The following is a 124732-nucleotide window of genomic DNA, read 5'->3' on the forward strand; positions in this document are numbered from 1 at the left end:
GAAGTCAGAAATTTTTTCGGCGGATGCGCTGGGTGAGCAAACTCCATTGAAATGAATGGGCGGCCATTTTCGATCCTGTATCCAGTTATATAATACATCCATGGTCTGGAGCTGGAGTCCCGAGACGCTGCAGATGCAGATGAGGCGAGCAACGAGCCCGGATCTGCTCTGTACGGCAACTTTATAAACTACTACACCTTTAACCCCCCGGAAAACCGCCTGAGTCTGATTCCAGCTACTCTCCTGAAAGATCTGGGTTACAGCGACCGTGGAGATGAAGACACACTCATCCTGGATGTGGGATGTAACTCGGGGGTGTGTGTTTCCACCATACCTGTCAGGTTTTGGATTTAAAAATACGGGACATTTTCCGCCGCTGTCCCACCAGCCCAACCGAGGTCCATTATTACATTTTAGGACAGATTTACGAGAAATCCAAAATAACTACCTGTCAACCACTTACAAACTACAATTATGTGCACAATCTGATGAGCCAACCTTTGTTGACACTGAAAGCTGAGGACATTCCTATAATAGAGCCTAAATGAAAACACGAAAGTGAATTATTTATTTTAAGTTTTTTCAGTTTATATACACATTGATTGTCTTCAAGTTAAACATTTACATTTTCTTTTAATTTGTCATTTTCATGTGTCTATCTTAGGACTGGGTATCAATTCAATTGTCAAGATTCGATTCCGATTCTTAATATTCAGAATCGATTATCATGATCCGATTCGATATTGATTTGGCTTAGTGTTATATAAAATGTTTTTTGAGCTGTTGCCTGAATTATATGACTGTAAAATAACTGAAATAATAATTTCACAATAATTATTGTGAAATAACTAAGAAATAAATAACTCAAACAGGCCTTTCAATATCCATTTAAAGTGCAAAAAAGAAAGAAATTGCAACAGTTCATGCAGTAAACAAATCATTTTAGCTTATCTAATTTATTCTGTCACCACGCACACATATTGCCATGAAGCACCTGGCATTTTTCAGAAGTGTCATGACAAACTGTGTCCGACTACTGGGATTAAAGATCACCTGGCGAAAATGATGAAAAAAAAAATCGATCTTTAGACATAAGAATCGATTTTTAGGAATTAATATGAGAATCGATTTAGAATCGGAAAATCGATTTTTTTCAACACAGGCCTAGTCTATCTGCTGCTGCTGACGGACACCGGTCCTTCGCCTGCGAGAGACACTAAAAACACAAATGTTTCAGGACGCGTAAATGAGCCCCATCCTGCTCCTCTTTACGAAAGTAAACTCGGTTTCCCATTTTTAGAGATATTTACACGAAGTCTTCGCTTTTTGGGCAGAAATGTCTTCTCTCTCGTTACATCCATCCATCTCTGATTTGTTTTTCCGAGTTCGCTCCCGTTGTTGCCACTAACCTCGCAAGAATGGCCACCCAGGGTACAGCAGCTGGCAGTTCTCGCGAGATTGGTGACAATTCAGTTTGCCGTTTAAAAATTATTATATTATAAAACTAGAAATCTACGGGAAAATACAAAATACTAATACGGGAGGACCGTGGGGAAGAGGGGTAAAATACGGTAGTTTCCCGGCAAAGACGGGAGACTTGACAGGTCTGGTCAGCACACTTGTGGGACTAAGATAAGATCCTTTATTTCTCCCTCAATGGGGAAACTCACATTGTTCAGCAGCAGTTATTAGTTATTAGTACTTATTAGTATTAACACATACATGCAGGGGAGGGGTAAAAAAAAAAGTAAAAAATATATATAATTACGGAATATACACAATATATAGAATATAAACTACTTTTAATACAAAATTATCCTTTATATAAAAATTAAAGAAAAAAAATCTGTAACACACACCTTTTATAAAACACTAACCCTGAGCTTCAGATACCTTAATGACATATCAAATGCAGTGGAAAACGGAGAGAGAAAAAAAAACTTTCTTAAATTCTTTTTTTTTTATTTGATTTATTTCATTTTTGTACATGTAAAAAAAAAAAACAACACTTCAAGAGAAGTTTAAGAAAACAAAAAGAATTTCATCCTTTAACGCTTTATCTTAATTTACATGTGCAAAAAAGGAGTAGGAAGTAGTGTAAACTTATTTAATCCTGCCCCCATTCACTAATCATTTAACCCGTATTTATAAATACCCACACACTGTACTCACACTGCTTAATATTATTATTATTATTATTATTATTATTATATACTGTAATTATACTCACACACATATATATATATATATATATATATATATATATATATATATATATATATATATATATATATATACATACACATAGTTGAATATTTCTATATATTTGTACACACATGCTCATATAAATAAATATTTATATAAATATACTTATTTACACTATACTGTCTCTATTAACTGCATCTGCTCTATATCTATGTATATAACTACTTACCTTACTCTTTGACCTTTAATGGTTTTGTTTTTCTTAACCACCAGGAGCTGAGTGTCGCCCTCTACCAGCATCTGCTGCCGGAGTCGGAGGATCCCCATCGGAGCAAGGTTCACCTGCTGGGCTTTGACCTGGATGAAGCTCTCATCCAGCGGGCGCAGCGCAGCAACCCTCTGGGTGGATGCATCACCTTCATCCCCCTGGACGTCACCAGAGACACCGGCCGGCTGCGGGACTACCTGCGGCGGCGGGGAAGCCCCCACTTCCACCTGTGCGTGTGTCTGGCGGTGACCATGTGGGTGCACCTGCACCACGGGGACTCGGGGCTGCTGCAGCTGCTGACGGACCTGGCCTCCATTAGCCGACACCTGCTGCTGGAGGCGCAGCCCTGGAGCTGCTACCGCTCCGCGGCACGGAGGCTCCGGCGGCTCGGCCGCTCCGACTTCGAGCACTTCAAGACTCTGCAGATCCGCGGGGACATGGCGGAGCAGGCGAGGGAGCACCTGGAGAAAAGCTGCCACATGGAGCTCGTCCAGACCTTCGGCAGCACCGTGTGGGATCGGAAGTTGCTGCTGTTCAGAAGGAGGTGACGGTTTTAAGGACGGTGTGTTTTTGTTGGGCCAAGGAACTGCAGGAGGACGGCACAACGAAAGTAGAGCGGAATCGATTAGTGCAGGGGTCGGCAACCTGCAGCTCTAGAGCCGCAGTAGTCTTTAGCGCCGCCCTAGTGGCTCCCTTGAGCTTTTTCAAAAATGTTTGACCTTTTTTTTCTTTTTTGTTTCTTTTTTCCTTTTTTTCTCTTTTTTTCTTCCTTTTTCCTTTCCTTTTAAATCTCGACATTTCGACTTTTTTCTCAACATTTCGACTTTTTTCTCAACATTTCGACTTTTTTCTCAACATTTCGACTTTTTTCTCAACATTTCGACTTTTTTCTCAACATTTCGACTTTTTTCTCGAAATTTTGACTTTTTTCTCGAAATTTTGACTTTTTTCTCGAAATTTTGACTTTTTTCTCGAAATTTTGACTTTTCTCGACATTTGACTTTTTTCTCGACATTTTGACTTTTTTTCTCGACATTTGACTTTTTCCTCAACATTTCGACTTTTTTCTCAAAGTGCATAATGAAAAAAAAATCTTCCCCCAGTTATAACTAACATGCAGCAGGTGTTGCCTTCATTCTAAGGCTTATACAAGACTTAATTTTTTGCGGCTCCAGACATTTGTTTTTTGTGTTTTTGGTCCAATATGGCTCTTTCAACATTTTGGGTTGCCAACCTCTGGATTAGTGTGAATAGGATTAATCTTCTTATGTGAATATTTGCTGAAATAATAAACCCAGAACTAGTGTACCAGACACCCTTATTTTGCAAAGACCGAATTTATTTATAAAAAAAAAAAGCATTATAGATTAGATTATATATTGAAATGCTTATATATGCTTTAAGTTTTACCAAACTTGGTATTAAACATTAGTATATATGCAGACAAAAAAATTTTTTTTTTTACGATAATACTTAAGTGATATTGTGAAATTGATCCCAATAAAATTACTTTTTCAGTTATATATCGCCATCTTGTGGAATGTTATTTTATGAGTTATAGTTTTCCCCACTTTACAATAGTGTTGACTGTTGTCCCCCAGAACTTTGTATGGGCTTTTGGTATGTTCTCCCATAATGCAAAGAGTTGGATGGCTACTTGATATACATCTCGTGCAGGTTGCTGTTCATTAGCGGGTTGGTGGGCTTTCTGCTCATCAGTGAAATTTTTCCATATCTCACGCAGTCCCTCTCCCCCTGTTAGCAATAATACAGCTCGCTTTTGTGCAACATTTACTCAACAACTCCTGATGCTACGATGTATATTTCAAGCTCACTCTTCCACATTTCCCATCGTTGATGTAAAGTTTCCGGCTCGCCAACAGTGTCTAATGGTTTTGGGGGCGTGAGCCCACCAAGCGGGACAGCTTGAGCCATCTTTACTTTTGATGTCAAACGAGGCTTCTAACAGGTTCTGTAAGCAGTAACTGTGCACGCTCAATTTTGAATATCAAATAATTTTGAATATCGTTTTGGCATCACAAAGAAAACGTGTTTCACTTCCCTGAGAGAGTGTCTTTGAATTTCCAGTGAAGCTCCGGAATTGTAGCTCCGACGGTTGCACAATATCACTGCCGTGTCGGGACTTGCAGCTTTGTTTTGTTTTGTTTTTTTGCTTTTTTTTGCTTAGGGTCCGTCAACAGCTGAGAGGGCTCTTTAATTCCGTCCTTCTATGCTGTCGGACACATCCTCGTCGCCAGTTGTGGTGTGTTAGGAATCACACACACAAAGTAATATCCGTTTGTTGAACTTAAATTAAAAAACACCTTCAACGTGGTACACATACAGGTTCACTGTAGCTGTCTCTCTAACACAGTAGCTCGTTAAAAATCTTGCGTGAGTCTAATCTCGCGATAGGTTGCTTTTATTATGAGAACACTACAGTGGATAGAGCTCATGTTAAACTAAAACACTCACTAAAACAAAATGTAATGTCTAACACCACTTACATACTGGTGTTCTCTAACATTTATGTAAAAGCAGCCCACTAATGGCCCTTTTCCACTTGTACCTATTCAGTTCGCTTCTACTCGCCACGCCACCGTCCTGCGCTTTTCCACTACGGGCCGAGGCGGGTGGAGCCGTGCCAAGCAGATACGTTTTCTGCGCACGCTTAGAACCTGCCGAGGTTCTAAGCGTGCCGAGCCGGCCCTGGATCTGATGTCATCTCTCTACACGCCACTGATTGGTCGGGGGGCGGGGCCGTCAGACGTTTGAATCAGGAAGCGGGGAGTCAGCGCGAGAACGACCGGCAGCTCGTGGCGATTTTATTATACAGCGCAAACGTCTGTTTGGTGATCCAACTCTGAGGTGCAGATGTTAAATCTGGGGGCTGACGAGAGAATTAAAAAAGGGATGTAGACGGGCAATAAGGAACGATCAGATCCACAGGCGCTCTGTTTTACTCTCAGCCGCTCGCGGCTCCAGCTGATTTCTGATCAGCGCCGACACGAACAAAGGGGTTGCGCAATCGAGTACGTCACATCAGCTCCACCCCAACCCGCCCACTTCTCACCTGGCTGTGGAAAAACAAACGAGGCCAAAGCGGGTGGAGCCGGGACGATGCGTGACGAACCGAGTAGGTACTAGGGGAAAAGCGCCACAATTCTACTGCACTGGCCTTCACCTCCCACCTCCTATTTTTGATTGTCCTCGAACTGTTTTTAAAATTACAGAAAATAAATGCTTAATAAACCAGCCTCAGTGGTTGTACCCCGTTATTTGAGAGTTTGGCAGACTGTGCAATTATTGTATTTAAAGGAACATGAGACTCATTAGCGCCACCCTTCGCCACGACGGCCGTTGGGGGTACTGCAGCCAACAGTGAAGCCGGCACGGGAGAACGGGGAGAACGTGCATGCAGCGTCATGTGACGTCACATCCGCAGGACAGCGCGGGAAATTCAGCCCCACAATTGCAGCACATTTTGCAGCACACAGCCTGTTCAAGGCAACAGAGAGATACACTAGACTAGAGGGCTCATTCTTTTTGGTTTGGAACGCTTCATCTGACATTATTTCTAGAAAACTTAAAAAGTATACGAATTTTTTTCATAAATCCTGCCCCAATCCTGCCTCATGCTCCTTTAAATACAGATTGCTCAACAAAAAGCAGGAAAAGAAAAACAAAGAGTATTTTATTTGAGGCCAAAATTTAGCTTTTAAATATTCTATTGTATTTTTCTTAGTCAAATCTCTTTTTTATAAGATTGAAATTAAAAGTGTTTGTACCCGTTGGCTCACGTACGCCCCCTTCAGTGCGGCAGAGTATTGTCTGCTCACCTGTGCCTTTTTCACTGCGGTTTGATTTCCCATCAGCAAAACTAAATTTGTCACTAACAAACATTAAACTTTAATGGTTAAAGACATTAGCAAGACTGTGTAAAATCAGGTCAAATAAACGTATCTGCGAACATTTTATTGGCAACATGCAGAGATACAGCAACCAGCACGCGCCAATCGCACGTATCAATACAGTTTGTGATGGATTGCGCACTCAGAGGCTTGGCTCGTTGCTGCCGCACCTCACGTTTCACGTTTCAGCCCTGTATTTGAACACGCAATAGGCAAATGCAGCGATTTTGACTATAAAAAATGTTCGAAATTACATACATAAAGATCAGGGGACAAATATTAATATAAATATGATGTTATAATTATTTATTTTATTAATTGTCATGATGACAGGTGAGGCAGAACCTCACCTGCCTCCCCTGACCGCACGCAGAGCCGGATTAAATAAATGGACTACACTAGGCAGACTGTGATTTTTGGGCACCCCTCCATCGATGTTATTTATGAAATGAAATCTTAAACTTACCAAAGTTACTAATAAAAGTTAATTCACATTTTACGTAGCATAGTCATAGGCAAGTTGGTTATTTGTATTCCAAAATAATTCATGTGTTGTATATTAAACAGACAGTTTTTTGATTTTTATTATTTATTGGTTATTACACCGCTCTATTAAATGCTATTAAATTATCCTTATCTTATCGATTGCGAGTGTCATTGTTTAGGCAGTAGTACCAGTAAATGACCAATAGGTGTCAGCATTGCTATGTACACAGAGCAAGTAAGAGAAATGTTGTAAGCTATTGCATTTTGCAGAAAATCTTAATTAAATGTGTTGATTAAATTGAATAGTTAAATAAGAAATCAAATATACACAGACCAATAAAATTTGTAGTAAGACAAAGTGTGCTGTAGTGGTAAAGATGTTTATTTTCATGGACAAGCATCACCTCTCAGCTCCTGGTCTGGAATGGTGTTCTTTACTAGACTGCATTCTAAAAGCAGATTTAATCACAGAAACATTGTAGAAAAATAAGCAATCATTAAATAATTTGATCCATACCTTATGTTTGAACCAAGAACACTTTTTTTTTCACTTTTCTACTAATTTGCTCAGACAGCCAAGGAAAACGAGCCTGAATTGGGTGAATACAAATTCTAGTCCCTTCACCTGGAGCCCATATTCACACCTGTGATTAAGTACAGGAACAAGAAGACAAACACGAACCCCTTCACATTTATAACAACCATTTAGAAACTGTCCAACAATAAACCATACCTTGCAGCCTGATAGCTTAATTGTCTTGCTTAGTCCTCCCCTCGGATTTAACTGAGTGGCGTTAATGTGACGTAACCAGTATTCGAGTTGAGGGGGATGAGGGGGGATGGCATCCCCCCCTGAAATAAAAACGGTCCAAATCATCCCCCCCCTGTAAAACTGCCATCCCCCCTTTCAATCCCTTATGTCATTTCATCAATGAATGTGGTTTTACTGCTATTTCAACATTTAGAGTCATCACCAGAAAAATAACACCGGAAAAATAACTTATTTGACAATTTTCACCTGTTTAAAAAAAATGTTGTTCCACTGGCAGACTTTTCTACTTATTTCAAGTGAAGATCTACTTGAAACAGGTGAAAACTGTTGTTTTTTCCAGTGATGAGTCTTGTTTTAAGTGTAATGAGATTTTTTTTACTAAAATGAGACATTTTAACTAGAAATAAGACACATATTCTTGTTAAGATTTTGAGTTTTTGCAGTGATCCATTTTACTTATCCTGTGAAGGACGGAGTCACATTGATAAGTTCAGAAAACTGTTTTTTATTGTTGTGTTTTGATGTATTTGATGTAAACCCAGTGGATATTTAAAGCTTACAGAATGCTGCATTTAACTGCTGCTATGTCATTCCTGCAGTATTTCTGCAGGTGTTTTGGTCAGTGCTATTATTTGTAATATATTATATTATTTGTAATCAGCACAAATTATCTGTCCCCATATGATAAAATCCACCATCCCCCCTGATTTTGTTTTACAACTCGAGTACTGGACGTAACGTAACGTTAAAGTAAACGACGTCATTTTTAATTAGTTAATAAATATTGATATATTAACACTGAAATAAATTGTAGATAGGACATATATTTTTATTTTATTTTATTTTTTATTTTTTTCCTCTGTCTGGGCCCCCCAGCCAATCAGGCTTCAGGCACACACACCCGAACACACACACCGCCTTCAGGGGCCAGGGCTGGCCGGTACCCGTGAACTGCTGGGTGACGGACGAGGCGCTGGAGGTTTTCCTCCAAGCTGATGGCAAACTTTCTGTTTCCTTAACTTTTGAATTTCCTCCTCTTTCTGGCGTAGAATCACCTTTAACTCACTGTTCTCTTTCTGTAGCTTTCTAGTGGCCCTAATCGTGTCATTTACATGCCTCATGTCTACAACCGCAGGCCGTTTAGCTGCAATCATCTTCTCCATTCTTGTTTTCTCCCTGGCGTAATTGCGGCAGGTGTTTTTGTAAACAGATAATAGGTAATCACTTCTTGAGTTTTGGGTTTTCTGTTTGCATTTTTTAACTTTTTTTGGCATTTTCTTGCCAACCTTCTTCTGCACTCTCGCATTAATTTCTCCTTTAAAAGCCGCTCTTTCAAGACGGCCTTCAAACTGACCAAGTGGCACAGTGTCTTTTACCATTTTTGTATTTTTATTAGTCTTGGGTTGCTGCATTGTTGATTTGAAATACTCTGATCTGCGTCCAGTATTGTGAATCTCGTATGCAATGCTGAAAATTAACCCGGGTTCAGACTGTGACCGCTTTTTATGCAATTCTATGTGCGTCATAGAATTGCGTCATTATGCCACGTCATTTATTTTTTCCCCTCTGTTGTGATTGGCCCGTTCGTTTGCACCTTGCCAAGCCACACGTGACTGCACACGTGACTTATTGCAAACTGAAAAAGTTGATTAGCAGAAATAAATTGTCATTATACTTACCAGTATGCAAAACTAAATTCACGTTGTTTTCTTATGGAGAAAAGCTACTCGTGTGCAGATACAGGTAGATACGACGGAGTATTGGGGCCAAACTAAGACAAAAAAAATTTTGGAAATTACGAGAATAAAGTCGTAAAATTACGAGAATAAAGTCAAAACCTAATGTTGAGAGAATAAAGTCGTAATATTACGAGAATAAAGTCGTAATATTACGAGAATAAAGTCAAAACCTAATGTTACGAGAATAAAGTCATTGTTTCGAGAATAAAGTCGTAATATTACGACTTTATTCTCGTAGTATTACAACTTTATTCTCGTAACATTAGGCTATGACTTTATTCTCGTAATTTTACGACTTTATTCTCGTAATTTCCATTTTTTTTTTTTTGTCTTAGTTTGGCCCTAATACTCCGTCGTAGGTAGATGTGTGGACATTGAAAGAGTTTATGAGAATGTTTCTTGGAGTGATAATAGATGACAAAATAAACTGAAACTCTCCCATAAAACATGTACAAACAAAATATTGAGAAGCATTTTAATATTGAGCAAATCACTCCACTTTCTATATTGTTCACTCGTTTTACCATATCCAAATTACTGTGTAAAGGTTTGGCCCAACACACATAAATGTACACTACAATCAGTACTCGAGTTGATGGGGGATGGCATCCCCCCTGAAATAAAAACAGTCAAAATCATGCCCCCTGTAAAACTGCCATCCCCCCTTTCCATCCCTTATGTCATTTCATCAATGAATGTGGTTTTACTGCTATTTTAACATTTAGAGTCATCACCAGAAAAATAACAGCAGAAAAATAACTTGTTTGACAATTTTTACCTGTTTCAAGTACATTTTCACTTGAAATAAGTAGGAAAATCTGCCAGTGGGACAAGATTTATCTTCTCATTACAAGCAAAAAAAACCTTGTTCCACTGACAGATTTCTCTACTTATTTTAAGTGAAAATCTACTTGAAACAGGTGAAAATTGTTTTTTCCAGTGATGAGTCTTGTTTTAAGTGTAATGAGATTTTTTTACTAAACGGAGACATTTTGACTAGAAATAAGACAAATATTCTTGTTAAGATTTTGAGTTTCTGCAGTGATCCATTTTACTTATCCTGTGAAGGACAGAGTCATATTGATAAGTTCAGAAAACTGTTTTTTATTGTTGTGTTTTGATGTATTTGATGTAAGCCCAGTGGATATTTAAAGCTTACAGAAGGCTGCATTTAACTGCTGCTATGTCATTCCTGCAGTATTTCTGCAGGTGTTTTGGTCAGTGCTATTATTTGTAATATATTATATTATTTGTAATCAGCACAAATGATCTGTCCCCATATGATAAAATCCACCATCCCCCCTGATTCTTTTTTACAACTCGAGTACTGACTACAAGCACTATCTATACTACAAAAAAAGAACCATAAGGATCCTTCATGAAGCCAGTTATAGAGATCAGATTAATTCACTCTTCCTAAAATCAAAATGAATGAAATTCACTGACCTGGTTCATTTTCACAAGGCAGGTGTCGTGCAGAGCAAGAAACAACCGTCTCCCTGGAAATATTCAATAATATTTTTTAGCAGAAAAGGAGTTTCTACTTTAACTTAAAACTAACTAAACTTGCATACTTGCACTTGCATGTTGCTGATGTGATTGTAAATATTGGCTGTTTGTTGTATTGTGTTTTGTCGCTATGGACAGGCCGACTGTAGAAATGAATTGCCCTTTTGGGACTAAAAGTAATCTGAATCTGAATCCTTCCACCCTAATGGAGTATGCAAAAACAGTATGAGATTTTTTTTAGTAAGTCTGAGACATCAGTACGTACTCAATAGTATGCGCTATCCATACTCATTCCGGAGAAATTCATTAGTGTGGATTGATGGAAACTAGCTAAGCAGAAACCTCCCACAATGCAATGCAGCAGCGTTTGGTTGCTAAGTGATACGTATATGTCATAAGTATAATATTAAGTATAATAATATTATATTTGAAATAATAACCTAACATTTAGACTGAAGGGGAGGCAAAATTAGAAATAGTCAAAACATTTAACTTAAACAAAATAAACCACTTACCTTTTACATAATATGGAAATCAATCCAACCAAATGTAAAACAGGAAGTTAACAGGAAGTTATTCAATATATTTACATTGCATCAGTGTTGAAAAGTAAAATACAAAAAATGCCTCACCAAGTCTTAAAGAAAAAAAGTAATTGCCAAAAGAACCACAAAACCTCAGCGCAATGCTGTCATTTTCATCATTTTAATTACAGAATACTAAAAATAACATTACATAAAATGTCTTTTTAAAAGAAACCATTGAATATTACAAAGGTTGTAAATTTTGTAAAGTTAGGATATAAAATCTTTGAGCTGTGGTGCATAATTGAAAAAGAAAAATAATTTTCATAAAATGTATATATTAACTGTTCTACTACATAAAAAATGAGATGGACACAAATTGCAGACAGACGAGATGAGTCGACGCTGCCATTACTGCAGCGAGCTCTCCTTTCGAAGGAAGAAAAGACTTGAGATGCACAGCACACACCACAATCAGCTTAACTTCTCAAATTATGCTCATCAAAGGAAAAAAAAAAAATGGGAGGGGAGGAGAGTTTATCATTTACAATGGAGGAAAATAAATGAGCTCAAGACACCGCAATAAAAGTGACTTGGTGATTGCTCCCAATATTCACACACACATCCGCTAAACTGGCCTTGGTTCCATCAACACGCACCTTTTTCCACAGGTTCAATCTGTACAAAAAAAAACAAAAAAACTTGAGAAACCTCATAGTTTAAGCCATTAAAAAAAAAAGGGAAATAGGTATCTTTCAGTCTCCTAACGTAGCCATTACTATATTCTACTGTACAACTGGTCAGTCAGATCCACTGAGAGCAATTCGATATCAGGAAATGATTTCACACTTTAGAGAAAAAGGAAGATGAAGAAAAAGGAAACATACATTATCCAACAGTGTGCTTGCTTTTTTTTTTACTCTTCTCTCTGAGTTTTACACCACTCTGTGTCACGTCATCTTGAGCCCTTGTTGCTGATGCATTGTCAACACCACAGAATTGCTCAAAAAGAAAAAGGAAAAAAAAAAAGTCACCATCTGAGAACATTTAGAGCCTGTTTGCACCGCAAATGTCCCTCTACATGTGCGACACACTGGCCTGCTATGTCCAAGCAGAGGTATTTCATTAGTCTCCTGCCAGGTGGGAGATGTGTCACATTTTTGGTTAAAAAGACACACAAAGTGGCAAGCGACAGTTCCTTGGGCCGCTTTCTTGGAAAGAAGAAAAAAAAAAAAGATATGGTTTCAATCACGCTAAGTGGCTAGATCACCGTTTCTTCTTCTGTACAGTAGTAGTGGTTTCTGTGGTCCATGAAGACCAGGTGAGAGAAAAGGTGATACGAGAGGGTTGAAGGAAGAGAATCACCCGGAGGACGTCTCAGAAGACGAAGGGCGTCCGAGACAACAGGCTTTGAAGAAGTGAGGCAAGAGACCAGCGGGGCTACATGGTTTGGCTGATCTGTTGGAGGCTTTTCACCAGAGATCCACGAGCCGCTGCTTTCAACAGAAGCTAATAATGCTGTTTAGGTTCAGATGAGTCCCCCTGAGTTAGTGCACACATCAGAGTCGGGCAGGACTCGCCTGCTTGTTCGTCAAGAAAATCCACAAAAAAAAAGAACAGAGAAAATGTTTTTCAATTTTTTTTTTTTATAATCAAGCTTAGAATTAGCTTTGGAAAGCGCGAGCCTGTCGTAGTTTCACTAGTCTGTGCTGGGAACGACGTTAGTGTGGAGGAGGGCGGGGACAAGTTCAAGCATAGATACAGCAGCCACCGCAACAGCCACCTGAGTCCTGCTCATCATCTGAAATCTCTGAGAAGTTTGCATTTGCTGTTGTAATGTGCGCTTTTGTAGTGTCCAACCAAAAGAAAGGGGTCGTGTTTTTATGAGCGTGCTCATACTTTCGCAGTCTGGACAGCTGACGTGGTTCTCCAAGTGGGTCCTATCTGTCCAGCGAGCGAGTGGTTGGAAAACTGGTGCTGGTGTTGGAGGTTGTGCTGACTGTGCATCAGTCAGGCAGACAGGTAGGCAAGACAGGCAGGCGGGTGGTAACGGGGGCGGCGGGGAGCGGAGGCTAGATCAGAGGAGCCGTGTCCATCAAGCCTTTGTTTGGGTCCAGGCTTGCAAAGAACCGGACGTCCCTGTCCTTGTCCGACTGCAGAGCCATCACAGTCTCCTCCAGCTCATCAGAGTAGGCGCAGCCTGGCTCCTTGAAGTAAGCTGCACACAAAGATGAAAGCTTCAATTTTAGTATGAACACAAGAAGCTCAGCTTCTCCAAAAACGCGAGTAAAATCCTTCTCTCAATGGCTAAAATTCAACACAAACGTCAGATTTACAGGAAACTACAGGACTGTCTCAGAAAATTTGAATATTGTGATTTTCTGTAATGCAATTACAAAAACAAAAATGTCATACATTCTGGATTAATTACAAATCAACTGAAATATTGCAAGCCTTTCATTATTTTAATATTGCTGATCATGGCTTACAGCTTAAGTAAACTCAAATATCCTATCTCAAAAAATTAAAATATTCTGGGAATCTTAATCTTAAGCTGTAAGCCATGATCAGCAATATTAAAATAATAAAAGGCTTGCAATATTTCAGTTGATTTGTAATGCAATATGTGCAATATGCAAATACCCATCTGTAAATATCCGTCTGTTATTTTTTATATACCAGTATTTCTATTATTTATTTTTCTTCTTATTATAATTATTGTATATACCAGTTTACTGTTTATAGTGTGTAATACTGATATTATTACTGTGTTATTACTATTTCTATTGATGCCTCTTGTTTTTGCACTATCCCCTTTGCTGCTGTAAACTACAAATTTCCCCTCTGTGGGACTATTAAAGGATTATCTTATCTTAATGAATCCAGAATGTATGACATTATTATTATTTTTTATTATTTTCTTTTTTTAAATTGCATTAAAGAAAATAAAGAACTTTATCACAATATTCTAATTTTCTGAGACAGTCCTGTATATCTATTTCCAGTACTTGTAATTTACCTTTTTCCATCACACTCTGACGTAGAGCCTTGGCCACCAGAACACGGACGTTGGCCACCGGGTCTGAAGAGAGGCTGAGCAGGCTGGGCAGAAGATGCTGGCTGAACTGCTCCATGGGCATGCAGTCCTCCTCCACAACCGCCTTCAGGAAATACAGTCACACACAGCAGGAAGTCAGCGAAAAGGCATTCGGGGTGACAAAGACGCTGCACATCAAAACTATCTAATCAGGTAGAAAAAGTCGACCAACAGGTTGAGAACAAAGAGCTCTTTATTCATTCAAGTACCACACACACACACACACACGCACGCACGGAAAACTGTTGTCTATTTATTTAGCTAAATTGTGCAACAACAAAACGTTTTGATGATTTACCAACCACCTTTTTCAACCCAAAACAAACAGATAAAAGGAGTTTTAAATGGGTAAAGTATTGGAAATGATGGCTTTAAAGGCTCCAAATTACAATTTGGCATCAGTAGCTCAGACAGTCAAGAAGACAAACGGGTATCTAAGGAGTTAAAAAATAAAATAATAAAATAAGACAGGATGTTGCTGTTCCACCTTTTCATGTGATGCCACTTCTCAGCGTTACATACCTGGCAGATGAAAGCAAAGGCCTGCCTCCCCACCCACTTGGGACAGTGGCAGAACCTGACAGTGAGCTCATTGATGAAGTTCAGGCCCAGGTCATCGGCCCCGCAGGCGTACAGCTTCTGGAGAATCTCCACCACCTGAGAGCACACGAGGAAATGACACCCTCAAAATCAGTACTGATATGTGGCAAAGGGGGGAAACATGCGCAAGTGTAGTAGTGCTGGGCGGTATACCGGTTCATACCAAATACCGGTGTTTATTTTTCTTATGATATGAATTTTTCATATACCGTAATACCGGTGAGTATGTACAGTAGCGCACACAACGTTGGGAACGCTGCGCGGCGCTACGTTCCGCCGCGTAGCGCCGCTGGACACTGTTTAGCAGTAGTGATGCACCGATTGTTCGGTAACCGAAATTGTTCGGTAACCGAAATTGTTCGGCCGAAAATGGCAAAAAAGGAAATATATAAGGAAATAGACTGGCCGCTCCCGTACCGGTTGCGCACCACAAACATAAATCGTTGGCCAACCAAAAAATAACCACATAAGAATTTTACCTAACATTCACCAGGAGGTGGAACCAAAACAACATAATGCTGGGGAATTAAAAAATGTTCAGTTTTTTATGTTCAATAAATATTTTCTACCTTGTAATTGTGTAAAAGATTTTTTTCTTTTAAAAGCATGCCTAAATCAAATTTATTTGATTTATGCAATGGTGAAAAAATTGGCAAAATAAATGAAAAACTGCGAAGAAACATGTTCGGTATTCGGCCAAGTGTTTATTATTATTTTCGGTTTCGGTCACAAATTTTCATTTTGGTGCATCACTATTTAGCAGTTGCATTGTTTACAGCGGACATATGTGGGTGAAGATGGCTGAAAACGAAAGTCCCACAACTGTTCCAGAACATGACACAGGGGAACTTGTTCCGAAAAGAGGAGCCGTGTCGGCTGTGTGGAAATTCTTTGGCTTTAAAAAAGACGACGTCCAACAAACAACAATCATCTGCAAGTGTTGTAAAGCTAAAGTTGTAGCCGCGGGAGGCAACACTAGCAACTTGCTCCACCACCTCAGCCGCAAATATGTGATAGAATATCAAGAATGCATGAAGCTGAGATCTGCGTCCACCACGTCTACAGGTAACACTAGAAGTGCGGGAGAAAAGTCAAGTCAGACAACACTTAAAGGGATTGTGACATGAAAAACAAATTTTTCTTGATTTTTTTTATTTTGTTGGGTGTCTTGACATCAATTACACCCAAAAAACAACGAACTTTCAACATTCAGTGTATTGTGTGCTTTCTGGGATTTTCTGCATAACTATGCAAAAACGGCGCATGTGGTTTGCTGGCGGGCCGTTACGTAACGGCCCGCTAAATCACCGCCCCCTCCACCCAGCTCCCTGCCTCCTCTCCTCTCCAGCGCACCATAAAGGCTGATTTATGGTTCCGCGTTACACCGACGCAGTACCTACGGCGTAGGGTTACGCGGCGACGCGCCCGTACGCTGAACCCTACGGCGTAGGCTCTGCGTCGATTTAACGCGGAACCATAAATGAGGCTTAACAAGGAGCTGTTTAGAGCCTCTTTTGTTCAAATCACCGGAGGAGAACTGTTAAGAAGACCCGCGGCCACTGACTGGACTTAAGATAAGGTGACACTGCTGCTTGCATGCCTTTATTTTTATGATTGTTTGCTGTGGTTCGCCCTCCTGCTTTTCCGTGCATGCTTCGCCTGTCGCTCCCGGCTCCGACGCCGCTGTGAGCGTATGGCTGGAGGAGGAGGAGGTTTGGAGGAGGAGCGGAGCAATGATTGACAGGAAAGGGGGGAAAGGAAGCGTTTTTCACGGCGCAAAAAAACACTGTAATAAAAAGCCAGGAATAGAGTACTAGAGTGAAGTTTTTCTTGTTACACTCTTTTAGACACATTTGAGGGATGTTGGCCAAGACTTTTAATAGTGTTAAAAGCATGTTAAAAATGATGTCACAATACCTTTAAAGTCTTTAAGTGTTGTCTGACTGATTCTCTCACTTCATTAGAATCATAAGTGCCGCCACCTCATTGTAAACGGCATCATTTTGTGAGGCCATGCAAACCTGTATTTATACTAGTGTGGACATTAATGTTTTTCTACAATATTTCCTCCTCATGGCAGTAAAATAGGCCATTCCAAGCCAATTTACTGCAGCAATTCCTTTCCAAATCATTAGAAAATGTGGTTAACACCCAGTTGTGCATGAAAAAAAAAAGCAGTGATATACCGTGAAACCGATATAATTTTGAAAAATACCGTGATATAAATTTTTGGTCATACCGCCCAGCACTAAGTGTAGCTAATGTGAAGAGAGAACTTGCTCACCAGCTTGTAAGAGATCCACCTGACCTCGGAGACTTTGTCAGAGCAGAGGGTGAGTGCTATCTGTCTGAGGTAGTCATACACGTCGTAGTGGCTGTAGAGCTCGATGATCAATATCAGCTGCCTGGTGGGGAACAGAGGGGAGTCTACTCAGATGCATGAACGCATGAACAGATAATACAGATGCCAAAACAAGAGAAATTAATACTGATTGCTACAATGAACCAAGTGAGGAAAACAAAGTGTTATGAGAGTAGAATTAAACCCTGCAACCCCGACATTGATGTTAACCAATCACTTCAGATGCAACATGCTGCCCCTTGGGGACGTCATCAGGAGACACGGCATCAGCTTCCATAGTTACGCTGACGATACGCAACTGTACATCGCTGTGTCTCCTGATGACACTGGGCCAATTGATGCCCTTTTTAACTGTATTTTAGTCATCAAGTCATGGATGGCAGCAAACTTCCTACAGCTCAACCAGGGCAAAACAGAGGTTTTACTCATCGGTCCTGAAGGCCAGAGAGAGAAACCTTTACCAAAGTTACAGGATTTTAAACCCTCAAAATCAGTTAAAAATCTGGGTGTGATTTTTGACTCTGAGCTCACTTTTATTCCACATATCAAAAACATAACAGAGATAGGTTTTTACCATCTTAAGAACATAGCCAGAGTCCGCCCGTTTCTCTCTCAGGCTAGTACGGAGGTGCTAATGCTTTTATCTCCTGTCTTTTAGATTATTGTAATGCCCTGCTCTCTGGTCTTCCCAAAAAGAACATGTACAAGGCAGGGCATTAATAAGTTTTATGTTTGTGTATTGTTTTTATGTAAAAGCACTTTGTGCTGCATTTCTTATGCATTAAAGGTGCTATATAAAGAAATCGACGTACTCTGCCAGCTCGTATCTGAATCTCCAGTTGCGACTGTTGTCTGTCACCATGAACTCCTGCAGTTGGTACAGATACTCTCTCCTCTTCTCTGCATGCAGCAGCTGCAACGATAACACGACACACAAATGAACTTAATGAACACGCTTCTTCTTCCATCTGAAATAACAGATTCAAGCTTTCAAAAACAGTTGTGATTTCATGTGAAGCTTCTCTGGAACATCAGAATGGTGGAGCTTCATAACAGTTCACGCTGTACTCTTACCTTCAGGAAGTCGTACAGGTGTTTGAGCACGCCGATGCGAACCTCGTCCAGGTCTTTGAGGAATCCGTTGAAGATGGGCACCAGATCAGCAGCTGTGAGCTGGTCCCCCAGAATGACCGCCAGCTCATGAATGGAAAACGCCAATGTGCGCCGCACCTTCCACTGAGAGAGAGAATGTGGATTAACAAAAAAAAGTATAACAGTAGGATTAAAAATCATTTGACCGCATTTCAAGTATGGAACCAATGACCTGTATTTACCAACAACACAAGGATTTATTCATTTGTCATCACAAATAGAGAGCTGAACCTTTACTGGGAAGCCAATCTCATGCATTGTATGCATGTTTAACATTTATTAAACTTGCAACAACCTCAGTGTAAAGGCTCTGCTCACAAATGTTTCCTTTGTAGCATTTTTATAAATTTTTTAGGGGAAAAAAAGCACTTTATCAGTACTTATCTTTAAATAATAAACCCACTGCAAGCTTGCTGAAACGTATTAAACAAATGTCAAATGCCATCTTATCTTTACTGTATAAATGTTATTACATAAAATGAACCTCAGGAAATCCAGCAAAGAAAAAGCTCCCCTTAATTCTTTAAATATGAATTGGCATCTATCATTAAGAAGTTCATCCAGCATTAGTTATCTTCGCTTTTTTCCTTCAAACTAAAAAGTTTCATACTATCAGGGCTCATACACACACTGAAAACAAATGCAATTACAAACATTAGTCCAATATGAAAGTACATATTGGATCGTAGTGGGGTCCACACAACTCTCACATAAACAGGTGGAAATAGTGACAAAAACAATACTCTTGAGATCACTGGATGTTTTTGGTATTTACATTCCTTCTATTAATAGCAGCTTAAAGCTAAATCACATGCTTCATTCATTTCATGTTCACCATTTCTGACAAACGGCTTATGTGAGTTAAGAGATCAACAGCAGGAAACATTTTTCCTTGAATTCACTTGGCAACAGGGTACCATTTATTAAAACACGGAATCAAGATGATACATAACTGGAAATAACTTAATAAATTATTAATAATTTTAAAAAAAAGACAGTACAGATGGTAATAAGTGCTGATGGGTTCTCTGAAATGTGTTCATAATTTATCTTTGACAAATACCAAACCGATGCTGACTCAAAAGCTTGAATAAAACATGTCATCAAAAGAAGAGAGCCATCATACCAGAGCGATAGATTTAACCTCCTTTTGTCTAAACGTATTTTGGGGCCTGTGTACATGTGCAGCATGTACTTGTAGTTAGGGCTAGGGATCGATTCAAATGTCAAGAATCGATTCGATTCCGATTCTTAAGATTCACAATCGATTATCAAGATTTGATTTGATCCGATTCGATTCAGATATTGATTTGGGTTAGTGTTATTAAAACTGTTTTTTGAGCTGTTGCATGAATTATATGACTGTAGTTATGCAAAATATGACTACTAGTATTATATTGAGATTAAACAGCAAGTATTGGCAGCTAATGATGCTGTAAGGACCAATCACCTCCCAGAATGGGACCAAACAGATACCAAACAGATCCAGGGCAGCAAACAGAGACGGATGAAATCGGTTTTATTTTTTCCCACATTCCGTTCCATTTTCGGTCTATTTTGTTTTTAATTTTTGGGCATTTGGTTTTTAGCATTTTTTGCAAATGTAACCCCAAGAAGACAGTATATAAAGTAATGAAATATAGACAATTTATGCAATTATAACCTAACACTTTAATGTTTTCATACCTTTAAACATATTTAAAAGGCAAAAACATGGCACTAGTTATTCTCGTGTCCAACAAAACATTCCTTTTTTGGGGATAAACAAAAAAATAACCAAAAGTTGTAATGTAATGATGAAAAAAAAAAAAAAAAAAAACATAAATAAATAAAAGAAGAAAAAAAAAAGAAAAAAAAATAATAATCGATCTTTAGACATATGAATCGATTTTTAGGAATTAATATGAGAATCGATTTAGAATTGGGAAATCGATTTTTTCAACACAGGCCTACTTGTAGTTACTGCTCAGCAGTGTGGATGCCATATCCATATTGTTTTGGTTATTATTCCTGGTAAGGACAGCCCTTTAAGACGTAACTGGCCATTCAAACAGCACACTAGCTCAGCTTGAAGCAAGAATCTTCAACTGGCAAAAATCCCAGTGCTACAAACCGCTTATCCCTGAACAGTAAGAATGTAACACATTTGAAAGGCAAGCTGCATGCTAACATTGCTCACCTTTCTAACAAAAAAGGAGCAATTTTAGAGTTACACCTCAAATCCCCATAATCCCCATTTGATACCAGTTTTTCCCCCTTACCTGCACATCACTAGCGAGGGTTTCATACGTATCCTTGAGACAATGCCAGTTCTGTCGTCCAAGAGTAAGCGCCACCCCCGGCAGGCTGAAGGCACAGTGTTTGGCTATCTCTGTATCCACTGACTGGGCCCGGGATGGGTCCGTCATAGAGAGGTACTGATCCAAGAGCTGTTGGGGGATGACATTCTGCAGGGAAAGGCAAGAATTTGATGATTAAAGAGTAATAGGCATGAAAAGTGAGAACGTTTCTAATAACCCATATTGGTTAGGGCTGGACGATATATCGAGATTTTAATATATATCGATATATTTTCAAACGCGATATGGTACGAGACAATATCGTTTATATCGATTAAAAAAATATATATATATATATTTTTTTTTTATGATTTTGATATAGCTTATTTTGTGACAAATTGACTTGAATGTTTTATTTGAGATTTGCACAAATGTTTTGTTATTTGCACAACTGTCAACCTCAGTGGAAAAGTCTGCCTGTTACTGTCTACATTGTATTAATTGCACAGTGTATTTTAATTTAATTGTTATGCAGGAAAGGGATATTTCTTTTATTTTATTCAAGAAGAATTTTTATTCTATATATGCAGGCAGTTTATTTTTATTTCATTTGTTTTATACATTTTGATATTGTGCAGACCTCTGTTAATAAAGGTAACTGTGTGACATTTGGCACGAGGCTTTGTATTAAAACTGACTGTTTTATTAAGGGTTTGCCTCAGAAAAAAATGAAGCTAACAGAGATGCTATGCTATAATGCTTTGGGGGAAACCCCAGTTATGGCACAGAAAAAATATCGATATATATAGAGTATCGCCATTTAGCTAGAAAATAATGAGATATGACTTTTGGTCCATATCGCCCAGCCCTAATATTGGTGCTAATAAACACAGACTCTAAGGAGCTGATAAGTCTTGGCAGGACGAACGATATCAGCTCTGACTCACCTGGATCTTAGGCTTCTCCTCATACATTGGGCTGTGAGGAGAGTCTTCCTTTCCCTCTTCCTCTACACTCTCAATTAGATCAGACTCCTGACAGAAAAGAAAAAACAAAAACAAAAAAGAAAAACACAATGACCACAATATTAAGAATATTTACTGTAAAGCATACTACACACTGAAACCATACCAACCAAGCCAGTACCATACCATACTGAAAAGCTAAAATCATCATACTTAATTCTCCATATATGCACATGGTCTAAACAGAATTAATTACTCTTCATGATGGTGTAGCTGCAGAATAGTTGAAAACAACAAACTGCAGAACACCATGTTGAGATAGCAAGGCACTAGATGTGACCTCTTAAAAAAAAGTGAGATCCGTAGGGAACATTAAGACTTTAAAAGAGTTCATGACTCAGCATCCACATCTAAACATTCACCTTTGCCCTCTCCTTTTAATCACTGCTTCTCAGTAAATTAAAGAATTCAGATCATTTCCTGGAGTCGAAGCATATTCAGTAATAAATGCACAAACAAAAGCAGCTGTGATATAAATGGACAGAGCTACGCTACAATAAACTCAAAGTAATGGTATACTGTATCACTCCAATCAAGGTTTAAAGACACATGAGTCATAACATGTCATGCCAGCAGGCAGCGAGACAAATATGATCTTGATAAGTCTTGATGAAAATAAAAAACATAGCTGGATATTTATTATTAAACAGTTTGAAGGAACAACAATTTAAAGCTTATATTTAGGGCCTCAAAACCTGATCCTGTAACATAAATAATTCTTGTACCACAGCGGTGTTAAGCATAAGCAATGTGATGCTGGGCTGTAAACCGAAACCAAAGAGCTCTTGCAGAACACCTACAACGCATGGATCAAGTCTTAATCTGACTGTATTATTAATATTGTACGTTTAAATAGACACCAGTGACTTCAAGTGTCTCATACCACAACAAGAGAGCTGATGGGAGACTCTTCCTGGTCCTCCAGGGGATCCGTTTGTGTTTCCTCATCTCCTTGCTCCTGGAAAGGACTCGTCTCTGAGACTGGAGGAGTTTCCACTGTTTCTTCCTCTTCTGTGAAAGTCTCCTCGCTTTGTGACTGAACTTCCACCGAGTTACACACTTCCGAAGGGCCGTCAGTGTCATTGTCAGGCTCCAGTTCTGGCGGTGGTTCAGTTGGGCTGTCGTCTGATGGGCTGTCGAGTTGTGCTGCCTTCAGAGCTGCTGACAGCACTTGGACTTGAGCTGGAGTTAAATTATATACACAGCTCTTACTACATACCAGTAAAGTGAAAAAAAAAGTCTCATCATACATACTTTGGTTTTGTAAACTCACCTTGTACATCTGGATCTGCTATGTGAGGTTGCAAACAATCTAAAACCTTCTGGATCTGATCACTGGTAGCTTTGCCGTGGCTAGATCTGGAATCGGGACGATGCTCTTCTTGTTCCTCTTCTTCTGCCTCTTTTTGATCCGTCTCTGTCACTTCCGCCGAGGTTTGAGAGTTCAGCATGTCCAGTTCCCCGCTGATGTCTGGTAAGGGAGATCTCCAATAGTGGAAAGAATTAAAGTTCTCGTCTGTCTGCTCTGTTTCTTTAGTGATCTTGCGGTTGCCTGTACTTATAGGACGGCCACTGCTAGTTGTTAGGATGACACCGTCATGTGTCTGTTCGAGAACAGAAGTGTGGTTGTCATCATAGTTGTGCAAATCGTCGCAGTCGGCTGTTGACACATGCTCTGGTGATGGTGTGGCACGGCCATCCTGGTTAGGAGGCGTGTGGGTGATGGTTCTGTCTGTGTGGCTGCTGCTAATGTCGGTGCAGTTCAGAGAGTTAAGGGAGCAGTTGCTAAAAAAAAAAGATGAGATGAAAAAAAGAAGAAAAGATTTGAGAAAATCCCTTGGTTAGCCTATCTGAAAATGATAAGCACTAATTTAACGTTTCCATGACATTTATGCATATTGGGTTAAAAAGTTAGTCAGGACTCTTCAAAGTTGACCTCTTAGATGTAGACAAGACTTTTGGGTAAAAAGAGAAGACATATTTTTCTCTCCTCATTTTTCAGATCAACATTAGGACAGACAGGAAAAAAAAAGAAGGAAACTAGTCCATCCTGATCATGTCCGGTGAATTACCACTTTGATTTATTTAACCAATGATGCAACCCTCTAAGCTGCCAGAGCCAAGGAAGAAGAGAGGGAAAATAAAAAACAATATTCCTGCATTTTGATAAAAATATTTGCATGGACCAAAAAAAAAAAAATAGACTTCAATGTATAGCATAACCAATTTGACCTAAGATAAATAAAAAAATAAAATAACGTAATTAAATATATCCAATCAATTTTACTTACTGAAGTCAAGTGCTATATTTACCCTTTATTAATCCCTTCATAACTTTTGGTTTCCTTTAAATTTAGCTTTCAAAAACCTAAGGTTTTCTTAAAAAACAAACAAACATACAAAATGAAAACAGAATTGTCCATTAAAACCTCAGCCGAACTTAATGTGAACCATGCAAAAGCTTCTGTTTTGAAAAAAGTGGCTTCATCCTCATCAATATTTATTTTTTAAAGTGTCTATTTAGATTTGATGACATCAAGTGACATATGGAGGTGGACATATTTTCTCCAGATATGGCGAGCAAACTGCTAGTTGAGAGATTTGCCACAAAGGTCAGTGTTGACCGGTGGTCTTACCTGTCTGACGTACACCGGGCAACCTCTGGAAGGGCACCGTCATCTCTAAAATGAAGGCCTGTGCTGGAGGGGTTTGCAAAAGTGGAGATGAATCTCCCCAGAGACTGAAAGGCAGCCTGTCGCACCTAAAAATGGAAAAGATGTTATTTTGTTTCTTCTATAGTCTTACTCAATAAACAAATTGGAATACTTGTAGTGGTGATCTCCATTTCAAAGAAAATTTTAAACCAAAAATACTCCATGCTGCTGTGATACAACACTTGGGGTTTGTATACTGACAAAAACTATTACATTCATTAATGCAAACTGAGCATGCTACCCATTAAACCTTTGAGATAAGAATAATAAAATTATACTGTCATGTAGATCGTTAGCCCCCAGAGTAAGACATTTTTTTTATTATTTTTCCTATTCAGACTGATATTTTGTTAGTTTCTTCCCTCCATTTAGTGATATAGTCCAATTCAGCAGCTAGTCTCATCTGATGTAAAGTTATTAGAGACTTTAAGGAAAAAAATTCACAGATTTGAAACCACAAGTCTCAATTTATTTATGTATTCATCTACTTATTTAGGGCTTAGTTCATGATTGCATAGTTTGAAACACACAGCACAGAATTAGAATTGATAAAATAAAGATAGGTGAAAAAAACGTATACCTTACTTTTCGCACTATAAGGCGGACATGCACATATTTTTCTTCTTTTTCTTTTTTTTTTTAATAATTCTATTATCTTTTATATGTGTGTTGGTTTTTTGGGGTGTTTTATTTCTCCTTTCTTGTATATGACAGTGCTGAGTGAGTGAGATGGAGATGTCAATTTCCCGGAGGGAAACTCCCAAAGGGATTAATAAAGTCGTCTGAATCTGAATGTCGGCCCATTTCCAGCTGACACAGGGATGTTGTATTAAAGTCGGTCCTTGGTTGGATACGGGTTGCAATGTCAGACAATGTTAGATGACTAATTATGTAGTGCTGGCAAGCAACCATCATCCAACATCTAGTCAATGTTACCTTACTATAATTAGATGTCAAGCCAACGTTAGGTTTTTAGAGTAAACCCAATTTTCTAATCTGTATCTTAATCCAATTATAATCAAATATTGGAATATAACGTTGTTTCAACCTAACACTAACTTCAGGTGTCCGCTATCGCTGGCAACGATAAACCAATCAGAGAACAGGATGTAGTACTACACTTACTTTTTATTTGTGGAAGATGAATGATTTAAAATGTGAGTGTATTTTTCTGTATTTGTTACAACTGAATGATATTCTGAGTTATTGTGAATGAGTTGAATAAAATTTGACTGTTTTGTTTTGTTTTATTTTATATGCGTTTTATCATGCGCCTTATAACCTGGTGCACTTTTTGTATGAAAATAAACCCGTTCATTAATATTGCGACTTATAATGCCACAGTGCACCTAATGGTCCGCAAAATACGGTTAGTTAAAAGCAACAGCTGCCAGTATTCAATTACAGATTTAAAAAAAAGGAAAACTTGAATAAAGTTATAATGTTACACAATAAAATTCCCGTTTATTATAATAATAATAATAATACATTTTATTTGTTAGGCGCCTTTCATGCACCTCAAGGTCGCTGTACAACAATCAAAATATAAAAACACAATTTAAACAGAAAACAGCACAGTTTGTATGTGCGTCTTACCCAGCGGGACTGGTCACTAATGAGGTGGATAAAAAGGGGGGACAATTCTGAGCGTCGCACTTCTGGAGAGGTGGAATTGGACACCATCATGAAGCACTCGGCACAAGCTTTCCTGATGCCCCAAAGACTGTCTGAGCACAGATCAAAGAACTTGGGCATCTATGTTAAAAACAAGACCACAACACTGGTAAAAACTACTGCACCTACCATTGTTCAACAGCACAGAAACAAGGAAACTACTCAGATGTTAATGATTCTACTTCAATGCACTCAATATGATGCAACGATGACGCATGTGTCACGCCTCATCAGTCTGGAGGACTCCATGTTCAAAATTTGAAATCCATCTCAAGACTCACCAGTAGTTTTTCTGTGGCCTCCTGACCAACAATAGAGCAATATTCTCCAAAATTAGCTGCACACACCTGTAGTACATAACCAATACAAAGACAATGAGGACATAGATGGAGAGAGAGAGAAGTGACCGTGAAGAAAATCAAGGATCAGTTACAATATACACATTTTGCACTAATACTTACATACATTATAATGCATTAACAAGAGTGTAATCTTGGATACAAGTTTAAGCAACAAAGTCAATGCAGTTTAGCAAAATAACAAACTGCTCTACGACACAAAAACATTTTAATTGCGATTAAGCACTTTGTGTGTTATGAATGTTCCCTTTTTATCTCTAGTCTCTGCTACTGAAGAAATATACCTATATTTATTAATATCGCTTATGGAAACTAAAAATGTTGCAACTCAAACATATTTCCTCATGTGGCAGCAGTTATACCGGAGAATTAACATTCCTCAGAGAAAACAAAAGTGTAGTGTAAGCTGATGCACAAAACGGAACTGAGTCTGACTCAGAATTGAATTTACACTGGTGGAATGGCAGAAACAAATTTAAACTTAGACTCAAATAACCGCTGCTTAGGCTGTGTCTCCTGACTAAAACAAAAATATCCAAACTAAAAGTTATCTTATATTTTTAACAACAAGCTGAGGTGAAAGTTGTGTGGGAATAGATACCTTGCGCACTTGAAAGAGTCTGGCATCGCTGCACAAGTCACAGAAACGTGGCAACAATAAATGCTCCACTGTGTCTTTGCTTAACATGGTCACAACTTTACACATGATCTATGAGAGAAAACATGCAGATAGTTTAGCGGCATCAAAACCCCAGACACACAAATATACAGATACATAGAATTTCTCTTGGGGTACTAATAAGATACTGTACTACTGAACTGAATAAATGTGCTGCACTTGTACATTAAAATTAGATCTTGAATTGAGTTGTGAGCTTTACACACAATAAAATAAAAAGAAAAAACTGAGATAATGTTTAACAAGGAGGTATTTCTTTACTTTTTGCAGTTGGCTGGACAGAGTCTGAACATTTATCAGTAACATATTTAAGGGTGCTTTCACACCTGTACTGTTTCAAGCAGTTGTACCGGAACAGGGAACGTTTCCCCCTAAAGATCGGAACGTTTTGGTATACGTGAACACAGCAATCGCGCTCTGAAACGGTACAAAACAAGCGATCCGAGATCGCCTAGGAGAGGTGGTTTCGGCCCGATTCCATTTGAGACCTGAAACGGTTCATTTTTTTATTTGTAGTGAGAACATAATCCACACAGCAACCGATACAACGCCATTCATTGTGTATGTGCGACCGCGGCGCAAGGAGAGGAGTCGGTGCAGCCTCCACCACCTTCTCTCCGAGATGTCGTCCCAGCGCGGCACGGTGAAATTTAAAAAATTTCAATTCGGTCAGGGTTTGCGCAGCGCAAACCCGGCTACAGCAGGCGCCCTCTCGCCCGCCGCTGAGCTCCGCTCTGCGCCGGTAGCACATAAATGAATGGGTAAAGGCTGATTTATGGTTCCGCGTTAAATCGACGCAGAGCCTACGGCGTACCCTACGCCGTAGGCTCTGCGTTGGTGTAACGCAGAACCATAAATCAGCCTAAAGCCACGGCTGCGGTCTGTGCTGCGCTGAAAGGGGCGTGTCGTTTATCCTGGGGTGCGGAAGAGGAAACTCCTTCCGCGTTCATTTGACCAATCAGAGAGCAGCTGGTTCGCGCATGGCATTTGTTAACAGCTTTGAACTGCTACAGACGTTTGCCTTGTGAACACAAACGCCACAGACGAGAAACGGAACAACTGTATCGATTCAGCCCCTGAATCGGAACAAAACAAACGGGCCACAGGTGTGAAAGCACCCTAAGAAAAGCAACCTGAGCGTATAGGTAAATAGGGGTTTCTTACAGCAACTGCTTCAATTTTGTAGTCATCGTCACTACTGGGCTCCGTCAGGTCGATCAGAACTGGACAAACTTTGGTCTCCATGTCGGCTTTAGAAATTACGCCTTGCTCTAACAGAACAAGCAGCGCTGCCTGACTTGTCTTCCGCACCTGGAAAGAAATGAGAAAGTTTAAAGAAAAATAAGGAAATGAAAATAAACAAATAAAATGCTCTTAGTGTAAATAACACCAATTAACGTTTACCAGCCAATTATCAAGACATACAGATTTAGCTTGAAACCTACCTGATTATTTGGATCAGTGAGATATCGGACCACAATTGGAACCAAGTATCTTGAAAAAGCAGCTGGGAAGTTAGGCCGACTCTCGTGCAAAAACATTGCAATATTAGGAACCTGCTCCATCAGTTCAGCTCGCACTGTGGGCTCTGAGTAGACACATCACCATATACTCTTAAACCAAAATACAAAACAAGGAAACTGCTACAAAAAACAAATACAACATAAGCAAATAAAGAAAGAAAAAAGAACATAAAAAGAAAATGCATCTACCTCCATCTTCCGACATTCTGGCAACAGTCTCCATGACACTGATAAAGTCATTTTCATTGTCACTGAATTCTCGAAGCACGTCAAGCAGGCCGCGAGCCACGATCTGCCTAGAAAGCAGCAGCTTTAAGTTAGTGGAATGCCTGGCAATACCTGCAAGTGCACACGGTGTGATGCACAGCACTGACAGAGCTGTCAGGTTCATTAGACAAGTCTTCTGGAAAATGCCAGGGGGGCTCGAACACTGCAAAGCTGAGCATGAAAAGCATCCAGACAGAAACTAAACCTGTTCATGTCATAGTAAAGGCAGTGTTAACGCAGGGGCACTAAACGAATTAAACTAAACGAAAAAAAAAAATTACTAGAATTCGAAATGCACTGGGATTATTGGTAAAACAATACCGGTTGAGCAGACATAAAACACCACGTTAGAAATTGTGAATTAACACACACCAAACTGACTAAATATTCCCAAAATCCATGATAAAAGACAATTATGTTATTACAATGACATCCATGCGGTCATTGTGAAATCCTTCACTGCAGTGTTGGTACAGATATTGGATATCAAAAAGAAACTAAACTGTTTTTTAAAATGACAAAGGGAAAGCAAAACAAAATAAATTGCTTAAGACTATGTTCATCTTAAATTTCAGTTTTAAAATGCTATCATTATGATTTCATGATACATTTCAGCTACAACTAAATACAATTTTTGCCATGAATACAAAACAATCAAGACATTATAACAGCATATTACTATACAACATATTGTAATTGAGTATTTGAGTCATAAAGGGTATTGGTAATGGTTTTTACTGCAGAACAGTTTCCTTGTAGAGTTTAAATGCTTAGTTAGGTGACATTTTCATCTAAATATCTGTCTACATTTCCTCATAATGAGGGTAAACAGGTTTTTTGCAAACAAAGTCATTTTTCTCATCAATAAAAGCTACAAGGCAGTTTATATTTCTTTAAACACACGTCGTCAATCCAATGCCAAATCTACAGCACAGCAGACAAAAATTGAACATTGCCTTTCAAAATAAGGATTTGTTGGCATTAACAGTTAAAATGTAAAAATACACAAGTTAATAACCACTGAAACATATTATTGCATGAGAACATCTAAATATTAAAGGAAAACAAAGAGAAAATATGTAATATTGGGCGGTGAAAAAATAAAAGCTAGGTTAACAAGCATGATTGAATTGATTTGACATCATGTGCATTTGTTAGTGAACATAAGGTTTGTCAAGAGTCACTTTTACTTTCAACAGTCTCCAGCAGTCACACGTTTTGAATCTATTCATCTTTAAAAACAAATTAACTGCCAACAGCTGTAGCAGCGACAGAGAAAAAATGTGTATGAACAGCCTTCTGGACAAGCAGTCTTTTTTTTTTGGCATTTAGGTTGTTTTTCTGGAGTCTTGGTTAAAGAAACCCCCACCTCAAAGCCCCCCTTACCTGTTGAAGACATTTTCACTGAAGGCATACTTCTCTAGCCTCCCAAGAGGCGTTAGGTTGTCTTGTCCCGCATCGAGAAAGGCTGTGATGCGAATGCCATCACACTCCGAACCGTAGTCATCAAATCCAACTGTGGAAGGGACAGAGGGATGCTTTAGTAGCACCAAATTAGATAAGTGTCTGAAGCACTTTGTGCTAATACTGAAGATTTTGGGACGTTGCAAAGCATGACTTAATCAGGAAAGTGCAAGCCAAATTCCTTTAATCTTTCGGGTATAAACACTTCACATACTTGCTTATGGATGTCATCACTATTCAAGACAAATAACAAGCACTGTTAAGCTGTTTAAAAATGGCAAAGCATGACACCTGAAACATTACTTATATCGGTGATATTTCAAAATAAACTCCTAAACAATGTTCCTCATATGTGGAAGGAATATAAATACTAATATTTTGCTTTATTTTTAATGGAGTTTTACTGGAGTACTTACAATCATCCAAATCATCATGGCTATCTTCAAAGTATAAAGATAGACCTGCAAGAAAAAGGCAGTTAGTGAGGGCCAGCCCTGATAACAAACATGTCTGCAACATACATACAGTACATGCACAAAACAGCATCTTCAACAAAATGAAATGAGCTGTTGAATGAAAGTACAAAGCCTCCTTCCAGTAAGAATGACAATAAATCACTGTGGTCTTATTTATTACTCTGCAAAAGTAAATCACAGAAACAGTGTAGTTACTTGTAAGAGAAGCAAATCAAGGCAAGTTAGTAAATATAGTGATGAAGGAAGAAGTTAAAATGTCTGTTGTGTTTGTGAGTCCTGTTAAACTTTACACATTTATTTTCAATTTTGCTTAATGATCTGCTGACATTAAAGTCTTGGGCAAAAATGTGTCCGCATGATGCAATAAACTACACTCACTACAATCAAAAGCTCCAACATGCACCCTCCAAAGAGGACATAAATGTTAAATCAACGCTTAAGCATTTTTCAAGAAAGGTGAACTTGCAGCACAAAGAACAATATTGATCATTATAGTTGTACCAGGACTCATTTGCTTGTGCTAGGTGAACCTTACCCTGTTGGGAAGTGAGGATGTATCTCTCATCTTCCTTTGCTACACATCACAGCACCTTACAGGTTTCCAGTGACAAAACCCAACTTACTTGCCTCCTCCCTTAATTTGAATATATTTTTGTCTTAATGCAGTTTGTTGGGATTTTTTTCACATTGTATATATTTCATCTGTAATTTTTGGTATATTCAGGCGTAAATAAGACACGCAGTCAAAATCGTTACAGACCTGTGGTAAGTGACTGTTGGATACATTTTGTGCATATCATCATCATCATCATCAAGGACATTATATCTTTTCATGTTTTATAACATACATTGAAGGACATAAATATTGAATGGTAAGTGAACCTTTAACCCTATAATACCCTGATTGCAGTTACGTAAAGCTGTGAGCATTTTGAACAATTATTAAGAGTGTCCATTTAGTGGTACAAAAACCGATGGATGAAACTAACAGGAACGGCCTTTTTCCATGTTTTAATTGCTTATATCCACTTTTTCGGGTAAGCTATTTTACACATGCTTAACATGTTTAGTATGATCTCCTGGAGTAATTGCAACGCCATGGCATGATTATATTTCTTCATAACATGACTTGAGAATGATACTTTGCCCAGCTAAATAATTATTTCATTTCTGTCCGTAAAGCCTGTTCTTAAAAAAGAAAAAAAGTGCTCAACTATACTTCACTGTGTGCTTCAAACAGCCACAAAACCATACTCTTTTCAGTCAGTCTCATCACCTGAATTCAAGAACATACAACAAATGTTATTGGCAATTACTGTCCTTGTAGAGTGGCTATGATGATTATTTATTCTAAAGTTCTACATTTATTTAGCTCTTAAGTTCAAAATAAATAAAACGTTTCTGCAGTTTCCTCTAATATGCAAACGTACATCACGATTGTACCATTTGTTTATTTAAAAAGGATCCCCATTATTCTTTACCATGGGAAGACTATTCTTCCTGGGGTCCACACATAGACATACAACTCAAAAAGGGTGAAAAACCTTCACTAGAATTCCAGAAATAATAAATTGAAACAAAACAAAAATAAAAGATTAAGTAACCAACCATCCACATCTTAAGTAACAATATTTGCTACTATGAATGAATGAATGAATGAAAATATATTTATTTCGGTCAGGTCATTCATAATGTAGACACCAACTGAAAGCATTAGTTCACATAAAAAAAAAAAAAAGAGACCTAACCGAAAAGGAATAGGCTGAAGCTATTGCTTATTTACGCCTACCCTTCTCACATGATCAACTTATTCAGATCAAACATACAAAACATAATAAAAATAAATAAATAAAAAAAATCATATTGTTTACACAATCCCAAACATAATTCCGTAATAGTATCATCTACTGGATCCCTCATATTTTTCAAACACATTAAACTTAAACAAACGTTTGAATGCATGAATCGACTGGCACATCTTCAATTTTTCATCAAGTGCATTCCATATATTTACACCCCTTACAGTAATACATTGATCTTTAATTTTAGTCCTAGACTTTGGTTTTTCAATCATGTTTCCCTCGAAGCTCATATCTACTTACTCTTATTTTAAACATGCTTACAATTTTACTAGGTAACAATCTGTTGAACACTTTGTACATTATCAATGCTATTTTGTATTCCACTAAATCCATGAATTTAAATGCCCTTAATTTAATAAATAATTCAACTATCGCCAGATCTGTATCCACTTTTGAGCAAAATAGTTTGCAACGATAAATATAGTATAAATATACTACATATCATAATATACTCATACATTATAATATACTCATACTTCTATACTATATATACACTCATAGCCTACAGTGATTTAGAATATATTTACTCTTTACTTTACAATTTGCACAATAATCACAATATATTTGTGATTGTCCGTCTATTTCTCAATGAGCAATGTTAGCCAAGAGACACGAAAGAGATTTTCAAAATAAAAAAATCCCAAACTAAGTAAAAGGTTAAATGAATGCACATAAATAAACTCGATTGTTTCCAACCTCCACTCCACTACATGACTGCAGCAGCAGCAGCAGCAGCTCAGGGAGAGGAAACGGTCCCAGGATGAGCAGCATGTGTTTACAGATGAACACACGGAGGAATGTGCTTCAAATATTTAAAAAACATTCCCTACATCGTAATTATACATTCAATCTGACGTGTTATGAGTAAAGTAAATGCAATTGCGAAATATTTTTGAAACACATTTAACAGCACGATGGCAAAGAGCAACAAATCCGCTTTGTTGTGGTATAAAGGAGGACTGGGTCTGTAGCTTCCCGGCTAACGTTAGCTCTGTCAACTCGCTAGATTTTGCAATGCAAGCAGAACTAAAAGCTCCTGGATGTGTTCAATAATACCCAACTATAATTTCCAGTGGTTATTCCCGCCTTAGTATCTATATTCACTGAGAAAAACACTAGTCTGGATGGGGTTTTTGGAGCAGCCGTTTCGACAGCCTGAGTAGCATCGGTTAGCCGGCGGCTAGGCTGCTAACAGATGCTAACGGTGCTAAAGCGGCTCGTCCGCCAACACTCCGCCGGAATAGAGCACTGCAAGTAACACAAACAGTCGCCGTTCAAACGTCGTGACTCTTAACGCGCCAATTGCCCTTTGTTAGTAGCGAGAAAGTGTTTGATTGTGTGGTAAAAACGGGGTTTAAAAAGTGCCGTTTACCTGCCATCTTGAGTGTCGGCTCGGCTCTGCTGTCAGCGCCGCACAGCTGTCACTCAAACTGCTTCCTCAAACCACTTCCGGTGTTCTGACAATTTCTGCTACCTGCCGAGAAGTGCTACTTTGTGGTTCTGCGCATGCGCACAGACGATTTTCAAAGTTTGATTGCCACGCTAAATTGATAATATATGGGATGTTGAGTATTTGATCCTTCAAAATACAATACCCATGACATGAATCGCATTGCACTTTGTGAACATTATACGATAAAGAGAGAGAAAAAATAATTCTATTGCTTTATTTGATATTCATTCAGTCATTGGCATTTATTTAGCCAGGCAGGTCATTAATAACACATTCTTATTTACAATGACGGCCTGGCAAGAGACAAGGTCCCCTTGTGGCTAGGGAGTAAAACACAGTAAAATTGTAGCTCTACAAAAGGTAGAAAACCATTAGGTAGCATGTTTTGGCAAAGCAGCAAAAAATGGCAGAACACCGGCTGTTCACCGGTTGGTCATCTTTTTACAAAAAAAAAAAAAAAAAAAAAAAAAAACTCTTTCCAGAATCGTTGACACAAAGTTTGACACAATTGAGTGTAAACAAAACCATCGAATTTCTTTTGTGTTTCACAAAAAAAAAAAAAAAAAAAAAAAAAAAAAAACCCGATCCCGTAAGATCACGTGACCAGGCGCTGTAGTTCAAGATGGAGACCGAGAGGTTTAGTAGCTTCGCTGTTAGTTAGCTGGTTACTTCTTTACGGTAACGACAAACATGGTGAATATGACCAACTACGGGATGTTATAACAAGTTATATCCAAAAACCTTGAGATGTGCATTTGCCAGCTATTAGTGAACTCACACCACCTGCAGAATATTCAAGATTGAAGAGGAAAACAAAGATTCTCCATGATCTTCATCTCCAACTTGATATGGCGTTGAGAGAGTTAAAAGTTTGTCTCCTTGGGGTAAGTCATTATCGATTATTACATTAGCACATGTGCCTACATGTCACTGTTTACTGAGCAAAAAATTGTACTTGTGTCATCAGGACAGCTATCCAGCTCCTGAACCAATACTGACTCTTGTGTTAGTAAACTGTGTTTTGATTGTTATTAGTATTTTTGATTGCTATCAGCGCTAAAAAGAACTGCCTCAGATATCTCTAGACTGAAATAACCATAAATTACAGCTGAAAGCAGCATTAACTTTTCAGCAGAAAGAAAGTGTCGTCATTCCTAAACATCCTCACACCTTTTCTGTCATCTGCTGATGGGACTTAATAAATCACATTTCTGTCTTAAACTGTTGCTGTTTTTAAAGGAGATAAGGTACAATCTACTTTTTAATATGATTATTCTCTGCCTATTTGTGTTATTTTGTATTATTATCATTGTAAAATTACAGGGGTCTCCAGAAAGTCATATACATTAATAACCAAACTTGCAGTGACTACTAATTACTTGCATAATTGTGTTGAACAACATAACTGACTTGTACTACGGTGTTCAAAAAGTAAAACACAGTCATAACATGCACTCATGCATGCATGAATAAAAATAAGAATAAGAATAAGAAATCCTTTAATAGTCCCACAGAGGGGAAATTTGCAGATTACAGCAGCAAAGGGGATAGTGCAAAAACAAGAGGCATCATTAGAAATAGTTATCACACAGTAATAATAACACACTATAAACAGTAAACTGGTATATACAATAATAAGAAGGAGAAGAAAAATAAATAATAAGAAATACTAGTGTATATAAAAAATAACAGATGGATATTTACAGATGTTACTTACATAATTGCACATTGCAGAGAATGATATTGCACATTATTTTCCGGTATGTATATTTATTGTCAGGTTGTTATGTTTGTGGTCTACTGTGAGCAGTGCTGGTTGAATGAATGTGTAGGTAACAGCATATGCTATACAATCATTGTGTCACTTAAATACTATATATTACTGAAATACCATTATACCATCTCCTTTTAAGAAAAAACTATCTCTGAAGAATAGTAGAGCAGACAAATGATTTCACACTTGCTGATTATCTGTTAATTTAGTAAAAAAAAAAAAAATCTAAAATATCATCTTTGCTTTGGTTTTAATGTTTCAAATGGTAAAACTGACTCTTTTTCTGCCTCATTTTAATTTGTGTATCACATTGTTACTTGGAAATAATACATCTGATATTGTCTCATTGAACTCAAAAGATCTTGCGCTTGGGATTTTTACATATCATTTCAAATAAATTATAAAGAAATTATTAAAACATAACAGTATCAATAGAAAATGAATATAATGATTAGTTTACGTCCATCCATTCATTTTCTATACTAGGTTAAATCTGCTCAAGGTCCCCTTAGCCTGGCCAGCTGTCCTAATTCTTTTCCTATTTCCTACATAGCCTTTCTCTGGTTCCTCAAGATTCAGGTTTCCAGGGGAAAGTACCAATAGATGCAGGTCAGTTTGCTTCAGGACACCATTGGACAGAGAACCAATCAGAGAAACATGCAATGTAGGCAAAGCAACAACCAAAGTAGTTTCAACAAAAGACATCAGAATCACCTTAGTTGTCATTGCACAGTTAAAGAAAAAAAACAGAAAGGGAACAACAGGATTTACTTATGCAGCTGCTAAAACAATACCACCACTTCAAGACGGTGTGTGAACTCAGCACAAAAGTGAATGGTTGATGTAGGTTTTGCAGGTAAAACTTGTTTATCTGAGGTAATATTAGGAGTTTCGCAACCATCTTGGTTGTAGGGCACAGTAGCTCTTCGACAATCCTGTGAGTCATCAGGAAGACCCCCTATTATGATTTGGTTTGTATAATCTGTATCGCTGGGAATGGGAGGCGTGCCAGACCCATTTCGAGAGAGAGAATTTTCACAAGTGAATAGGTACAGTTGGCCAAGGTCGCAGGAGGCTGCAATCTGTCCAAGCTGTCATCTGGTGAAAACGGGTACACCCCAAATGAGATTCGAACCGTGCAACCTTCTCATTGTGAGGTGACACTGCTAACATCTGCATCATCATGCTGCCCTGTCAGTTTCGGGCCAATACATATTAATCCTGTATTAAAGAGCATTAGTAGACTGTGTTGCATTCATCATTTAAAGAAACAGTAAAAGTCATGTACATGTAGCCCGCTAGTAACAAAACAGTAAAAAAGGGTCTTATCCACCGGTAATGTAATCAAACTGATCCCTGTTTTTCACCTTCTAAAAATAGTTTCAAATAATAACAATGAATTGTTTTCTATTTCATTTTCAGCAATTTACAGCTTACTAATTGAGCAGGAAGTGAAAAAATGACACAAAGATACAGTATGAATGGATTTGATCATATTTAACAAGTCTTTATTCTACCTATGAAGGATACCGGAGTTGGGAAGTCAAGTATCGTCTGGCGATTTGTAGAGGACAGCTTTGACCCAAACATAAACCCAACAATTGGGTAAGTACCTGCTGTCTCTCATGTATGAAGTTTGTTAATTGTTTTAATCATATTTGTGGTTGTAGATTTAGAAACACAGTATAATGAAGTAGATTCACTGATTCTAGTTGGAGCGGAACGATGTTAGGCATTTGATCAACTCACAAGAAATCTACCTGCAGTTATTCTTCTCACCATTTGATGATTAAAAATACAAAACCAAAAAAAACAACCTTTTTCTGAAAAAAAAAAAAATAGATTCCTGCAGCTTGAAAATGTCTTTATATACGTCCACATGAATAAGTTGAAAGAAAGAAGATTTTGATCCATTGTAGAGCCCATTTCAGTTTGTAAGTAAAACTTTTATGGTTTAATGTGGATAGAAAAGAGTCATAAGCATTTAGAAACAATGATGAAGTTGCATATGATCAGTACTAGAAGATAACACTAACATCTGTCACAGTGCCATGTTCTATCAGGGAAGCCTACATCCTGGCATTCACATAGATGGCATTCATGCCTAACTAAACTAAACTACCCTCACACAGACCCCACTCCCCTGCATGCACGCAACAAACGCATCATTATGATAAAAAAGTTAAATAAAACAAAAATGAAATGAAATAAGGCTGTGGACAGAGGGACCGAAATAGTACATTAAAGGAAATAAAATGCTATTAATTAAAAGCAAGACTAAAGCTGGGCATACACTGCAATATTTTAAATCGTTTGATTCAGCTCCATCTCACACTGCACGACTAAATCGCTGAGTTCAAAAGTTCACAGCCCACGATTTATGTTCTCACACTGTACGACCCGATGCTCGGATGCGACCCGTCTGTTCACACTATACGATCATAATCCTCCTGTCGGACTTCTGTGTACTGGAACTCGAGGCCGGTTTTGGGGCAGGGGTGGGCTGTGCCCACACCCAAACGTGTGTCCTGCCCACCCAATCAAAGGTTATGGGGATCCTTTATTTTTTTATAATTTAATTTTTTTATATATATATAAAAAAAATCCCAAAATATCTGTACCGTTTCTGATTGGGTGGGCACTGCGCATCATTTTTAGACACAACAATGAACGCATACAGAAAAAGTTGTGTCTCGGCGGAGGGACCCGTAGTCCCAGCAAAACGAGCACAACAGAGAAGAGAAGTGCACAGAGCGCACACTAAAGGCTGATTTATGGTTCCGCGTTACACCAACCGCGTTACACCAATGCAGAGCCTACGTCGCGCCCCGTACGGTGTGGGTCACTGCGTACCCTACGCCGTATGCGTATGGTTGGGCAGACGTGGAAAATGCGGCCTTTTTTTGTGCTATTAAAACATGATTTGTAATGTGAATTTGCAACACTTTAAACTACAAATAATAGTTTTTGACGTGACATCAGAGATTGCGCATGCTCTCTGCGAAAGGATGAGGCAAATCGGGTCGTAGCACGACCAGGATTTCAAACACGTTTGATTTTCTTGCGAGCACACGATTTGTGATCAGGAGCTCGTCGTGAGGTGTTAATCTCTCGTCGTTACCCCACGTATACTGCACGAGGCACGAGCTACGATTGGGACGAAATCCGGCCCGATCCAAAAAATAGTTGCACGACTGGAAAATCGGCTCAAAACGAGCCGATAATCGCACAGTGTATGCCCGGCTTAAAAAAGTGGGTCTTTAGCCTTTTTTTTTTTTTTTTTAAATCTCAACATTCTCTGTGGCCCGCAGGTCCACCAGCAGGCTATTCCACATTCGTGGGGCATGGAAGTAGAAGGCCGCCTCACCATGGGTTTTTGTATTACCTTTTGGAATTAATGAAAGGCCAGTAGCAGAGGACCACAGGGTCCGCGAGGGTTGACATGGTGAAAGTAGTTCTGCAAAAGAAGAGGACTCAAGACCATTCAGACACAACTAGAAGGACCTTAAAATCAATCCAAAGACCCAAAATACAACCCACAGGGCCCAAAAGACCTACTGCTAATACCCTGGTACCAAACTACTCATAGCTATTTTGGAGGCATGACCTACTCAATATTAGTCTACAGCCACATTGGTGTGGTTTATTTAATTAAAAACAAAAGGTCTGCTTTCTGAAAAATCAGAATCAGAAATCAGAATCAGCTTTATTGGCCAGGTTCGAACATTGTCCAACAAGGAATTTGACTCCAGTAATTTCGCTCTTTGGTAGTAAAATAAACAATAAAACAAATGTGGTATTTCTATGATACAGAATAAACATTTAAGGTGCAGCAGTTTGAGGTAGAGAAGAAAAAAGAGAAAAGAAAAGGGACAGTTCTGAATAAAATAAAAATAACCTATTTACAATTTTACAATTTTACAAGACAATTATACAAAAAATACAAAAAGATTATATACATTATACAAAGAAATACAAAGTGAGAGGTGCAGCAGAGTGAGGCACACTCATTTCACATTAGCATTTGAACTCCATGTCAGAAATATATCTCCTTCTATATTGGACTATTATAAACACGTATCATATCTTATTCATGCTCTGCAGGAATATATCTTTGTGCAGATTTCTCTTATTAAGACTTTCCACCTGCACATATTGGATGTTTCAGTATTATTAAATGGAGAATTTAGCTAGAAAACAGTTAAAACCTTGCTTGCCGTTCTACCTGTGATGTTGTTTATACTGTTTTCACGTGCTTTATATTCCTGTAAGGACTATATGATGTGCAGATCTGGCTAATCAAGGAAGGAATCATAGCAAATCATGAAGTGAATATGTGCAATTACATAATTAAACTGTGTAATCATTTTCTAAACACGTCCTTTGGCCTCATGCGTTTAACTTTCATGTTGCAACGTTAGGTAATGGAGAAAACAAATAACAAATGAATAGTGTCTCATGGCTACTGTTTCTCTTCAACAGGGCGTCCTTCATGACCAAGACAGTCCAATACCAAAATGAGCTGCACAAGTTCCTAATCTGGGACACGGCAGGACAGGAGCGGGTTAGTGACGTCCACAAAAAGATTGGCCTCAGCAGATTCGTTAATTATGCTGGTGCAGAGTTTCCAGATGATGGGATGTGTTACAACAGAGCACGGTTGTGATTTTGTTGCCTGTTTGGCACATTCAGAGGCCTGCTATTTCCCCTTCGAGTGGTTTTGAAGGAAGTGAACGAGCTATCAACAAGTCTGTGTGCCACTCCCTAAATGAGACCTGTGAAGACTGCAGTTAGTTATTACTCCTGACAGGGGGCAACATTTTCCTTTCTATCCGTAGGTTCTGCCTCCTCAACAGTAACTAACTGCACTTTTTACTCTGCGTTAGTCGCTATGGTTAGTCTCTTTACTTTTAATCATAGGGCTTGTGATGATTTTCATGCGGTTAGTGGTGTTTGAGTTTAAAACATTGAATCTGTCATGATTTGTCCTTTTTCTTGCCTTCCCTGTTCCATTTTTCCCCCTCAAACCGTCACTTTCTTCCTCACTCCTATTTTATGTACCCACTGAGGATTGCCAGAAGTCTGCACTTGCATTTATTTTATGCAGTCATGCCTCTGAAAAGTGTTTTTTGTTACACAGAGGGGCCACTTAATTTATAATTTTCACTCATCTTTGTCTATAAATGCCATTTTCCCCCCCACACATTTACACTTCATATACAGAAGGAAACGAGACACATTTTTGGTGTTTGATCCGGTGAAATCGACACCAGTCCCCAGAAAGTTTAAGTGTAAGGAAGCGTCTTCTCCTTTGACTCACATTCTGCAGGCTGCATTTCCCTGCATTACACATCCACACAACTTCCCCTTTTTCTCTGCACGGCCTTTCCCTTTTCTCACGCACAGACATCCGCTAAACTGTGTCGTTGCTGCTCCACTCTCCATTGAGGTGAGATAAGATGCGGCTTTCCTTTTATTCTTCTTCCTCACGGTCTTTAGGGGACATCTTCGCAGCTTTATTTAAGATAAGAAAAGTGGATAAGCTGAAACTGTCTTATCTGAGAGTTTCTGCCATTTCCTCTTTTTTTTTTCCCTCTGTGTGACAAACTTTTCCTGTAAACATTTTATGTCCACAATTCCACTCTTTCACACATAGGGGGCCTCTTCATCTCACAAGTAGTTCACTTTTGGGAGTGAAAAAGTAGCACATTCCTTTTGGTGGGTTTTGAATATGTCTCCACTTGTATTTTTCCTGCAAAGCTTCTCATTGCTTGTTTTCTAAAGTGTTTGGAGTTTTGGTCGAGCCAAATTTAATAAGTTGGATGAAGGGATAATAAAGCCAGCTAAGCATGTGTAATTGGAGTCAGAAGTAGAGAGAGAGAGAAAGCTCCGCGATTTCCACAATCCAGAAATCACATCTCAGATTGAGACAAGGCTTTACGCATTTCTTACAGGCATTTCTTACAGAAACAAGCAAAGGGAACCCAGCATGTTGCTGCAAAAAGGAGGGTCCATTCATTATACGCACAGCTCTTTGTTTCGGTAATTAATCAGCTCTCCCGGGGCATCACCAGAGTGGTGTTCTGCGCTCCTGTGTGGCCAGACATCTGGCCTTGCTGTGATTGCTCTCTGGATTAAGGCACACATAGACCACACAGGACTGGCGGTGGCGCGGCCTCAGCGCTCGCCAACAAAATAGATAGCGCTCTCCTCCTCTGCCAACTATCCCAAGTTGGACACTCACTGCCAGACTTGGAGCCAGTAACAACTTTTTATTTTGTGGAATGTGGGCTTCACTAGGGTAACACTGTCACTCCAAGACGGATAGTTTATTCCATCCTGTTTTAAAGGAAAATAGAATTGGCGGGAAAGGCGGTGTCACTCTAAATGAAAGATATTTTGGACTTAATTTTAAATAAATATCATTAGTCAATGTATGACATCAATGTCATACAATAACTGAACATTCATAAGTTATATATAACTTGTAATGTATGGCTTTATTAGCCTGGTAGAAGCTTCAGTCCAGACTATTATTGTAAGAATAAATACATTTCTAGATTAAAAATGTCTTTTTTCTTTTTTTTCTTTTGCTGAAGTGAGTCATTTTGTTAAATATTCGTTTCGTTTAATTATTTATTCAAACAGGTTAAAACAAAAAAATAATCAGAATACATAAAATGTATATACCGAAAAAAAAAAAAAAAAACATAAGCAAAACAAAGCAAATTAAAGAGACAAATCTATATGTAGATAAATATTTCCTGTTTGAAAGGGTGTAGGATGAAGTTTCAAAAAACTTTTTTAGTCCTACCCCTTCTAATGTTCTGTTTTTACCATTTCTTCATTTCACAGAACTTCTAAAAGAAAAGCATAAAAGAAAAGAAAAAGTGGTTCAGCTGAGCAAGGCACTTTGGTCACTGGCTATCAGTTCATTAGTCCATTTCCGTTTTGTATCCATAAAGACTATTGATTTTAAAGATTTGTTTAAACTTACTTAGTGATTTGCATTTTGTTAAATATATTCAACAAATTTACTTACTTGTTGCTGTTTTTTAAATATATGTTTGAAAAATGAGTTGATCGTCTTTAAAGGTTTGAGTTTCCAAAGCTTTTCAAAAGGAAATAGAAAGAAAATAATATTAAAAAATCACAAACTTCAGTTTAGTTTTGCTAAGCAGAAGTCCTTGCTGCATACAGGTCAGCAAAAATGAAGTAAATTCCACAGCTCGAGTTAAAGATGGTTGATTTACTCAACGTTGTCATCAGTTCTGGTGCTTAGAGATGATTGAATGTTGTAGTGTGAAGGTTTTGGATGCTGGCGGAGCTCTGGCATCTTAGTTGGATTTAAACATATAATTCCCTTCAAATATGATGAAGAAAATCAATATGTTTTAAAATATTATCGCAGCAGGCTTATCGATGAAGCCAAGTCTTACTGTGCATTGGCCAGAGTTTTACCAGCACGTACCGAGTACTGGCAAACCCTCACGCCTCCCAGCCTTGGGGTTTGGACTTAGACATTTTTCACATGCTGTTTTGATTAAGTAGGTCCTTGTGATTTATTGGGATAATATCAAATGTATGCTCTTCCATAAATATCCAAATGCTGACAGCTTTTGACACTTTCTGCTCATCTTTCGCTTGATAGTTTTCACATGTGTGAAACGGGAAGACTTACCATACTTCCACTCTCAAACGCAGTCTCGGCTTACGGCAGCAGAACACTGGGCTTTTTGGTTATGTAAATAGTACTTGATGTCTTAGTTTTTTGGCATTTGTTTTGCATTCTATTTTGAGTTTGTTGCACACAATAGAGTTAAAAAGACACCCCAGAAATGTAATTTCTGTTAAGTCTCTTCCTGTAGAAGGGATTAGGCACGGTACATAAAAATCCACATTGTTTTAAGGGGATGTACAAAATGTACATCTGCGTAGTTAGGCTAAAACATATATTTAATGTTCTTTTCATATCCCCAAAAAATAAAGAATTAGAAGGAAATCAAGGATTTTCAAGATGAGTCAGCAATGGTTGCTTTCTAATAAGATTAATTTCATTCGTGTTCTTCCCACTCATGGATTCAAAGCTGAAGTCAGTTGATGATGTGGAAGCATGTAAACCGTTTATACTGTATAAATCAGCGATGAGGGTTATCAAATGGCTTTAGACACAGGATTTACATAGCAGATGTGAATTTTCTTCTGAAGAGTTGATACATAATATTATTGATCAGTACTCGTCTATTAACAGCCTCTATCAATCTTCCCGCAGTTTCGTGCTTTGGCTCCGATGTACTACAGAGGTTCAGCAGCGGCCATCATTGTTTATGACATCACAAAAGAGGTCACATATTTATTACTTGATCTTTCCCTGCATGTTAATATTAACATTGGCATTAAAGTCCTTTTTTGACGTTCTTGCATCTGATCGGTAACACTATGTTCAGTCCGCTCTCGTGTTCTATAAATATAAGTCGACTCGGAGTGGTGGTTATCACCGCATGAGTGAAATGAAGACTGGAAACGAGGGGGAAAGACCTGTGCAAAAACCATATTAAAATGAAAGATAAATCATGTTGGAGGTCCAAAAAGGCAGCTTTTCTCAGACTTTGACAGAGCTGCACAGCTCTTTCCCTCCCAGGCTCGTGCCTTTAAGGTAAAGTAAGCTAATTGGTTGCTGGCTTCTACTTTTTGTTCAAGTTCAGCTTCAGGTTCGTCTTTTATTGTGAATTCTAAGCGCATGCATGACAAATGTAAGAGAACTAAATGTCACTCACCATTGACCATGGTTCAACTTGTAGCATTCATTAGAGATGATTGCTAAAACAAAAACGTATAAACTAAAATTACTCTTGATTTTACTATCATTTATCCATTTTGACATGAGACTGGTGCTGACCTTTCTTTTTCCCCCCATAAAAAGACTAACTTTTTCCCAGATTTGCTATATACCACTCCTTAAACTCTCACAGGAGACTCTGTAAGCTTTCCCGTTTGTTTCGTCTAGTCTAACATGTTTACCTACGCTACCAGGACTCCTTCCAAACACTGAAGAACTGGGTGAAAGAGCTTCGCCAGCACGGCCCTCCCAACATAGTAGTCGCCATCGCTGGCAACAAATGTGACCTAATAGATGCCAGGTGAGGCTTATCTGAGATGATGTGTCTGTTGTATAAATAATGTTAGTGTGAAGCATGACAACGGCTCCTTGTTTGCATCTTAATATTGGGAGTTTTAAGTTATAAAAAAATCATGTTTTTTACCTTTTTGCATCAGAATGTGCTCTGATATCCTGCCCAGAAATGCAATAAATCATTTTGAATTCGTAACTGTTATCTTACACGGAACTGGAACATCGTCTCCCACATGCATCTGTCAAGTACTGAAATCTCCCACATAACATCTGCAGGATAACATTCAGTGTTTACTAGGAGTATCTGTACTCGCACTGCACCATAATATTTATAATTAGTTGTCATATAATTCCAGGGAAGTGCTAGAAAAGGATGCCAAGGACTATGCCGACTCCATCCACGCCATCTTTGTGGAGACCAGCGCCAAGAATGCCATTAACATCAACGAAGTGTTTATAGAGATAAGTGAGTGTGTTTCTTAACTAATCCAGACACCGGGTGCGAACATCCTTAGGGTCTTGTTTAACATCCTTGAGATAATTATTTTATTCTCTTTATTTAGATGCTGTATTTTCAATAATGTGTCAGAATAAAATTTTGAACCCCTTAATGCCAGATATATGACATAATATACAGAAAAATATATGTTCTTTTAATTTGAAATTAAAAATACCCCCAATTTTTATCTATAATATTTTTCAAATTTTTTTAATTTTTGTAATACACCGGGGAATTTTGTTTATATTTCTATTTATTTGATTTGTTTGGTTTTTTTAATTTTATAAAACTATTTTTCTATATTTTTTCATCATGGGGGTGGTGCAGAGGTCTCAGAAATGTATGTATTGAATACATTAAAAAAGAAGGTCTTTAAAGCTTTTTATTTCTTTGCATAAGGCAGTAAAGCAGATTCCATTTTCTTGTGAATATAATAGCAACCTTTGATACAAAAACCTGGTGCAACTGTTTTTCTTTTTACAGTGGGAACGAAGACACTTCTATAAATAGTGATATAATACATAATATTTGATTTAAATATAAATTTAGATTATAACCTGGTTTGCAAACAGGTTGGGTAACTGGGTGGAAAAAAAAAAAAGTTATTGTGAAATATTAACTACATATTGATCTGTAACATGCCACTACCGGTACTCACATATTTTTCTTTTTGCTTGTTTAGCTTTTTTTAAAGTAGCACCTGCATTTCCTCTGCACTTAATATGCGCGGTGGGGGTAGTGAGTAAAGTGTTCATTCAGTTGCTTAAAAGTGGAAAAGGAAAGCTGAGTGCTGCAGGATGCTGTGAAAGTTTGTGCACGTGTTTATGCGCACAGGTCGGCGCATCCCCGTTGTTGAAGCAGCAGGAGGAACCTCAGGAAAAGGTTTCAAATTGGGACGACAGGCCTCAGAGTCTCGCAGGACGTGCTGCTGATGACGCTGGTGGCCGTCCCCACCACGACCTGTGACCTGACCTTGACTCTCCCGCCATGCTCCGGGCCTATTTCAGCTCAGAACCACCACACACTCTCAAACACGCTGCAGCCACCGACACCTGAGTGCGGCAGTGCTGCAGCAACTTTGTTATTTTTCTTCTTAAATGACATTCACTATCAGGACATCATCATGCATCACAGTCTGCCGGCAAGAGAAACACTTCAAGTTTGCCAAACGTTGGTGAAATGCTTGCGTTTATATATTCACAGATACCGTCACATATCCAGCTGTCCTGGCTTCTCTAACGAACTCCAGCTTCAGTTTGGTGGATCATTGGCAAAGTTCTGTTAGAAGAACAGTTGTGGATTTGTACAAATCTTAGCATCTTCAAGAAAAAAATCCAAAGAGGTGATTTAACCTCATGCAGTTATTTTTCTTAAGTTACTGTTTATTATTTTTTCTTAAGTTACTGTTTATTTTGTTATTTTGTCTGTTTGTTTATTTGTTTTAAAAGAAAGAGAGAGAGAGAGTTCACAAAGAACCGTCCTTGAGTTCATTAAGGAACCATCTTGACCGGTAATGTTCATACTCACTCATGTATGCAAGATTTCGAATAGAGAAGTTGTTATTATCTAAGGACAGATTGTGAATGCATAATTTAAATGCTATTGTGTGATTGCCACTTTGATCAAGGTAAAATACCAGCGCTTTTTGGATGTAAACCACAATCATGCAGTAAAATATGGAGAAATGAGAAGTGTGTCTGAGCCTGCTTCCTCTACGCTGAGGGAACGGTTCAGTATGATGTATAACTGACATACCTATCATGTCTGTTACAATATAAATATGTAGCTGGAGTCGGGAGAGGGTTTCTTAGCACTTATCATAAAGCCAAAGTCAGGCTAATCTATTTTACTCTTCTAGCCTCATACTTGATGGACAAATTCTGATCAAACTGGAGCAGAAAGGGAAAAATCACGTTCCTCAAACTCAGCCCCTCCCCTCCTTTCGGGTTTAAAGGATATTTGTATTTCCACTTATTAAGAAAAATGCATATTTATTGTGAAACGGAACCTCCATTATCAGAAGGACCTTACCGTCATAATCACTCGATATTAAATGAGAGCTTAAAACAGAGACTTGACTGATCTGAATATAAGAACATTTACATCTCCCGCCATCTGCTCTCCTGTTCAGGTAGTACCTGACCGTGTATTCACAGACTCCTGTGTACAAAACACATGCTAGAGATTACTGCCAGTGTTAACTGTTCACTGGTGAGCAATCTCTTCTTTGGTCTTTTGCCGCAACTTGGCAACAGTTAAACAGAGGATTTTTGTGAGGTTTTTGCCAAATTCTTTAATTGTCCCATAAACTCCACCCCCCCCAGTGATCGGCACCAGAACTCACATCTAATGTTGTTTTATTGCTTGGCTTGCAATGAAAACGGTGAGATCTGGAAATTTCTATTTTACAGCTCAAATCTCACGTTAGCAGGAGTTTTATAGGTGGAGAGTCAGACATGCTGCTGCGTCGACATGCTGACCCCTTGTTGAACCTTGGTCTCCATTCTGCTCTGAATTACTGTAGCTATTTCTTGCAGAGTCTGCTTTCTGTATTTCTTTTTTTTTTAAACACATTTCTCCCACGTTTTGTGCCTCATTTCTGCAGGTGCTCACTGCTTTTGAGAGCTTTTCACAGAACCATTTACATTCCCGTGTCTGATTTCCTCCCAGCCACCCTGGTGCTTTACTGAAGTAGCAACATTTGCTTCTGATATTTTGAATTAATTGGACAGAATCAGCCATGGAGCCAAAACTGGTTTATTAATTCTGCATAGTTTTCGCCCTGTGTGTTTATTTCTTTTCATATTTGGTTAAAAACAGAAAAGAAGTTGTTGACTTGTGTTCAAGCAATGTTGCCTAATTTTGAGGATTTTCCTGTGGAGTGCAATAGTTGTTTTGTTTTTTTTGTTGTTTTTTTTATTCAGAATGTGACTTAATCTGTGTGATCTCACCTCTCAGTCCCCATAAAAAGTAATTGCAGGTTATATTGATCTCATTTATGCTGATTTTATGACTGTTTTCCCTCACAGTCAACCAAATAAACAATGTGAAGGAGCAAGCTGTTCCTCCAAAAAAAAAAAAATCTGGGAAAATAAACTTTATTTCGTCTGTCATTAATAACCGTGCAGCACTAAACACTATATTGCCAACTCTAGCTAGTTTTTAAACCATGTTTTCAGGAAACGCATTGAAAAGGGACAAAACTTTGGTACTTTGAAAGCTGGCCTTTGACTCTCTGTGTTAATAGGCGCATATTTCATGCTCTGTCTGCACTCTGTTATTTCTGTGAAATCGCTGAATGAAATATCTCCGAGTGTTTGAATTTTTATCTCTTTTCATGTTGTTTAAGGTGTCTGCTCAGTTCTTATTACTTTGAAGATGGTGGTGCCAAAGCTGTTTTATCACACCACACATAATTAACCGCCTTTTTTTTTCATGGTGAATATAATATTATTATTTTAAGTGCTAATTGCATGAAAGTTTGATCATTGTAACTTTGTAATTTCCCCCTTTTTGGAAACAGGAGACATGACATTAATGATGTTCCAGTAGTTTTGTTTGAGCAAAAAAAAAAAAACTACCAAAAGTCTCAGGCTGGTCCTGGGAATGTGATTACTCTATATTATATATCTTTTACGGTGTAGAATTATGCCATCAGATATGACACAAATTAACAATTATACTCCTATTCCATGTCTTCTTTTTGTGAACACAATACATCTGTATGCCATTTGCAGTAAAACTATCAACATTGTAGTTGCAATATTTGGCTTTTTACAGTTTCAAGATGATTATGATAAAATGCCTGAGAAGACTTGTTTGCAGTGTAATCCCAAATGTGTTAAAAGGGAATTGTCAGTTGTTTACTAATAAAATTGACACAAAGGGTCTTCTGCTTTTTTTTTTAATGCACATGAGAAACAGCCAGGTTGAATGAGTGTGAACATGCACTCTGAGTGAAGTTTCTCGCTCCCAAGAGGCATGTGCAAAGGTTTTCTGCTAGAGGATACAGGGACGGTGTTGTTAGTGATTAGTTGCGGTGTTCAGTTAGCAGCCAGCTGCAGGGCTATATATACAAATACAACACTTGAGATGCACGTTTGACTGATGAGGCGTACTGTGAAGTTGTGCTGAAGACTTTGATGACCTCGCACCACCAATTTTCTCAGGGAACTTCTTCAAAGAGTCCTATTATGACATCTGGTTTCCTAAAGGATGAATGAAATGCCTGTGATACGTTTTAGTCAAAATACATCAACTGAGTATGAACCCAGCTGGTTTTAGAGGTGGAGTGATACATACTGCCTCTACTCCATCCCCTTTTTCCATCAGGTGGAGAAATGGTGTTACCCACTCCTGAGGTTCACTAAATCAAATCAAATCAAACTTTATTTATATAGCACTTTTCATACAAATAATGCAATACAAAGTGCTTATGATATATCCAACATGATCGGGAATCAAGTGCAGAGATCTGGATGGTATGTTAATGTCACATAACTCTGCAACAGATATCTACACCAGGGTTAGCCAAAGAAAGTCAGAGGTGTGACGTCTGAGTTTTTAAGTAAAAAGTCACACTTTTTTTTTCGTATGTGCCTTTTAACTAGTTTTTTCAGTAAAAATTATGATTATCTAATACGTTCTTCAGTTCGCAGCAAAAACAGTACATGGTAATAATTTTGTGGTATGGCTTCATATTAAATTGGGAATAATAAAACAGACAACTGTCTTAGTATTGGTAACAGAAGGTAAATGTGTGCACTTTGTGGACAAAAAGAGACAATAGAATGAAAAGGTATAATATGATGGATGGAAATGAAACAGATTTCTTCTTTTTATTAATAGTGCACCAGGTCTGTAATTAAATAAACTTACTATGCTGCAAGAAAACTGTGTACTGTATAGGGATGGGTATCGTTTGCATTTTCATCGAATCCGATTCCTATTTCGAATCCTCATTTCGATTCCGATTCTTTTCGAATACCGTATCCGATACCAGGGATTAAAGCAAAAAAAATATTTTTGACTGAAAAAAATTTTTCAGGCCAGTTCATATTCCCCCGTCATCTATGCACTGCACTTATTGTGAAAACCAGGTTTTTTCTTGCTTTAACATATATAAAGTGGTCTCCCCTCAGCCTGCCTGTGCTGATTACAAATAATATAATATATTACAAATAATAGGAGTGACCAAATCACCTGCAGAAATACTGCAGGAATGACATAGCAGCAGTTAAATGCAGACTTCTGTAAGCTTTAAATATCCACTGGGCTTACATCAAATACATCAAAACACAACAATAAAAAACAGTTTTCTGAACTTATCAATATGACTCTGTTCTTCACAGGATAAGTAAAACTCAAAAAAACTCAAAATCTTAACAAGAATATTTGTCCTATTTCTAGTTAAAATGTCTCATTTTAGTAAAAAAAAATCCCATTACACTTAAAACAAGACTCATCACTGGAAAAAACAACAATTTTCACCTGTTTCAAGTAGATTTTCACTTGAAATAAGTAGAAAAAACAAGATTTTTTTGCTTGTAATAAGAAGATAAATCTTGTCCCACCAGCAGATTTTCCTACTTATTTCAAGTGAAAATTTACTTGAAACAAGTGAAAATTGTCAAGTTATTTTTCTGGTGATGACTCTAAATGTTGAAATAGCAGTAAAACCACATTCATTGATGAAATTACTAATGGATGGAAAGGGGGGATGGAAGTTTTACAGGGGGGATGATTTGGACCGTTTTTATTTCAGGAGGGATGATTTGGACCGTTTTTATTTCAGGGGGGATGCCACCCCCCCTCATCCCCCCTCTACTCGAGTACTGCCTGTAGCTATATTCTACATCTGGGCTGATGTGGACCTAGGCTACAGATAGCAGCAGAGGATATTTCAGTTGCTATATGGCTGTCTGTCTGTACAGTCGTGCAAGTTCAATGCTATTAAAGCACTTTAAATCAAAGCATTTAGTTTTTTTTATATAAAATAAATACATTTCTATGCAGTTTAGAAGTTTTGGGGATGTCCCTTTTTGGCGCCTGCACTGCTGAAATCAGGCGTTCATTATTTATATTTCTGAAAGGTGGTAACCCTAGAGGCGACCTGCCGGGGGCCCGCGTTAACGGGTCCCCCACGGGCGTCGCAGCTGGGGAGATCCGCGAGAAGGGCCCGGCGCGCGTCCAGAGTTGCCACCGCCGAACCCGACCCCCCCCCACCGGTCCGCCTTCCGCGCGGTGCCGGACACCGCCCCGCGAAAACCCCGCCCGACGACGCGGGGACGCCGCAGGACGAAGGCCCCGCCACTTACAGCGCAGCCGCGGATGTGACGTAATACTCAGAGCGCGCGCGGGGGGCGGGGGGAGAGAGAGAGAGAGAAAAAAAAAAAAAAAAACTCCCAGGATTCGAAATGAAGATTCGAAATGCGCATTTTTAAACGAATATCGAATTTTTGGATTTCGGTTCCGGTTCCAATTTTGGAACCGGGTTTCGGTACCCATCCCTAGTACTGTATGTGTTTCACCTAATGATGATTTGACTAAATACTGTAGTCACATGTCTTTGGGAAGGGGGTAGTGGGAAGGAGGTAGATCCCTCCTGTTTTGCCCCTGTTAGTACAGTAGAGACTGTTTCTTTTGACATAAAAACTCAAAATATTCATCTTAAGAAGATTACCAGTCCACATTTGTGTGACTGAAGCTTTCAAACCAAAACAAGTTGAAAGTTTTATCTTGCATGATTAGTAATATATAATTTAATAATTATATGACTTGGACTTGGACTTTATGTCTGATGTTCATAAAAATGTAAAAGAAATGTTGTGACAAATACCATTCCTTATAAATTTAGAAAAAATAAACAATAAAATAATAATACATTTTATTTAACAGGAATCAAGGTGAGAGATGACAAGGCTGTGGAATAGGATGGCAGAAGTCTGAGAAAGGGATGGAGGCGATTAATGTTGAGTAAATTATTATATATAAATATATATATATATATTATATTATATTATATTATGTTATTGATGTGCGCTTTGAAAGAAAGTGTTGAAGGTGACACCCAGACTCATATATGCATGTATGATATATAATGCAACTGTCTGCAACTTGACCCATAAACAGTTTTCATATTCCACTGTGATCTAAAATCAGTCCAGAAGGAAATTTAGAGCCAAAACGGTATCTTAGCCTGTGATGTTTATTTCATTATATTTTCTGTTTTTTTTTACCCTTATAAAACTGGTTTTGTTCCTACATCAAGTACTGATAGTCAGTCTGAGAACTCTTTCCACCTCTGAGAGTGACTGCAGCTGATATTGGGTAATCTTAGAAGCTCCACTCCTCCAGCTGAAATAACAGCCTGCCCGTATTAGACACGTCTTCACTCTGGATTTAGGTTCCTCAAAGACGAATGGGGTGCTGGTCATCCCACCTGGGCCCCTCCAGTACAATAACTGTGCAATAACCAGGACAGTGCAATAAAACACAACCCCTTTTTATGGCACTGCACTTTTTAGTTTTATCTTTTATTTCTATTTCATCTCTATTTTTACTTTTTTATCTTTTTATCTTGATATGGGTGTTTGGTTTTTGGGGTGTTTGAGTTGTAAATGACTGTGTGTGTGTGAGATGGAGATGTAGATTTCCCTGAGGGAACCTCCTCCCATTAATAAATGGGATTAATAAAGTCATCTGAATCTAAATGTGGGCTCTGGGTGCCCCTCACCCCCTCACCCGCTCAGCCCCCCAGCACCCTCACTCCGTCACCCCCTCACCCCTGCAGCCCCCCCCCTCTCACCCCACCAGGCACCAGCACCCTCACCCCCTCTCCTGGTGTTCTGCCAATTTCTGTTGCTTTGCCAGAAAATGCTACCTAATGGTTTTCTACCTTTGCAGAGCTACAATTTTACTGTGTTTTACTCCCTAGCCCACTTCCTTTTCCCCCAAGTGGTCCTTGTCGCTTGCCAGGCCATCATTGTAAATAAGAATGTTCTTTTTTTTTTTTGGCTTGTTCACCTGCATGCTGGCTCTCTAGTTTTTGGGTTTAGGTAGCGGTAGCGATAGCTTAGCTCAGACTGCGATCAGATCTCAAGATTTAGGTCGATTGCTGTTCGTGTTTTGGATGGCTCCGTGCCGGTTTCGTGCTTTGTTTGTGGTTTTTTGTTGCAGATTTCCAGTGCTTGACGTGTGTCTCCGTGTGTTCCTGCTTCCTGGATTGGCAGTGGATGTCGTCACCCCCCCCCCCCCCCCCCCCCCAAAAAAAAAAAAACACTAGGTTTGTATGTGTATATTTATGTATGTGTACGCATATGTGTGCGTATATATATGTATATATTACATATAGTAATAATGCACATATATACACCTTTGGTTTCTACCGTCATGGTATCAATCAATAATATGTGTGCAGACAAGGTAAAAAAAAAAAAAAAAAATAAGAATGTTCTTAATGACCTGCCTGGTTAAATAAAGGCGAATGACTGAATGAATATCAAATAAAGTGATAGAATTGTTTTTTTTCTTTCTCTTTATCCTATAATGTTCACTAAGTGAAATGCAATTAATGTCATGGGTCGTGTATTTTGAAGGATCAAATCATGGGTGCAGATTCCAGTGGGGACGGGGGGGACATGTCCCCCCCAATTTCTGAAAAACATGAATTGTCCCCCCCAATAAAAATACCCTAAATTATTCAAAACTGAACAAATGTATTTTCAGACTTAAAGGTTGAATATGTAGAATATTTATTAAAAATATATTTCTAAAAAAATAATACATCCACGGTGCGTTTTGAGGTGTACAGAATGAAAGCAATGGGCCCTTTTTTTTTTTTTAGAACTGTTTACCACCATAACATGATCAGTTAGTTTAAACAACTTGTTTAGGGCTCCATATTTCATCCATATATCAATTGATCGTGCATAAAGTAGTCCCATAGGCTAAAAGGAAGATGGTGAGAAGAATTTGAGATGAGTAGACACTACATGCCCAAAACCCTTAAAATTATGATTTACGAATATAACAGTTAAGTAAGCAGTGACACACACTGTTGGCTGTTTAGGACAAATAAACAAGAAAGGTAAGCACAATAAATGATTCCCTGTGCAGTCATTTTTGGCGAGCCTTTACCAATTTATGGCATGGTATGAGTTGCATATTGGCAAAAAATTTAAATCACGTTGGTGTCCCCCCAATCCTGACATCGGATCTGCAGCCCTGGATCAAATACTCAACATCCAGTACTGGAGTTGAGGGGGGATGAGGGGGGATGGCATCCCCCCCTGAAATAAAAATGGTCAAAATCATCCCCCCTGTAAAACTGCCATCCCCCCTTTCCATCCCTTATGTCATTTCATCAATGAATGTGGTTTTACTGCAATTTCAACATTTAGAGTCATCACCAGAAAAATAACACCAGAAAAATAACTTATTTGACAATTTTCACCTGTTTCAAGTAAATTTTCACTTGAAATAAGTAGGAAAATCTGCCAGTGGGACAAGATTTATCTTCTTATTACAAGCAAAAAAATCTTGTTCCACTGGCAGATTTGTCTACTTATTTCAAGTGAAAACCTACTTGAAACAGGTGAAAACATTTTTGTTTTTTCCAGTGTTTTAAGTGTAATGAGATTTTCTTTTACTAACTAGAAATAAGACAAATATTCTTGTTAAGATTTTGAGTTTTTGCAGTGATCCATTTTACTTATCCTGTGAAGGACAGAGTCATATTGATAAGTTCAGAAAACTGTTTTTTATTGTTGTGTTTTGATGTATTTGATGTAAGCCCAGTGGATATTAAAGCTTACCGAAGGCTGCATTTAACGAGAAGGCCCTCGCTGCAGCACCGCGGAAGGGGGCGGGGCGTCGGACATCACAGGGGCGGGGCGTCGGACATCACAGGGGCGGGGCGTCGGACATCACAGGGGCGGGGCCATAGACATATATAAAGACTAGATGACTCGTCCGCCAATGGAGAGCGACGTCGTCACACGGCGGCCATCTTGCCACAGGAGAGCTCGCTCACTTTAACATTGTGTTTAATGGTGCCTGTACTGCAAAACAACCATAACTTACTCAATTCTCAACAGATTTTCAAACTGTGTGGTTTTTATGAACGTCAGAGATGTAGTTATGACACTGCATACTTGTGAATAATTATAAACATTGAAAAACGTACTTTTATATGAAAATAACCAGAAACAGATAGCTATAACATGGTATTTATATTACATCAATATTTCCATAGTATTCTTAGTAACATTTATATTTACATTTATATTTACATTATAACATATATACATATACATATTATTACCATATAACATATGTATATATGTATATATATATATATATATATATATATATATATATATATATATATATATATATATATATATATATATATATTATTACATTATAACATGTTTATATATTATTACATTATGATGTATTTATATCATGACATTATAACATCTGTGTATATATATATACATGTTATATATATATATATATATATATATATATATATATATATATATATATATATATATATATATATATATATATATATATATATATATATATATATGTTATAATGTAAATATTAATGTTACTAAGAATACTATGGAAATATTGATTTAATATAAATGTCATAGCTATCTGTTTTGGTTATTTTCATATAAACGTACTTTTTTCAATGTTTATAGTTATTCACAAGTATGCATACATCTCTGACGTTCATAACAAACCAAACTGTTTGAAAATCTGTTGAGAATTGAGTAAGTTATGGTTGTTTTGCAGTACAGGCACCATTAAACACAATGTTAAAGTGAGCGAGCTCTCCTGTGGCAAGATGGCTTTGGTACAGTCTGCCTTGTACATTGTCCTGGATGCGCAGTTTGACTACTCCGTTGTAAGTACATTTCGGCACTGAAAATTACATCTTCCAGATTGCATTTTATGTTGTGCACTAAAGTGAAATAAGCAATAATTTCAGCTTGACATGCCTGTTCTGCGAAGATGGTGGTGCCTGCTGCTTTTGGAGAACAATACTTTGAACAGGTATAAAAAAGTAGATCATACATCTCAATGACCAAAATTATCTCTGTCTATCTCTCTCTATTCTGTCATTGTTATTGAGTGTCATTGTTTTGCCTATTGTCTGTTGGGCACAAAAAATAGTTTACTTTTGTCTCATACAGGCACTTTGAATTAATTTGATAAATGCTTGTCTTAAAGCAATAGATTGATAGTATTTTATATTTAGTTATATAATCTCATGAATGAATAAACACATTAACACAAAACACCTGCTTTTGTTGTCCTTGTCCCTCTTTTGTTGTTGAAAAAATGTAATTTGTATATATATATACCAATGATTTTTAGTGCTAGCCTACTCATCACACTCAATACCCAATGACAATCTATATATTTTTATTATAATTATGTAATATTAAACATAATAATTATATTACACAAGTATGTTTTATAATCTTATATAATATCTATCTTTGCATATTATGAGTATATATATTAGTGTCACCTTTTGAGTTTAATTACTGAAACAAATTAACTTTTGCACGGTATTCTTATTTTCGGAGATTCATCTGTATAAATGATGACTTTGAATATAAATTTGCATTTGGAAATGGCCACCAGATGGTGCTGTGTCATTTTGATATCACGCCCCGCCCCTGTGATGTCCGACGCCCCGCCCCTGTGATGTCCGACGCCCCGCCCCTGTGATGTCCGACGCCCCGCCCCCTTCCGCAGGGCTGCAGCGAGGGGTACTAGCATTTAACTGCTGCTATGTCATTCCTGCAGTATTTCTGCAGGTGTTTTGGTCAGTGCTATTATTTGTAATATATTATCTTATTTGTAATTAGCACAAATGATCTGTCCCCATATGATAAAATCCACCATCCCCCCTGATTTTTTTTTACAACTCGAATACTGTCAACATCCCATATTATCAATTTTACATCGTGCAAGTCAGAAATCATGGACGTGCCAATCAAACTTTGAAAAATCCACCGTGCGCATGCGCAGAAGCACCAAGCAGCATTCCTCGGCAGGTAGCAGAAACTGACAGAACACCGGACGGCTATGCAGAGGTAGTGACGTCACCAGCCCGACTCCCTTCCTGCTGCATCACAGCAGCGTTTAGCAGTGGACACCACGGCGCCGCTAATTCACTGATAAAACAGCCTCCCCGCGGACGCTGCAGCCCCTGCCAACATCCCAACACGGGGGTGAACCCACAGAGACCTACGGTGCGACAGACAGACCCCCCCACCCCAGCTGTCTGACATGGCCAGGCAGGAGCAGGTTCTGCTGCTGGAGCCGCAGCACGAACTCAGATTCAGAGGTGAGAGGGGAGGGCCCGGTACAGGGAGACCCGCACCGGGGGGAGGCTTTCCGGGACTTGTTGACAATGTTTGCCCTCGCACGGGAGAGCCAAAGCCGGCCTGGTTAGCTGGTTAGCTGATTGGATTAGCTCCTGCCGGCTAAAGCCTGACGCGGTGCTACGCCGTAGGGTACGCAGGGTACACCGTACACTCTGCGTCGGTGTAACGCGGAAGCATGAATCAGCCTTAAGTTAGCCCGGCCCTGTCACACATTTCTCCTGCAGCAACTTCCTCTAAAGCAGTTGAGCATTGACAGGTCAAGAATCATGCATCAGCTCAGTGATAACAGTTCTTTTAAATGCATGACAATATACATTGGTATGGAATAGAATAGAATAGAATATTAGACTTTATTGATCTCCCAGAGGAGAAATTCAATCGTGCAGCAGCCAAAACACACACAAGCTCAACGGTTTATACACAAAATGTAAAATAGAAATCCACAAACCAATAAACAGCTAAATGATATAAAAAGAGCAATATAAAAAGTAGAAAATGAGTATACAAGAGAAAAAAATAGTGTTCTAATGGAATATTAGCATTAACTTCATGTTTATTTGTTGTTTTCTTTTCTTTTATTTCTTTTGCATTTGGATTCCTATTTTGGAAATGACGGAAATAATCAAACAAACTAAGAAACAAACATTACTAAATGCTTTCAGCGCTCATGAACTGACATCCCTAGCAGCCTCGGCTGGCTGCTCTTACCTGCTCTCTGATTGGCTGTCTTGGTCTGCTGGCTGCTCTCAGCTGTTCTCTGATTGGCTGTCCGGTCTGCTGGCTGCCAGCTGTCATCTAATAACTTTACAGTCCTGTGCGGAGATTATGCTATCTAATACCATCAACGTGGTTGCAGCCCTTATCGTCCGGGCTTTATGATTAATAACGTACATTTTTATTTATGCTTGACATCAGGTTGAAAGATGTCACATTGACCAATGTTACATAAACACTTATTATTATAATAATAATAATGATGATAATAATAATAACCACAATGATAATATGCTGTTACAATGCACCCTTCAATAACCTCATACTGCTGCACCTTTCACTTTTAAATTGTATATGTTAATAAGAGCCATTTGTCTATTACTGTTTGTAACTATTTAAATCTGGGTTCAGTGAGCGAAAAAAAACGAAATTAAACAAATTCCCTGTCTGGCATGTTCATACTTGGCCAATAACGTTTATTCTATTCTATACTATTCTATTCTATTGTTCAGGGCTGGGGATCGATTCAAATGTCAAGATTCGATTCTAATTCTTAAGATTCAGAATCCATTATCAAGATTTGGTTCGATCCGATTCTGATATTGATTTGGGTTAGTGTTATTAAAACTGTTTTTTGAGCTGTTGCCTGAATTATATGACTGTAGTTATGCAACATATTCATACTAGTATTATATTGAGATTAAACACCAAGTATTGGCAACTAATGATGCTGTAAGGACCAATCACCTCCCAGAATGCTGATATAACTGCTTTCAGAAACATTGTGGGTCAGAATTATCAATCAGACCCAGGCAGCAAACAGAGTCCGTATGAAATTGTTTAAATTTTTTCCCACATTCCGTTTTAATTTTTTCCTTTTTCTGTGTTTTTCGGTTTTTAATTTTTGAGAATTTGGTTTTTAGCATTTTATGCAAATGTAACCCCAATACAGTATATAATAATGAAATATAGACAATCTATGCAATTATAACTGAAAAATGTAATGCTTTCATACCTTTTAAACATATTTAAAGGCATTAGTTATTCTCGTGACCAACAAAACATTCCCTTTTTTGAGCATAAACAAAAAATTCCCAAAAGTTGTAATTTAGTGATGTAAAAAATCGATCTTTAGACATAAAAATCGATTTTTAGGAATTAATATGAGAATCGATGTAGAATCGGAAAATCGATTTTTTTCAACACAGGCCTACTATTGTTGTAGGCATGACTGTCATTGTATCTGCGTTGGAACAAATTAAAAAGGTCTACATTTGACATAGTAAACCCTTTTCTTGTGGTGTTGCTGACAGATGTCCTATTTTTAGTTTTTTGATTAACATACAGTGAATTCTTGCCTCTTACAAGACATATTTGTGGATCACCTGCTAGTCTTTTAAATGCAACATAACCAGTGATGTTTGGTTTGTGAACCTTTTAAAAGCCCAACAATAACAGCACCAACTTATTTTGATATTACTTAACACAACTGTCAATGATCTTTAGATGATTCTTCTACATACATCAGCATTCATCTTAAGCTCACACAAATAAGGGCTTTTGCTGATCTATGAACTCCAGCTTTGTTTATTTATTGATTATGGTGCGTATCACAATTATGAAGGATTTTGGTAAGCATTGAGATCAATATTGCTTGACACGATTGTTATCCGATTTTGCAAACGGTTTATTATTTTACTAAATTTGGACTTCATGGGACTAAGTTTTCTCAGATAATGAATTGTTATATATTTCTCTGGGTTTTTTTGAAAATTAGGTGATATTTAATGGAGGCAGAAGCCTGTGATTGTGAAGGAAATATGTATTTACAGCACAATATGAAATGAAACTGCTGTCAAACTTGTCTTTTTTTTCACTCTAATTATTTTGTTTCCATTATTTCAAGAAGCCACTATTGTCATTTTAAATTGATTGTACAGCCTTACAAGGACAAACAAAATAGTTTAGTTGCAACAGGAATTATTTGGTACTACTTTTCTTTATATAGCACCCATTTCAAAAATCAGCTTAGGGTACTTTGCAGAGAGATGAAGAAGTTCGGAGTACATTCAATGCAACTGTATTTCAATTAGACCCAGTCCTATTTATAATTCCACAAGAGAGGAAGCTAGTAACTGAAGGCTCTGCCTCCCATTCTGTTTTTGGGAACTCTAGGAACCGCCAACAAACTTGCAGTTGGGGATTGAAGGGCTGCTGGTATAATAAGAAACTATGAGATCTTTACAATGTGATTTAAGCTTGGTTATTTAAGGCTTTTGTTATGATAATAAGAATTAAAAATTCTATTTCAGAATTAATAAGAGGGCACTGACGAGTGAATTTGTGAAATATGACGTCTGCAAATTGTCATCAGAACTCTTGATACCTCATTTTGGATCAGTTGGAGGCTTTACAGGTACATTTAAGGCATGAGAAAAATGTTCGTAATAATATATAGTGAAAGAGGACAATCTTAGAGAATTGTATTATGTGTGAATTAAAAAAAAATCAACAAAACCCATATAAAAAAAATATGTATTTAAGATGAAGTGTTAATGTATTTACATTTCCAGCAAAGGCACTTTCTCATTCTATCTTAGCAAGTCATTGCAAGTCTAAAATTGTTTTGCTTGATTTACCTAGCCTGGCCCGACATCCAAATTTACCTTTTTTGATGCAAAGAATGAGCCCGGACTATTATAACCAAAGACATCCAAAGTGGTGCGTAGTGGAGTACAAATGACCGTTAGCAGTTTTGCATTAAAAACTTGTCGATTCAAGGTGTTATCAGCAATTCTGCAGCTATCTTGCTTGTTGTCGATACCGGCTCACGGAAACTCTGTATGTGTCTTTGCATAAAGCGCACCTCCACCTCACTGTGATTGGTTCTGTTTGCCCTGTACAGTGGAAAGGGCTGGGAGTTGGAGGGGTACCAGGTCCATTTAACAGGGAAGAATTTCTGTGAATTAACTGGGTATGTTTGGCCAGGCTATGATTCATCTTTTAGGCCAAATTCCTGTTAAGTCGTTTTTAAGTCATCATCATTATAGTAGTACAAATCAGACTTTAATACTATTTGCCAGCTCTTGTTTTCCTTGTTTCCACTTGCATATAGAGCAAAGAATCAGGAATTTACTATGATTGCTGTAGAGCATGCATGCAATACTAGAAACTGTGTCTTATTAATCATTTATATTTTGCAGCTTGTTTGTTATCACCACGTCAGGTCAGTTTAACCAATGAAAGTAAAAAAAAAAAAAAAAAAAAAAAAGAAGATAAGCCATTAAAAGAATGTTAGTCTGCCTGTACTTTCCACTTTTCCTTCCAAACAGCATTTATTTCTCATAGAAACATTAGAGATCAGTTTTCAGGGTATTTAAGAGTCATCTAGAATGTCTCGCTCCAGTTTTTCTATGGATCTATGCAGCTTCAGTCAGTGTCTTCTTTCTATTGATATATAACCCTAGACTGTCTCTGTGATGTTGAAACTAGGCTGTTGAGGCTGCAACATCTCCTGCTGGTCCCTGTTCTCCCTGTAGCTATTTTACTGCTGTGGATAAGAATTTGATCCCAAAGTGTTTGTGGAGTATTTTAGAAAAAGCGTTAGCACACATAATCTTGTGTGTTAATGCTTGGTTGTTAACAAGACAGAAGGATTTATGTGTCAAGGTACTCTAGACTATATCACAAATCACATGCATATACTCAGGCCCAAAGTAATATGCTGGCATGCAGTGTGAAACCTCAGAAAATAAATAGTAGGTCTGTTAGTCTCAACTTGGCTCTGGCACAAACCATCTGTGAACCAAATACTCTTAAATACTAGGCACTGGACTTTCTCACATTTTCTACATTTTATTCCGTTGGGGATGGCATTTAAAAAAAAAAAAAAACCTTAACAAACAGCAGCCCCATTCACTATCTGCAAGATATAAAATTTTACTTTTAGCAAGGGCCGCTTCAAATATCACCTTTTCATAATTGTTTTTAACTGTCATTTGTGGTTTTCATGATTTGGATGCTATCCTGAGAAACTTTAAGGATGTAGTAGATCAGGTGTACGGTTTTCGGTGTGGTATGAGCACCTTTTCATTAAAAACGTCAGATGTCAAGCCAAGCTTGTGAAAGTATGAATTTCCTCTCTGTTTTTGCTCAGCGGGGAAGGGAAGTTTCATTTGCTCTGGATGTTTGGTGAGGTGAAACTTAATCTTGAATCTGATGCCTGTGCTAATCGTGACGTGGCTCCATGTTTTCACGCAACAAGACTTTGCTGCTGTTAAATTTATTCTTACTATTATAACTACCTGTTGTGGTGGGCTAATTTAAGTCTTTTTTTAATCTAAGAACTGTCCCTTAAGAAAACAAGCTGCAAAGCCCAAGAACAAAAATAACCCCTGGATAACAAGGGGGATTGAAAATGCATGCAAAAAGAAAAATCTTTTATATAAAAACATAGAACGAAAGAAACCGAAAATAGATACAAAACTTAAAAAAATAAACTATTAGCCAAACTAATACCCATTTTCAAAAAGGGAGATAGACACCTTTTCAACAATTACAGACCAATTTCATTACTATCTCAATTCTCAAAAATAATAGAAAAATTGTTTGTCAATTGACTTGATAAATTCATAGACAAACACAATCTGCTGAGCAATCATCAATATGGGTTCAGAGGTAATAGGTCCACCTCAATGGCTGTGATGGAACTAGTAGAGGAAATTTCAACTGCTATCGAGAAAGGGGAATATACAGTGGGGGTGTTTATTGACCTGAAGAAAGCATTTGATACCCATAGACCATAAACTTTTATTAAATAAATTAGAGAGATGGTGTCAGGTGTAATGTTAAATCGGAACTAGAAAGAGTCACCTTCTGTGTCCCTCAAGGCTCCGTGCTAGGTCCTAAATTGTTCATATTATATATAAATGATATTTGTAAAGTGTCTAAAATAATAAAATATGTCTTGTTTGCTGACAATACAAACCTTTTATTGTTCAGGGAAGAATTTGGAGCAGCTGCTGAATGTGGTGGAAGGGGAACTGAAAAATGTGAAGGCATGGTTTGATATCAATAAGCTATCATTAAACCTAACTAAAACTAAGTTCATAATTTTTGGCACTAAAAAAAAATCAAATAATTAAAATTAGTGGTATGGAAATAGAAAGAGTATACGAAAATACGTTCCTGGGGGTAATAATTGATGATAAACTTAGCTGGAAATCACATATAAATAGTGTAAAATCAAAAATGTTTAAAACCCTAGCAATATTAAGTAAAACAAATTATTTTTTCTGTCAAAGAGCACAGTTTTTGATGTATAACTCACTCATAGTTCTATACATTACTTATTGTGTGGAGGTATGGGGTAACACCTATAAAACAAACACAAACCCTATTTTCCTATTACAGAAAAGAGTTTTAATGATAATTAATAGATTTGACTATTATAAACCAACAAATAATCTCTTTATTAAATATAATACTCTAAAATTCCATGATATAGTAGAGCAGAAAACTGTTCAATTTGCCTTTAAAGCCCAGCAGAAACTACTTTCAAACTACATTCAGGACCTGTTCCAAATAAAAGAAACCCGCTATGACCTGAGGGGGAAACTCATGTTTTTTTTTTTTTTTTTCAATTAAGACATCAATTAAGGTTAGAGAAATATGGAATAGTTGTGACAACGACCTAAAAATATGCAGTTCTATCTTAAAGTTTAAGGAAATGTTTAAAGAAAATATCGTAAATAAATATAAAACACTATAACTATAATGTATATTATCAAAAACATTCTAGAATGTTAAACGTCAATTTTATATTTTGTCTTATTTATTTTTGTCTTCTTTATGCATTGTTTGTTTCCACGGAGTAAAGCTAATGTCTCATATTTAAGCTGATCTTAAGATAAAAAGGATAGGCACTATAAGCTACGGCTTCAGCCTACACCTTTTCGGCTAAAGAAATGTTTATTTTACCTTTTCATCTTGTTTTGTAAAAAAGTGTGTACAAGCCGAAATAAAGATTATTTCATTCATTTTCATTATGGACTGAACAGAACACTTGGCCTATCTAACATCCGTTTGTTGTAATTGTTGAATAGAAATTACAAGGTTATCTAAATAGGAAATGCTAGTTTTACTACTATTTTTAAATGTATTTTGTAAATCAAGGGAGGGAAAATATATTTACCAACTTGCAAAAGTATTATCAAGTTGTTAAATCTGAATCTGCCCATGTGGATTGTCTCATGAAGGCAGAGAACATTGTGTCCTGATTGTTTTTTGTTTTATCTTGATAAATATGTTATTTTATTTAAAAGATTCTCAGTGTGTTGTTGTTTTTTCTTTTTAATGATCTGTTTGGTTTCTTTAGTTCATTTTTCTGCTTACATTTATTCTGAATTACACGAAGTGTATGTGTTTATTTTGTTGGACAGCCAGGTCTACAGAAATAACAAAAGAAAAAGGAAACATCCAACCATTTTTTATAGTGCACGAAAGTACACAATAAATAGACTGCCCCCAATAAAGTCAAAGGTAGTTTAATTAAAAACATCAGAAAAAGATGATTGAGAATTAGTAAAATGTTTTATAATGGTGCTACTAGGAAAACACCAGGGAACAGAGATGGACAGTGATAGTATTGTGAAATAAGGAATTTTAACAGCATGAAAGATTATTGTCATGCTGTTTTGTCCAATAGTTGAGGTTGAGTAGTTCTGAGTATTGCAGTGTGTCTTTTTCTTAGACACACCTCTCACATTCAGTAAGAAAGGTGAAGGTTCAGAGCGAGGGAGAAAGCCAAACGATTTAAATGTCAGCCCAGCTGTCACCAACAGTCACTATTTGCTCTGGAGAAAAACTTGTTGTTTATTCCCATCCCACTAAACATTAGGATGAAATTTCCACCCAACCTCTGCAGTATTCTGTCAATAAAGAAGCCATTACCAAAAATAACAGGAATAAAAATAATGTTGGGTATTGCTTACAGAGAAAGATATTGGTTGAGTTGGGAGATGTTGGCAAGGCTACATCAGTGCGATGTCTTTGAAACTCTGGAGTGCTGTATAAAGTACAGGATTCAACAGTTTCTGGTACTGTGCACATTAATATCACTTCTTTTGACTAGAAAAGGAAACTGGTCCAATTTGCTTTGTGCAGGTTTATATCCCCCTGCGTTCAAGAGCCAACAAAAAAGCTTTGGGAATTTCCAAAGAAACTGAAACATTTGTACAAGATATCGACTGTTAAATCCTTATATTTTTACAGCGGATATAAACTATCCATAGGACCCACTGCTGTTTTCATTAACTGAATTTGATGAGGTATGTGTCAATGTTGATTCATCAGTACCAAATAAAACTCTCCCTAAAATTAAGATATTGCATAGTTGGTCAGTCTGATTATAATTGGAATCCATGTGTTCTTACATATTACAAAAGTCACATGATAAGTTATTTACTGATCACCAATGTATACATCTGCTAAGATGATACTTGTCTGATTAAGGTATTTGGGAGGTTTATTCTGAACAAATTACACAAATAACAATGATAGCAAATTAACAACATGCTCCCAAGATGTGTTTTTGTGGAAAATTGTGTTTAGACCGGTGACGAGTCTGAAGCAAAACAAAATGTAGAAAAGATAAATGAGTCTGAAAAGTTTCTGTCAGCACTGTATTTATTAGGTGATTTATCAGGACGTGAGCAGTAATTTGAGGGGAATTTGGAAATTTCAGGTTCACAAACTCAAACGAAGTCCCTGAGAGATTTAACAAAGAATGGTTGCCTCATGAGTTGTGATTAAGCCTTTTGTATTTTTGTACAAAGACAATACATTACCCATACATTGCTTGCTATTTAAAGGAGTCAGTCCACTTTTTGTAGTCTCGCGCCACATGAATACACTTGTCAGGCTAAGTTCCCCCAGCATTCATTGTATTTATGTCTTCGTATTTGTTTCATTCAATGTAGAGATGTCCGATACCAGTATTTTGTTTTCCAACACTGATTTTGAATCCCGGGCCTCAGATATCAGCCAGTATGAGTACAGAGCCGATGCCATTTTAGAGTTTTTGTTTTTATTATGTGTACTTCTAAGCTAGTATGATTGTCACCAGAGCATCACTCCGCTTTTCTGGGACAACGCATGTACAAACCATCCAAAACTCAACTCATTAAACTCAGACAGAGCTTCTTCTTTTTTTTTTCTTTTTTTTTTTCAATTTTCCCATATTCTCACTCAAAACATTGGACTTGGGGATGTTCCAATTTTCCAGTACCCCCTCAATTGCTTCAGTGATTGACTTGCTTGCATTTGATCTTCAGCTCATTTAATTGGAACCACACTTTAAAAATGAAAAGTTTGATACTCACCAAGTCTGCCGTCAAACTTGAAGACACGGAGCATGTCTCGCTGTCCAAATATCTGTTGTAAAGTTCGGGGAGAGCAGTTTCAGAGAGAAATTCACAACTTGGTCAACTCTAAATGTACAGTTAAGTGGTAAAATCCTATATTTTCCTTGATCAATAGGGGCTGGTCATCCAGGATAACGGATTCCACAATTGTACCTGTTTTTATTATGACTTTATGTACCAGCTCCAAGTTTGGCTGCTGCATTTCCTCCATGTTCTCCTTTGACTTAATAAACTCCTGATGCTCTTTCACCTGATGGCCCCTTAAATACTTAACATGGTTGCTCTTTTTTCATATCACCTGTGGTAACTTCAGCCTTGCATAAAGAGCATTACAACGGGGTGGTAATCTAGTGGCTACAGAGGTGGGCTTGGGTCTGGAGGACCCCGGTTCAAGCCCCGGAATGGCAACCAAGATGAACCACCTTGAGCCCTTGAGCAAGGCTTTAGCCCTAATTGCTCCATGGCGTGTGTGTCTCAGATGTAAGTTGCTTTGGATAAAAGCATTTGCTAAACGACAGTAGTAGTAGTAGAAATAACACTCACAGCTGGCGTATACAGCAAAATCAGTCCAACAACTTTGCAAAACTTTGCTTGTGCTGACCTTTAGAGCAATTAAAATAAAATGTGACTATTAATTGTCTGGTATCAAATAGTGCATAAACAAAAGATAATTTCAGATCCTGATACTCCTTTATTTGTTAGAATAAGCAAATATTTCCCATACTAGTATCAGAATTGGAGATGTTCTTCTTATTCCATAGTTGCCTGGACTCTCATGTACTCTCACAGGCAATGAAAAATACACACGGTTATTAAAATACCTTTTAAACTGTCAAGAATTGCAGAGACTGAATGCTCCCATTTTAGTTTTTCCTTTATCTGTATTATTGACAAGACAGGTGTTTGCAACTTAATTCAGTGGGCCTTTTTAGAGATTTTGAGAGATGTGGCCTGAATCTACAATCCTAGCTGCAAGTAGTAGATAACTTTATCTACCCTGTTTGTTTTTCTTTCTCATAGATGTGCAGCAGAAGAGGCATTGGGATTTTAAGGGTTGTGCCTGCACTATTCTTGGAAATTGCCACTATATACCTAAATAGTAATGATAAAACAATAGAAAAAAACAAACAGATGGTGTCATTTGTGTCCATGACATTTTAATACTCTCCATTTCTCATCAGTATGTTACAGGGTTGTTTAAAGGGGACCTATTATGGCATCTAATACCTATTTTAAACAGGCCTTGGATGTCTTAAAAACAAGCTTTTGATTGTTTTTGCTAAATAAATTAGAAATTCAGCCTCTGAGCCATGTCTGCAGCATGCCAGTGTCTAACCTCATTATCTATGCGGGATTCTGAGTGGGCGGGGAGGCTATGATAATGAGCAAAGCTGCCCGTTGAGTCGACGATGGCTGCCTGCGAAACGTCCATGTTCCAATGTCTTTTTTTTTTTTATTTTTTTTTTTTATTTCTTACTGGCACGCTCATGACTTGGCATGCCAATGCGGCTTGTACATCTTCGGTCACAGTGACGACACTTGAATGCTCCTAGGCTCCCGTCAGCAGTGGCCTCCCTTTGCGCATGACGACGTGCACGTCTAAGTGCGTTGTTTTGCTGCCTCAGATCGTCCAACTTTTTAAGGCCAGCATTTGTGGTGTTTTTCCAGCTGGAACGCTCCAAAGCCTCGAGTTGCCATGTGTCTGGTGAGATGTCACATTGCTTAAGAGTGCTCTTTAGCGTATCTTTCCATCGTAGGAGTTGAGGAGGTGATTGGCTGCCTGAATGATGCGATACACCGCTACGAAAAAATGGTGGAAGCTCCGGCCGGCGGAGTTAGTTGTGGGCGTGGTTTCACGCATCGGAGGCCAACCTATGTAAGTTCAGAATCTGAACGGCTCGTAGAAGCCACATCACACTGGATGGCTCATCCAGGCGGCTGTACAGACACTGCAGAATTTGGTTGCTTTCCACCTTCTCTGAGTTGGCAGGCTGAGGGGAGACCACTTTATATATGTTAAAGCAAGAAAAAACCTGGTTTTCATAATAGGTCCCCTTTAAATCACAAGCAACTTTCAACCAGTTGAAAAAAAGAAATGGCATTGAAGGAATTGTCAATCAAAACCTAATTGTGTTTTGGGGGGAAAAAAGCATCCAATTCAATTAGATTGTTTCCTGATTTGTACGTACAGTTTACTCTGGTTTTAATTTAAAATCAGAAAAAAAACGTTTCAATATAACTGGTACAATGTGATACATCTGTTGAAGTTTCAACTCTTCCTCTGTCCTTGATCATTCAGTTTAAATACTTTTTTTGTTCTGGCTGCATCTATTCCTTGATACTTTATTACATTTTTTTCTCCTTTTTCCCTCAATGTGTTGATTACCCTGCAGCAGCGTATGAGGGATGTACTTTTTGATTAATCTTGATTGGCTGACTTATTTGCTAAGTCTCCTTCTCATTGTCCACCTCAAACTCATTATGAACTTGTTTGAGTTTGTGTGCTCGCGACAGATTTATTCTCCATCGCTCTTGCGTGATTTATATGTTTTTGTAGTGTTTGGCATTTCAGCAACCTGGCCGAGGAATGGTATTTGGAAATCCGTGTGTGTGTGGTCATGGAGACTGGAACTCGTCTTTACCTAACATCAAAAATGAAAGTGATCTTTTTCCACTTTTGATTTATGGTTTTTATTCCTCAGAGGCCTTGTCAGTATTTTGTTTAATCATTATTATTTTTGTGACAGTTTTTTTCCTTCATCCATTGAAATTCATTATTTGTTTTACAGTTGTGAAAAGACTGCGCAAATGTTAATAATTACTATATTCTTGTGTTTACCTTCTTTGTAGGTCCGTTCTCAGACGTGGTCACCGCAATCCTCAAACTCTCCAACCCAACAGAAAGGAATGTGTGTTTTAAAGTGAAGACAACAGCGCCACGCCGATACTGTGTGCGACCAAACAGTGGAATCATCGATGCGGGCACCTCGATCAACGTCTCAGGTAAGCAGCCCTGGGCAATTAAAGGGATTTCATTTTCTCACTTATCTACCTGTAGGAAATTTTAACATCTTTAGATTAAACTAACAGTCCGTTAGACAAAAATGTATTTATTTATTTTTCAAAGGTTTGTATACAATGCCTTTCCAAATGGGAAGAAACTTTCTATCTTGACTGCATTCACTTATGCAGCTCCAGAGAAACGGGTACAGGCTAATGTTTCCATACTGTGCAACCTCTGCCATTTACAGCTCCAGACTCACTTTACAACCTCCCCTATCTGGTGTCAACAACTGGAAACTGTGTCACTGGTGCCTCCAGCCGCCATTCAGCAACAAAGCAACCGAATCCACTCTGTCATTTGTCACCATTTTTCATCTTTACCAGGATGACATGGGTCGCAAGTTTGAGTCTGAAAACGACTTCTTTCCAGAGAATTTAGTCATGCTTGCCAAACATAAAGGCATGATTTGTGACCTACTCCTGCAGATACTCAAATTTTCATTGCATTGTCAAAGCGTTGCAGTTGACTGGATAACAATGGTGTGTGGGTTTCTATCAAGCAGGAAATGTGCCTCTCTAAATTGAATAGGGAATTAAAGGTAGTCGTGTTTCTATTACCCCTATATTTCCCCAAAAGCTAAATAAAAGAAACAAAAAAAAAACTACTGGAAATGCAAATGTTAAAATAAAAGAAAAGGAAAAAAAGCATAATATGAGAAAACCTTTTTTTTTACCCTTTCACATGGTGGTTTTTTTTTGTGCATCTCTGGCAGCACTGGATGTGATGTAGTTGGTCAATTTAAAGTAATCAAAATCTAGTTTACAGCTGTTTTTGGCCTCATTAATATGATGTAGTTGTATATAACACTTCTTAATCATTATGTATTACTGCATTACTTAAAGGCTTTGCCTCTGAATAATGATTTGACTATTGTTGCTACAGCAGTAGTGGCAATAATTTGTCAAAGTCTAAAGATGTTTTTGTCCATCTTCTTCAAAGATGTTCATTTTCATTGATTTGAAGAGAAGTCTAGTAGGACAAGATACAGAGAGAGACACTCAGGATAACAGTTTTTTTTTTATTGATACAAAAATGAACACCAGCAATATCAGGCCAGAAGCTTATACGCCAGTTTTATCATCATTGCATGAAGCTCTTTTGAAAAAGAAAAAAAGTTTTATTTTTATTTTTTAAACATGTATATGGAGAGGATACGAAGGGGGGGTGGCATCTGCTGCAAGTCTGAAATGAGAGAAACACAAGAAAACACACACACAAGCCTTTGGAATCTGCAAGAGAAAAAAAAAAACACACAGAAAGGAGAACAGGCAGAGACACAAACCAACCATTCCAGGGGCCTCATGATCAAAATGTGCGGCGCACAAAAAAACGTGCGTACGCCACTTTCTACGCTCACGGTCGTATGATCAAAAATTGATTTGAACGTGGAAAGTTGCAGTCCTTCACGCACACGCCAAGGCTGGCGTACGCACTTTTCTGAGGTTTTTTCTATTGCCGACACACACTGCAGTGCAGAATATGAGGAAACGTGATGTCAACAATAAGTTCACGACCACATGAAGGACACGACAGCCCCCACATCACCAGATAAATTACACAAGAGTGGAGCTGCAACAATCTCACAATCAACCACATGATCTGAACAAACGACTAAAGGCAGGAGCTCAACGATGGAACCCGCAAATCCCGATGGCAGCTTTGGCTCCGTTAGAGGAACCTGCTGATGCATCAGATCACACCGACCTGCTGGTCCAGGACTAAGACTGGACCATCAGCTGGTTCAGGTACCAAGAAGATCCTTCTGGATCTCTGTCCTGAACTGGACCAGCTGCTCCGGTTCAGACCAACATGATGCTTTCAGCGGGAGCTGCTGACAGGTCGGACATATCACTCGCCATGACGACTGTATGGGACGACTACTGGAGATTAAAGCCAGATCCTAAAACATCCTATAACTGTGTCTGGACAGAAAAACATTAAAATATATTTTGCAGCGAAGAACCGGTTCTGTAAAGTTGTCTTTTCAAATAAAACTAAGATGTCACGGAAAGGTTGGTTGGTACGAACTGATGTGATTCAGCAATGATGAATAAAGTTTTTATTGAATGTTTAGGCGACTTTCAGAGTCTGATAATAGTCGGCTGCAGGTGCTGAAGGATCCAGAAAGTGTTTCTCCGGTGACGGACCGGGATCTAGACCAGTCTCTCCTCCTGCGGATGCAACACTCCTAGTTACAGCAACTTTGCTCTTTATTTCTCACGTTTGCACCTTGATAATCCCGTTGGCACAAGTTGTCTTTCTGCAGCAGATTAATCAGATCGTGATGCTTCATGTTTTAAATATAAATGTATATTGTTCACATTGTTATACTTATGAGAGAGGTGATCGCGGACATCCACAATGTGTAAGACTCAATAAACGTGTACATTGGTCTTAATCCGTTAGTATATAATACGCGTGACAATAAAGCGGAACGAGGAGCCGTTTTTCATCCACCAACTTAAATTCTGGTGTCTGTTCTTAAAATACAAACAAGAAAAGCAGAGTGTAATGATGCACTAACGCTGCCCATAAACATTCACAAACCCGTACGATTATAATAAAACCACAACTCTTCACGGGAACGCAACACAAAGCAAAGAACAACATTACCCATAATGCAATGCAGCTGAAATCGGAAGAAATGCCTCCAAATAATTTTTTCCAGGCCTCAACTTTTGACAGGACTGTCTCCAGCTCACAGCCGATGTTGTTTTTTATTTGTTTTACCTGTTTTTGCAAATTTCTTGTTAAGATGAGCGTTTTTTTATGGATAATTATCTTAATTATTATATTCAAATATATGTATTTGAGGGAGGAGACGGGGCGGAGTGTTGTGCTCCCACATGTGCGCTCAAATCCACGCTGGTTGTGAAGTTCAAAGAAACCTGCGTGGATTTGGGCGTACGCACAGTTTCGTACATTTTGAATTTTTTTTTTTTGCATACGCAAGAATTCCACGCACGGATTCACGTTGAAATCCACGCACTCTTTGTACATGAGGCCCCAGGTGTCTAAAACTAAATCAGGTCTAGGCTACTGCGATTATCTGTCCCCGAAACTGTGGGGTGAGCATGTAGGTGAGTGAGCAGGTGTGTATGTCTGTGTAATTGTGGGTCCGGCTATCAATCCCATGGCCCCCCTGCCCCAGCATAACACAGTTCAATGGAAACTGACCCCCTTTATTGCAAATTCAGCATTTTGCAAAAAAGCGTACTGGAAACGTGACTTATATTTCTGTCATCTATTGCTTTTAAATTATCACTTGAATTCCCAAGATACTTCTAAGGCTGTGTAGGGTGCTTTGAGGGTTTTTTTTTTTTTTTATATATATATATATATATATATATATATATATATATATATATAAATCTTATCATTTTTTCAAAGCCTCATTCTTAGAAAATTGTGACGCATCTGTTGCATGTTGAAGTCAAGTTTGTTCTGTATTTCTGGTCCTTATGTTCTAACAAGAACTCAAAGGTTTCACAGACATCCATTGGCATCTCTGTGAGAAAAAAACTGTCTGCCACAGAATACCTACAAAACCCGCCATGTGTCATTTACTGGCCCAGCAGAGGCTACACTAAGTGCTTTTGAATTTGTACTGTAACTATATATGTTGAATTTAGCTTTGACCACAGGAATGTTATTGAGCTCAATTGCTTTTAACAGCTTTTACTGGAAAAATATGTATCACGAATCTTTAAAAAATCCCCATCTTCACAAATATGAAACCTTTGTGGGAACGTGTCAGATGTTGGTCTGAGATACTCTGGTTAGTGTCATTAACTTCATTAAACTGCCCGTATTCCTGGTTCGGTGTCAGATCTGAACAAGAGACTGATTCCGCTGTCACAACTTAATTCTGGATCCATATTTGAAAAGCATGTTGGTTGGAAAGGCACACCTGACTCCATATGTGATCTTTTCTAATACTTGGAGACCGTCTCAGCTCTTTTACCACCAATTAGGTTTTCATAACAAAACCTGACCTTCAAAGTGGTTGCTGATTCCTTCAAACACGTGGTTGATTGAGGTGCCGATGGCTTGTGTGGGTTATTTCTCATCCTTAAACAGACAGGTTGGTTTTTAGCCACCACTTTTTCCCTTTTTGAATTTAATAGAACAAGACAGCCCCAGGAAAGCACAATCAGGAGTGTGAGTTTGCACGTTGTGAATTTTCCTTCTAGATCTATATCTCTACAGCTCTGTTTGACGATATAGGCCTGAGAAATACCGTAGTTACATCTTTACCAAAAACACAGGATGTGTCTTCCAACATGGTAAAGGAATGAGAAGCTCCTTACTGCATCAGTTCAGGTTCAATAACTTTCTTCCAGCTGAAACATATTAAATGACTGCAATGCTTTTCCAGTGGGAGGCACCTACCTATTTGCCTTTTGCTCTGTAATTACATTTACAGGCCTCAGGCGGCCGCGTCTTTGCATTGTTGTTGTTGTGGTGGTTTTCTTTTTTTAATACCCAAAAAATATATTATGTTTTCCTTGGTTTGCTGCACAGTGACCAGAGTTTTATTTTAATAATACTCTACAAATTAGCCTTGAAGCACCCAGTTACCCATCAAGCTTCTCTATGCTTGTGTGACAAGGTTACTGTTATAAATCAGGATGTAACTATAGGATGTAACCAGCCTTTGCCAAACAACTATATTCCCGATCTTATCTCACCGAGCAAAACTGTATGTGAGTATGCGTGTGAGTAACTTTGTGTCCTTAGATGTGTTTTGTGTGAAGCCAGATAGTGTCATAACATTCAGCTTGTGTTTTCATTCAGTATATTTTGTTCTGTGAATTGTTTTTGTTCTAAAATTCAACTTTACTGTCTATTTTCTACTTGGCGTCTTCTTGTTGCATTGTCAAAGTAAATAGATGGCTTTTATACATTCATTAACCATAACTGGCAAAGAAAGAAAAAAAATGTTTAAATCAAAATGCTTGGTACAGTTTCAGGCACTCCCTTTGTACAACGCAACAGCATAATTATATCTGCGCAAATGTAGCTATAAATAAATAAACCTAGCACCTATTCATTTGATTGATTGGGAATTTGCTGCTGTTCGTTCTATCTATATATATATATATATATATATATATATATATATATATATATATATATATATATATATATATATATATATATATTAGGGCTGCAGCTATCAAATATTTTAGTAATCGAGTATTCTACTGAAAATTCCATCGATTAATTGAGTAATCGGATAAAACATATTTTTGTTTAGTTAAAGAGCAATTATAAATATACGTTAGATGTTAATTGACATCACTAAGACTAAATTATATAATACAGTAGGTTCATGGCTGTGCATTTAAAAACCCTGAACTTACACCAGTTGACCAAATTCACTGCCTTCACTCAAAAAACTAAGAATCTTACCAAGAAATGTTCTTATTTCTAACCTAAAAATGCCATTACACCTGATAACACACATCACTTAAAAGGTTAGGTGTTTTTCCCACGTGTTTCAATTGAACTTTCATTTGTGTCAAGCAAACTTTAAGTTCTAGTTAAGTTTTAAGTTAAAGTATAAGATTTTGAGTTTTGGCAGTGTTCATAATAAAATTATGCGACCTGCTGTATTGGAGCACATTAGGCACCAGTGCTACTTGATGTTTTATCCATCAATGACTACAGAGCTAAAAATGAAAACTACCCAGTTAGCTTTATTACGTTTTATATTTTTCTGACATTTTCTGCCTTTTCTTTTAGTTAAAACTGTAGCGGGAACAGATGTTTAGAGGAAGGAACCTATGTATGTACCGGGTTAGAGGGGGAACATATAAGAGAACGAACCAGAAGAATATAGCGTGGATTGAAAATAAAAGTTAAGCACTGAGCTACATGTGTCTCCCATCTGGGAGATGTGTATGTGTGTATATATATATATATATATATATATATATATATATATATATATATATATATATATATATATATATATATATATATTAGGGCTGGGCGATATGGCAAAAAAAGTGATCACGATTTTTTTTCCCATATTGAACGATCTCGATTTTTAATCACGATTTTTTTTAAATCAGAAGATCCCCCCTCCCTTCTGGAATAAAATAGAAAGAAACCAGAGATTCGTTTTTTTTTTATTAACAAATAAAGCAAATAACATGTTTTAACAAGAATCCAGAATGCTACCAGTGGTACCCACCGAAAAAACTAGGGATGCACCGAAATGAAAATTTGAGGCCGAAACTTAAGCGGAATAAAATTTAAAGACTTGGCTGAATACTGAGTACCGAATAAATCCGTGTATCATTCGTTCTTTCCATTTTCAATTGCCAATCAAAAACGAAAAAATGAAAAAGTGACTGGTTATTTTGTTTTTTGTTTTTATAATGAAAAACAAAAAACGGAAAAACGGCTGGTTTTTCATATTTCAATTTTAGGCACAGATCAAAAATACGAAATCGAAAAACGGGACACAGAACTGAATTTGATTTTAATATTTAATTTGTCGGGTTTACGTGACCCGGAAATGGCTCTGTACGCGGTTCTACGGCAGTAACCATAGCTACCATGGCGGCGCTGGAACAACACACAGATTTGATTAAGGACTTGTTCCACAGCGGTTTGACGCACAAGAACATTTCCTGCACGTTGCAGCAGATGGATCTCCTACAATGCTCAGAAATGAGCGTCAGAAGATTCTGTGCGCGGCATGATCTGAGGAGAAAAAGTCATATATCAGACGCAGAGCTGGAGAGCGCTTTGATTCAATCTATTTATGAGGTAAGTTTTTATTCAGATGTCCACAGTATATTGCAAATATTATATATTACATAGAATACTGAATAGAATACAGAAACACTGACAGTAAATGTGAAATCCCGTGACAGACGGGACCATCATATGGCCGAAAATTCATGACCGGCTATCTGTCTTCACTGGGGGTGCATGCTGGAGAAGGTCGGATTGGAAGAACCCTAAGAGAGCTCCATCAGCCATACCATGAATTCCGGCGTCAGGTAAAACTTTAATGATATAATCTATGGCAACACAACTGTGTTGTATTGTGCTCTATTTTACCGGTTCAACTAATGAAATGGCCCCTAAATTAAAGTTAGACCAATGAACTAAAAGAACTACAATATGTGTTTGTTTACTGGTCATTTTTGTAAATATATAGTACAAATGAGTCATTATAAAAACATATTATGAAGATTGTGTGCTAAATATTTTTTATTATTTTTTCCCCCAGGGTGCTCGTAATTTAAATCCAATTCCCTACCATGCTGAGTATATGGGTCATAAGCTTCATTTAGACCAAAATGAAAAGCTTGGGATGTTTGGAGTTACACATGTTTTGGCTGTTGATGGCTACAGCAGCAAAATTGTCGCACATTCGACCATGCCAGTGAAAAACAACCTTGTGATTTATGAGGATGTATACAGGTGAATATATTCACAACTACCATTATTATTGTCATATTTTTCTGTCCCGTGTTATCTTACTTATTATATTATCTTATTATTATTATTATTATTATTATTATTATTATTATTATTATTATTATACATACTCTTATTGAGTTAGTTAAATTCAGTGCAGTCCCGTAAACATTATTTTATTCCAGATCTGCAGTTGTGAACCATGGCATGTGGGACCAAGTTCGGGTTGATCATGGCAGGGAGTTCTACCTGTGTCTTTACATGCAGGAGAGGCTGTCAAGATACAGACACAACCTCAGCCGGCCACCATACCTCCAAACCAAATCATCAAGGGTAAGGGTTGTATGAAAGATCTAATAGAAATTATTGGTGCTTCATGCACTAGTGTTACCTTCCTTAATTGGGGATGAGTATTAAACATTATTAAACATGACTAAGCTCTCCCAGAAACCCTGTGCATCTGCTGTACATGTGCAATTGTTGTTCTGTAATGTGAAATATGTTTTTTACTATTAGTTTTATTAATATATTCATTATTTTTCCTTTAACCTTGAACTGCACTTCATACTTTTTATATTTGAACCCTCCCAAGGGATTAATAAAGATCTATCTATCTATCTATCTATCTATCTATCTATCTATCTATCTATCTATCTATCTATCTATCTATCTATCTATCTATCTATCTATCTATCTATCTATCTATCTATCTATCTAATGCAGATTGTAGACATATACTGTACATAATCACCTTATACACCATGTACATCCATCCAGTATTGATTTACATTGCACTACATTGCACATTTGTTTAGATTACATCTTAACAGTTGACTTCTACATACACTTTTTATTTTTCGTGTTTGGTTTGGTGCTTTTATGTGTTCATACTTATTTCTACATACTTGTGTATGATCTCATCTATCCCTTGACTTGATTTGTTAGTATCCATGTTATTATTAGGTAGTTTTACATCAAAAGTAATGTAAAAATGGAGTCAAACCCCTTGTATGTGTGGCACACACATACTTCGAATATTAAGTTGATTCAGATTTTTTTTTTTAAATCAATAATGTATTGTTACATTTTCTGCTTTTGTATTTCCCTTTCACCTAAAAACATCATTTGGACTTTTGATCAACAGAACCTTCGAGTGGAGAGGTTGTGGCCAGAGGTGAACAATCGAGTGAACTATCCACTTAAACGGGCTCTGGTGCACCTGCTGGACCAAGAGGTTGTGAACATGGAGGACAACCTCACTAAATTTTGCATCTCAAATCTGACATGTCAAGTAAGCCAAATTGGACTTGACAGAGTGGTGCGTTCATGGAATGCACACAAGATTCCAGGTATGCTTAAATGATTATTTACACTTTAATATTTTAAAATATTGATCCATTTTTTCCACTCCCAATCCATCCACCCTGACCAGTATTGCTTTGATTCCATGTCTTAGGTCGTGGAATACCCAATGAACTGGCAGCAGGTGGCTGCCTAGCTAAAGTCTCGGAGGAGCTGCTGCCATGTGCTTCTGTTGTGGCAAACACGTATGAGCAAGACTTAAGATGCTCACTGACGTGGGAGTCTGCTTTTGGATCTGATCCGTTTTCATCTGAAGAGGGCAGATGCCATGCAGAACAGAGCTTTGCAGAGAACTACCCTGATATCTCTCTTCTTTTTAATCATGTGGTAAACAACGATGATACTCCTTTCCAAGATGCTTTAATCTGCCTAATGAATGTGACTGCAAGATATGTCTGAAAAAATAAACTGTTTTAGTTGTTTTCTCGCTGCCTGTGGTGTTCTTGAGTAACTGGATGAGCAAACCATTTGGTCTGTTTTTTACTTACTGAAAAAACTTGGATGTAGTTATTGATTTATGTGTTACAAAGTTGCCATGCCTCTAAGTTATCAGGTGAATAATTTGACAAATAAAGTTGTATTTCTTTGAACTGTTTTATTTAACCTTTCTAGGCTTAGAAAAATATTACAAAAGCTTTATACTTTCAAAATATAGTAAAAATAGTGCAAATATGAGGTACTTTGGCTTTTACAACACTGAAAGATTTGGCCAAAACAAAACAACACCATGAACATGCACAAACACAAAAGTCAAAAGTGCTTTGAATGCATACAAATGCAAAACATTTTTCAAGTGGAAAAAACTGAACAATGAAGAACAGAATGATCGCAACTACATACTGTACAGTTTTAATTGCACAGTATGTTTTCCAGGGCAGCCAATGCATCGGACAGTCCGGTGAGTTTTTGTGTGTTGATGTCAAAATCATCCGCTCTGCATTTTGGGCAAAATGTAGAATTTTGCTGCCACTGTTCGATGCAACTCCTGCAGCCAATAATGCTATGGCAACACGATGAAACCATGGGCTCAACCACTGGACCTGCACATTTGAATCAGAAAACAATTTTTTTTTTAAAATACAGTTATTGCACAAGTGGTTACATTATTTATGGCGTTGGGGTCTATTTTCTTCATGGACACTGATACCTGCCTACAAAAGACAAAACTTTCTTATTTACCCTTGCAGACAACACAGCCGAAGGCATCTTTAATAGCTGCTGCTTCAGCCTCTGTCAAGGACACTGTTGTTCTTCGGTTGGAACTTGCCAGGTTTGTCAGCTCTTTAATTGTAGTTGACACCTCCTTAAGACCCTGTGCTGCCAGGACCACTTCTTCGATTGTATCGAACACTGCATCTAAACCATTATCATCTCGCCGACTGAAAAACAAGCAAAATATACATGTTATAACCTACTTGGTCTCAGCAAAATCCTAACCAGTAAAAATGCAATCATTGTAACCAGTTGTTTAGTCCTGGTGCGTGTGTCATATTTCAAATCCAGCATTCTAAATGCAATAACTCCACCATTGCAACTTCCAATGATCTGTCAAACTAATTAATACATAACAATTAATCGAAGTCTATAAGTTAATGTATTCATAGTGATCCTAACTCTCATGCAATGGAAATTAGGGCTGCAACGATTCGTCGACGTTGTCGACAAAAATCGATAATCAAAATTGTCGACAATGAATTCCATTGTCGACAATTGTCGCCAGACGTGTTTTTCCAACGGAGTGAGGCTTCTCACTTCAATACAATCTCTGCCGAGAGTCGCACATGCGCGATAGCGTCTCTGCCGAGCGGTAGCGGGTAAACAGAAATAACGGCGTCCCGTCCTGTAGCAGCTGCATGTAACAAAACTTCTGAAGTTTTGGAGCCTTTTAGCCTGGATACGGTAAATAAAAAGATGACTTCCAAGGTTTGCAAAGCCGACCTTGCTTATCACGGGAGCACGTTGGTAATGCACAAGCATTTGAAGAGAAAGCACGTCGGGTCTGGGTGACGGGTTTCAACAAATGATACACCAGTTCAACCCAGAGAACGTCCTGCCGTCCAGAACCCATTTACCCACTTGATACAGAAAAAATATGAGACGTTTTATTTTATTTTTTATATAACACATTTGCCTGTTCTTAAAAAATGAAAAATAATGGACAGAGGTTTATTTATTCATGGATTTATGTCTGACTGCTCACTGTGCCTGTCCTTGGTTTTAAATAGGACATTTTATAAATTTTTTGTATGAACAGGGGCAAAGTTGAATAAAATATCTACAGGACTGTCTCAGAAAATTAGAATATTGTGACAAAGTTCTTTATTTTCTGTAATGCAATTAAAACAACAAAAATGTCATATATTCTGGATTCATTACAAATCAACTGAAATATTGCAAGCCTTTTATTATTTTAATATTGCTGATTATGGTTTACAGCTTAAGATTCCCAGAATATTCTATTTTTTTTAGATAGGATATTTGAGTTTTCTTAAGCTGTAAGCCATGAACAGAAATATTAAAATAATAAAAGGCTTGCAATATTTCAGTTGATTTGTAATGAATCCAGAATGTATTACATTTTTGCATTACCGAAAATAAAGGACTTTATCACAATATTCTAATTTTCTGAGACAGTCCTGTATTTTTCATTGAAGTACCCATCTTTATCGTGTTTATTATAATTTGCCACATAATTAAAGCGACATACTAAATTTAAGAAAAAATTACTAATTATCCGATTTTTCGACTAATCGTTTCAATAGTCGGTGACTAGTCGACTATTAAAATAGTCGTTAGTTGCAGCCCTAATGGAAATTACAGAGACTTGAATGGCCTATATTGGCAAAAATTCTCACAAAGATGGTCCTCTTCACTTGTTGATTGAGGAGAATATCCATACAAATATGCCATCATGACTGACAAAAAAAATGCTTATTTTACATACCTGAGTCTCCTCTTTTTGCTTCCTTGTAACTGGTGCAAATCTCCTTCCTTCACAGCATAAACTTTCCTTGCATTTTGCTTCCAAAATGCTGATCCTGAAAAGAAAATAGTTGATTTAGTGGAACATAAAGTATACAATTTTTCAGAAAAAAAGTGAGTAGTTTTCTTAAAACCAGAGGGTTATAAATGTTTGTTTTTATTTATTAATTTACCTCTGGTTCCCTCTGTGTCCAAGATCTGGTTTCCCTGACCATCGGTAAGGATGACCGATTCCTCTTGTTCAAGGGCATCATTGACTTTACTTGTGATGCCCATGACAGAAGCCTCAAATTCCAAGAATCGAACTGTCAGTGTTTTGCTGGTTTCCAATCTGCCCTCCACAAGATCAGCAATGAAGACGTTCCTGAAGATGAAAGTGTTTTTTAGAACAGAAAGAGAGACAGACAGAGACACATACTCTCATATTGGCCTGATGCATTTATCTGATGTGTTAAAGTATTTGGTGACCTTTGGAATGCCTTTGCCATGGGTGCTCTTGCAGAAGGTCTTGCAGTTAAAGCGGAACCCGCAGCAGCACTGGATGGCCGGCGGAAGGCGAAGCGGGTAGGGTTCGATGGTCCAGGCACACCGGATGGCTCCCCCACATCGTTGCTCTCTCCATGCACTTCATAATGTCCCCTTACTATGAGCTCAATAGTGCTGAAGTGACCATCATTCCCAGGAAATATGGCAACATTGGTGTCATCAGTGATGTAGAGACTGGGGCCATGAACCTTTTGAAAAAGTAAAGTGAGAGGTTTATGCAAAATATAGGGTAGGCCAGTGGTTTTCAAACTTTTTTTTTGCCTAAGGCACACCAAAGGCCAAGCCAAAATCTCAAGGCACACCTGTATACATACAGTATTCATGCAAAATAGTTTCGATAACACGTGTTATCACTGTCACTAGAGGGCTGCATTCAGGGATTAAAGCAAAAAAAATATTTTTGACTGAAAAAAAATTTTCAGGCCAGTTCATATTCTCCCGCCATCTATGCACTGCACCTATTATGAAAAACAGATTTTCTCTTGCTTTAACATATATAAAGTAGTCTCCCCTCATCCTGCCAACTCAGAGAAGGAGGAAAGCAACTAAATTCTTCAGTGTCTGTACAGCCGCCCAGATGAGCCGTCCAGTGTGATGTGGATCTACGAGCCAATAAGATTCTGCTCCCGTCGTTACGTAACGACGGGAGCGATTTACATACATACATTTGCCTCCGATGCGTGAAACCACACACACAACTAACTCCGCTGGCCGGAGCTTCCGCCATTTTTCCCTAGCGGTGTATCACGTCATTCAGGCAGCCAATCAGCACATGCCTCATTATCATATCATAGACTGGGATGCTGCAGACATGGCTCAGAGGCTGAATTTCTAATTTATTTAGCAAAAACAATCAAAAGCTTGTTTTTAAGACACTCAAGGCCTGTTTAAAATAGGTACTAGATGCCATAATAGGTCCCCTTTAAGAACGGCCCCTTTTCTGCTGTGCGGTCGCTTCCCAAAAGTTTCAAGTAAAAAAGTTAAATGCTGTATTAGCCCGTTTTCTAATACAGCATTTAAGGTGTAAGAAGACTTTAACCAACACTATTTAATTACTCGAGACCAATAGCATTTTATTGAAGGAAGGTGATTTTGAGCAGTTTTATTATTGTCAGTTTGCTTTTAATGTATAGTCCACATCAATTCGCGCAGTCCTCTCATTAAAGGCCTGTTCTCCTAGATCTGAGTCAACCTGGTAAGCTGCATTTCTTCATCCAGTTGACCAGCTGCTCTGATGTCACTGCATTTAGCAAGGCTTCAAAGTAAGATATTTCAAGCCTTTATTTGTTATAATTTTGGTGATTATGGCTCACAGTTTATGAAAACCCCAAATAAAAAATCTCAAAAAATTTGAATATTTTATGAAATCAATAAACAATTCAACCATCAAAATTAACATATATTGAGACTATGTAATATATTAGTTTCACCTTTTAAATTGAATTATTGAAATAAATAAATACAAACTTTTACACCATATTCTAATGTTCCGACCTTCACCTGTAGCTATATTTATATTTACTATAGGAGCATAGGCTATTTCAGTTGCTATATAGTTGTCTGTCTGTACAGTCGTGAAAGTTCAATGCTATTAAAGCACTTTAAATCAAAGCATTTAGTTTTTTTTATATAAAATAAATACATTTCTATGCCGTTTAGAAATTTTGGGGATGTCCCTTTTTTGGCTCCTGTGCAGCGCTGCTGAAATCAGGCGTTCTTTATTTCTATTTCTGAAAGGTGGTAAACCTAGAGGCGACCTGCCGGGGGCCGCGTTAACGGGTCCCTGACGGGCGCCGCAGCTGGGGAGATCCGCGAGAAGGTCCCGGCGCGTGTCCAGAGTCGCCGCCGCCATCCGCCGTACCCGATCCCCCCCACCGGGGTGTCCGCGCGGTGCCGGACGGCGCCCCGCGAAAACCCCCGCCCGACGACGCGCCAACGCCGCTGGTCGAAGGCCCCGCGAGGCGGGCCAAACGCCGCACCTCCGGCGGCGAGGAGAGGGCGACGGAGCGACTGCTCCCCCAGACTACCCCCTTGATCCAACACGCCCTCCTATTTCTGATTGGCTAATTGGCTCTGGCTCGCTTAATTGGTTTACAATAGCGCCAGTTTAATGCCTGTTATGGTTCCGCGTTACACCAACGCAGAGCCTACGGCGTAAGGTACGCGGGACGGTGCGCCTCGCCGCGTAACCTACGCCGTAGGCTACGGCGTAGGCACTGCGTCGATTTAACGCAGAACCATAATTCAGGTTTAACATGATAACGCACGTGCAAATGTTTTTTTGTTCTTTCTTTTTTTCTCTCCTAATTTTCGAATTGACGGAAAACCGTCTAGAGACGGAGAACTTTAATCCCATTGGGATTGGGGCCCGCCGGGTCCCGCGGGACCCAACCCAAATCTCGCGGGATCGGGCGGTTTGAATTTTGAATTTTGAATTTTGAATTTTGCTGCGGGCGGGAGCGGGATGAAAAAAACCGTCCCGCGCAGGGCTCTAACTGTCACCACTCCATAAATGTTTACAGTATCTTAATTTACTTAAACTAAATAAAACTTGACAACTATGATGATCATTAATCATTTATTAACAAAATATCAATCAAAAAATATTTTCTCCAAGTTCTATTGAACATTTGTAAAATTGCATATGCATTCAACACCAATAAGAAAAAAATATATTATCAAAATGAATCCATAATGTGGAACAATACGCTCTCCAAGTATAGGTTTTTTGCTAGTGTTAGACCCCGTTTCAATGGAAATACATCTGACGTTAACTACTTGCTGTCAGTTGCAGACAACTTCAGATAATGCTTTGAAGACATCGCAATTTCCCAAAACTAAATATATACCACACATGGCAACGAGTGTGCCTCGCCAAGACAAGTTATGTAATTAAGCAGTAATAATATATAGCTGTCACAAAAAAGCTCGTCTCGGTGTGCACACCATTTGGGAACCACTGGGCTAGGCTTCGTTTGGCGGTTAAAAGTACAGTGCAATTTCACAGAAAAGGTTCTTTGTGAAAAACTTACCTGGAAAATCCTGCTGATTTTTTCAGTTGTCATGTCCTCCTCCTTCAAAGTCACACGCTTTGCTCCTCGAAACAAGACGTACTGCTCCATGGCTGATGGCGGGCTGACTGACTTCTGGTCCTGTCGTCAGTGTTGCCAACTCCTAAGTAAGGAAAGTCTCTATTGGCTGTCCCAAAAGTCGCTAGAAGTCGCTAAATGACGTCATCGCCTAATTTACATAATTGGCAATTTGCATATAACTGGAATAACGTCGAGGGTAGGGTTGCCACCCGTCCCGTAAAATACGGAATTGTCCTTTATTTGAGAAAAAAATGTTGCGTCCCGTATTGAACTAATACGGGACACGATTTGTACCGTATTTTCATTCACTTTTACACCATATTCTAGTTGAATTATTGAAATAAATTAACTTTTACACCATATTCTAGTTGAATTATTGAAATAAATTAACTTTTACACCATATTCTAGTTGAATTATTGAAATAAATTAACTTTTACACCATATTCTAGTTGAATTATTGAAATACATTAACTTTTACACCATATTCTAGTTGAATTATTGAAATAAATTAACTTTTACACCATATTCTAGTTGAATTATTGAAATAAATTAACTTTTACACCATATTCTTCACCTGTAGGCTATATTCTACATCTGGGCCGATGTGGACATACATAGAATAGGAGGATATTTCAGTTGCTAGTATGGTTGTCTGTCATGCAAGTTCAATGCTATTAAAGCACTTTAAACTTTAAATCAAAGCATTTAGTTTTTTCATATAAAATAAACAAATTTTTATTCAGTTTAGAAGTTTTGGGGCTTTTTTTTGGCTCCTGCGCTGCTGAAATCAGGGCGTCCCTTATTTCTATTTCTGAAAGGTGGCAACCCTAGTCGAGGGAGAGACAAAAGTGAGTAAAAAAACACCCTAAATATGTTTAGAACTACAAATGTACAAAAATAATTTCAACATTGAATGAAGTTGATAGTTATTTAAAAAAAATTAAAAATGATATGAGATTTATTGTCCATCCTGCATCTCACATTATCACCATTACTTTACAGAAACCTATTCCCACTAATATGATAAAAAGAAAAACATTAAAAGGCATATAATGCAAAATACTGTTTTTTAAAACTTAGTTCATTATTTTTAGGTAAATTCATTATTTTTATTTGAGGGTTTGTGGGGATTAATATATCTATAATATACCTGAGTTTGATATACAACACATATAGTCAATATATGTATATTTGTGCAGCATATTTACAGCTGTGGAAGTTGGATGTTTGTAGCTTTAAAAAGAGAAAATAATCAATACATTTACACAATCAGTGAGAAAAAACAAATAACTCTGGTAGTTTATTAGCAAAACTTTAATAGTCAAGTAAATCATTAATGGCTGATATTCAATTCATAGTCACAGCTCCAAATCACTGATGAGAAAATAAAAAAATGTCAAGACTTGATGTTATTATTCAGAACCCTTATTTCTTAGATTTTTTCGGAACAACACTTTTGCTAAGGTTTGTGAGACTAGCACACACAATAACAATATCATCTAGAAGGTCAGCCTGTGACAGTTCTTCCATCTCCCTATAACACGTTCGCCATGTATCCTGACACGTGACAGTTGTCTTGATGTGTCGACCTCCTGTGCAGAAAGTTGCTGTTTGCCTTTGGTGAAAGCTGCAATGTGAAGGGTGGCACCATGAGCTGCAACCTTAATTTCATTAACACTATCAAAAGATGATCCTGTAGAGAGAGCTTGTTGCTGAATATTTTTACACTTCCTGCAATTTTGGTGCACAACCAGTCAAAGAGCACAGATGTTATTCCAGTGATAAACAACAGTTGTACCATGTTGCACTTAATATTTGAGTATGAAAATGTCGACTTCTTCAGCTCCTCTTTAAGTCTCTCATTTTCATCTCGCAGCTGTTGATACTTTTCCTGCAGGTTGACGTGGTCACTCTTCAGCTCGGTGTACCTCAGGTTCAGGTCATTGTATTCTGTCCTCGTGACTGGGATGTCCTCTTCAGCTTTAGCAGAAAAGAGAACAGCTGAGAATTGAAGACGAGATGGATGGATGGATGGATGGATGGATGGATGGATGGATGGATGGATGGATGGATGGAGAGGTGTATAGAGAACATAAGAGGGGCATTGGAATCAGTAGAGGACAGTTGTGAATAGGAGAGGAGAAAAGGACAGGGACAAGGAGATTATATTTGTCACATACATAGACCTAAGATGAATTGCAACTGTGTTAGTCTACACTGTGCATAAATATGGGTTCAAGAAAAGAATGGATGTGGAGATCAGCATAGGGGGAGAATACTCAACATGGTTGAACCATTATACATACAATGAGACTTGAAATGACACAACAGTGGCTACACTTACTAGGACTGTGATCCATGCCGGTGACTTCCTCTGGAGCTCCAGGAGCCGGAGCAGGTTGATTTGGTGGAGCAAACAGAAGTCTTTCACTCCATTTCTTTTTTCTTTGGTACCTTCACATAAAAAAACTCAAATGAACAAAAATACTGATCTCAAGCTGTAATACAATACATTCCCATCTTAATTATCGGTTATGGTTTGCTTAATACCAAAATAAGTAAACCCTTAATATTCATGAGTTAATCATGTCATTAGGCTAAGCTAAAAACACAAACAGCTGGGTCTTATTTATTGTATTTTACCTTTTGATCTTTGCATCGGGGTTTTGGTTTTGTTTAGTGTATGAAAAAATAGAGGGCACAAAATCAGGACTGTCGTGGTCCAGTGACATCTCACCTGTAAAAAGAAAGATACACATTAGCCAAATAACACCAGATAACCACTTTTCAAGTTTCTTAAGTGTTCTGAGATGCTCAAATCAGAGAAAAGACAACCAGGGCACACATCCTAAACAACAATGCTGCTAGAGCGTTACAGCTGTTTAGTTAGTGGAGCTGCTGTACACTAGAGTACTATAGAGTATATACTACTCTCTAGTACTCTACTGTACACCACACTGTTAAGTTAGTGGAGCTGCTGTACACCCATGGATCTATAATATTAATAATATTAATTATTATTATGTACACCACACTGAAGCTCTCAGCTGTATGAGTTAGTACTAGCACCAGTAGTAAACTTACAGTCTATGGTATAGTTACTCAATTAAAGACATTCAAGTAAAGCTAAACCAAATAGCCATGATAACTCACCAGATATGAAATGAGCACTGCAAACGCGGGCATTCTTGATGATCCTCGGTCCAGTCGGTTCTTTTACTTGCAGCCACAGCCGCTACGGTGCTTTTAAATGGCCTGTTTCCTCTGGGAATTGCAAAAAATTTATGTTCCTCGGGATTTCTATTTGTACACCCGTACACATAACAGCTGGTGGGCATGTTGTTCTTCTATAACGTTACTGCAACTCCAATAACGCAACTTAAGAAACAAATCTTCCCTCGCTCTAGTCAAACTCATACAACTTCTTCCGCTTCTTCCGCCGCGCCGCAACAATGGGCGCGCATCCTGTGCTCATCTGCTGCAACGTGCAGGAAAATATCTTTGTACGTCAAACCGCTGTGGAACAAGTCCTTAATCAATCTTTAAAAAATAATCCTTAATGTGTTGTTCCAGCGCCGCTATGGTTGCCATGGTTACCCGAACTGCCGCGTACAGAGCCATTTCCGGGTCACGTAAACCCGACAAATTAAATATTAAAATCAAATTCAGTTCTGTGTCCCGTTTTTCGATTTCGTATTTTTGATCTGTGCCTAAAATTGAAATATGAAAAACCAGCCGTTTTTCCGTTTTTTGTTTTTCATTATAAAAACAAAAAACAAAATAACCAGTCACTTTTTCATTTTTTCGTTTTTGATTGGCAATTGAAAATGGAAAGAACGAATGATACACGGATTCGAATAGCCTACGGAATGCGGTTGTTCACAGTTTTTCATTTATTTTGCCATTTTTTTCACAATTGCATAGATAAAATTGCAATGACATTATTAACAACAAAAACAGTAAACTGAGTTGAGCCACTGTCAAGCAGCTGGCGATGCTGTTGCTTAAATTGACCAAAAGGTGGCTCTCTAACATCACTGTTTGTTTACTGTGCGTGACTCTGACGCTGGTTGGTAATTAAGGAGTTAAAACTCACTCGCCACTTAGGGGACTCAGTAACCAGCAGAAACGGCAGTTTTATTACATTTATTAACTGTAGTACCGCTATTATGAGAGGTTATTTCTCACAGTATTAACCTAAAGGGACTTAAGGCTGATTTATGGTCCCGCGTTACACCAACGCAGAGCCTACGGCGTCATCTGGTGAGCTCTGCTTGTTGCCTCCGCGCTCCGACACATTCACTCCGCTGAGCGCGCACACACGCACGCACGCACGCACACACCCATGTCGGGGCCGCGGAGTTTCTGAAGTCGGCGGTGATGAGTAATTTATGGTACAAGCAGAGCGAATCACAACTTTAATGAGTGCGGTTCGAATACACAATACATCCATCACGAAGGGCATTTTGTGAATCCATCACACCCTCCTCCTGTACGCTCGGAAGAAGTTGTCCGGCGAAATAAATAAATAAATAACCGCAAACCGTGAGTCCCGGTCGGCTCGAAGCTAAGCTAACGCTAGCCTGCGGTTGTTGTCTTGTAGTTTTATTCTCTCTGGTCACGCTTGCTCCCACCAGTGCAGGGGAGGCAGATGTGACTAGTTTACTGCCTATGGTCATGCAACTTGCCGCGGCATGTCATGCATGATCAATTAATGCAGACAGCGCGGTGCCAGGAAAGCGGGTTGTGATTGGTTGTCGTGCACTTTGCTGCAGCATGTTTTGCACGTGATCGAGAAAGTAGACCCACAGCTGATCACCGTGATCGAACTTAATTTGATCGCGATCACAAATCGAGATCGTTTAATCGCCCAGCCCTAATATATATATATATATATATATATATATATATATATGGACTTTAAAAAGAAAAGAATTGGCATCATTTTCTTTTCTAGGAAATGAGACTAGCATATAACCCGTTCCTGCTGTTTATGGACCAAATTGCATACATGGTTAAACTGATTAATGCAAATTCCTCAATTAAATACTCTTCCAAAAGACCTTGTTGTAATCTCTTTTACCACAGGAGCCAAGCACTTCAATAATAATTGTAATTGATAATTCTGTTGTTAGCTTCTTTTCTCACAGGATACAATTAATTAGTGACAGGAAGGGAAAGTTTTCTTCTTCTCACCCCTGTAATAGCTCCATTCATCATCAATAAGTAGGAAGGTAATTACCATCCTGCTTAACTGTTTACATTTCATTCATTACATTCATTTAACCAACACTTTTATACAAAACATGAACACATTGGGGGAGCAATGCCGAAGGATGCTTCATCTAGTGAACTGGGAAAGTTGGAGTTTGACCATGTCCCTCTAACTGAACTTTGACTATTTTCCCTCTAAACTAAACCTTCCCCCAGAGGTCAAATGTTTACTATGTTTGGCCTCAGTGGATTTTTGGAAATCTATGCCTAGCTTGAATTGAAAACACGCCATCGTCCCATGTGCATAAGTAGTTCTTTCTAAAGGTGTTTTCCAAAGCTGTAGATGAAAGATGATTTGAATCGCTTCTTCCTGTGTTTTTCCATCTTAAACTTTGGCCAGACTGCTTCAGTGTAGCTCAAAGAACCTACATGCTTTCCTGGTTCCATTTTCTGATGTTGTCCCTGCGGACCCAAGCTGGATGGCTGTACAAATTAGGACTGACTGAAACAGGACATTCTCAATCTGTTCATGCCGTCTGTTTCTGATTTGCAATATTAAGCCACACTGATTGCTGAAATGGTGCACAACACTACTCTGAGGAGAATTGGCATGTTCCATAGAAAAAGCCATACTGATAGCCAGACCAATTCATTTTTTTTTCTTTCCCTCCCTCCTCGATGAAAGCTAAAGAACCATGAAATTTGGCCATTTATAACTATTTTTATCGGACTGGCTTTTTCAGACCCCTTTGAGGACATAAGAAAATGATTGCTGTATTGCAGTCATTGCTACACCTCTAAATGCCCTTTCAGTCACTGGAATTAGATCAAATAAAACCACTGATTGAATGGAGTGGAGCAATGTGCTGAAGTAGTATTCTGCAACTACTAGGGATGGGCGGTATGGACTAAAAAATGTATCACGATTATTTCTGGCATTTATCCCGATAACGATTAAAAAATACCAATTCAACTCCACCTTTGTAACTATAAATCTTTCTTTCTTTCTTTCTTCTTTCTTTCTTTCTTTCTTTCTTTCTTTCTTTCTTTCTTTCTTTCTTTCTTTCTTTCTTTCTTTCTTTCTTTCTTTCTTTCTTTCTTTCTTTCTTTCTTTCTTTCTTTCTTTCTTTCTTTCTTTCTTTCTTTCTTTCTTTCTTTCTTTCTTTCTTTCTTTCTTTCTTTCTTTCTTTCTTTCTTTCTTTCTTTCTTTCTTTCTTTCTTTCTTTCTTTCTTTCTTTCTTTCTTTCTTTCTTTCTTTCTTTCTTTCTTTCTTTCTTTCTTTCTTTCTTTCTTTCTTTCTTTCTTTCTTTCTTTCTTTCTTTCTTTCTTTCTTTCTTTCTTTCTTTCTTTCTTTCTTTCTTTCTTTCTTTCTTTCTTTCTTTCTTTCTTTCTTTCTTTCTTTCTTTCTTTCTTTCTTTCTTTCTTTCTTTCTTTCTTTCTTTCTTTCTTTCTTTCTTTCTTTCTTTCTTTCTTTCTTTCTTTCTTTCTTTCTTTCTTTCTTTCTTTCTTTCTTTCTTTCTTTCTTTCTTTCATAAATCAGCTTTACACAAAAACATCATCAACGGGAATTTATCGTTTTTACCGCGACATGACAAATTCTTATCGTGAGGAATTTTTTTGACGGTTTATCGCGAACGGTAAAATATCGCCCATTCCTAGCAACTACACCTGATTTTTGTAAAGAGAGCAAAAGGCTTCTACCCCGTCCACACGTAGCCGGGTATTTTTAAAAACGAATATTTCCCCCCTCCGTTTATAAAAAAATTTGCATCCACACGTAACCGAAGATCTGCGTTTTCGACCACATTCATAAGCATTCTAACCTGTAGATAATCTGCGGCTCCCGGGGAAACTCTGCGGGCTCCGCCGCTCCGCGGGGCTCCGCGGAGGTTCAGCCTCCGCGGCTCCGCGGAGCCCTCTGTGTCGGTGTAACGCAGTAAGCGGCCGGTCAAGAGCAGAGACCATTTATTTAATAAATGGCTTGGAGAACAGATACTGGATCATCTGTATTTCTATAGTAAACAAAAGTCGCACGTCAGAGCAGATTTGTTGTTGTTTTGGCGCATAATGTGACGTTCGAAAACGCAAAACTCCGGTTGTGTGTGTCTACACGCATCTACATAAACGGAGTTTTCAAAAATCTTCACTTTGCCCGGAGTTTTTTTAAACCTTCGTTTATTTGCGTTTTCGTGTGGATGACAGGTCAAAACGTAGGAAAATATCTCCGGTTTAGCAGATGTCCGCAGATATCCGGCTACGTGTGGACGGGGTCTTAGAATCGGTTAGGAAGATTACCCCCACGTGTATTTGTACATCAGTCACTGTATCATGGTAATGGTAACACAAAAGCAGAAATGGATAATCTCCACCTCCTTTTTTTTTTTCCCCCCCGCCCGAGCAACCCGGACGAGCCCTTGCCTTGAACACAGGAAGGCCCTGGGTCTATTCAAACGAGGATTAACGTGACCTGGCTCACTGAGAATCTACATCTGCATACTTTCAAATTCCTCTTTAATCTGAGGAGGGAGCACACATGTCAAAAAAGGGCAAGCAAGAATTGCTGGCGAAGAAAATCAGAAGCCTGTTCAACAAGTTTTAATTGGGACATCAGGTGCCAGATGTAATCTGGTTTAGGGACACAAACTAGTACAAGGAAGAATATGTGAGGTGCGGACATTCTCAACGTACTTTCCCTACTCTACCTTTTTTAAAGTATTTTTTTCAAAGTTGGTTTGGATGCTGGGCTGCTTAAAAGATTTCTACAGATTCTTTATTTTTTTACATCTGTAAGGATGAGTACCCCTTTCAGACAGAGGGTGGAGCCTACTAGTATAGCACTAAAGTGGTCTATCTGAATGTGTGTGAAACCTGCCAACCTGCCCCACAAGTATGGTTAGTTTGCTCTCAAAACATGTTGATCTGAAACACAGCACAGCCATCAGCATTGTGACAGGATTGTGTGGTTAGACAATAAAGGTCCCACACAGATAATCATCAGAAAACCCATTCAGGAATGTGACACATTTGGAAAAAGTGAGAGAAAGTGGAATGATGATTAAAATCAAGGAAGTGCTGGTCGCTTGTGTCGAGGAAGGTTAAATGAGACACTAATCAAGTCATTTACTTGATTAGTAGAAAAAAGTTTACTGATATGTTTCACAAAAGGGTGGAATACAGAACCATATAACAAGTGATTAATAGACTGAAATCATCTAGAAATAAGAAGCTTAAGAGACACTGATCACCATCATTTAAAATGCAGTGGGTGAGAGTTACTTATTCATAAATTGTAGGGCTGTTCGATTAATCAATTTTAAATCGTAATCGCGATTATGTAATTAGAACGATGTTAAAACGTGAAAATCGTAAAATCGATTTTTCACTTTTTTTTTTTTTTTTTTTTACCTTGTCTGCACACATATTAATGATTGATACCATATAGGGTTGCAAAATTCCGGGAATTTTCAAAGTTGGAAACTTTCCATGGGAATTAACGGGAATATATGGGAATTAACGGGAATATATGGGAATTAACGGGAATTAACTGGAATAAATAAGAAATTTACAGAATTGAAGGTTGGCCCTTAACAGGGAACTTAAATATAGTTGGGGGAAATATATTGTAGCATAGTCTTGGCTAAAACAGCCAGATTTAATGCAAGTACACTCCTTAATCACATGCACACAGCACATTGCTTACTGCAGGGCTATTGAGGCCACACCCCCTACATGCACTGTGCATTCCTCCATCACATGCACAGGTGATTTCTTGAAGCCTGGAGGCCACACATTTGAGCTCAAAGCACAAGACTGTTGAAGCCGCACATTTTAGCCCACGGACTATATAAAGTCAAGTAAGTTTTGATAATATTATGGGGTAAATATATTTGATCTATAATGGTATTAATGTTTAACTTGCATTACTTTTTGATTGGGTGGGGGAGTGTTGTGAGTTAGTATTTACTCAACATTCATGTTTTTGTTGTTCATTAAAATAATTGTTCATACAAGAATAAAAACTAAAGTTCTACTCAAATAAATCTGTTGAAATGTCATGTTTTTGTATTATCTTGCATGGATATCTGCTTATGACAAAATAAATATTTACATTTATGTTTGGATATGATACAGTTTGTTTAAATTGCCCCCAATTTCCAGTTAATTCCCATAAATTCCCAATAATTCCCATAAATTCCCATAATTCCCGTGGAAAGTTTCCAATTTGGAATATTTCCAAAATTCCCCAGCTTAACTTCCCATGGAAAGTTTCCGGAAAGTTTCCGGAAGTTTACCGGAAATTTTCCACCCCTTTGCAACCCTAATACCATATTAATGATTGATGGAAATACCTCTCAATACCTGCGACAAATGCCCCATGGGAGAGGCTCTTTAGTGTAGGAGGGGGCGTTGTAACATGCCACCGGGCATCCCTCAAGCCAGATGCGGTAGACCGGCTCGTGTTCCTTGCAAAAAACTTGCAAATGTGAATAGCAAATGTAATGAGTGACATTACACACCTCTACCTCCTTCATGGGTTGCATTATTATTTAGCATGCAAAGACCCAGTTTAGTTTAATTAGAAAATGTCTTGTTTTATTTAATTGGAAATATAACTTACTGTATGTTTGCAAGTGCTGATTTGCTGATTTTTCTTTTTTCAGAGATAAAACTTTATATTTTATTATATTTTTTTAAACTTTTTTTCAACTTATTTTACAGAGTTTTGCACTTCATTCATTCATTTTTGGTTTAATAAGAGCAAAGTTTGCACTTAAAGCCCAATGGGGCAAATGTTGAATAAAAAAACAACTTTATTTGAAATCATTTCTTTGCCTTTTGTCAATTCACAAAATAATCGTAATCGGATTTTGAGAGAAAAAAATCGAGATTTTATTTTTGGGCAAAATCGAACAGCCCTAATAAATTGTAGCAACATTTTAAAATATGCACAGCTCTAATATGTAATATGTATAGCTGTTGCTGCAGCTATTGCAGCAACAGCTATACATATTGCATATTTTATAGTGCATATATTAAAATGCAGTTGCATATTAATGAAGACTTGCTCCTGATCCAGACTGATCATAGTCCTACAGCTCTGTGAGCAGTTCAGGAGAGATGAGTGACAGGAACTGTTGAGCTTCAGAATGTAGAAGATCCTACATGTTGAATATTCTGTTTAGCACAAGTGAGAGTTGAATGTTGTTCATATCTATCTGAATAGTCGCATATATTCTCCTGATATGTTGCAATGTGTTGAATAAATGCATGTGTCCTGCCCACAATAAGAGCCTAAATTCAGACAAGCTGAAGAGAAGACATTAGCCTCTTTTACATTGGCGAATGCCCCGTGTTTTATACCCCAATCTAGCGTGTCGTCTGTCCTTTTTACTAGTGCTGGGGATCGATTCAAATGTCAAGAATCGATTTGATTCCGATTCTTAAGATTCAGAATCGATTATCAAGATTTGATTCGATTCCGATATTGATTTGGGTTAGTGTTATTAAAACAGTTTTTTGAGCTGTTGCATGAATTATATGACTGTAGTTATGCAAAATATTACTACTAGTATTATATTGAGATTAAACAGCAAGTATTGGCAGCTAATGATGCTGTAAGGACCAATCAGCTCCCAGAATGCTGATAGAACTGCTTTCAGAAACATCGTGGGTCAGAATTAACAAACAGATCCAGGGCAGCAAACAGAGACGGATGAAATCGGTTTTATTTTTTCCCACATTCCGTTTTTATTTGTTCCATTTTCGGTCTATTTTGGTTTTAAATATTTGAGCATTTGGTTTTTAGAATTTTTTGCAAATGTAACCCCAAGACAGTATATAAAGTAATGAAATATAGACAATTTATGCAATTATAACCTAACACTTTAATGTTTTCATACCTTTAAACATATTTAAAAGCAAAAACATGGCACCAGTTATTCTCGTGTCCAACAAAACATTCCTTTTTTGGGGATAAACAAAAAAAAAAAAAAAAAAAAGTTGTAATGTAATGATGAAAAAAAAAAATACATACCGTAAATAAAATTAAAAAAAAATAAATAAAAAAAATCGATCTTTAGACAATGAATCGATTTTTAGGAATTAATATGAGAATCGATTTAGAATTGGGAAATCGATTTTTTCAACACAGGCCTACTTTACATTACCTGGCGTTGCTCGCCGAGCTTGCCCCTCCAAGGATACACTTAATCCCAGTTCAGGCCTAATGTAAACAGAATGACACAGGGTGGTGGGTCCTGGGTGGGGTTTGTTGATGACATAACCCGAGTGCAAACCATCAAAGGAAATGGCCGAACACAGTAACAACAGACACGGGAGGCTAACAGATGGAGCGGGCCGAACAAATGTCGGTGTTAGGTGATGTGTTTCGTGAATTGCGACGGGACTTGTCGTCCCAAACCGCTTTCTTGCGGGACTTGATTGCATATGCCCACGCACGCACCACAGCACCTGCCTGACTGGACCATATCCTGCTGATGTAGGGATACCGCGCCGTTCTACACGCCCACGCGTTATGTTATGTCCTGCACATTATCCATCCTGACTCGTCTTCCCACCACTCAACTCTGCTTTAGGCACCGGGGAGGCAATAACATGCCGTGCTTTTACACTGCCCAGCACACGTTTAACACGTGTCTTTGTCCATGGAAAGTAACAGGGTCTAATCTAAAAATGCTAATAGACAAAGATGAGGGAGAGTAAAACGGAGAGCAAATACGAACATAAGTTGATAAGGATTTCCTCTCATAATTGTTGGTGAGAACATGAATTCTCAGAGCACTAATCGGGACAAATCAGGACCGCTGGGGATTAAGTTCTGTGTATTACCAGGACGTGGCTACAGAAACTTATTTTTAACTCAAAAGCATCTTCACTTCACTTTTTTGGGTCATTCACCTCCCCACCCCCTAAATCTGCCCATAAATATGTCTTATCCAGAATTTACTTATTCTCAATATAAACTACAACAAAATATTGTCCCTTTGGGGATTACTGAGATATTATTCAGTTCACTTATAGTTTTCAGCCCAAATGAAGCCTTTACGGTGACGTAGGAAAGGTGGAAAAGATGACAGATTATAACTTAAAACAAAACAGCCAATTTTATAACAAGTTTCTTAGAATGTTTCCTGGTTTTTGCTTCCTTTCATTCATTTTCTTGATATACTCCTCTTCAGGTGCTGTAAATAACTGCAGCTGTGTGAAATGTTCTGGCAGTGTTGTAAGGCCTCACTAACGCTATTCTAAGAGTTGTACAAATAAATCTAGATTACTCCGTTTTTTTGGTAGCAGATGAGCTGGATCATGTACCAACTTAGGCTTCCAAAGGTTGATGTTAAAACTCTAAACATGCCATGTTTCATGTGTGCATCTTTTTCCCTCCTCATCATCCCCAAACTTTGGCCTTTTGAGCATTTAAGTTATGTATTAATCTGCTCCAGAAACGATGGGGGATTTCTGGTCCTCTTCCTACACCCATGATGAAAATATTAACATGGGAAGCAAAAAGTATGTTCCAAAGTAATCTTGTTTCTTATTTGCTTTTACTGTAACTCTCTTTTCTCTTGATATGCATTATTGAATAGGTTGTGTTCGATCCATCCATATCTAAAATGGGGATTGGAAACAGGCCCATACACGACATACACTTTAATGATGATTGAACTATGATATATAGTTCTATAAATCTTGTGGAAATAATTGTGTGCACACGGTTACTCGGGACACTATTTCTGGCTCCAGAAATGTTATGTCTGAGCTTCACCAGCAAATCTTAACTCTCCCTGTGCTTTTTCTTTTTTTTTTTGATGATTGTTGTCCAGACTCCTATGAGGTTCTTTGTCGGGAAAAATTGAAGGTTAAAAGCATGAAATAAAACAAAGAGTGTCCGAACAAAAGCTTTGTGCTAAATTCAAATCTCTACCATTACGATGGGCTTTTCCTGCACTTTGGACGTGAGCGATGTTTTCCCCATTACCCATTTTACATTTAAGTATTAGTTTCTTTACTACTTTTCTTTTTTCTGTTTCTAAAGTACTGAATTGAAAGGAAAATATAGCTCTCTGACAAATACTTTTTAAAAAAATATTTTTAGCAGAACACTCAAGTACTTTTTCCTCTTTTCTTTGTCAGCTCCTTCTGTTCTTGTTGTGTGGGCAGTTTTTCCAATATTTATTGGAGTGACTGAGCATAGTTTTTCCCTTTTTCCACCCATCTACTGTGTTACTGGATTTGACACATTTAAACAAGCAGGTCAATGTTTCTTATTTTAATTTTTACTTTATTTAATCCCATTTTAGAAAAAGACACAAAAAAATACCCCTGTTTGTCTGAAACGCAACCACGGGACATTCATAGATCCAAATAAAAATGTTCTTTCCTTTTAATAACAGTGACTTCTCTTTTACTTTGCAGTTATGCTGCAGCCTTTTGACTACGATCCCAATGAAAAGAGCAAACACAAGTTCATGGTTCAGTCCATGATAGCACCTCATGACATGACCGACATGGAGGGAGTGGTGAGTGTTTCTTTATTTTTAGTTTGTGCTTAACTGTGTCACTCATGCTGAGATACTCTATATACAACACCTTGCTGATGGAGCTGACAGAGGTAACCTGCATTGAATTTCAGCGTAACGAGAGAGTGTATCTGCATCCTCCAGGCAAGATGCACGTCTGCATCATAGTGGTCGTGCAGAGAAATCCAAAACTCCTCGTACAAAACTGTGACTGTGTTTGTAAAAGACTCATTCAGATTCAGACGACTTTATTAATCCCTTTGGGAGGTTCCCTCGGGGAAATTGACATTTCAATCTCACACACACGGCACTGTCATTTACAAATCAAACACCCCAGAAACCAGAGACCCATATAAAGATGAAAAGATAAAAAAATAAAAATAAAGATAAAAACAGAAATAGAAATTAAAAAAATAAGAAGTGCAGTGCCATTACAAAGTGACTGAAGAGTTTTGCTTCAGACAGCAGGTATGTCTGCAGGTGGGAGAAGATGGACTGAGTAGATCTCCCTGATGATATCACAGTTGCATATGAATAGTTGACTAAAATTGATATAAAGCACAGTTGACAAAAGAGAGTGCTAAACATTCTCAAACATTGACCTCAACGATTTTTTTTTTATCTTTCACATTTTGCTTGTGTTTGGTCACTGGTAGTTGTTCTGAACGCTACTTGTTAAATGTACAGGACTGTCTCAGAAAATTGGAATATTGTGATAAAGTTCTTTATTTTCTGTAATGCAATTTAAAAAAAAAACAAAAATGTCATACATTCTGGATTCATTACAAATCAAATGAAATATTGCAAGCCTTTTATTATTTTAATATTGATGTTTATGGCTTACAGTTTAAGATTAAGATTCCCAGAATATTCTAATTTTTTGAGATAGGATATTTGAGTTTTCTTAAGCTGTAAGCCATGATCAGCAATATTAAAATAATAAAAGGCTTGCAATATTTCAGTTGATTTGTAATAAATCCAGAATGTATGACATTTCTGTTTTTGTAATTGCATTACAGAAAATCACAATATTCAAATTTTCTGAGACAGTTCTGTAAATGTACAAAACAGTCCAGAGACTATTTCAGATCACATTAAAATACAGGATTTTTAGTTAACATATATGCTTCACTGAGTTTACGATTTATATTACATGCTGTAGATGTCCTGACTTCATCAAAGACTTTTTCTTTTATAACCTTAGTAAATAATTCATAAACTACTGTGCCTTTCTGCAATGCAAAGATCTCCTCCTGCTTATGCACAGATCGAATTTCCTACTTGGTAGTTGTTTGTTGTTTTTGCAGCACGTTCAGGTTTTCTTTTCTTTTTTTCCCCCAAATGCTTAGACGATGAGGAAACCAGGACGGCAGAAGCCACTGGTTCTTCATGTCACTTTGGTGTATAAGAGCCCAATGAAAAAATGACTAATCATACAATGTATCCTCAGAAATTAGTTTTGAACCGAGTTCACGATTTACTGCTTTTAAGTCTTGTCTGAAATAGTGTTCTGTCAGTCTCTCTCTAAATTATGCTGTCATTTAGAGTTAAATAGACAACAAAGTAGGCCTGGGCAATTTTGGACAAAAATAAAATCCCAATTTTTTTTTTTCTCTGAAAACCCGATTTTCGATTTCGATTTTTTTGCTAAAACTACAAAAGACAATGGAATAAATTGCAAGCAAATTTCCCTATTGGGAATGAAGTGCAACTGAAAGATACTGTAAATCCTCCTTGGGTTTAGTAAAGTGACAACATTTACAATCTTCTTGACCAAACAAAGATGACTAGACTAGATGCGAGAGGAAAATCGATTTTAGGATTTTCCTTTTTTTAACATCCTCTTGATTAATAAATCCGATTTAGATTTAAAATCGATTAATCGCACAGTCCTATAACAAAGCAGATCTCTCTTACATCTTATAAGTCCTGCCTTTTGGAGTTGCATCGTTTCTGCTGCTCTGTCAAGCAAATGTCCAAAGGACTGCTGATGACGGCCCAAATCCAAAACTAGAAGCTTCAAAACAATGAATTTGAATTTTAAATAATTCTTATCAGAACAAAAGTGATATTTTTGACAGATTCTGAAATGATGCATATGGTGGTTCCATTTTTTTTCTTGTAATCAGATCTTTCGGGAAATGTGGTGATGAAGGAGTTAACTATTGTTGCTCTGTTTTCTGACAGTGGAAGGAGGCAAAGCCCGATGAGCTGATGGACTCCAAGCTGAGGTGTGTTTTTGACATGCCTGTGGAGAATGAAAAAACGGTGAGCACACAATATACTTCTCACTTTGCTGTACCTTGCTGGGTCTTCACTACATTCTGGACGTCAAAGTGAAGTCGTCGTAAGGCTGCCAGTTTTATTTGTGCTAAACATAACAGAGCAATGCCTCATTGTCATATCTTTGTTGGCACCAAAATGAGAAAAATGTAACAGTTTTATATTATTATTTATATTATGACGCATTGTTTTTTTATCTCTGTTTCCACTGTTTCATTGCTTTGTCCTCTCACTTTGCTTTTTTCTTTTTACCTATTTTATCGCAGTCTTCATCTCTTCTTTTCTGTTTTCTCTCCTTTCTGCAGCCTTTGAATCCAATTTTAGAAAGTTTAAAGTATTGATTTTCCTCCTTCACCTATTTTTCAGTTTTGTCTCGCTTTCCTCCTCCTCTCTTTGCCGCAGCAGGACTCTGAGGCACCAGCAGTCCTACAGAGAGTCACTTTGTTCACTCTCACATGAAGTTTATTATTTTTCTGATTCCTCTCTTCTTTAAAGACATTGTTTTGTCATTGATATGAGCTCGGTCAACCTGTTTTATGAGCACTGAGAGGGGAAAACAACCCCTAGTCGTTGTTTTCAATTCATTACAAACTGTGCGTTACATTACCACGGCTCCCAGTAGGCAATGCGCGCCACGGAGTCAGTTAGACAGAGATAGTGCTGATAGAAACCAGCTTGATCCACTTACGAAAGGCACCCATGACTGAATTCTCCCACAAAGGCTCTGTGTTTCTGCAGTCCGTGTGAGAAAACAGCATGCGAGTCCCCTAATGTAAACACAGAGTTACACATGTGGGCCAGGCAGCGAAGCTGTCATTCAGAGTTGCCATGTATGCACTTTTCCAGCAACAATCAGCTTGCTGCAATGAAACCCTGAAGTCCCTCTGTAATCATCTTACAGCATGACATGGAGTCCACCAAGATGATGTCGTCCAACTTGCTCAAGTCAGAGTCCTCTTCGCTGCCTGCCAAGTCACTGAGCTCCACCCTGGATGATGGTGAGGTCAAGAAGATCATGGAAGATTGTAAGAGGCTGCAGATGGAGGCTCAGAGGCTAAGGGAAGAAAATAAACAGATAAGAGTGAGTAAGATGACTCGGAGACCAGAGTCGTATTTCACTGTATTTCTGCCACAGCTGATAATTGGTGTGATTAATTTTCTTGAGGAAATTAGTAAGCAGAGACTTGAAAGCCACGTTTGTCAACAGATATCTGATGTGCTTGTCTCTTAATCAAGATTAAAGGATGGTTTAACATATAAAATGCCATCTTGTTCTTGAGAAGTTGGGATTTTTGTCCTGGTTTTTGTTGGTGACTTCAGAACAGCATTTTGATCTCCACACCTGTTGTTCCATTTTCAGGAGTTCTTCTGTAGTATCAAGCTCACCAGAGATTTCTCTGATAATGATCAATTATTGGGATGTATCATCGATATTAGGGCTGTTCGATTTTGCCCAAAAATAAAATCTCGATTTTTTTTTTTTCTCTCAAAATCCGATTTTCGATTACGATTATTTTGTGAATTGACAAAAGGCAAAGAAATGATTTCAAATATGCTGTTTTTTTATTGAACATTTGCCCCATTGGGCTTTAAGTGCAAACTTTGCTCTTATTAAACCAAACATGAATGAATAAAGTGCAAAACTCTGTAAAATAAGTTGAAAAAAAGTTTTAAAAAATATACCGTATTTTCTGGACTATAAGCCGCTACTTTTTTCATAGGTTTTGAACCATGCGGCTTATACAAAGGTGCGGCTATTCTGTGGATTTTTCTTCCACCGCTAGGGGGAGTGCTAACCGGAATTAGAATAAAAACTAAGACAAAATAAATGCAAAGAAGAATACGCTACTTCTTCTTTAGCAGATAGAAGTAGAAGCAGATTTCAAACAGATAAATAGATAAATAAATACCAGTTATTTTCTCTTGGTTCTGTCCCGTTTTAATCAGCAAAGTTGCTGCCGTGTTAAAAGACACTGTTAGGAAAGATCTATTTAGGTACAAACATGTACATCATTTAAAGTTCAAAATCGTTCTGTACATGTAGTAAATATCTAATCTAACAACATAAATATCTGCGGCTTGCATATCTTTTTTTTTTTAAATAAAAGTGGGTGCGGCTTATATCTTTTTTTTATTGTTTTTTAAAAAATAGAGCGGGTGCGGCTTATATACAGGTGCGGCTTATATTCCAGAAAATACGGTAATAAAATGTAAAGTTTTATCTCTGAAAAAAAAAATCAGCAAATCAGCACTTGCAAACATACAGTATGTTATATTTCCAATTAAATAAAACAAGACATTTTCTAATTAAACTAAACTGGGTCTTTGCATGCTAAATAATAATGCAACCCATGAAGGAGGTAGAGGTGTGTAATGTCAGTCATTACATTTGCTATTCACATTTGCAAGTTTTTTGCAAGGAACACGAGCCGGTCTACCGCATCTGGCTTGAGGGATGCCAAACTCTGAAGGTGTCAATTTGTCGTTTTTTAAGATATTAAGTGTTAGTAGAATCCTCTAATTCCATGTCTATTGTGTCACCAGTTCTCCATCAGTAGATGCCTTCATGCATTTCTTTAGTTCTCGGGGAAGTTTGTAGGTAGGATGTCTCTGTTGCTCTTTCACTTGTATTGATGTGGAAAAAGGTTTTTTTTTTGTTTTTAAAGCAGTTTGGTCATGTTTAATCAACTCAGTTTAATCAGCTTTTCATTCCAAATCAATTCACCTTTCAGAAGAAACTCAGTAGTGAACTTTGGGTATTTTGTGACACAATGAAATTGAAAATAGGACCTTTTAAACTGAAATTACATTACCACCACACAGACACACATTTTCAAGCTTACATCAGTTAACCATTTTTTCTTTCTGCTGATTTTCCCAGTGGTTATGCTAGTTCCCATAATAATAATGAATTTAACTTGTAATGCACTTTACATTCAATGAATCTCAAAGTTACGGTGGCCGAGAGACCCGCCATTGCTGAAAATAAAAGTAACGCTGCAAACAGAAACAAACGCCGCTGCATATGAAATAAACGCTTAGCAAATAAAAAAAATGCTGCAAACAAAAAGAAACGCTGCAAATATAAATAAACCCCGCTGCAAATAAAATAAAAAACCGACACAAATAAAAAGCCACAACGGAAGTGAATTACAGGGGACTATTTTTGCTGATGCACTGGTGTTGCACATTAAAAATTACACGTAGCAACGTTGAACACTAACCTTTTCATTTATTTTCTCGTTCGTTGTTCTTCTTATTCCTCGCTCTTCTTATTTCTTCCTTTTCACTTACGTCCTCTTTGTCGTCTTCTTCTCCTCTCACGTAAAAAACACCGGTGCATCAGCAAAAATAGTCCCCGGTAATTCACTTCCGTTGTGGCTTTTTTATTTGCATAGGTTTTTTTTTATTTGCAGCGGCGTTTCTCTATATTTGCAGCGTTTCTTTTATTTGCAGCGGCATTGGTTTTATTTGCAGTGTTTATTTTATTTGCAAAGCGTTTATTTTATTTGCAGTGTTTCTTTAATTTTCAGCAATGGCGGGTCTCGGCCACAGTGCTACACTTAGACCATTATTCATTCATACACATTCTCACCGGTGGTGGTAAGGTACGTTTTGTAGCCACAGCTGCCCTGGGGCAGACTGACCATATGCTGCAAGACCTGAGACCTAATATTATCTTGTTTTTTTATCATCATTATTATTATATATTTAGAAAACACCACCTTTTAAATTTTTTGGAGTCCTTATGAAGCAGTTTCAGATGTTTTGTGTTACACATATTGTACTTCTTATAAAGTGATTCCTGAAGATTTAATAATGGTATTAGATCAGGTAAATCAATAAATAAAATGAATTCCCCTCTGCTCTTGGTGGATATGGTCAGACAGACAAACTCTGCCACCGGCTTCAAAGCATGTAAGGAAATATTTGCAAATGAATGAGTGTGCTTTCGGTCACAGTAAGGTTTGCAGCTGCGCTTTGTGAAAGCTTAGTCACGCAAAGACTTGTCTTTCCCTCGAACACCACCGTGTCCTCTTAAAGTTCTTGCCAGAGTCAGAAGGCTGTCGGCCGCTCCTGCGGGTGAGATTAAACCAACAGCGAGGCCCCCCCCCCCCATCCTGCTGCTCGGAAATGAAGTGTACTAAAGCCTGGTGCCTCTTTGTATCGTGTTGGATTGACTCAGATGAAGATTTAAACAGATCCTATTTCTTTTGAGCTAATAAATGAATATTGCCTTATCAGACTGATTGACAAACTGGCTATTTTTAACCCCTTGTCATTCATTTTTGTTTCCCCCATATCTTTATTTTTCTCTGCCACCACTGCCCTCCACTCATTTTGCCTTACACTTCCTTCTATCATTTCTCATTTATTAACTCTGTCCCACTTTTTGCCCCTTCGTTTTGGTCACCGCTTCAGGAGGACGACGGTCTCCGGATGAGGAAGAGCAACGTCATGTCATCTCAGCACGCCTCAGTCGCCATGAAGAAAGAGGAAGGATTGAGCACCCGCACGGTGGCCCTCATCGTGCTTTTCTTCGTGGTGGGCGTCATCGTGGGCAAGTTGGTCTTGTAGAGTGCAGCGATTCGCTCAGCTGCAGCATGCTTTTTGGGGGGGGAGGGGGGTGAAAACATACAGGATTTGGGATTTTGGATCAGAAATGCCATATCTGCCGGGTGGGGGAGGGGGTGGTACTAGTTTTGATTCAGTCTCATTTATGTAACAAAAAAATAAAATAAAACGGTAATGTACGACAGCAAAAGAAAAGACAAGACTCATCATTCTATGAACAAAAACTGTTAAAGGTCGTGCCTCTACGTAATCATTACATAGTCATTCTGGCCTTTCCAAAGTTTCATGTATACGGATTTGTTTGGAGTTGGGGGTGATGGAGATGTGATCTAAAGTCGGGATTGAAAGGCTGGATTTTCTAACACCAGCGAGGTAGTGTCGGTGGGAATGATTCAAGTCTGAAAGTGTGCAAATGTCATTTTTAGTGTGCTGTTTCTTTTTCAAAATGACGCAGGCCAGAGCCAATGTACATGAATATGTAAAGGCCCCGCTGTACAGTATATCCTGGTGTTCCTTCCAGCGAAACCCCCTTTAAAGGAATGGATTTATTTCCCCGATAGATTATCCACAGTCGGGGTGACACACAGGGCTATCACACTGTCTCGTTCAATCAGAGGCTTTGGTTAAATCTTCTCGTCTTTGATTGTAGAGCAACTTTAATCGTTGTACGAAACACTAGCATAGGTGTTTTTTCTTTCTTTGTGCCCGTTTTATTTTCATCACACCTTACTCCCGTCACCGCTCACCACATCTCCGTTTGTGAGGGGGGATGTTTGATTGCATGCGTTCACAGTATTGCATCTGGACTTTTGGATCTAATTTAATTGCTTTTATAATGGTGATGATAATGTCTTCTGACTGTAGGTTTGCACAAATACATTTGATTTTTTTTTCTTCTCCTTTTCTCTGTATTTTGTTGCAGTTTTTATGGTTTTATTTAATAATTTTTATTTCAAGGGTTGAAGCATTTAAGAATATCGCAGCTACCTGAAGTGAGGATTAGAAAATGAATAAAAGCCTCGCCTTGTGACCTGTTAGGGCAAGTTATTCTCAGACAAAGATGGAGGTACATTTGAATGAACAGAAGGTGCACGTAGAGAAAAAACGGTTGTGCATTTCCCTGATGGCATCAGCAACACCAAAGTCCCGTTGCAATGTCCCAACCAATGAATATTTTCTTTTTCTGCTCTGGTATCCCATATTTCTCTCCTGAGCCATACATTTGTTGGCATTCTGTCATTTTTAAGGCAAATGTATGTCGTTGATCAGCTGAGTGTTGAGTTGCCTTCACCTACTACCTGCTTTATTTTTAACTTTGTTTAGCCTTGGTGTTTTTGAGCATTTGTTTGTTTGCTTGCTTGAAGTTGTGATTATTTTTTTGTTTGTTTGTTTTAAAGCTTTAGGTGTTGCTGTTCATTCTGCAGCATTGTTTTTGTTTTTTTCTTTCCCCTGAAGTAAGAACAAGGAATTAATACAGCTTAGCCATAGTCTTGACGGGACCACATTCTGATGCTGTACTTCTTCCAGAACATCAAAAAGTGAACTATATGCATTTAAAAAAAATAGCTTCATATCCAAATTTACATATTGAGGGGGAAACTGTATTTCTGCATTGTTTTTTTTGTTTGTTTTGTTTTTTTTTAGGTAAATTAAACAGACATGTTTCTATCCCTCTATTACTTAATTATAAAAAATGGTTAAGAAAATGTAGGAATATATTCACCTTTGCTGATGAATAAAGACAAATAGAAGAAATGCTCCATCTTTTCCCATTGAGTGGAAGGGAAGACTGGCTGGTGGGTAAGAAAATGAAAATGAATTTGAGCGCATGTTTCTCCTGTATCTCGGTAAAGTTTTTGGCGTGAGGATGACCTGCTGTTTTGAGGGAGGGCATGGCAGACCTGAGCTCACGGGCCTGTCAGGGGCTGTCATAGGTCATATAGTACTTGCTGAAATGTTTTCTTGTTTAGTGCATCCCGGTTGGGCGTGTCAGAAACATTTGAATCGAGAAGAATGGCTTTAAAAATACCTGACTATTACTCATCTATGTGACTGAATGTGCAACTTTACCACTGCCTCTGATTGCAGTAAAGTTTACCAGTTTATTACTCCACGAGGGATCGATCAAATAAAAATAATGATGTGTAAACACTAATCAGTCCAGGCCTGGTTGTAAAATGCACTACATTGACAACATTGACCAGTCCTGAAGTCTCTGACCATCACCGTGATCAATGTGAGCAGTCAAGATGCTGTTTTGTATGTATATAAATAAAGAAATAAAAAAAGGTCTATCAGAAGATGATTAATATTCCTAATCAAGTAGTCTGGTTTAACAAAACATGTTGGACTATGTAGCATCTTAATAAATTAAATGAATAAAGCCCCTACCCAACTGTGTGAAGTTATTTCCTGTGAAGCACACTGGCTGTATAATATATGTATAATAGGCCCAGAACTACACATATAACGCACGAGGTGGCTCTCAATTAAAACACACAAAAAAAAAAACAGATTCAGTATGCATAAATGAATGTGGAAATATATCTTTGATTCTCATTTTGACCAGAGTCTAACAGCCGTGTTCCCGTCATGCACTGAAGCGTGCTCTGGTGGTCTGTTTGTGAGCCATGTGCTTTAAACGATGAATCCAAACGAATGCGGCTAAAGAGCGTTCCGGCAAAGGAAAAAAAATCATCTAAAAAGTTCATAACTTCACAAGTGATTTGGAAACACTGATTATGAGCTCCTTATGCAGTACTGTCCCACAAATGTATTTTTTCCCCCCTTCTACTTTGCTGTTGCCAAACTACCCATAATGCATTTCTATCATAATCAGTTACTGATGGCATGGTAGTACTGTATTTTATACAAATTTAGAAGAATGTAGTCAGAAGTAGAAATGATACTGATTTGGTACTCTTCATCAGTGACAGGATAAAGGTTTTGAAGTGTATGTAAGTGTGTGGATCAAATCCTGGCTCTTTTTATTAATCCCAAAAGCTACATTTTTGTTTATACTAAGAAAGCAAGAATAATTCACTCCCCTGCAACATACAAAAACTGTTTAAGGATAGAGATGGGCAATATGAGTTAAGGGGGGAACATAATCTCAAACAACCAACAGTTAAAACAACATTTAAAAGTATGTGTATTTCAGTTACAGGGGTTAAGTTGTGGAATAGCTTGACAGATAATCTTAAAGTAAAAGCATCATACAGTTTAAAAATAGTTTAAAACAGACCATGATTAGTAAATACCAACAAGATTGAAGGATAAGATGCAAGAGAGAGAATTATGGAATTATGCAGGTAATAATTACTGATCTTTTTGTCCTTGTTTTAATCGGGATTATTTATTATTTATTTTTCCTTTTTTCTTTTCTTACTGGTTCTTTGTTGTTACATATATATATATATATATATATATATATATATATATATATATATATATATATATATATATATATATATATATATATATTTTTTTTTTTTTTTTTAATTATTATTTTTATTTTTTTGTGTTTTGTGTTTGCTTCTTTTTTGGGTGGAAATGCTAGAAAGTGTAAATAATAATAATGTGAAGGTTATAAGCTCAGAGCTTCAGCCTATTCCTTTTCGATCCAAATGATTACACGATATGCTATGAATGAGTGTACCATATTGAGCACATGATCGAAATAAATATATTAAAAAAAAAAGTGCTATCCCTAAAAGATAGTCATCTTGCAGCATTTGCTGCGCCCGGTGTTTCACAAACTTTCTTTCAAGGCAACACTTAATTTGAGAGTAGGAAATGCATTTACTGTGCTGTAGAGAGGGAGGGAGGAGAAGGATTTTATTGTGCTATTCACACAAAATGTATCATATGACAAAGAAACACAGCTCTGATTTACTGCCTAATCCAAAGATGCTGAGTACATCCCTGACTGACAACCACGGGGAAAAAAAAGTACAGCAGTAAAAGATTAAAACTGGTTGTTAAAATAAACAGACCTCTGCTCAGACCTACAGTCAGTAAAAAATCCAAGGCCATCCCGGCTCGCTGGCCTCTACCAGTTTGCTTGGTTTGGCAGCACCACAATTTACTGTGGAATAAGACTGTTAAAATGCATAGCTGCAAGGAAATTAATTACCCCTTGGATTTTTACTCATGCAGTTATGGTTTTGAGTGACATATAAATCCTGGTGATTCATCCAGTGTTATTGTATCAGTAACAACTGGACGGTGTTTCTGTCTGCACCTCGAGGACGGAGGCCCGCAGAGAAGCGAAAGCGCCCTCCTGGGTGTTCACCTGGGCCCGGTAGCTGCCCAGCTGTTTGGCTTGGCCCTGGCAGACGACAGCTGCGTACTCATCGGTGGACGAAAACCAAGAATAATTTATGTTTTAACATTCAATTGGGATATAATAACTTTCCAAGGTACAGCATTGAGCGATATTTCAAAATACAAAGGAGATGCAAATGAAGCTATCAGATCCTGAGGCTTTGCTGCTCAACTGGAAAAAGGTCAAAATGACAGCTGGTGGCTTTTTTTTTTTGTCTTTAAACTTGAAAATGACCTACAGCCATTTGTGGAAGCAACTTACCGGTAGACCAATAAATGGGATATATAACTCTTGGTAAAACGTACCATTTGAACGTTTCCTCTCTTGTACAGATTAAACAAATAATATATTAATTAGTGGGCTTGGAGAGAGCTGGGTTGTGTTTCCTTTGGACAGAGGTAGGCCAGCTGTTTCTCTCTTGTTGCAGTTTTTATAACAACAGTCAGCTAACCAGCTGAAGCCTTGCATTTAACGCAGTGATGGCAACGAGATGTCGGGTTTTTTTTTATGTAATTCCTGGAACAAAGTCACTCTTTTAGGAAATATGAAATGGTTATGTTTAGTGCAAACTGCAGTTCAAATCATTTGCTTCACTGAGTTTTTGTCACATTCATATGATCTGTTTCCTGTTGTGCTATGTGAGCAAACCCAGTAAATTAAACACATATTTCCCCATCAAATATGCGTTTGTTTTTCCACTGACCTAATTAAAACCCGGGCAGTGTTAAATCTCCCTTTGCTGCACATCATGACACGATGTTTAAAGAAATGAGACATCTAAAAGGAAAAAAAGTCAAATTCAGTGCTGGACTCTCACTGTGTTTAACTATAATTAAAAGCTTGAGTGTCGGAAACCCCAACAGAAGTCATCCATCAATGCCTGCCTCTAACTACAGTGCAGTCATTAGTCATGCCCGGATGCTGCGTGGTGTTCTTCATGTTATCCGATCCTCACAAACTTAATACATCAACAAAACAGCATCAGCAACATGTGTAAAAATAAAGGTACTGTCCCTATCCCAATTACCACTTATAAACCTTGGCATTTGTGAAAACAATTACCGTCTTTGATCACATTCATCAACAAGTTGTCCTTTTATGAAATGCAACTTTTTGCAATTTTATCTTGACCACTATTACTTACTTTTTGCAAAGACAGCACATTTGGTCAGGATGTGGATGGATCAAATGATGAAACAAACTTTTTAATGGAAGTGAATGTACTGTCAGAGGTGGGTAGAGGAGCCAAAAATTGTACTCAAGTAAAAGTACTGTTACTTCAGAATAATATGACTCAAGTAGAAGTAAAAAGTAGTCATCCAAATAATGACTTGAGTAAAAGTAAAAAAGTACTTGGTGAAAAAACTACTCAAGTACTGAGTAACTGTTGAGTAACGTCTGATTTCTTTTTTTAACACAACCATTCAAACAGACAAAAGTACAAAATAATCATCTTCAGGCAAATTAAATCAATAAAATCATAAAATAAATTAAAATGAATAAAAACAAAAAAAAATAGCTTAAATTAAAATAATCTTAAAGTAAATTCAAGTACTTTAATAAATAATAAATCAAATTAAATAATAACAGAATAAAGAAAATAAATTAAGCACAAGTAGCACTAAATTTCAAGCCTTTGTACTTTTCTTTTTTAACCAGGCAGAACTAGAACAAGCCCATGAACTCATAGAAACTCTGTGTATGTTTGAGTCTGTGTAAATGTGACAAAACATGCAAAAACAAACATTTTTCCCAAAAAATCACCCAGTGATGTCATGAGATTGACGTGTACATGGATAAAAGGGATAAAAGAAAAGTAACAGCTCAACGTAGCCTAATGTAGCGGAGTAAGAGTAACAGTTTCTCCTTCACAAATCTACTCAAGTAAAAGTAAAAAGTATAGTGATTCAAAACTACTCCTAAAAGTACAAAATTTCCCAAAACTTACTCAAGTAAATGTAACGGAGTAAATATAACTCGTTACTACCCACCTCTGTGTACTGTACACTGCTTTAAAGTTTATAAAATCAGGGTTTGAAAACCAACTTGTAATGGGAACATAACTACTGCAGTTGCTGTAAAGAGATGACGAGGTTCCACCCATGAACACTGTATTACTATATAATTAATATTTTGTGCTCCTAATAGGTCAAGAACATGATTTAGTACAGGATATAAGCGGTTTCAATGTTGGGCTGTAAAGTGGAGTTTAAAGGTTTGGCTTTGGTTCTGAACTTTGGTCATTGGGTTACAAAATAAATGTTCAGACTGTCAATAAAAAGATATGCAATAGAAAGGTATTAAGGTATTAAGCTTTAACCTGCCCTGATTATTGTTAAGCATGAGGACAAACTCCAGTCTAAACCTCAGATCTTGTATCTTACAGATACAAGAGGCTTTGACTGATATTTAAGTACTTTTATTTCAGTGAATCTGGTTTTCATTGAGATTTGTATAAAAACCTCCATGTTTGGCCGCGCTTCGAAGTTTGGAAAAGCATATAAAAGTTATAATTACTGTATACATCAGCTTGTCACACTCCCTTTTTGACTCAGCTGTTTTCCTTAATCACACTGGGCACTGTAAAGAGTATCGTTTATCAAAGCTATGAAATTACTCAGAGAAAACAACCCAATCTGCTATTTTTCCAACAGATTTTTTTATTTTAATAAATTTTGGATGTTTATATACGCTCCTAATCTGTTTTCCTTAACAAAGGTTCACGGTTGAAACAGAATACAACATTTATTTTATTTTTTTTGCAAATTTGGAATTTAAAAAAGGTCCCTGTAAGAGTTTGAGGCCCTTTCAGTTGAAAAAAAAAAAAAAAAAAAAGAAAAAACTTTACAACTTGTTTGAGAGGTTGGAGGCAGACTATTTGAAGGAGACAGTGAGCAAGGCAGCCTGGAAGAATCTGCAGATGTCTACAGCAAAAACCCTCTTTAGTGCGACCTAAACCTCCGGACAGAAACATGAATTCATCTCACATTAGAACCTGCAACCTACCGCTAATCTGTTACGTTTTTATGTTGTGTGGTCAAAGAGAACATGGTTGGTTATTTTTCTTTTTTTTTCTGGGATTTCTTGTGTCCTGTTATGGTGAAGAGTAAATTGTGTCTAACATTTCTGTTCAGTTTTGATTGTTTACCCTTGAAATTCAGTCATTTTTCAGAAAGGAACATGACTTTTCCACCACAATTGGACAGCTGCAGTTCATTAAAATGAAAAGAAAATGGAAAAAAGGTGCATTATTGCACACAGAAAGTGAAAATTAAGTCTGTAGTTATATTGTACATAAAAAGAGGAAACCAAGACTTCCAAAAGTTGCACCAAAGTGGAACTGCTTTAACATGCAATATCATTCAGATTAAATGAGCCCTGGCTTCAAAACTTTATTTATTTATTCATTTAATTTATTGTGTAATTATCCCTCATCCAGATTTATTCCCTCCCGATCAATAAATAACTAACAGACCTAGGGTTGTAATAAATACTAAAGTCAAGTTGCAAACATGTTGTTGTAATTCACAACTTTCCTTTTCTTTCTTTTTTTTTTTCTGACATTGAACTCTCAAAGTAGTTGTCATGAGGGAGGTGTGAAAGGCCCAACTGTAGGAGACGTGGAAGCAGGACTAATCAAGTCCTTCATTTAAGAATGTGCTGACAGCAGAAGAAAAGAAAGAAAGAAAAACAACAGAACAATAGGCAGAAGGCCTGACGGAGGGACGATATACACGCACACACCCATTGTGAGCAGTCAGGACAGAGTAGAACAAGGGAAATCAAACCAGAACAAACTTTTAAACTAAAGCAACCAGAAAACATAAAATGGGAGACAAAGCATTGCAAAAACACCCCCCACCCGCTAAAAAAAAACAAAAACCCAAGAAGAAACCAGGAAAACTAAGAAAAATTCAAGAAACATAATAATAAAAACCCCAAATCATAAAACTAATGGAAAGTTATTCTTTGTGTTTGCACCACATTTATGCCTTGGAGAAGAGGGACGAAAAAAATAACAAGATTGGTTATATTATAAATGTCTGAGGGAGAGTTTTGTTTTTTCTACACTAAACAAGTTGATTCAAAGGTTATAACCTAACCACACTACAAAAACAGCCCCTGCAGAAATAAGCCGCATATTCCTAAATCTAGTCAAAATTGTCCTTTTTTAAGCAAAATATGTTTACCAATGGGGTTAGAAAAAAAATTCTTGACCAGAATTCTTTAAAAAAAAAAAAGAAAAGTCTTCTAATTTTCTTGAAGAAAAGGCTTTTTCACATTCTTAGAAAATAATTTTTGCAGTGCGGTTAAATAGTTTGGTCCCAAGGGTGCGACTATCCTCCAGCCAGAAAGGTCAAAGGGCTGAAACCCCAGTTTCTCAGCTCGACGCGTGTTTTGAGTAAATACTGAGCAAAACTGTGCTCGTGTGAGGACGGAAAAGGCTGCTCCACAAATTCAATCGGACAGACTGTATACAAATAGAGGATATTTGAGAATATTGTTATCCTCCTCGGAAACAGCAGACCAAGAGTGATCACTCCAAAAACAACACGTGTGATAGTGCTGATGTTCACAAGTTCACTTCACGCGGATCAACAGTAGTGTGCATGGCAGCGCCAAGTTTCTGCGATCCAAAAAGAACATTGTTGCCTGTCTGTAGTTTGTCAGAGTGCGCACAGACAAATAAGATGAGAATTTAGTTAAATGTCTTATGGAAAAAATGAAAAATGAGAACAAGATAGATTAAAAAAACAAAAAACAAACAAAAAAAAGAAACATTATGGGGCTGTGGAGCAGTGAGTTGAGTTGACCAATTCACCCGGAAGGTTGTCAGATTGATCCTTATTCCCGTTGTGAGCTTATTTGAACTCTGTTCTTGTAGTGGTGGCCCCCAAGGCCCAGATAAATGAGGAGGGCGGCGTCAGGAAAGGCACCTGTGCCAAATCATATGCTATGTCATCATACATGCTATGATTTTCTCACATTTAAGCTACTGCATCACAACCTGGACCATGGTGGGGCCTACCACACTCAAGCCAGTGGAGGTTTTATATAAAAAAGCACTCAAATTTCTAAATAAAAAACCTATCTCATACCATCATTGCAAACATCTTGGACAAATACAATCTATTAAGCTTCGACAACTTCTGCAAATTCTCATACAGTTGTCTAATGTATAAAACCCTACATGGCCTGGCACCACCTTGCCTCCAGGAATTTTTTAAATACCGACAGTCGCGGGTCACTCGAGCAGTGTCCAACAGAGACGTAGAGGTTCAGTTCAGAAAAACTGCTTTTAGCCATAACGCACTATCCATAAAGGGTAGTGCGTTATGGAATTCTATACCTGTACACATAAGGGAATGCCCCTCTTTAACAACTTTTAAAAACCAGATAAAAATGTGGCTCAGAGGTCAACAAATGTGTACACACACCTAATGTGTTTGGGCCTCCTCCTACCTACTAACTTTTTCTTATCATTCTCATTTTACTAATTGTACTTGTCTTTACTAATTGTACTTGTCTTTACTAATTGTACTTGTCTTTGTTTCTGTTTTCTTTTTTTATTGCATTTTTACCTTTTCTGCTTTTAACACCTTACCTGCCTATATTGGACTACAGATGGAAACTAGCCTTGTGCTACAATCTGGCACATTTACATATGTATATATGTTCATCAATGTGCATTGTCCTGAGAAATAAATAAAATAAAATTACAAAAAAAAATCAATGTGCAGAACATGAAAGAAGCAGCTTTATCAATCTTGGAGAAAGTAAAACACTTAATTCCTGCAAAAACACTTCATTCTGTTGTGTGAAACATGGCGGTGGTGATAACGTGGTTTGCTGCAAACAGTTTGGTCACCGCTGAAATATATTTGGTGAAACCAGCTGACATCAGAGGGACAACATCAAATAAATCCTCCCGTTGATTTAACAAGATTCTCTTTAACCACTTTTGAGTGACAAAAGCGGTTAAAGAGAGTGACATGATGCAGAAATATCGCAAATCAAAGGGATTCCCACACTTCATAATATCAGCACACATTTCAGGTAGCAACCACACTGTTTTAACTTTTTCAAATATGTTAAATTGTTTATGTTTAACAACTTTTCATGAAGTACTGTAAGCTTACATATGGCGCTTTTTTTTTTTTTACATGTAATTGAGTCAAAGTGCTCTTCTTTCACCTGGTTGTTGTGATAGATGAGGAGCTCATTTTATGAAAGCACAGAAAGTAAGTTAAAGGCTGGAATGTGGTGCTGGGTCTGTTTAGTAGTTGGTTAAGTATATGAGCATGAGGTCATGACAGAAAGCTTTTCGTTTGGCTTGAGATCAAGCAGGAAAGTGCAGTCTCTGCTCAGCGCTGCAGCTCTGCGGGCAGGAACACAGTGCTTTGCTGTGCAGTAGGACATTTTTCAATAGAAAGTCATTTGTTTGAACTAAGCCAATGAACTGGTGGATAATATCAACTTTTATGATGCAGCTGCAGCTCATATTCTTATAGAAATAATAGGATTTTGTTAACGGAGCCTGAAATTTGAATGAGTGGGAGAAGCTGGAAGACACCCATACTACTGCAGTGATGTCATCTCACCGACGTGTGTGTGCGTGCGTGTGTGTGTGTGTGTGTGTGTGTGTGTGTGTGTGCATTAACTGCACATGCAAGAATTTTATGGGAAAGCAAGAGATGGGAGAAATAAAAACATGCCTGTGATGTTTTTTCTAACAAATCTCAATCCAAAAGCAGCACTGTGTCTTTCTCTTACCAGAACATTTGTCAGACTAAACCACCAAACTGTTCGTGGTTTGGAAACTTGGTTTAGTTGAAAGGAAACTCCTTGGGGCTTGTTTTGTTTTCTGTTCAGTTTTCTTTTTTTCTTTCTTTCCCCAATTCAGCACATAGGAGCATTGTTCCTGAGCTCCTATCAAAAGACTGATTCTTGCATTGTCCTGCTTGAAGGAAAAACATCGTCTTTAAAGTTAAAACCTTACATGTGCTGCGAAAATCTGTGGGTGACCTGCTTAACTGGTTTCCTTGTTACATTTCATGCTTGACTGACATAATTTTGGACATAAATTCTGCTCTGGATGATTTCAAGTGAAGGAATTTTGGCCCGTTTTCTCAAGTATTTCCACGTGTCCCTAAGCATGTGTGATAGATTTTCTAGGTTTGCCCCTTAAGACATTCAGCATCATGATACTTCTCTTTCTTTAAAACTGCAACCTGTAAGTTTTACACCTTAAAATATTTAATGAATCAGACTAGTGAATGTAAGTATATATACATATATATATATATATATATATAACTGCAGTATATATATACAGTCAGTCCGGAAAGTATTCAGAACGCTTGACTTTTCCCCACATTCTTTTATGTTACAGCCCTATTGATAATAGGAATAAATTCATTTTTTTTCTCAGAATTCTACACAAAACTGCCCATAATGACAACATGAAAGAAGGTTTGATGCGACTTTTGTAAATTTATTAAAAATAAAAATAACAAGAAATCATATGAGCATAAGTATTCATAACGTTTGCTTAATACTTTGTAGAAGCTCCTCTGGCAGCAATTACAGCCTCAAGTCTTTTTGAATAGGTTGCTACAAGTTTGGCACATTATTCTTGGGCAGTTTTGCCCATTCTTCCTTACAGACCCTCTCAAGCTCCATCAGGTTGGATGGGGAGCGTTGGTGTACAGCCATTTTCAGATCTCTCCAGAGATGTTGGATGGGATTCAGGTCTGGGCTCTGGCTGGGCCACTCAAGGACATTGACATGGTTGTTCTGAAGCCACTCCTTTGATATTTTGGCTGTGTGCTTTGGGTCGTTGTCCTGCTGAAAGATGAAGCGTCGTCCTAGTCTGAGGTCAACAGCACTCTGGATCAGGTTTTCATCCTAGATGTCTCTGTACATGGCTGCATTCATCTTTCCCTCAATCCTGACTAGTCGCCCAGGTCCTGCTGATGAAAAACACCCCCACAGCATGATGCTGCCACCACCATGCTTCACTGTAGGGATGGTGTTCTCCAGGTGATGAGCGGTGCCTGGTCTCCTCCAAACACGACGCGTGAATTCATGCCAAATAGTTCAATCTTTGTCTCATCAGACCAGAGGATTTTTTTTCTCATGGTCTGAGAGTCCTCCAGGTGCCTTTTGGCAAACTCCAGTCGGGCTGCCATGTGCTTTTTAGTAAGGAGGGGCTTGCGCCTGGCCACTCTACCATACAAGCCTGATTGGTGGATTGCTGCAGAGATGGTTGTCCTTCTTGAAGTTTCTCCTCTCTCCACAGAGGAACGCTGGAGTTCTGACAGAGTGACCGTCGGGTCCTCGGTCACCTCTCTGACTAAGGCCCTTCTCCCCCGATTGCTCAGCTTAGGCGGGCGGCCAGCTCTAGGGAGATTCCTGGTGGTTCCAAACTTCTTCCATTTAAGGATGATGCAGGCCACAGTGCTCACTGGGACCTTCAAAGCAGCAGAAATTCTTCTGTACCCTTCCCCAGATTTGTGCCTCGAAACAATCCTGTTTCGGAGGTCTGAAGACAATTCTTTTGACTTCATGTTTGGTTGGTGTTGCAACATGCACTGCCAACTGTGAGAGTTTATATAGACAGGTGTGTGTCTTTCCAAATCAAGTCCAATCAACTGAATTCACCACAGGTGGACTCCGATTAAGCTGTAGAAACAACTTGAGAGAGATCAGTGGAAACAGAATGAACCAGAGCTCAATTTTGAGCTTCATGGCAAACGTTCTGAATACTTATGCACAGGTGATATTTATAGTTTTTTATTTTTTATAAATTTACAAAAATCATAACAAAACTTCTTTCATGTTGTCATTATGGGGTATTTTGTGTAGAATTCTGAGAAAAAAAATTAATTTATTCCTATTATCAATAGGGTTGTAACATAAAAAAATGTGGGAAAAGTGAAGCGTTCTGAATACTTTCCGGACTGACTGTATATTTATGTTTTTATCCACACATAGATCAGCTGTGTTGATGAATCCGCTGTGTCAATGTTCCTCTCCAAACACAGTGGTGATGGGCCTACAAGTGTTGCAATACTACTAAAACCCACTAGATGTGAAACAAACAACTGCGGTGTTCTTTCTACCATCAATCAAGTGAAGAAAAGAAAATCATGGCAACTGAATTTTCTTTTCAAATGTCATTCACAATGAGAATACGGCCTGGAAATATGTTAAGGTCGCTCTCAAAACTGGCGTTAGAGGGTTAGAGTAACCAGTGGTCGCCAGTCGGCATTCGTCACGTGTGAACAACTCAAAGACGCTTATCAACAAGTCACTGAGATATCTTAGATTACTGACAGATCTCGAGTCTGCAGAGTTTTTAAAACTATCAGGGGGAATCCCCATTGAAGCCACAGCCAATGAGAGAGCAGGGCATAGGCTGACATCACTGTGAGAATAGTGAATCCTGCAGAGCAACAAGCAGACAATATTCAATAAAATAGTGCACATAACTGTCAAGAAAGCAATGAATATTCTTGAGATATACCCACTTTAGATCTGTAGTGGTATTGTACATTGTACGCCTTTAAGAAATGGTTTGACATTTTGAAATATACGAGCCGGAACGGTACTTAATTTCAGAATAATTTCAAATCAGAGCAACGGATGAGGGGACTTATTCAGAGCCGTAAAAACAAGTCAAAAGAAGAGAGTTTTGTGTTGGAGAGTAAATTAAACGTGCTGTTTTGCTGACAGGCATCCACCTTGCAAAGGAATTATTTGAGTGCCGTCTTCTGTTCAAATTTCATAGAATAATTCTGAATTTTTAATTTTATTCAACTCTCGATGCCAAAATTGATTCAGACTGCTGCTATTCCTCAGCTGTAGCCATCTCCACTGTTCACCATCCAGATTAAGTCTGACTTGTTTGGCTATCCATGACTTTTGGGCATATTTAATGAGCTCCAACAGATCTTTATCTTTTCTTAAACGGTTGCTTTTAATAACTGTTGCTCTGGTTACTAACACGCTGACCATGCGCCCTTTCTGGTCTTGCTCTTATTGTGTGGTCTTATCCGAGACACAGCCCAGATGGTTGGTGCTGGATTCTTTACAGTGTACGGAGGATTTATTCAGTCTCTCTCTGTATGTTGTTGCACAGATAAATGGTCCTCACCCACTCTCTGTTTTTCTTTCAATCAGTCTCTGTTCTTCCCTGTGTTGGCTTGAGGTGAAGTTGCGGTACAGACCAAAATTCTCCATGTCGTCCTGAAGGATGACCTCATGGGGCCAACAGCTGCCATCACCATCCTTGCAAGAGTTAATAGGAATGGTATGTGGCCTCTGAAGAGAACTTTCTTACTTTCTTTCTTTCTTACTTTCTTTCTTTCTTTCATTGAAGTCGCATAGACTTTTATTGTATATTCATACACTCACCGGCCACTTTATTAGGTACACCTGCCCAACTGCTCGTTAATGCACATTTCTAATCAGTCAATCACACGGCAGAAGCTCAATGCATTTAGGCATGTATAATGGTCAAGACGATTCTTCCACACTAAAAAACTACACATTTTTACGGCTTTGACTGCTTTACGGCATACGTCACTTCCCCCTCATTCCAGATTCGCTGGTATCATGGCCGAAGCAGCGAAAAAAACGAAAAAATAAAAGTTTTATTGTTCACTTGCTGGCGTGAGCTGAAAGACGAGGAGGGATGTCCGACAAGAGAGACAGAATTGTTATGATACAAATGTAAATGTTCTATGTTCAATAAGAGTCAAAATTAGAATGTTTTCACATACAGGGGATTCGTCTTGGGTTCTAGTATTTTTCCTGAGAACTGTAAAATTGTGCAGGGCTGATCTGCAAAATATAAGGAATGGGCATTCAGTTATTCACAGGTTATAAATATTTTTTTTATTTTGTCAGTTAGTATGTTTGACTACTAATTTATGACGAAGTCCCTCTAAAAACGTTTGTAGTTTGGCCCGCATTATCTCGCTGAAACAGCACAGGGGGGAGGGGGTGACTTCACTAATAAAACCAAGTTGAACTTATTTATTTTCAACATCGTCATATTATATTGTTTAGCCAAAAATAGATACATTACCTCTTCGCTATCCATCCTGCAGACGACCGCTGAAAACAGAAAAGTAGTTTTGAAAGTCCGTCCCGTCTTATTTCATTATCAAAACAAATGCACGCGACGGGGACAGGAGTTTTCCGGCAGTACGCGCTGGTGCTCATGGGAAATGTAGTGTTCTTTCTGGTAAAGCACTACCGCTTTTGTCCAAAGGAGCCGCCAAACTCAACAAAAGCTGAAAGTTACGTTGCTGCTTTAAGTAACTTTGAATGTGGCATGGTTGTTGGTGCCAGATGGGCTGATCTAAGTATTTCAAAAACTGCTGATCTACAGGGATTTTCACGCACAACCATCTCTGTTTATAGAGAATGATCTGAAAAAGAGAAAATATTCAGTGAGTGGCAGTTCTGTTGGCGCAAATGCCTTGTTGATGCAAGAGGTCAGAGGAGAATGGCCACGCTGGTTTGAGCTGATAGAAACTCAAATAAGCACTCGTTACAACCGAGGTATGCAGGAGAGCATCTCTGAACGCACAACACTGAATTTTAATTGATCAGTTTACTTGTATGCCATTTCAGCTTATTGATTTTGCTTCTAGTTCACACATTTGCTGTATTGACTCATGCAGTGATGTTCAGTTGCAGCCGGCAGCTAATCCATATAATTGACTCAGACTCAGGTAGAAAGCTGGCTGGTCTGCACTGTTGAGCATTTGGCAGGAGATATTATTGTTTCAAAAAGGTTTTGCGAGAAAGGAGTCCCATCTTCGAGGTTCAGACACATCTCCAAATTACCAAAACTGTGTTGTTCAGCAACACCGAAAAAAATAAGCAACAACAAAATCAAAAGAAACAACAAAAAAGTGAATGAATACCTAAAAATAGTAAATGTTTATTGGGCTAGGGAAATTTAAAACTTCAAAATTAAATTCAAAAGTGCTCCATCATGACTATGCAAAAGCAGTTTGGCCACATTTAATCAGATTGGATTAACTGTAACCAAAATATTTGATTCCAGCTCAGATATTGCCAAAACTCGATTGGTTGCAAGCCATAATAGTGACATTATGTTATTCCAACAGACCCCTGCTCACATTAAACCAGCTCCTAGAAAATGAAAATGTCATGAAAAGTAAGAGGGAACTCAGGTTTTTTGCTTGTTTCCTCGTTCACACTTTAAAACTTCAGATTTTCTGCAGTTAAATCAAAAGTTTTCGCTCATAAACCCAGAGATATCTTCCGAGGATTTAAGTTCATATTCTAAAAGGCATGCAGTCATTCTGTAAAGGATAGCGTCAGCAAATTTCCAGATGAGGAACTCAAACACTTGACTTGCTTCAGTCATAACACAGAGTATCTGGAGTTATATACTGTATACCTCCCCACTGTCTTTTCACCACTGCTGCTCTCGGCTCATTTCTTCTCAGAGGGATTGAAAAGTGTATTTTCTTGGCAAATGGCTACGTCTCCCATCTGATATCCGTCCCTCTTTGTGTTTTCAGTAGTTCCAGTAGTATTTGCAGTGGAATGTCTGCGGAGTAATGTGCAAGCCATATGACAACTATTTATCAAATGCCAACACTGTCTGGGCTTTGTCTCAGACCTCAGGATGGTCACTTTCAACAAAAACGCCCACCCCAATTTTATGTTTCCCACTGGAAATGATAATAAAAAAGAAGCATTGGGACCTAATTCTAGTCTACTTTTCATTTTATTCATACGAGTTTAGTTGGTGCACCAGTTTCTTGAAGCATGAAGTATCGGTGTGTGGGTGCATGTGCGAACACCACTGTTATTTATTTAACAATAAAACTTAAGTGTGGGCAATACTAGGTACCCCCTTAATGCTTTGACGGGATTCATGAAGGCATGTTGCAGCCAGGTTTTTTCTGATCGTCAACCCTTGAGAAATGTGTGCAAGTGTGCAGACCTTTATGAAAGCAGACATTCTGGCAGTTTGTCTGTTGTGGAGCCTTCACATGTCTGTGCAAATTAATCCCAAGAGGGAAGACAGAAGCAGCGGTCTGAGAGAAGCAATTTTGCTGCACGTCAATCTGGAGAGGGTTGATTTTAAATTGAATTTAATGTGTTTTTAAATAAAATATTTATTTATCTATTTTTCTAGAGCAGGGGTTGGCAACCCAAAATGTTGAAAGAGCCATATTGGACCAAAAACACAAAAAACAAATATGTCCGGAGCCGCAAAAAGTGAAAAGTCTTGTATCTGCCTTAGAATGAAGACAACACATGCTGCATGTATCTATATTAGTTATAACTGGGGGAAGATATTTCTTCTCATTATGCACTTCGAGAAAAAAATCGAAATGTTGAGAAAAAAGTCAAAATTTCGAGAAAAAAGTCGAAATGTCAAGATTAAAAAGGAAAAGAAAAAGGAAGAAAAAAGAGAAAAAAAGATGAAAAAATGAAAAAAATGAAAAAAAGAGAAAAAAGAAAAAAAAGTAGAAAAAAAAGGAAAAAAAAAGGTCAAACATTTTTGAAAAAGCTCCAGGAGCCACTAGGGCGGCGCTAAAGAGCTGCATGCGGCTCTAGAGCCGCGGGTTGCCGACCCCCGTTCTAGAGGCAAATTTGACACCGCCTGTCCAACAGTTAATGCTTGGTCAAAATCAGGTCATGCAAAAAGGGACTAGGGTTCAAAAATCATAATCACAACTGAAAAACAATAGAATCAAAGTTGTGGGAGTCTAAGTTTAAACCTCAATCCAACTGAAATGCTGAAGTGGCACCTTAAGGAAGCTGTAATGGCCCAAAATTTGGAGACGAATGGCCCAAAATTCATCAAGAATAACTTAAGACTCATAAGGTCAAACAGGAAATGAAAGTTATCGGTGCTAAGGTGGAACTACAAGCTATTGAATC

The 124732-nt window shown here is 37.9% G+C and overlaps 6 protein-coding genes across 8 annotated transcripts; 4 read left to right on the forward strand and 2 right to left on the reverse strand.

Annotated features, from left to right (window-relative positions):
• Positions 1 to 99: 99 nt before the first annotated feature.
• On the forward strand, positions 100 to 3964 carry LOC133449112 (pre-miRNA 5'-monophosphate methyltransferase; the record flags this gene model as incomplete). Its single annotated transcript, XM_061728245.1, has 2 exons — positions 100 to 315; positions 2479 to 3964. Coding segments are annotated over 2 exons (759 nt in total), but the record flags the coding sequence as incomplete, so codon positions are not given.
• A 9346-nt stretch (positions 3965 to 13310) lies between these two features.
• ppp4r1l (protein phosphatase 4, regulatory subunit 1-like) lies at positions 13311 to 34366 on the reverse strand. Its single transcript, XM_061726801.1, has 20 exons — positions 34320 to 34366; positions 31026 to 31070; positions 30532 to 30661; positions 29068 to 29174; positions 28801 to 28943; positions 28520 to 28666; positions 27278 to 27385; positions 26599 to 26664; positions 26240 to 26398; positions 24566 to 24690; positions 23203 to 23714; positions 22813 to 23111; positions 21852 to 21938; positions 20887 to 21072; positions 18548 to 18709; positions 18286 to 18386; positions 17396 to 17516; positions 15034 to 15168; positions 14434 to 14575; positions 13311 to 13632 (listed from the first exon to the last, which is right to left on the reverse strand). The coding sequence occupies exons 1-20, from the start codon at positions 34324 to 34326 to the stop codon at positions 13487 to 13489; spliced, it is 2928 nt and encodes a 975-aa protein (XP_061582785.1). The 5' UTR covers positions 34327 to 34366; the 3' UTR covers positions 13311 to 13486.
• Positions 34367 to 35022: 656 nt separating this feature from the next.
• Positions 35023 to 49689, forward strand: rab22a (RAB22A, member RAS oncogene family). 2 transcript variants are annotated; one of them, XM_061726802.1, is made up of 7 exons: positions 35023 to 35284; positions 37700 to 37779; positions 40657 to 40738; positions 44447 to 44518; positions 45208 to 45314; positions 45664 to 45773; positions 46641 to 49689. In XM_061726802.1, the coding sequence occupies exons 1-7, from the start codon at positions 35249 to 35251 to the stop codon at positions 46736 to 46738; spliced, it is 585 nt and encodes a 194-aa protein (XP_061582786.1). In that variant the 5' UTR covers positions 35023 to 35248; the 3' UTR covers positions 46739 to 49689. The 2 variants fall into 2 exon arrangements, with proteins under 2 accessions (XP_061582786.1, XP_061582787.1); XM_061726803.1 differs by lacking the exon at positions 44447 to 44518.
• An 8213-nt stretch (positions 49690 to 57902) lies between these two features.
• Positions 57903 to 106521, forward strand: vapb (VAMP (vesicle-associated membrane protein)-associated protein B and C). Its single transcript, XM_061726805.1, has 6 exons — positions 57903 to 58182; positions 70210 to 70362; positions 99500 to 99603; positions 101791 to 101871; positions 102788 to 102967; positions 106309 to 106521. The coding sequence occupies exons 1-6, from the start codon at positions 58125 to 58127 to the stop codon at positions 106462 to 106464; spliced, it is 732 nt and encodes a 243-aa protein (XP_061582789.1). The 5' UTR covers positions 57903 to 58124; the 3' UTR covers positions 106465 to 106521.
• LOC133449284 (uncharacterized) lies at positions 76520 to 79633 on the forward strand. Its single transcript, XM_061728418.1, has 6 exons — positions 76520 to 77206; positions 77314 to 77442; positions 77676 to 77869; positions 78052 to 78199; positions 79011 to 79215; positions 79323 to 79633. Exons 1-6 carry the CDS (start codon positions 76994 to 76996, stop codon positions 79625 to 79627), a joined length of 1194 nt encoding a protein of 397 aa, XP_061584402.1. The 5' UTR covers positions 76520 to 76993; the 3' UTR covers positions 79628 to 79633.
• Positions 87148 to 89662, reverse strand: LOC133449285 (uncharacterized). 2 transcript variants are annotated; one of them, XM_061728420.1, is made up of 4 exons: positions 89003 to 89662; positions 88493 to 88586; positions 88194 to 88303; positions 87148 to 87829 (listed from the first exon to the last, which is right to left on the reverse strand). In XM_061728420.1, the coding sequence occupies exons 2-4, from the start codon at positions 88579 to 88581 to the stop codon at positions 87384 to 87386; spliced, it is 645 nt and encodes a 214-aa protein (XP_061584404.1). In that variant the 5' UTR covers positions 88582 to 88586; positions 89003 to 89662; the 3' UTR covers positions 87148 to 87383. The 2 variants fall into 2 exon arrangements, with proteins under 2 accessions (XP_061584404.1, XP_061584403.1); XM_061728419.1 differs by having other exon boundaries at positions 87148 to 87850.
• Positions 106522 to 124732: the final 18211 nt, after the last annotated feature.

This window comes from Cololabis saira, chromosome 8 (genome assembly GCF_033807715.1).
Source record: "Cololabis saira isolate AMF1-May2022 chromosome 8, fColSai1.1, whole genome shotgun sequence".
NCBI classification, from domain to species: domain Eukaryota; kingdom Metazoa; phylum Chordata; class Actinopteri; order Beloniformes; family Belonidae; genus Cololabis; species Cololabis saira.

What these genes read in the sequence shown, in the direction of transcription:
- ppp4r1l (XM_061726801.1), bottom strand. An exon ending in ACAAAATTGAAGCAGTTGCT is followed by an intron (nt 27,386 to 28,519) that starts GTAAGAAACCCC and finishes TTTCTCTCATAG; the next exon opens with ATCATGTGTAAAGTTGTGAC. An exon ending in CCTTTGCTTTCATCTGCCAG is followed by an intron (nt 14,576 to 15,033) that starts GTATGTAACGCT and finishes TATTTCCTGAAG; the next exon opens with GCGGTTGTGGAGGAGGACTG.
- vapb (XM_061726805.1), top strand. Translation starts at nt 58,125, where the DNA reads ATGGCCAGGCAGGAGCAGGTTCTGCTGCTGGAGCCGCAGCACGAACTC. An exon ending in TGACCGACATGGAGGGAGTG is followed by an intron (nt 99,604 to 101,790) that starts GTGAGTGTTTCT and finishes GTTTTCTGACAG; the next exon opens with TGGAAGGAGGCAAAGCCCGA. An exon ending in AAGAAAATAAACAGATAAGA is followed by an intron (nt 102,968 to 106,308) that starts GTGAGTAAGATG and finishes TCACCGCTTCAG; the next exon opens with GAGGACGACGGTCTCCGGAT.
- LOC133449285 (XM_061728419.1), bottom strand. Translation starts at nt 88,581, where the DNA reads ATGTCACTGGACCACGACAGTCCTGATTTTGTGCCCTCTATTTTTTCA. An exon ending in CCCGATGCAAAGATCAAAAG is followed by an intron (nt 88,304 to 88,492) that starts GTAAAATACAAT and finishes TTTTATGTGAAG; the next exon opens with GTACCAAAGAAAAAAGAAAT. An exon ending in CGGCATGGATCACAGTCCTA is followed by an intron (nt 87,851 to 88,193) that starts GTAAGTGTAGCC and finishes TTCAATTCTCAG; the next exon opens with CTGTTCTCTTTTCTGCTAAA.
- rab22a (XM_061726802.1), top strand. Translation starts at nt 35,249, where the DNA reads ATGGCGTTGAGAGAGTTAAAAGTTTGTCTCCTTGGG. An exon ending in ACACGGCAGGACAGGAGCGG is followed by an intron (nt 40,739 to 44,446) that starts GTTAGTGACGTC and finishes ATCTTCCCGCAG; the next exon opens with TTTCGTGCTTTGGCTCCGAT. An exon ending in TGTGACCTAATAGATGCCAG is followed by an intron (nt 45,315 to 45,663) that starts GTGAGGCTTATC and finishes ATATAATTCCAG; the next exon opens with GGAAGTGCTAGAAAAGGATG.
- LOC133449284 (XM_061728418.1), top strand. Translation starts at nt 76,994, where the DNA reads ATGGCGGCGCTGGAACAACACACAGATTTGATTAAGGACTTGTTCCAC. An exon ending in TGATTCAATCTATTTATGAG is followed by an intron (nt 77,207 to 77,313) that starts GTAAGTTTTTAT and finishes ATCCCGTGACAG; the next exon opens with ACGGGACCATCATATGGCCG. An exon ending in ATTTATGAGGATGTATACAG is followed by an intron (nt 77,870 to 78,051) that starts GTGAATATATTC and finishes ATTTTATTCCAG; the next exon opens with ATCTGCAGTTGTGAACCATG.